This window comes from Mytilus edulis, chromosome 4, assembly GCF_963676685.1.
Source record: "Mytilus edulis chromosome 4, xbMytEdul2.2, whole genome shotgun sequence".
In the NCBI taxonomy this organism is placed as follows: domain Eukaryota; kingdom Metazoa; phylum Mollusca; class Bivalvia; order Mytilida; family Mytilidae; genus Mytilus; species Mytilus edulis.
The window spans coordinates 5999625-6143803 of record NC_092347.1 but is presented as its reverse complement, the minus strand read 5'-3'; the positions used below and the strand labels follow the sequence as shown (position 1 = coordinate 6143803).

General features: G+C 31.6%; 4 protein-coding genes and 2 long non-coding RNA genes across 10 annotated transcripts in view; 3 read left to right on the top strand and 3 right to left on the bottom strand.

The window, feature by feature from the left end:
- LOC139518811 (S phase cyclin A-associated protein in the endoplasmic reticulum-like) overlaps window positions 1–31149 on the top strand; it is a 72847-nt gene extending 41698 nt beyond the window's left edge. The window contains exons 21-30 of one of the 2 annotated variants that reach the window (XM_071310396.1): window positions 1–50; window positions 1342–1465; window positions 2438–2661; window positions 11633–11779; window positions 17800–18037; window positions 18472–18621; window positions 22858–23049; window positions 27159–27204; window positions 28287–29557; window positions 29670–31149. The exon at window positions 1–50 is cut by the window's left edge and continues 63 nt beyond it. In XM_071310396.1, coding sequence (XP_071166497.1) covers window positions 1–50; window positions 1342–1465; window positions 2438–2661; window positions 11633–11779; window positions 17800–18037; window positions 18472–18621; window positions 22858–23049; window positions 27159–27204; window positions 28287–28387 — 1272 coding nt within the window. In that variant the 3' untranslated portion in view covers window positions 28388–29557; window positions 29670–31149. Of the gene's footprint in view, window positions 51–1341; window positions 1466–2437; window positions 2662–11632; window positions 11780–17799; window positions 18038–18471; window positions 18622–22857; window positions 23050–27158; window positions 27205–28286; window positions 29569–29669 lie in introns of those variants that run through there. The other variant, XM_071310397.1, reaches the window with a different exon arrangement.
- A 39-nt stretch (window positions 31150–31188) lies between these two features.
- On the bottom strand, window positions 31189–35485 carry LOC139518640 (accumulation-associated protein-like). The gene is made up of 3 exons (XM_071310117.1): window positions 35471–35485; window positions 32865–34851; window positions 31189–32687 (listed from the first exon to the last, which is right to left on the bottom strand). Exons 1-3 carry the CDS (start codon window positions 35483–35485, stop codon window positions 31189–31191), a joined length of 3501 nt encoding a protein of 1166 aa, XP_071166218.1.
- Window positions 35486–40382: 4897 nt separating this feature from the next.
- On the bottom strand, window positions 40383–42004 carry LOC139518363 (uncharacterized). Its single transcript, XR_011663321.1, has 3 exons — window positions 41370–42004; window positions 40697–40794; window positions 40383–40456 (listed from the first exon to the last, which is right to left on the bottom strand). It is a non-coding gene; the product is annotated as an uncharacterized lncRNA (long non-coding RNA).
- A 1688-nt stretch (window positions 42005–43692) lies between these two features.
- LOC139518810 (uncharacterized) lies at window positions 43693–45180 on the top strand. The gene is made up of 3 exons (XR_011663461.1): window positions 43693–44326; window positions 44701–44822; window positions 45113–45180. It is a non-coding gene; the product is annotated as an uncharacterized lncRNA (long non-coding RNA).
- Window positions 45181–61425: 16245 nt separating this feature from the next.
- LOC139518639 (cysteine-rich, acidic integral membrane protein-like) lies at window positions 61426–62655 on the top strand. The gene has a single exon (XM_071310116.1). It carries the CDS (start codon window positions 61426–61428, stop codon window positions 62653–62655), a length of 1230 nt encoding a protein of 409 aa, XP_071166217.1.
- Window positions 62656–93964: 31309 nt separating this feature from the next.
- On the bottom strand, window positions 93965–128942 carry LOC139518809 (insulin gene enhancer protein ISL-1-like). Of its 4 annotated transcripts, none has more exons than XM_071310395.1 (6): window positions 128189–128942; window positions 103028–103217; window positions 102354–102673; window positions 98755–99041; window positions 95490–95777; window positions 93965–94809 (listed from the first exon to the last, which is right to left on the bottom strand). In XM_071310395.1, the coding sequence occupies exons 2-5, from the start codon at window positions 103198–103200 to the stop codon at window positions 95520–95522; spliced, it is 1038 nt and encodes a 345-aa protein (XP_071166496.1). In that variant the 5' UTR covers window positions 103201–103217; window positions 128189–128942; the 3' UTR covers window positions 93965–94809; window positions 95490–95519. The 4 variants fall into 4 exon arrangements, with proteins under 4 accessions (XP_071166496.1, XP_071166494.1, XP_071166495.1 ...); XM_071310393.1 differs by having other exon boundaries at window positions 95598–95777; window positions 128189–128663; XM_071310394.1 differs by lacking the exon at window positions 128189–128942 and adding an exon at window positions 103342–103576.
- Between the last annotated feature and the right edge of the window lie 15237 nt (window positions 128943–144179).

The window sequence follows — 144179 nt, the reverse complement described above, 5'->3', positions numbered from 1 at the left end:
TTGCTAGTTGATGCAGCAAATCCAGAGTTACCTCCCATTCTACCACAAAAGTAAGTTAATAAGTTATCTTTGGTTTTCACATTGTTTATGCATGTGTCAACTTTTATACAGAAGTAAGCAGATTATTATATTGGAATATTGCAAGAATATTGGTGAATATTGTGCCAATTTTTGGAAAACTTTAGTTGGATGCTGTTGGTCTGTAGATATATAATTTTTACAAGCCAGAGAGCAATTTTAAAATCCTGAGCTTATGGTTAAGTGTGAAGACTGTAATAATAATTACCAATTTGACATGTTTTATCTGGCCTTGAAAAAATCCTCACCTTCTTGGTATTCAGGTCTTCTTTAACTTGAGTACTTTGTGACTCTTACCTAGAAACTCAAACAATTTCATTATTAAGCGGGGGGTATAAAAAAAAGGGGGGGTATACTGTTTTACCTCTGTCTGTCCGTCCGTCAGTCAGTCCGTCCCATGAAACTTTCGTCACATTTTTCTCAGGAACTACACATCCACCTTTTCTGTAATTTGGAATCAACATTTATATATGTCAGCCATACCGTGTGATGCGTTTTCAGATTCATCACTTGACAACTTCCTGTTTACCGAACACTTGTCTGATTTTACACATGATAGCCAAGTTGAAAATTTTCGTCACATTTTTCTCAGCAACTACAATACAAGGATTTCTGAAATTTGGTTTCAGGATTTATATAAGTCAGCTATACCGTGTGATGCGTTTTCAGATTCATCACTCGACAACTTCCTGTTTACCGAACACTTGTATGATTTTACACATGATAGCCAAGTTGAAAATTTTCGTCACATTTTTCTCAGGAACTACAATACAAGGATTTCTGAAATTTGGTTTCAGGATTTATATAAGTCAGCTATACAGTGTGATGCGTTTTCAGATTCATCACTCGACTACTTCCTGTTTACTGAACACTTGTATGATTTTACACATGATTACCAAGTTAAAAATTTTCGTCACATTTTTCTCAGGAACTACAATACAAGGATTTCTGAAATTTCAATACAAGGATTTCTGAAATTTGGTTTCAGGATTTTTATAAGTCAGCTATACCGTGTGATGCGTTTTCAGATTCATCACTCGACAACTTCCTGTTTACCGAACACTTGCATATTTTTACACTATTAATATTATCCACTTGCGGCGGGGGTATCATCAGTGAGCAGTAGCTCGCAGTTTCACTTGTTACTAATAAAACACAGCTGAAAATTATTTAAAAAAATATATATCATATACAATTTATTTGTAAAAAAAGCTAACTATTTTACAACTTTGGCATTATAACCATATAATTTTTGTTTTGTAGGTCTATTATATTAACCTGTACAGTGTTTAGACAAGCATGTAAAGGTTGTTATGATAACTGTCATTATATGATGTTCAGTAACAAAGTAGGAAACGTCTTAGAATTACTGTCTCAAAGACTGTTGGTAAGCTTTATATTCAAATATTGCACATTTGATAGTTTTGATAGTTAAGTTTTATTCGTTCACAACTTTCCCCATTCCATCCTGATGGAAATATAAGTTGTCCAAACTTTGTATTGCTATGTATGCCAAAAAATGAAGACCACACGTTAAATAATTTCGTGTGTCCAAAGGGCTTTTCTGGATTTACCTTCACCAGGAATGTTCAAAGCTGAATATTTGAAAGCTTAGAATGTATATGAACTGAAACAGTGTAAGAGCTGAATGACAAAAAAAACACCTAAAAAATAGCCAAAATCATCTAAGGTCAACTTTACCTGATGGAGTTAAAAACCTTTGTTTCGTTAATATTTCAAATTTTATAAAGGAACAAATTGAGAAAGGTTTGTTATGAATCATGTCAGTATCAAAGAGATGTAAAAACAATATAAAACATCCAAAATATCCATTCCACATCAGCTCTGTAGTACCAAAGTACTGACTACAGAGCTGATGTGGAATGGATATTTTGGATGTTTTATATTGTTTTTACATCTCTCAGGGGTCTGTGGATGAACTGATGAAAAATCTGCTATTTTCAATATACCCACATTACTTGTGGCATTTCAAACTCCCAAAATTTATCCAGGTTTGACTCATTAATCAAAATCTATCTATTGTTTTAATTGTTAAATTGTTCTTGTCAACCAATCATATTGACTGTTTTGAATTTTTTAAAGCCTTTAAGTTTACTCCGACATGGAAAATATATGATAATAAAAATTTTAAGATGTAATGTTCAGTTTTAGGGAATGTTTTAGAGCCTTTTAAAGCCTTAAATAATACCTTATTTTGCTCTTTATTCATGATTTGTTTTTTTGGTATGTATTTATATATTCATTAGTTACATGTCGAATTGCAGACAGGATAGTTGTTTCATCTTCTGTAGAAATAATAAAACATGTACACACAATATATTTGTCTTCTAAATTACAGGTTATGATGCCAAACGATCAGAATTTATCCTCCCTGTCATCATCTAGTAGTCAGCCAGCATCCCTCCCTTATGATGCAGTAGCTGTTAGTACCCTACAGCTTGTATCTACTGTTCTCTCCTGTCTTGCCAAACATAATCCGTCCATTAACAGTAGTGAGGCCTCTATGGAGAGGATGAGCGGCACTGGTGATGCTTTCATGAGTCGAGGAAATGATATGATTAGGTAGGTTTATTTTCACTTTGATATATAAGGAGTGCTAAAAAATCTCTGAAATATTAGCTTATGAAAAATCTTGGTAGTAACCTCAAACAGGAGTGAAAAATTGCACAGAACCTTTAAAATTCCTCAAGTTCTCAATATTTATTCAAAGCATATATATTAATAGCTGTAAACTGTCTGCAAGTTTCAAAGTTTTGATACACTGGTTGAACCTACCCTGTTTTAAAAATTTAATTTGAAGGTATGTGCTTCTTTACCATGCCAAACCCTGGGTACAGCATACTAAATGTGTACTTTTCAACAACAACAAAATCACTGTTTGAAATTAATTAGAAGCTTAGTCACTCGATTGAATTATTTATAAGCCTTGTTATCAATAATAATGAATATAAAAAAGGTTCCATAATTAAGCATTTGCATGTTAGAATGTTATATATTTATACTTCATTATGCAATTGTGTTTGATGATCCGAACAAGTGCTAAAAAGAAAGCTACTGTTGATCCTAATTTTTTTTTGTGAATAATCCTGCTTCATTAGGCAGATCCATTGACAATTCTTTAAAGTTGAGTCAATGATGTTTAATATGTAGCTGTTTTTTCCATGGAGATTATTTAGCCTGCAGCCTGTCATGGTATTTTTTGCCTATGAAACTTTTACATAGTTCACATGTTTAAGATAGTGATTAGGTCATCTTTGGGGAACTATGCATGGTGAATCCATGATATTTTTATGCAGTTGCATTAGTATTCGATATTTTCATTTCCATGAAGTTGTATTGCCCTTTCCACTCTGTAATGGTCTTTTGACTATAAATGTGAAAAAAACCTTTTTTCTTCAACATAAATCAGTTACAAAATTTGAGATCTCATTATTGCAAGAAACTAAGAATAGAAAAAGGAAAAGGATGAGAAAAATATTATTTACAAAATAAAGTTGTCATTCCGATTCATTTCAAAATGAGGCGATGAAGTTTAGAAAAATCTGTCTTTAATACAAGGGGGCTAGACTTACTACAATTCCTTTTCTTTTTATTTCTTTCTCACTTATTATTTGTTTACTGAAAATAGCCAGTATACTGATTGCTCTCTGCATATGTCAGTATAATGTTAATCTCTTAGTTATAGCAGTAAAACGGTTAAAGGGGCAATATTGAAAAAAATAAATAAGGAAGGGACATTTAGCATGTCTACGAGGGTCCGTAAAGTCAAAATAAATACAGAATACAATAAACTTGAAGTTATGAACCAAAACAGAATAAAAATGATGATTGAATAACTTTTCCTAACATTATGATCACAGCTTGATTCACAATGGTGCAGTTTTAGCTGTGCACAAGAATGTCTTCATATTTCTCCCTCTGTGAATTTACATCAAGTGGATACATATTCTGACAGAAGTACTATTAAAGTGTAGAAAAAAGTATAATTAATTCTAGATCTGACAGTGTCAGAACAAATATAAACATCTTCAGAATTTTTATTTTACACAGAATGTTACATCATCTTAATTCCTCAAAAACATTTCTGTGTGGACTCCCACCGAGAGATGGGGCAATAGCTGTATTATTACTGTCTTTGATATGACTTTCAATAAGCATGAACAATTAGAAATTCTATAACATTTATGATATCTATAGCTGAGTAAATGTTGACGATGGAGACAGTCGGGGCATTTCTTGTCCTAAGATGTAATTTTGGTAAATGAATACAGGTGAATATGTTTGTGTCAAACCTTTATTGAAAATTGCATTAATTAGTCGGTATTCCTGACTATTACCCTCTCACAGAGATGGCGGTATTCCTGACTATTACCCTCTCACAGAGATGATTGTTTACACTTGTGCAAAATGGCAAATAAATTGTCATGTAATTTTTTTTGGCATGTGCAGACATTTTTCACATTCAAAGACCGTAATTAGAAGTCATGAAAATGAGTTATTTATTTGGGACTTGTATTTTATTCCCTATGAAGTGTTACACAACTGTATGTATGGAGATTAAATGTGGAATTTATTTCTGGATGTAAATGCTGTTGTAAATCCAATAGGAATTTAAGAAATAGCATCACAAATACTGCAGCTTTTATTACTCTTTGATTTTAGCAATCTTCTTATGAAACTCAAAATTCAGTTTATTAAACTTATGTTACATTGTTTTTGAAGTACAAACTTAAATTTACAAAAGTCACAGAGAAGTTGGAGAAATCGTTTCTTTCTTTTAGCAAAAAATAGAATGGTAAATTAGTTCAAATAATATTCTAACCAATGGAGATTCATTCATAGAATGTCTTGTTTTGAGTTTTTAAAGAAAACTATATATTTTGTACCTATTTTTTGTACAAAAAGTCTATATTAGATAGTTCAAGCACAGACAAATTGTTAAATTTTCAGTCGTGTAATTTTTTATTGAATAACAGTATGCTTTTTGTTACTACATATTGCCACTTATAATAATCAGATAACCAAAAATAATAAAGTATTGCTGATTAAATTTTTTAAATTAAGATTTTTAAATTAAGATTTGAATTGCCTCCCTTTGCCCAAACTTATGGCAAACATTGATGGCATTTTTATGACAGAGATACAGAAAGAATTTATTCCGCAGAAGCAACAGGATATGACAGATATTTCCAAATTCTATGTATGATTTAAAAGATACGTCATTTCTGTTTAATTTAACAAATTACAGTATGTCTGGTAGGTACAACTTTATCATGAAACTACATGTAGTCAGATAGTCATGCTTTTGAATTGTAACATTTTTTGATATTTCACATTTGTTTTATTTCTCCAAGATAAATAGGATGGTTTTAAGTACAAACTGAATAATTCTACAAACATTGAATGTCTTACAATATCTGTCCATACACTGCCATTGTTTCATTTTGGACAGCATTGATATACCCATCTTTTATTACCTTAATTAAATGATATAACAGTATATTTTATAGTATTTTTCAAATATGAATGTAATATATGTTTAATAGTAAATTTAAAAGATTTGAAAAAATCTGGTATAAATATTAAAGCTTAGTGGAATCCTGATTTAATAGTTTTTGGGAATTGATTGTATACATGGACATTTAGCATGTTAAATCTGATCTGGAGGGTAAATGGGTTACTTAAATTTTTAGGTGTGTAAAAAAATATTCAGACATGTTTATAGAATTTCACTCAATTTACAGTACTTGTACAATGAAGTAATGGCTTTGCTGGTTTTCATTTTCTCATGGTATAGAGAAGTTATCGCCTTACATGACATAAAAATAAACATAATTACTTTGGTAAAATTCAGCATCTACAGATTACGGGATACTTTAAAACTTTCACTCAGAATTGTTCAATACAGACCATAAAATTTCTGCTTTTGCATTTATGCATAGCTAACATAGAGATACCCATCAATCCGATTGTAAAGATGATTTACGACATGTGATACATTTGATTGCTTAATTTTAATGTCTCAATAAAAAAGAGAAAATATGATATAATCTTTCTAATTTAACACTTGATCATACAGCTGCAGTATCATTATTGTATGTTTTTATTTTGTTTGCCACATTTATTATAATTTACATGAAATGATGCATAAGGATTGCTTCTGATATAATGTGGACATAATTTTGATACAATCTTCCATTTTAATGAAGTCTTTTCTACTTTTTTTCAGCTGTTTTTAACATTATTTTGGTTTTTATTAAATAAAAAAAAACATTCTGTGTTAAATTATGCTTAAACGTTCAGATTTTTTGCAATGGCTGTTTAATATGTTTACTATTTCTCTTTTTATTTTGATAACTTTATTTCACATTTAAATTATTAAAGCTTAAACACCAATGTACACCTAGAATGTTAACTTTCAGATATATATAGTATTGATATCTCAGACTGTTAAATGTGGTATTCTCTTTTATAAACCTCACTTATTTCCTTAAGACGTCCATAAACTTTTATCAGGGGATCCATACCATAATTAACTAAGTGGTCGCTAAAAGGACAAGCCATTTTTATTCACAATAAATCTGAAAGAGGAAAAATACTCACAGTAATGAACATTTTAGTATATGTTATGATCAGTTTAAATGCTAAGATTTTTGGTAAAAATAGACTCAAAGGATGCAATATACATGACTTATAAGAAGACTGGTAAAATTTTATTTGATCAATAACCTTTGGAAACAAAATATAATACATTTATTTCAACAGAATGTCTATATAAACAACAGACTTGTCATGATGTATGTCGATTTTAACTCTGCATCTGGAGTGAAATGATTTTATTCCACTCAAAGCAGTTCGATTGTCAAATTTAAAACATTTTAGGCTTGCTGAGCCTATTAAGCTTCTTTTTTTTCTTTATCTTTTTTTGTTTTTAAAGTTTTGGCTGTAGAGAGGTGAGAAATATTACATAATTTGGTGGATAAAACTGGTTCTTTACGGATTTTTAGATGAAATTTATTTTTCTTACTAAAGATCTGTAAAATGATGTGTTCTTTTTGGGGTTAATATTCATATCACACCAACATGCTCTTATCCTGAATATGCATTTGGAATCATGTTCATAACAGTGTGGACAACCATAATACTTATTGTCCTCTGCTAGTTATTTGTATTATTTGATTTAGACATTTAGAATCTTTGGCGACCCCACAGTTTATATGCCTATAACATGTATGATATGGGCGGTACAGGTGAACTTTCATCTTATCTGACCCATCCAATTGATTACCTGAGTGCCCCAAGTAATGGTGTTGTCCACACTGTTATGAAAATTATTCTAATTTAGTAATAAACATTAAATAAAAATCAATCCAAATGAATTTTTTTTTCTGTGACCTCTGGTCTTAGCAGACATGGTCCCATTTTTAGCTCACCTGACATAAGGGTAAAGTGAGCTATATATGTATTCTCATCACTTAATGCAATCTTCCTTTGTCTTAGTTCATTAACTTACAAAATTTTCCTCTCTGACACTGCTAGGCCATTCAAAACTAAACAAGTCCACAATCATTATCAGACCTTGTCTAACAGACTGAAGGCACTTGTCCCTTGTTGATGATGACTCCAATATGTTTATTCTTGTTCTTTTGTGTTGTTGGATTTCTGTCTCTTTGATGGTGACCCCCATCTTATTTAATTCATATAATTGTATGTTTTTGGGTGGTAGTTGTAAAGAAGTGAGTAGTTTCAGTTTAACACTACCATTCAAACTAAACTTCATTCTGTTCTGACAATAAATGTCTTCGTAGGCTGGCTCAAACTTGATATAATTTTGTCTTGCAGTCCATTTCATTATGAAAATTAAGATGATATCTACATAATTACAACATAAATCATAAAACGACAAGATAACTGTACAAAAAATTATGATGTAATCTTCCAATTTTTATGTCTTCATGTTTGACTTGATAATATTATACATATTTAATGAGAACCAGAAAAAAATTGAATGGCTTGACATATTATTATTTCAATGAAAATCAGTAAACCAGATAAACATATCTATTGAATTACAATAAATTCACAAAATTTGAATATTTGCAAATAATACATTTATTGCATGCAGCTGTCAAGTTACAGTTTGAGGATTATTTGCTGCGACACAAAAACATCTTTATGTAATAGTCAGGAAATGTACTTTTAGAGTTTGATAATTACAGTTGTGGCTAGAAATACTAATGCCGCCTTCACAGTAAAGATTTGGTATGTTAGTATTGCACAAGGGCCACATTGACATTATCCAAATAGAACCTATTTATAACAAAATTTCCTTGGTGTTTTATTGCATATTTTGCATCTCCCACCTGATTGTTAGTGAAATTAAACTTTTGAAATTTATATAGTTGATTTAAATTGGAAGGATAGTAGACCCATAAAACACTTTGATCACATTTACATACAAGAAGACTATACCGGTAGTTTCTTCTTGGTTGTAGCATTTTTCCGTTAGATGTCAAGAATTGAGAAATACGTAATTTATTTTATACCCAAAAGGTCATGTGACTGCCATGAGACAGAGGTCATTGTGCCCTCTGGCTGTTTAGCCTTTCAATTGGTTCAAAAGCTCCAATAGTATTGTGTATTTTTGTTTACAAAAGTCTGCTTTAGAAAGACCTCTGTGAAAATAATTCAAGAAATCTGTCCTGTATACACTTAATCCATATTATAGGTTTGTACTTCAGAACAGATAGTTTGGAAAGATTTTATTTTTCCTCAATATACTAGTAAAAATGAGTTATCAATACATTATACATGGATAAGCTATATTTTTGTAACACATTAAAATGCATAAACAAATATTTTATGTGGTATTAAAAGATCTAAGTTAGAAAAGATGGAGAGAAATTGGAAAACAATGGCATTTAAAGAGATTATTGGACAGTACGCCAAGTTAATGAAAAGTCATTTATGATTGATAATGTAACAATTATCAGTGTCATCAATTGTAGTTTTATAGCTGATTATCCCATTTCTGACTGCGGTCTCAAATTATCCTGGGGTGAAACTTTACCCCCAGGGCTCCATGACATTGTTGATCCTATAAAATTCTCCACAAAGCTGCTTACAAACAGTTAAATAAAGGGATTATACTCCTTTAGTGGCAGATATGGTTTTGTAGATAATAGGATTGTGTTATGTTTTTGTAAGTTTGTGTATTTAGTTTCACAATTATCTTGAGTTATTGTTTTATGTATGATATAACTCTGCCAAATTTCTTCCTATGGTGCATTTGATGTATGGAGATAAAGGGATTATGACAATCTGTCAGATTTTACTGATTTCTAAAACAAATATACAGCTTTGAACTTGAGGTACTTTGACATTATGTTCGTTTTTAAAGCAAATTTTTCTACTATTAGGTGTGTTTTGCAGTAAAAGGTATATTATACCGCAAACATATGCATGGGCAATGTGTGTGTGTCTCTCTCTCTCTTATAACTATCCTGTTGTTTTGATTTGGTAATTATAAATGCAGAATGTTTATCTTATTTCTTTCTTCTTTTTTTTTTACTTTTTTCTAATTTTCAATCTTCTTTCACAATCTCAGTAATAAATGCGGTATATTTATTTTTATTTTTTTCTTTCTTCTTTACTTTTTTCTCTAACTCCTTCTTCTCTCTCTATTTTCTCCGATGTTATTTGAAATAACAGGATCAAACAACTTATCTCATAATAAGAAATAGGTGATCCATACATTAATAAATGGTTGACATTGCATCGTATGACATGTTTTATTATTCAACAAGTTTATTTTCTTCAGTAAAAAAAATCTCTTTATCTTTATATTGATCTAGATAAGTTTGTGATAGAAATCATCATCCCTAGTTGTATGTAGAATGAAAGTTTGATTAAAATCACAACATTTTCCACTTTTATTCACACATCTAAAGTACATGTTGATTAAGTTTTCCATTTTTTAGAAATTTCAATATCAATAACATCAAAGTCTGTTCTATAACATAGTAAAAGATTTTCTCTGTAAAGTTTTTTTACTATTTTGCATATGTAAACTTTAAATTATGTTTTCACATCAAAAACTTTGAACTTATGTTCAAAATATTGCAAAAAAAAAAGACAACATACATTTCTTGGCCTTTTATAACTGACTATGCAGTATGGGCCTTGCTCATTGTTGAAGGTCATACTGTGACCTATAGCTGTTAATTTCTGTGTCATTTTGGTCTCTCTTGGAGATTTGTCTCATTAGCAATCATACCACATCTTCTTTTTTTATATTTTGTTACATTATACAGAAAATTTCTTGGTGTAACTGCTGTATTTGTATTGAGATGATAGAGGAGGGTTAGATAGAGATGTGCTTATTCATTACAGTGATACAGACTGAACACAGGATGTGTTTGTCCCCTCTCTTCAGTCATGATGGTTACCAATCACAACTTTATCTACTGCATCATTTGTTTGTATGAAGTGGGGAGAAAAAAATCAGGAAATAAAAACTCCATCATTCACTATTTAACAGTAGTGTTGGTGTAATTTGATTTGACATGGCCACATGCTGAATTGGCACATACCCATATCCATAAAACTCATACAAAAACATTCAGTTGTGAAAGGCCAGCATCAATTTCCGTAAATTTTCTACTAAACAGTTTAATGTTTAACAGTTTGTGAGGTATTTGATTTCATAAGGAAGTGTGTCTGTGAGTACCAGTATGTGGCAGTGTATCGTATGTCGAGGGAATAGGAAATTACCAATGTCATTCAATATTAATGGTACCTCAGGTTTACATGTCCTCAGATGTTTAAATGTTTCATATTATTTATCAAAATCCGCTTACTTTGGTAGATTTTAATTTTAAAATAATTATTCCCACTGGAATTTTTACATTTTAATTTAGATGGAAATCATACTACATTATTATTGTTGACAGAGCTTGCCTAAAAATGTTCATTGTTGCAAAATAACAAATTATTCATACAAATTGTGCTTCTTTTTAAAATAAACTTTTTCTAAAACACAAATTTCCGCATAGAAAAAAACCCTACAACCTTGCAATAGTGTGACAATTCGAGTTTTACTATCTATTGTGTATAACCATTCAAATTTTCCTGGTTAATGTCTGTAAACTGGGTTAAAGTGACAAAACTACCTACTACAAGGAAAATCCTTTGTGGAATGGCAAAATCAAGAGCTCAATCAAATGGAGAACAACTGTCGTATTTCAGACTTGGTACAGGCATTATATGTAGAAAATGGTGGACTAAAGATTTCCGAATAAAAGATCATGTCATTAGTTCATTAAAATTGCAAAACCTTTTCATTTCTCAGAGTCTTGTTCATGACATTTCTGCATTTTAAAATCCTGTCACCAGTTTGAAATATTTCTTTATAACTCATTTTACACAATTCCATCAGTTGCAGAGGGTGATTAACTACACTCTTCTGTTGATTTCTTTGTACAGTTGTTTCCATACTATTGCAGAGATATATTTATTTTGTCTTCTATTTCAGTTACATGATCAGTGTTGGAATTGTGGATAAGTTGACCCAGTATTTTAGAAGTGTCCAGGGACCACTCCATGATGACAAAGATGCTGCAGAATTCCTCCAGCATGGACTGGGTCTGTTAGTGGCTGTAACAAAGTTCATGTCTAAGAGGTAAGCTAATGAATCACAAAGGAGAATATCACCTTTAAATAACCTCATAGGTATCCGATGCTAAACCTCATGTAAACAAATGACAAGTCTGTATACCATTACAAAATTGTTTCCTCACACTGAAGAAAGTTAAAGTATCAGAGGTGTGATTATTGCATAAACTAGTTGCAAGAACATTTTGAATTTAGTTGAATCATTTTTGTCAAGAATATAAAGTATGTATATAGGCAAAATGTAAATATGAGTACACAATATACATTCACCTTTATGTTCTGTCCTGTCCAGTTCAGACTATATATAGCTACCCAATCTAGTAGTCTTGGCAGGACATTTTTGAAAAATAAGAAAGGTTAAAGATTTCTAACATGCATCATTCCTTCCCATATTTCACCATTATAATATCAAAGCCAATATGTGCAGACTAATGTCTGAAAATGTGTTAATATCAGATATAAAATCTAAAAGTAGTACATAGCCAGCTTTGCCTGTCTGTTGGTGACAGTCCCCAAGGTGACAGGATAGTAATATAATGTTTTGACTGTAACAATCGGTCTGTAATTATCCATGGAGTAGTGTGACCCATTAGAGTACAGATAGTTTTGGATCAGCTGATTATATGTCCACTGGGAATTCTTCATTCTTCCATTTTCTACTTTTTATGTTATTATGATTATAAGGATCGATATGGTCAGCATATGGGTAAAATTCTCTGCCAGATAAGAAGTTTAATGACAATTGATATTCACATTATGCAAGCATTCTTTTATCTTATTTTTAAAATTACATAATTTAGAAAGAAAAAAATATGAGACTATAATTTCATTGTCATAGTTTATAAGAAAAGGGTTAAATTTTATACAGTGACCTGTAAAAGGTCATGTTTCTCCAGGGTAGCAGTTTAAAGTCGTTCTTTACCGGCAATTGATATTCACCTTTTCGATTTATGTAAGCATTCTTTTATCTTATTTTAAAAGTTATATTTTAAAAGTTACACAATTCAGAAAAAATGACATAATATTGTCACCATTTCAGTTTGGAGCAAAAGGGTACGGTTCTATATTAAAGTTACTTTATTGAAAAAAGATTATGCTTTTCATTATGGAAACAGTTTAAAAGGTTAATGTTTTTCTTGAGTAGAAGTTCAGGTTTTTAGGGTGCCAGGTAAAATGGCTATCTTTATAAAATGAAATTTTCATTTTTATAAGATATGAATCTAGTGAAAATGACCCTTCTATAGCTAGAGGTGCATATGTAAATATTATTCTGAATTTCTGTTACACAGTAAAACACATGTTTAGCAGGGATGAGATGTAGGAATATGCTACAATGTCAAATTGTAAGCCTGTTAAGAAGTTTGGCTAGTTTTCTGTTACAGAATGTTTTTGTTTGTTTCAGCAATACTGTAATTCAATCATTCAATAAGTAGAGTGGAAAGTGCAATTCCATGTTGTCCAAGAAATAAGCCCTATCATTTTATCATTTAATTTAACTGTATTCCATGTTGTATTTTTGAAAATGATAGAGAAGTTTCTTCACTTTATTATAGAATTAATGTACTTTTCATTTGGGTAATTTTGTGGATTGAAAATACTTTTATCAAATTATGTTCAGGATGGCGATCGACAAAGACCCTAATTTAGGAGCTGTCAATAAGAAGTGTTTGTTTGCGTTTATAATCCATATTTGAAACGACAGCCACAAATCTGGCTAAGTCTTACAAACGGGAGCTTATTAACTTATTAAAGAGAATATTTTCCTCCGAGTGTTACTTAATGGAACACTAGCCTATCATTTCTATGTTCATTAGATTATCAGAGAAGGAATTTCATTGATTCATTGCCCAGATTTAAGTATAGGATGCCATTTTGATAAATACATTTATGATTAAATATGATTTGGTTATTTTGGAAAATGACGGGATATGGGAAGATCTAGAAATATAATAACATTGTGTGTCTGTTATTAAGGAGAGATTTAATATCTAGTTCTGCAGACAGACATATAATACAGTTATATAAATTATTTACAGCTTTCAGATTTAATATTGTTATATCATTTAATTTGTGGGTTTTACATTGACTGAAAATGTTTTATGTTGCTGTAACATGAAGGAAATATTGAACCGTTTTATTTATTCTTCCTTTCATTTTCTTTGATGAAGACAGTTAAGCTAATTTCATAATATTTGTATCACTTTGACATAAAAAGTTTTGGTCATGTTCATTAAAACATTTTACATCAAATTTTAATCATACTAAATAGTAGGTTTGTTTTTCCAAGCATCAGATGTAACAATGATTCCCTTTGATTGAATGTCCAACTCCTTAATAGCCTAATAATTGTTGAGAGTAATTCTTTATGCAATAATACCGTTTTAAATCTTTTTGAATACTGCAGCTGAAAGCTATTTTGTTTCCTGGTTGAATATAAGAGGATTTCTGAACATATAATATTCATTGTTATCTTTATTTGATGAAATGGGTATAATTATTGGCTTAAAATGGTTAATGTAAAAGAAAAACATTGAAAACTACAGATTTATTCAATCTTTAATTACTTCATTTGCATCAAATTTGTTTCAACATTCCCCACAAAAATAGGTTTATGGTAGAATTATATAGTTTTATGTTCCATGACTTCAGAATCCAGAAGATTTCCATTAACCTTTGTGCTAAAGACAGATAGATCAGGTGCTTTTCTCCTATTAACTCGCCATTTTGCATTTACGGTTTAGAAAAAAGGCAGTTTAAATTTCTCTTCCATTTCTTTTTTCATGGATTAATTTATCGGTTAACAGTATAAGTTATGGGGACTTAGGTGAAAAAAGATAGAATTTAAAAAAAATATATTTATAGGTGAAAAAAGATAGAATTTTAAAAAAAAATATTTATACACACAAGTATATTAGACTTTTAACCTGTCAGACTTTTTTTTGCAATTGCATGCATTTTCATTGCAAAACATCTAGTTTGAATTTCAAAATATTTTTTTAACCCAGATGGTGGGTTTGAATCAGAGATAAACTGATCTAAGTTCCCTGTGAATCGTAAAACCAAAAATTCTGGATTCATCTTATGTAATAATTATATCGACAATACTACAGATTATCAAAAAGTGGTGGTGCGAAGGTTTTGACCACCAAAATTAAGGAATTTCAGAATTGCACAATTTGGTTTTTGTAATAGAAAAAATAGTGAGGACCAGCAGGTTCTTCAAAGGACCACCAGGGGGGTAAAATTCAAGATAACTGCTTTTTGATTTTTTTCTATAAGAACCATAATAATTAGTTATCCATTACACCTGCTTTTATTGTTGTAGTATAAAGGTCTATTTGTAAACATAAGGGTCATACACCTCCTATCACCTGTCAAACTGTGGCCATCTGTATATCTGTCATGTGGTAGTCCCAGCAATAGGCTGTCCCTCAAGTCATTTACACTGATAACATGCATCATTATCTCATAATTAGCATGACACCATCATTTCTTTTATTTGTTTGGTCAATAATCGCCAACTGGAAATATTAGTCCAATGTTTAAATTGATTTATATGGCTTTAAGTTTACTGGATGATGGAACTGTTACCTGGGCATCATGTGACCTGATCAGCAGGGATTAAAGAGATAAAACATTTCTGCCATTAATCACACATCAGTGACTTAATTGTTTTTACTACATAATTAATGAACTACCAGGTATAAATATGAATCTCGGCCATTTGATACAGCCACATGCAAGTAATTAAGCTGTTGAAAATTTAATGTCTGATTTTTGTAGGCCTATTAAGTTGATAGTGATGAGCATAAACTGAAGACAGTTATAAATTGTTGGTGTGTAAAATATAAAAATGTTCTTAAGAAAAATTGGTTAATCATCATAGATCATTACCACCTTCAGGTTACTAATCATTTCAATGGAATTTCATCAAGAAAAAAACTGTGAATACGTTCAATATGTGTCCTTGTAAAAACTAAATGATGCTATTTTAACAGCAGAATTTTTGCCAAAGTATGCACATATATATTTTATATAGTCATTTTTTTTGTGGAATTTAAGATTTTGTTTTTCTCAAACATTTTGCTTTCATCATCAGGCTATTAGAAGAATACATTATTTTAGATTGAATATTTAAAAAATATCTTGTAAGCATCACACATCTTTATTATTATCATGGTTATACATCTTTTCTTTGATTTTAAACTTTGTACTCTTTCTAAAAATAGTGTGGCTCAGGAGTATTTCATTATTGTACCTGAACTTTCTATAAACCTGCCTTAAACATCTCATCAGTGTTTGTCTTATTCCAAGACAAACTAAATTTATAAAGTGTTTTTAGTAGGGGGGCATTATGTTTTCTGGTCTGTTCGTCTGTTCGTCTGTTCGTCCGTTCGTCTGTTCGTCCATTCGTCTGTCCGTCCATCCGTCTGTCCCGCTTCAGGTTGAAGTTTTTGGTCAAGGTTGTTTTTTATGAAGTTGAAGTCCAATCGACTTCAAACTTGGTACACATGTTCCCTATGATATGATCTTTCTAATTTTAATGCCACATTAGAGTTTTTACCCCAATGTCACGGTCCACTGAACATGGAAAATGATAGTGCGAGTGGGGCATTCGTGTACTGGGGACACATTCTTGTTTGTTTGTTGTTTGACCAACATTGATGTTGGTGGCTGATCTTTAAGTCTCAGATAATTTTATTCATCAATTTTCAGTGACATTAACTGTATGACATTTTGAATAAACAATTATATATTTGTAACCAGAGAGAATGAGTTTCCTTACAAATTTGCTTGTCTCTTCTGGGACTCGATCCACAAGCTATGTGTTACAAGGCAGTACAGTAACAGGCTCAGCTAAAGAAGTACTTCCTTAGCTCAACTGCTTACGTCTGACTAAGTATCTTTCAGCTATGTGTTACAAGGCAGTACAGTAACAGGCTCAGCTAAAGAAGTACTTCCTTAGCTCAACTGCTTACGTCTGACTAAGTATCTTTCAGCTATGTGTTACAAGGCAGTACAGTAACAGGCTCAGCTAAAGAAGTACTTCCTTAGCTCAACTGCTTACGTCTGACTAAGTATCTTTCAGCTATGTGTTACAAGGCAGTACAGTAACAGGCTCAGCTAAAGAAGTACTTCCTTAGCTCAACTGCTTACGTCTGACTAAGTATCTTTCAGCTATGTGTTACAAGGCAGTACAGTAACAGGCTCAGCTAAAGAAGTACTTCCTTAGCTCAACTGCTTACATCTGACTAAGTATCTTTCACATTTACTAAGGGAAGCAATCCAGTCACATATTATTGAAGACAATATATGTTGACCACTTAATGTATTATATTTTTATATGTTGTTACTTTGCTGACATATAGTATCTGTTTAAATATAAAAGTCTGCTTTCCCTGTATAAGCGAGTTTGGATGCAATGGGTATTCTGAGTTACATCAAGATTTCTGTAGCAATGCCAATGATCTAAGCATTAATCTAATATAAACTGAGGAATAACGGTAAATAAAAAGGAGTTGCCAATATATATGGCAGGCTAGGACTATCAAAAAGGGTCTTCTCTTTGATCAAGTGAACATCCAACGAATGCCAATACATTGTGTGTAGTACTTTAGAAAATTTGTTCAATAGGGACACTTGTTTATTTTCATGGGTTGTATTTTGCTACACACAAGGTTTTATTTTATGAAATGATTTGATGGATCAATGCCTATCAACATGTACTAGCAGGTATAATTTCAACCTTATTCAGGTTTAGATCATGTTAATGGAGGGAATTGATTGTGAATCCTCCTATGCAAATACAGACATTTGATATCAAGTTGAAATAGTATTCTGACTCTTAAGCTGCAAGTTCTTGCTTTTACAGCTAAAGACTGCATACCGGTATTTTTAGTGAATCTAATAGCAATTCAAGTTTCCACACATTTAGCAATCAATTTTACATACTGTAAAGACAACAAAATATTTACAAGAATATTATAATGTCAGAGTATTAACCTTCTCATTTTATAACTTTTTCAGAAATAATGCAATCTTTGAAAAGAAGAAGCAAGAAGACCCCACAACACTGATAAATACATTTGAAGTAACAGAACTTGTAGGAATTGTGTCTCTGTTGTATGGTATGCTGCTCCATTCAGGGACACCCAGTAGAAGTGACACGCCCCCTCCAGAGCTTCCCCCAGCTACATTACAAATCACAATCACAGGACTAAAGATGCTTAATTATATGGCAGTTCTTAATCTTGACATGTTACAGGTAAGAAAAATCACCAATTATGGCACATAGAAGAAGATCTAATTCAATATACTGCAAATTTGCAAAGTTTTCATTATTGAAAAAACAGAACTGGTATTGCAAATATAAAAACTTTTAATTATATAGCATTACGTAATTATATGCTGCGTAGACTGAGATCACAATAATTAATTTCACATTTTTGTTGTTTCTTTAAATTTAAGAATTAAACCCATCATTCAGTATATGGAAAAGGGCTCAGTATATAAAATGAAGAGAAAAAAAATTACAATCAGATCGTAGCACTGAAAAAAATTCTTTGCCTGATGGATGTATTTACTCATTCTAGTTTTCATATTTAATAATTCAATTTGAAAGATATTATGTGCCAAAAGTAATATATTAAAAAATCAGTGATTCTTAGATTTGATGATATAAATGATCACACTTTTCAGAAAACTTTGGGAGAAGAAGGATCTTCATTAGAGTTCCGACATATAGCCAGTTATTCCATGTGGTACTGCGTACACCATCAATGTGAAGAATTGTTACATGAAGTCATAGTGTGTGTGGGATACTTTACAGTTCTTAATCCAGATAATCAGGTAACATTGTCATTAGTTCTAGGTCAACTAGGCAACATTTTAATATATTTTGCTTTTGCCCAAACTCCACCCGAAAGGTAGAGACAGTGGGTAGGTAGGTAGACATTATCTGAATAAAAAAAGATTTTGAGTAGGCAACTTTTTTTAGAGGTTGATAGAGTAAGGACAAGCAAACACATTCTTTTTATAGCCCTATCAGTCAAATGAGATTTGTATGTGAAGTTCAAGGTATCTCCTGTCTGTTCACAAAATTTGAGATACCTTTTATGAAGCAACTTATCCTCAGGAAAAAAGTCAGTGAATTAGTTGTAGGACAAAAATAAACATAGAATAACTAATCCAATAATTAAAATAAGGGTCAGTCAAGGTTGTCAGTCACTGCAAGAGTAGCAGTGTATGTATTTCCTTACAACCAATGTAATGAATAATAAAAAATACCAGGTGAACAATTCAAGCTCCTAGTAGCCCCTTATTAATTCAAGTTCAATTTCCAAATTCTGCTTTATCACCAAATAAAACCACCAAATCCATTAATGGAACAATATGTTACGAGCGATCCAAGGATTATTTTTTAAGGTTATGAGGACAAGTATTTAATCAAGTCTCAAGCACTAATCTTCTGATGGCTTTTCTCAGATTGACAAACTCCAAACTCCCGTAAGATTTGGATGGGCCTTTTCTGACATTTAAATGTGTGATGTTAAATTACAAATGTACCTTTCGAGGCAGGATTAACTTCTGATTGCAATGAATAACCTTCTTTTGCCAAATGATTTATTTTCTGATTGTCAAATCTGAAATAGACACTGAGGCATACTTAAGAGATTTAAATGGCACTGTAGAGTACTTAGGAGCTTAAAATGGACGTTTGTGTTTCTTAAAGTAAGAGAATGGGTTATAAAATCTGATTTTTAAATTTTCATTTCCATCAATGTAAATTATTTTTCGACTCCAGTAGGTTCTGGTTTCCGATATTATCCATTGTCATAGTAAATATCAGCCTAATGTTTTTGTTATGTGATACAAATCTGTAATTCCCTATAGACCCTTGGTGATATTTTTTAATCATAAATCCATGGAATTTGATACTTTGTTTTTCATAAGGCTATTGGCAATCAAATTTTTATCTAAAAAGATTAAATGACAAGAGTTTGGTTGTCTCCCTTCTACCTGATAAAAACTGGATAAAAACTCATTTTTATTTTTAGGAATATTGCTGTGACAAAGTCATAAAGTATCTTTGATTTAACACTTTAAAACTGATGACTTTAAAGTTCACTTGAAAAGAAAATTCTGTTTTTCTTAAAAGAAATGAAAACCGACAAGCTATTATTATTTAAAAATTAATCATACAAATGTTATGAATTTTCATTTTTTTTACCAAAATATTTTATAACATTGTTTTAATGAGAAAAATTGTCATGAAGTTTGCCAGCAAGATAAAATATGACAGTTAGAATAGTAAAAAATATCATAAAACGTCAAAAATAAAATGTTTGTGAAAATAAAACTTAACAGTGATAGTCTATGCTATGCCACTGTTTTTAATTATGACATATCCTATCATATAGTTTATGTAGAGAAATCATTGTGCATAATGACTTGACTGCCGAGATAACCAAATCCAGATTCTACATAAATCTGTTTTGATCCACGATAAGTACGATTTGATACAGAGTCAGTGCATATATCTCTACAGTAAGCCCAGCAGTAGACGAGAATATCATAACTTTACATAACGTTACCACTGTGAGCAAATCTGCTGTTTATTGACCTCCAACAATGAGCAAATCAAGGGTTACCTCCCCCTGCAATTCATCATACATTCAAACTGTCAAATCATGTGGTATATCAGAAGTTTCTTGTTAAGTCAATTTCCTCATTTAACGTTTTGTGTGATATTATTTTGGAAACAGGTAGAAAACCCATGGTGATGGTATATTGAAATTGTTTGTTTTGTCTATTTTTTTCTGCGTTCATTATGCAACCTTGATTTTGAAATTGTCTTAATGAGTCTATCAAATTAGTTCTACATTTGAAGTTTACATCAGATATTCTAAAGGTAGCACAGAATGTTTGTAAATTACAAATTCTGATTATCTGTAATAATTTGATTATTTGTTTTTCTTTCAAGTTATTTTATTGCTTCATTATAAATGTTTTCACCAAATTATTTATAGTTTGATTCTGTCTACATGAAAGTAAGATGGCACCTAAACTTTATAAGGTATTAATTTGTGGACGCTCCCCCAATATCAGAACAGTTTGCTATATTACATAGTTTAAAGTAAAACCACATTTCTCATAAATATTTTATTGTATAAAAATGAAAATTAAGTAGGTTTTCAAGCTATTGCAACACATTTTAATTATTTAGCTTTTAATTTAGCATTGCAGTTTTTTTGTAGGATGACTCAGTTTATGTGATATCAGAAAAAAAAATATCACTGAATATCTAAAAGGTTTTACCTATTGCTTGTAATGAAAAAGGAATACCTATGTACATGTTTTCTTCTAGGTCAACCATATTTTGTGTGAAGGAAGCTTCTGTTGAAGCTTTGTCATTCAGTCCTTGTTGTATGACCTCACTTGCAACTTCAACAGTAGACTGGAATTAAGTGAATTTTTTTATTTTCAGGTGTTTATTGACAAATGTCCAACTTATAACAATCTGGTTTTAGGATAGCACCATGATATGAATATCCCTATTAATTTTCAGTGTGAACATATTTTATTAATCAGATTCAAGTTAAACATTTTTTTTTTAGAAAAAGCATATTTATACAATGGAACAATCAATAGGATCCAGAAATGTAGGAACTATACATTTTAAAACAATGGGTCAAAGGTCAAGGTCACAACAGCTTTTGATAAACTGATTTTGAATTCCAAATTTTTTCTTTTGAATTATGTCTCCAACATTTAGCTATACTTGGATTTGATAATGCGTATGAAAAAATAAAGAACTCTTTTAATTTTTAGGTCCCTATGTCCGCCAGTCATAGATTAAGGCAAACAAATTGTTTCTGGATGATATTTTTTTAAGGATATATGTCCAACCTTCACCAAACTTAGTGAGTCAGTCCCTTGGAATAAACTAGACCCTATTGATATTTTGTTCAATGTGCTATGTCACATTCCTATCAATAGACTGAAATTTGGGGGGGAGCCAGGGGAATTCTTTCTGGATTTCTTTTGAGCAATAAAGCAGATATTTACCAATCTTTAGTGGGTAAAAGACATTGGGACCAAACAACAAACTTGGTCTTTGGCTATATTCTGCTCTGTAATCAGGATGTTATCTCTTTGACATATTCAAAGTTTCTATTCTCAATTATAGTGTTGATTTTAAGATCACTAAGTCTAATGTCAAGTTTACTAAAGGCAGGTACATGTAAAAGATTGAAATTTGGTCAACTTTTTTTTTTATTTCTTAGCAGATGAAACAAATTGTAAGCATCCAGTCTTTATTGTACTTGACACAAACATCCCTTTTGTTTTAAAAATCCATAAAGATCACAACTCAACCAAGGCTCCCATGTTATTTCTGAACAAAACTTTCAAAGTTTGCCACTACAGAATCATTATCTTTGACCACTACAGAATCATTATCTTTGACCACAAAATAATATATGTTGTTAGAAAATTCAGTGCTTTCTCATTTCCCCTTCTTTGTTTTGTTGTGACAACATATTTCCAATTTTCATAAGATATTTTGAATTATAAAAAAAATCAAATTGCAATATGCTGTCACTATGCTGATGAATTGATGGATAGACCAACATGGTGCAGATGCTTAAACTGTAGATATTTCAAGTACATAGCACTCAACAATCTACCACAACTGACATTGATATATATACTGATCTTCTTATGTAACTCTTACACAAATAATCATCTATGACAGTATCCATGGAGGGTTTATTGAGGAAGTACTACTCGTCAAGATCACATATAATTTACTTTATGGGTGGGTGAAAATTGTTCTAGTATAATTGTCAGTATGACATCTTCATTGGTATTTTATTTATATAAAAAAAAAACAGCAATATATTGCCTTTGGGGTTAATATTAAGTGCCCTTCAGAAGGTATATGTTGAATAAAGTCAAACTTAAAGGTCAAGGTCGCATACATGTTTGTGACCTTGACTTTTTTTAAATCTTAAGGTCAATACATTCTCATACTTTTATCTTATTACAGATATGCTTTCCCTGATGATTTTCATTTTATTTCAGGTTGTGATACAGTCAGGCCAGTCTCCAACAATCTTACAACAAATGTGTTCCCTCCCATTCCATTACTTCAGTGATCCTAGACTGACCACAATCCTGTTTCCAACATTGATAGCCTGCTGCTATAACAACCAATCCAACAGAGAAATCCTAGAACAAGAACTTAGTTGTGTGTTGTTATCCAATTTTATAGAGGTATATATATGTATATATTTCAGATTCATACATTAAGACCATTTTTACCCCCATTGCTGTGGTTGTTGTTTTGAGTAGAAAGAATTACTTTACACTTGGGAATACTCCGGCAAATCTTTTTGCAAGAAAATCTTACAATTAAAATTTAAAAGATATCCTGAAATGTGTATGACTGAGTATTATCATAAGTTTTTTTGTGAAACCAGCCACAGAATCATACTTATAGTCTGAATGAACTTTCAAATAAGAAAATATAATATTCCGAGAATAATATGTTGTTGTTTTTTTATGAGAAAAAGGGCTGGTGTGACCTCATTAGAAATGAATAGTTAAAACCGAATAAAAGATAGATTTTCCTCATGTGACTTGTCCTCCACACCACAAGTTCTGGCCTAGAAGATGATTAACCCCCACTGATTGATGTTGTATTATACTTGATGGCTCTTTGTATGGCTACTGATATCAATGTCTTTGGCAGATTAAAACATAAAGTAGACATGTATATTCTTATATTATAATGATAATAAAATGTCTGGGGTTTTTCAAACACATGTCGTAAAATGCTAAAAATTTCGATGAAAGAGCAACTGTATTTTTTGTGTTTTTTTGTATTTTGCTCCTGGTGAAATGCATGCTGGGATTTTAAATGATGTTGCAGTTGGAGCGTCATTAGGGTCTTTTGAAGTTCTTTAGGTTAAATTTTTGTCACTTTTCTTAACCACACTATTATTTTCTTGATTGCCAGTATAATTATAGAAATAATTAAGTAAATTAAATGACTGAAGAAATTTCAGCTATTTCTTATAATTACAGTCAATTTATGAGTCCAGCAGCATGCAGTCAGTAATTATGAAGAAAAATTCATAGCCACAAACATCAGTGGTATCATTTTCACAGGGATTAAGGATATATTTGACTTTTCTGCATGACATAATTAAAATAATAATCAAAATTAAAAAGATGATTGTTGGGTAAATGACCAGAACCAAGGTTAATTGATTGAGAGAGCCAGAAGCCTTAGACATCTTTCATACAAGCTACATCATTCGAAATGAAAAAATCTTATCTTTATTCAGAAATATTTAGTATTTTGTTGCTGAAAGATTGGAATAAAAAACAGGTTCCTTTGGTTTAAGTTAGGTTCAATATTGGTTAAATGTTTCTCAATTAAAAAGACAGAAGAGTTTCTTTGGTCTAGTTTTACCCCATGCTATGAGCTATTTGTCAGACACAGGTATGGTCGTTGTTCTTTTATCTTTATTTTAACGATTTGGACATTTGATTCTCAGTTTGAAGTTGAAAGTGAATTACATTTTGAAATTAAGGATTGACATTTTAATAACTTGGACAGTAACATCACATGAGCCGCCACAAATATGATTAGGATTGAAAAAGTTGTTTGTGTACAGTGTGCTCCCACTGGCATGTTTACTTATCTTTTGTCAACTTCCTGTCATCAATATATTGATGATTTCAGCATCCCTCCAGGAAAGGGAGATAATAGTCCTGCTTCCTGTATATCAGCCCTCTACCATGTCATTAAGTGTGAAAAAGAAACGGCACTCGTTCAGCACCTTGCTCATACAAATATCCATTGTCTTTAGACAATATTCTCTCATCCCAGTACTTTGGGTTATAGATTTTCTCCCTAGCTCAGGTAGACTGATAAAAGGTATTGTTTAATGAGACAAATAGGCTCTTGCGGCTGGTATCCTCTCCTTTGTTGACCAACTCAATAGGGGTGAATGGACAGGTGGTTTATTTTAATTTTCAATCCAGTTAAGTGATGCATTGATTTGAGAAATTTTATTTCATTATTGAAAGATTGATTTTTGTGGTCAATTTTAACGATGCTGGGAACATTATTGTTTACTAACATGAAATTCTATCCATAAATGGGACAAACATTTTATGAATAAGATTTAAATATTATTTAATAGTTAAATTGTTTCAGTATGGTCGGGTGTTGATCCAGAAATTTAAATATTTATTTATTAAATGACAGATTTCACATAGCTACATAAGTCAAATTTAGTTGTATTGATGTGGATCTTCATATTTCAATACAATTATTTCTTCTTGAGTAGTGTCTGAAACATTTTACGGAAATACTGCATTAGAGTGGCCTTGCGATAAGATTTAAATTCATCAATTTGTATACATGCATCAAAATGTTCAAGTGCCATTAAATTCCAAAAGACTAACATTGCATCGAGGACCATTTTCAATTTGAACTTTTATCTTATTCTGTTAAACATTGGTACAGAAGTTCTTATGAAATTTAAAAAAAACTATCTGCAGTAATAATTACAGTTAAACTGACCCCTCATTGAAACATACCTTATGTGGGAAAGCAAACCTCACAATTTTTAATTAACAATTCAGTTTTGTTAAATTAGTCATTCCTGATTAATGTTTTTTCGTTATTAGACCCATAGTACTGTGAGGTCTTTAAAAAGTAATTCATAGAGCTCTCTTTTATTGTAATAGTAAAGTAATTATTACTTTTTTCAAGTACTACTAGTAAAAACAAACCTTTATGATTATGTATGATATTTTAGAATTATTTTGGAATTAGAATTTGATAGGTGTCAACTTGAGGAACCGACTGCCAAACATAAAACTAGTAATCAGTTTCAAGTGCCACTTATACCACTACTTAAAAGCTCTACATCCCCCAGACTATTATACTGTGCACAGTTAAACAAGTCAAAGTCTATTGAAAAATACTTCTCAAAACATATCTTCATATTCATATTTATAGATGAGAGTACGGTAGTTGCTTTATATATGTGTTTCTATATTGATTCAAAAAAATAAACGATATTGAAATATTGAATTTATATGGTAGTTGGAATTTATATGGTAGTAAAAAATTGTTGTTGTCTGTTGCTTAATATATGTACAAAAAAAGGGTTTTTAAGGAGATGCGGAATCTATTTGGGTTTTACTTTTCATTTTTTTTTCTTTGAAATTTTTCTATGTTGAAAACTTGATAAAGCATGTACATGTAAAATAACTATTGTTTCAAAGAGAAAAAAATGCAGAAGACATAGTATCATAATTTGTTTGTTTACAAAGTGATTTGATCTTGCTATTGAACATTAAAGCAGTTTGAAAAATAAAACTTTTATGAATGGAATTTTATTGACATACAAATTATACTAAGTGCATTCAAAATTAGGCTTGTTTTATGACAGTTAAAATTAATTGAAGTAAAACCAAAGACAGAAAACTGTCCAAATGTTTGAAGTTATTGGATTTATCGGAAGCTGAATGTAAATATTGGTGTGACAGTGTCTGGAAAAATTGTTGGTAGGGGGCTAAACAAATAGGAAAATTCATATAACATTCTCTTAGTCTAATTATTGTCAGATATTTTCAATCGGTTGCACAAATAATCCAAGTTTGCTTTGAAATAAAGAGCTATTTGTGTTTGTTTATAATTGAAATAGTTTGTAACAATTAACCTGAAAATGGGTTAGGAAGATATGCAAATAAAGACATTCTTAGGTTAGCCAATGAATACAGACTATCTTCACCAGCTTGTGTCCATAGGTGTCAATATTGAATTATGCTGAAATAAGTAATTTCAATCTGCTGAAAAAGCAGAAACAACAAGATCTTTCATGCCAAATAAATTGAAAATGATGTAAAAAAAAGGTTAATTAGGCGTAAAATACATTTGGTTTATTAATTGTTGTCCTTTTACATCTTACTGCTTTTACTAGGGATTTTTTCTAAGGGAGGGGGAACTGCTGTCATTTATTGTAATGGACTATTTTATGGTCCTGTATCGTCTTAGAAAAGTTAAAGTGTTCCACTATATGTATAGTTCAAATAATATAAATAGAAAAATATATTTTGTTATTTTGCTTCATTAATTAAATGTGTATTAGTGACAGCCTTTTACAGATAAACCCAGATAGAAAAAACAGCAATAACAGTATTTAGTTTTAATGAAAAGCCTAATTTTTCATGGTTTTGTCTATTACTGAAAACATCACTGTGAATAAAGAATGGTTGTAGAGCAAAAGGTTGAAGTATATGTGTCATTTTCTTTTTGAGATTGTTTTTTTTTTTTTACATAAAACCTTTTTTTTTTCTAGGAAAAGCAGCTTGAAAATCAACAGTCATCATTATCTACAAAGAAAGGTAATATTTTGTTTGTAAATCTTCAACATACATATAGAATGTTTCAATTACAATGCCAATAGCTATTAAAGGTACAAAGCTTATAATTTGATAAACCAGACGTGCGTTTTGTCTACATAAGACTCATGAGTGAAGCTCTGATCACAAAGATAGAAAGCCAAACAAGTGGAAAGTTGAAGAGCATTGAGGACCAAAAAATTCCAAAAAGTTGTGCCAAATCAGCTACGGTAATCTATGCCTGGGATAAGAAAATCCTTAGTATTTCGAATAATTCATACTTTTGCAAGCTACAATATTCCCTAATCAGAAACGGAAACACTATTTCTTTTAGAGATTTAATTGTGGTCAGAATATTTGTTGACCTAGGAAACCAATTTAATTGTATCTGTGGATAATTCCAATCAAATTCAAACTCTTGTTATTTATTGTACAAGGTATGATAAATTGATCAAATTTATTTACTTTGTCATGATAATAACCATATTATTAAGTCATCAAAATCATTTAAATTTAAATTTAACTCAAGATTCATTCAATTACTATTGAAAAAGATCGACTGTGGTATACTATAGTGGTTTAATTTGTCCACTAAGCCTCACAACTGTCTCACGTTGACCAACAAAAGTGAATGTGATATATTTTATTTTAACACGACAAACAAAACAGAAGAGTGAAAATAGTTTGTAATCTTAGGTAATCCTCACCAAGTTCTTTAATCACTGCATGGAGCCGTTATAAGTGGGAGGTAATCCCTAGGTAAATAATGTACCTGGGCAGGTAACAAAACAGCTGTTATACCTGTCAGGTGGAGACTCCTTCAGGTATACCATCAATCAAACATAGACTGACAATGATTTTATGTCTGACTCTTTGTTAAAAAATATGCAAGACTGTTTTTTGCTAATAACTACTTGAGATAATATTAAAGAAGTCTCTTTGGAATGTAGAAAGAAGAATTATTGAAGAAAATTTCTGATTTTTATCTCATCTTCGAAAATAGGTATAATTTATGACTTCGCAAGCAATCTAGTTTAACGTTTTAATGTTTTTATATGTTCATAAGCTTTTTGTTTTTGTTTCAGAAAAAGAGAAGGCAAAGGAAGGAGACCAAAGAATGGTGCTAGGTAGCAGATTCCCTATGGAGCAATGGACCACAGCCCAAGAATATTTCAAAATCTCATAAACTATCTCAGTGCATTGTGTAACTACAAAATATCTGAGAATTATCAATAATCCAAACTTTTGAAGTTATTCACAATTGCTACTAAGACTTGTTAATGCTTGTAGCTACCTTATGTGATTATTTCTATAAGAAATATAAAGGTGATAATTCTTAGCCCTTAAAACTGAGCACCCTCTATTGACATTACATAGATGGGACTGATTGTGTTTAAAACCTAGACAAACATAAACATATACAGTCTCATTGAGGCCAGAGTATACACATTGTAATCTTTAAATTACTGATGTAATTCCTCCTTAGATAGGAAGAGTTTGGTATGTTTAGCTGATCTAGATACAGAGAAGCTGGTATGTTTGTCAAGGCGTAGTGTAACCACAATAAAAGGATTTTCAGCTCACATCATTAAGGGCAACAAGTCATGATCTGTCTCAAATTTCTGGACGTTTATTATCAGTAAGGTTGTTATGTTTTTGTGGTCTGCATTAAATTTAGCTTATTTTGACCATTATATTTGCAACCTAAAACTTTATTTTGTTTTAAAATTGAAATCCATTTTGTGTACACATTTTTCTTGTATGTTTATTTTACTATGTTTTGTTATTGAATAGAAGTTGTCACTTTTTTCATCATTTTCAAAACATTCCAGTATATGGTTGTTTATGGCCTGTTTTTTCTCCCAGAATCTCACTGTTCTTAATTCACTCTTCTTTCTACCTCAACTAGCGAAAGGTTAGTTTCTGACATTACTTGGTCTCTGTAGAAAATGTTCTTTCAAAAATGTTTTGAATAACTGGCTGGTAATTTCAATTTATAATAATAGTGTTATATTGATTACATGCAACACTTATTGAATGAACAAAATAATGACTTGACCATATACCCTAAACAGTCTTCACTAAAAGAGTGACAAACAATTACTCAATTTTGCAACTATGAGCATTGTACTTTTTTTTCAAAATTACATCTGGTGACCCAGGCCCAATTTCTTTATACTACCACAAGAAAAGGTGGAAAAATTGGTGAAACGCCCCTTCCTAAATCATTGGAATCTCTCCTTTTGCATTAACCATAATATCTTATTGTATCTAGGACTTGTATAAATTGCATGCTTTAAGGGGTGTGATATAGTGATATAGTGAAATTTGTTGTTTTAACAATGTACAAAAAAATGTATAAGAAGTTACTTACTTACTTATCCTCTTCATCCCAAGTGGGACATAAGGCCACAACAAACTGCCTCCACTTCTCTCTGTCCTTAGCCATGTACTGGGCTTGGCCCCAGGTGTATAAGAAGTGCCATATATAAAAGAAATGAGAGAGGAACCAAATAGGGTGAAACCAGAATGAAAATGTAGTCAAATGTTGAGGTAGTATATTGTATCTTATTCGAAACCTGTTTTGAAGATGAGTGTAATGAATGTTTACAGAAAATCATTGTGGTAATATAGTTTGACTATATATACATAAAATTACTGTACAAAGAAAAAAAAGTATTGTAAGATAAGGAAAACCAAAACTGTGATATTTTATACATCATTTTATATTTTCATCAAAAACCATTTGTTATTTAGGGTGATTGTAAACTATTGTTTTTGTATTGTATCAGTATGCAGTATTTCTCATCAGTCATAACTGTATTATTTACTCACATCATGGGCATTTGAACATTTTATAAGATTTCCATGTCATTTTGACTGAAATGTTAATTATGTCATTGACTTCTCTAAATGATCTGAGCTTTTATAACATCATTTGACTTCAGGTAACTTTTAAAAATATTAAAAATTTAGGAAGAACTCATTTTTCATCGAATCTTGACTCAGCTTATCTATGTATAAATTGATTTTTGTTGATTTTAATGTTTTAGTCAAAAATCTCCAAATAGATATCTCATAGTCCTTTTTTAATGGCAGGACAAAACAAAGTCCTGTAAAATTTTGAAACTGAAATTCATCATTTTTCAATTTCTACCAAACTATGCAGGTACACTTTATTATTGTTGATGTATTTATTTTAGTGTACATTGTATTTGTTTTGACATGGAAACAATACTCCATTATATCGTGCAGTGTTGAAGCTTTAAATAGTTATTTTGAAAACCTCACACAACAGATGTATGCAGTCATATTACACATTGCATCAGGGACAACACACCTGTCTGCTTGTAGATAATATTTGTCACCGTACTATTATTGTTAAATCTTTAGTGTCTGGCAGAAAAAGGCTAACATTGATTTTGGATTGCTGTCCTACACATTTCTGAAAATAAGATCCAAATGGGACTTCAGATAGTTTTTTTTTCAATGCTTTTAATCTACAGTCCCTTGTCGATAAAAAAAAATCAGCTTTTTTTGCAGCCATGTGACAAAACAGAGCCCTGAAATTTTGTCATGAAAAGTAGCCATCTCCCAAATCTTATAATATCTATAACAGTTGATGCACAGCAACACAAGCTTTTATCTGAATTTTTGAAGAGTTGCTGATGAAAACAAATATGAGTTGTCTACTCTTGAAGTTTTGCCCAATTTGGACACATATTTGTATCTTTTTTCTCTCTTTCAATTGACTGAAAGACAGAAAACTATTGAGATGGCCAAATCTATGTTTGATTTTAATTTGTTTTGTTTCTGAAGGTGTATGGTTGTGTATACAATAACTATTTTGAATTTTTGAGTGTGATAAAATCATTACAATTTGTTGTGTATTAACATTATTTGTTGTCTGCATTTTGAGTTTTGTCATTAAAATAATATATAAGTTGCTGTTGTATATTTTTTATTCTTAGTCAGAAAGATGAAACTTTACATTGGGTTATCAGTACCCTGCTTAGTGGTGGGATGCCCATTAGTGATCAATCTGTCTGTCCATTCGTAGCAATGTGGGTTATCAGTGCCCTGCTTAGTGGTGGGTTGCCCATTAGTGATTAATCTGTCTGTCCATTCGTAACAATGTGGGTTATCAGTGCCCTGCTTAGTGGTGGGTTGCCCATTAGTGATCAATCTGTCTGTCCATTCGTAACAATGTGGGTTATCAGTGCCCTGCTTAGTGGTGGGTTGCCCATTAGTGATCAATCTGTCTGTCCATTCGTAATAATGTGGGTTATCAGTGCCCTGCTTAGTGGTGGGTTGCCCATTAGTGATCAATCTGTCTGTCCATTCGTAGCAATGTGGGTTATCAGTGCCCTGCTTAGTGGTGGGTTGCCCATTAGTGATTAATCTGTCTGTCCATTCGTAACAATGTGGGTTATCAGTGCCCTGCTTAGTGGTCGGTTGCCCATTAGTGATCAATCTGTCTGTCCATTCGTAACAATGTGGGTTATCAGTACCCTGCTTAGTGGTGGGATGCCCATTAGTGATCAATCTGTCTGTCCATTCGTAACAATGTGGGTTATCAGTACCCTGCTTAGTGGTGGGATGCCCATTAGTGATCAATCTGTCTGTCCATTCGTAACAATGTGGGTTATCAGTACCCTGCTTAGTGGTGGGATGCCCATTAGTGATCAATCTGTCTGTCCATTTGTAATAATGTGGGTTATCAGTACCCTGCTTAGTGGTGGGATGCCCATTAGTGATCAATCTGTCTGTCCATTCGTAACAATGTGGGTTATCAGTGCCCTGCTTAGTGGTGGGTTGCCCATTAGTGATCAATCTGTCTGTCCATTTGTAATAATGTGGGTTATCAGTACCCTGCTTAGTGGTGGGTTGCCCATTAGTAATCAATCTGTCTGTCCATTCGTAACAATGTGGGTTATCAGTGCCCTGCTTAGTGGTGGGTTGCCCATTAGTGATTAATCTGTCTGTCCATTTGTAATAATGTGGGTTATCAGTGCCCTGCTTAGTGGTGGGTTGCCCATTAGTGATTAATCTGTCTGTCCATTTGTAATAATGTGGGTTATCAGTGCCCTGCTTAGTGGTGGGTTGCCCATTAGTAATCAATCTGTCTGTCCATTCGTAACAATGTGGGTTATCAGTGCCCTGCTTAGTGGTGGGTTGCCCATTAGTGATCAATCTGTCTGTCCATTCGTAACAATGTGGGTTATCAGTGCCCTGCTTAGTGGTGGGATGCCCATTAGTGATCAATCTGTCTGTCCATTCGTAACAATGTGGGTTATCAGTGCCCTGCTTAGTGGTGGGTTGCCCATTAGTGATTAATCTGTCTGTCCATTTGTAATAATGTGGGTTATCAGTGCCCTGCTTAGTGGTGGGATGCCCATTAGTGATCAATCTGTCTGTCCATTCGTAACAATGTGGGTTATCAGTGCCCTGCTTAGTGGTGGGTTGCCCATTAGTGATCAATCTGTCTGTCCATTTGTAATAATGTGGGTTATCAGTGCCCTGCTTAGTGGTGGGTTGCCCATTAGTAATCAATCTGTCTGTCCATTCGTAACAATGTGGGTTATCAGTGCCCTGCTTAGTGGTGGGTTGCCCATTAGTGATTAATATGTCTGTCTATTTGTAATAATGTGGGTTATCAGTGCCCTGCTTAGTGGTGGGTTGCCCATTAGTAATCAATCTGTCTGTCCATTCGTAGCAATGTGGGTTATCAGTGCCCTGCTTAGTGGTGGGTTGCCCATTAGTGATCAATCTGTCTGTCCATTCGTAACAATGTGGGTTATCAGTGCCCTGCTTAGTGGTGGGTTGCCCATTAGTGATTAATCTGTCTGTCCATTTGTAATAATGTGGGTTATCAGTGCCCTGCTTAGTGGTGGGTTGCCCATTAGTAATCAATCTGTCTGTCCATTCGTAGCAATGTGGGTTATCAGTGCCCTGCTTAGTGGTGGGTTGCCCATTAGTGATCAATCTGTCTGTCCATTCGTAACAATGTGGGTTATCAGTGCCCTGCTTAGTGGTGGGTTGCCCATTAGTGATCAATCTGTCTGTCCATTCGTAACAATGTGGGTTATCAGTGCCCTGCTTAGTGGTGGGATGCCCATTAGTGATCAATCTGTCTGTCCATTCGTAACAATGTGGGTTATCAGTGCCCTGCTTAGTGGTGGGTTGCCCATTAGTGATTAATCTGTCTGTCCATTTGTAATAATGTGGGTTATCAGTGCCCTGCTTAGTGGTGGGTTGCCCATTAGTAATCAATCTGTCTGTCCATTCGTAACAATGTGGGTTATCAGTGCCCTGCTTAGTGTTGGGTTGCCCATTAGTGATTAATCTGTCTGTCCATTTGTAATAATGTGGGTTATCAGTGCCCTGCTTAGTGGTGGGTTGCCCATTAGTAATCAATCTGTCTGTCCATTCGTAGCAATGTGGGTTATCAGTGCCCTGCTTAGTGGTGGGTTGCCCATTAGTGATTAATCTGTCTGTCCATTCGTAGCAATGTGGGTTATCAGTGCCCTGCTTAGTGGTGGGTTGCCCATTAGTGATCAATCTGTCTGTCCATTCGTAACAATGTGGGTTATCAGTGCCCTGCTTAGTGGTGGGATGCCCATTAGTGATCAATCTGTCTGTCCATTCGTAACAATGTGGGTTATCAGTGCCCTGCTTAGTGGTGGGTTGCCCATTAGTGATTAATCTGTCTGTCCATTTGTAATAATGTGGGTTATCAGTGCCCTGCTTAGTGGTCGGTTGCCCATTAGTAATCAATCTGTCTGTCCATTCGTAACAATGTGGGTTATCAGTGCCCTGCTTAGTGGTGGGTTGCCCATTAGTGATTAATCTGTCTGTCCATTTGTAATAATGTGGGTTATCAGTGCCCTGCTTAGTGGTGGGTTGCCCATTAGTAATCAATCTGTCTGTCCATTCGTAACAATGTGGGTTATCAGTGCCCTGCTTAGTGTTGGGTTGCCCATTAGTGATTAATCTGTCTGTCCATTTGTAATAATGTGGGTTATCAGTGCCCTGCTTAGTGGTGGGTTGCCCATTAGTAATCAATCTGTCTGTCCATTTGTAATAATGTGGGTTATCAGTGCCCTGCTTAGTGGTGGGTTGCCCATTAGTAATCAATCTGTCTGTCCATTTGTAATAATGTGGGTTATCAGTGCCCTGCTTAGTGGTGGGTTGCCCATTAGTGATCAATCTGTCTGTCCATTCGTAGCAATGTGGGTTATCAGTGCCCTGCTTAGTGGTGGGTTGCCCATTAGTGATCAATCTGTCTGTCCATTCGTAGCAATGTGGGTTATCAGTGCCCTGCTTAGTGGTGGGTTGCCCATTAGTGATCAATCTGTCTGTCCATTCGTAACAATGTGGGTTATCAGTGCCCTGCTTAGTGTTGGGTTGCCCATTAGTGATCAATCTGTCTGTCCATTCGTAACAATGTGGGTTTTCAGTGCCCTGCTTAGTGGTGGGTTGCCCATTAGTGATCAATCTGTCTGTCCATTCGTAACAATGTGGGTTTTCAGTGCCCTGCTTAGTGGTGGGTTGCCCATTAGTAATCAATCTGTCTGTCCATTCGTAACAATGTGGGTTTTCAGTGCCCTGCTTAGTGGTGGGTTGCCCATTAGTGATCAATTTGTCTGTCTATTGGTAACAAATTGTGTTCGCTGTATATATTTAGAGAACCTTTATAATTTCATACTTTATACTTGACATGTAAGTTAACCAACACCAGAGAGTGTGTCTTAATGTCTGTACTACTTCCTAGGTCAAAGTTCAAGGTCAAAAACTTTGGCTTCATTGACAATCCCATATCCTATGGTAAAGATAGTATCTGCTCTTTATCTTGAGAACTGTTATGATTTTAAAGTTTATACTGTGTCTAAATGTATGTACAACTTCTTAGGTTAAGGGTCAAGGTCAAAAACTTTGGTTTCAGTTGACAACCCCATGTTCTATGGTACAGATCATGTCCTCTCTATATCTTGAGAACTGTTATGATTTTAAGGTTTATAATTCAATCCATATATTCATAAGTCACCTAGTGGTCACCAAGGGATTTAAACCATGCAGTTATATCACTATTATACTATGAAAGTAAGTTCAGGAATTTTATTAGTCTAATTAAATTGCCAAACATAACTTCACCTAAAAACATGAAATAAAATCACTCTAAGTACATAATAAGATTATGTAATAACTTTGAAAAAAAGTGCTTCATATCAGCTTATCCATACATATAATTTTACCACAGAAGGCCCACAGAGATGTCTCCCATCTCAATGATGTCTAGTTATAGCTGTATTTTTTGTTGACTGTAATGGTTATTTCAGAAGAGGACATAGGTCATACTGTCTATCATAGTTGATATCTACTAAGTATTTAGGCAGTATCCTGTTCATGTCAAGCTTTATTTAACACCATTAGAATTTGAGATGATGTTTCAAGAGCATAAATGATTCTCAACTGACAGCAGATCACTACATTTTTCTTTAAATCATTCTGACTTATGAAGAAAAATAACACCATCCGCTTCCTTAGAATATTGTGTCTGTGTTAAATATAGTTAAAGTCCAAACATATATCCAATTTCAGAAAAAAATTAACTGAGTCGGGCAGACAGCCATCATGCAGGTTATTTTGGAAACACTTGAATAAAATTGAGAATGGAAATGGGGAATGTGTCAAAGAGACAACAACCCGACCATAGAGCAAACAACAGCAGATGGTCACCAACAGGTCTTCAATGCAGCGAGAAATTCCCACACCCGGAGGCGTCCTTCAGCTGGCCCCTAAACAAATATATATACTAGTTCAGTGATAATGAACGCCATACTAAACTCCAAATTGTACACAAGAAAATAAAATCAAAAAAAATACAAAACTTACAAAGGTCAGAGGCTCCTGACTTGGGACAGGCGCGAAAATGTGGCGGGTTAAACATGTTTATGAGATCTCAACCCTCCCCCTATACCTCTAGCCAATGCAGAAAAGTAAACGCATAACAATACGCACATTAAAATTCAATTCAAGAGAAGTCCGAGTCTGATGTCAGAAGATGTAACCAAAGAAAATAATACATGAATAACATCAGACTACTAGCACTTAACTGACATGCCAGCTCCAGACTTCCATTAAACTGATTGAAAGATTATGTCTTCATCATATGAATATCCGGCACAATCCTCCCGGTGAGGGGTTTAGTATCATACTATCATTAAATATATGAGAAGAACATAACCCGTGTCATGCCAACAACTGGTTTTTAAATAAATGTGTTTAGTTCCGATGCAAAGACCCTATAAGTGAATCAATATTAATGCCAACATATGCAATCTTTAATGACTTGTACAACAGTATCGTAACTATATCCCTTCTGAATAATTCTATTTAAAGGTTTTGTTAGCTTCTCAGGTGAATACTGTCATTTTTGTGCTTTATAAGGAATATTTCCATAAAATATTGGATGTGAAATACCTGAACGTATAAGAAGTCTGCATATTGAGCTATATTTACGAATGATATCCTTATACCGATGATATTTAATTTAGTAAATGTTTTGACTAGTTTGTGATATCGAAAACCCTGGTGTAATAATTTTTCAGTTATACATACATTTCTCTTGTTAAAATCTGTTACATACACCTATATTTTTCACAGAAGACCAGAAACATTTCAAAAATTATAAAATTGAGTTTTGCTCTTGTCCTCATCAAATCTTCCACAAATCTTTTTCACTCAAGTTTCAACTCACTTCAGTTATGTGTATACAACACAAGTGAGAGAAAATTTTTGGAAGAAATGTACATAAAATAATGGGGACAGCGAAAACCTAAGGAAAATAACTGGTCAAGAGAAAGACTATACCAGCTCACAGTATTGCTCAAGTAACCGAAACTTTTACTTTAACTTGGTTGTTCAGTTTTTGTTGGTACATGTACCTATGATTAATTACTATTTCTGTTTATCACACAATATCAAAAAGCGATCCTTTCAATGATTGAGCGAGGCTATTGAGATTAAAAAGGTTCATTATGTGTTGAGTAGTTGTTTTTACAATGAATGTGTTATCGAATTAAGCATACATGTATGTTTTCTTTACCTTTTTTTCATTTGTTTTGCATCAGATGCGCTGTTTTGACAATAAATGTCTCTTCAGTGATGCTGGAGAACAATTTTTTTTAATTTTTATACGACCGCAAAAAAAATTTGCGTCTTATATGTCGTCGTCTGCGTCGTCCGAAGACGCATTTAGTTTCCAGACAATAACTTTAGATTAAGTATATGGATCTCTATAAATGTTTACCAGAAGGTTTAATAATACTAAAGGAAGGTTGGGATTGATTTTGGGGGTTATGGTTCCAACAGTTTAGAAATTATTGGCCAAAAAGAGGGCCCAAAATAAGCATTTTTGTAGTTTTCAAACAATAAAATGTGTTTAAGTTTATGAATCTCTCTGAAATTATACCACAAGTTTCCATACCATTAAGGGATGGTTAGTAATGACTTTGGGGGGTTATTGCTCAAAATGGTTTGGAATTAGGGGCAAAAAAAAGGGGGAAACTAGGTTTTTCTAGTCAATGGACAATTTAAAAGCAGTGTAAGGGAGGTAATCCAAAAACAGTTAACATACAATCTTTGGTATGTTCGGATTTACCTCCCTTGTATATCATGTATAATGAAATGTCAGGTTTTGGACTTATTGCAAAAAAAGGGAGGTGGTAGTAGTTTTCAATTTTTTTTTCCAAATTTCTCAAATTCCAAATTCTTGAAAAGTTTGAAGAAGAAATCTTTAATTGCACATTATTGCATAATAGATTTGTAAGATCTTGACTTTTTTTTGTGTGTCAGAAACTCATATTATGTCAAGAATTTGACCACAATCCAAATTCAGAGCTGTATCAAGCTTGAATGTTGTGTCCATATTGGCCCAACTGTTCAGGGTTTGACCTCTGCAGTCGTATAAAGCTGCGCCCTTCGGAGCACCTGGTTTTGAAGGCATGCCTCATTTTGAAAATTTAAAACTTATTAAAAAACATTAAGAGCATCTTAACCAAAGAGAAATAGAACGTACATTGTATAGCAATAGCCATGCGAAAAAGATTAATTCTTAATCTAAACTATTTTTTTCAAAATAGAAATCTGAACACAATCTTCGTATTTTCCACGATACTTCGGAACCTGCTACTGACTACTAGCCCACTGCTTCCATAACAAAAAAACTTTCTAGCGCAATATTATTTCCCAAAAAGGATTCTAAAGTTAAATTAAAACATCATCAGTATTTTTTTTAAATATAGAGAAACAATTAGGCTATAGAATTTGCAGAGTTAACAATTATACTCTAATCAATAATTTGCGATTTCCTGACGATGTAGTCTGTTATCTACTTAAACGAACACAGACTTTTCAGATTCGAGTTTAATGTTTGAAATTATAAATACGAATAATAAAATTTGATTAAAAATTGATATAAAAAATATGAAGAAAAAAAAAGCTAATAAAAAAGTCAATAACTACATTGTGTCTTCCAGTTAGCCTTTTACTTGGTTTGACTGCCTTCTCACGCATAACTCCCCTCTTGTGAATCTGTTTGGAAATTGCGGGATTTATAAATACGTCCCGTCGAAACGGGGATGGAAACTCCGATACCCCGTGTAGGAAAAATGCCACACTCACCGCACGAAGTAGAATCCTTGCTACAATTATTTGAGAGTTTCTGGACAGACCTATTGCAAGGCATTATCTCCGACGTATCCATTATGTCATTGTAATTTGTATTAGTCCTAAATGTGAACGAAATATTCGCCAAAGGACGTTCCAGTGTTTAGCGAACACAACAATTAATCAATAATCAATATAAAGGATCAACTTCCGAAGCAAGGTTGTCGGCTCTCCGAACTTTCCCGAAGTCCTTCGTTTAATTGATAGCCGAGTTTATGAGATTCGGTCCTTGCTTGGAAGCTGATAAAGGATAAACAACGTTATAATCATCGTTATGGTATATGTTTCTTGTATGATTTTGAGACTGACAAAACTAAATATCAAATGTAAAATTATAAATAACGACTTTCAAATATATATTTATAGGTCATTTATATATTTTGGAGTTTAGTATGACGTCAATGCATTATCACTGAACTAGTACACATTTTTGTTTACTGGGACTAGCTGAAGTACGCTTCCGGCTGTGGGATTTAAGCGCTGTATTGAAGACCCATTGGTGGGCTTCGGCAGTTTACTGCTCTTTGGTCGGGTTGTTGTCTCTTTGCAAAATTACCCATTTTCATTCTCAATTTATATATTGAAGTACAAATCTCAAACGATCCCTCTAATACAATTCTATATTTTTTTGTCAACGCCATCCAATATTCTGTACCCACTATATCCATATTTGAATTTGCTAGGTGAAAAATGGCTTGTATGTAAATTTTAGCAAAACAAATCATCGTTGTATTAAAACTGTATTGTATGCATAGGGGCATTAGCTGTCAAATTCTTGTTTACCGATTTGACTCAAATTCTCATATATGATTTATAATATGCTAAAACGTATATACAGTCAATAAGCCTGAAATAGTAAAAAAAATACATGTACTCGATGAGATAAAAAAAGATGTAGTGTGTATTAAGACTAGACGCCTTATAGTAATCTATCAAGATGACCTCCGAAAACTGCCGACGGTCACATTGACATTCTTTTCTTTTTTATACGACTAATATATGCGCAATCAATCTCTAGTTCATGTTTAAATTGAGGGTAACAGGAATACGGTTTCAATGAGGTCGAATTATTCACTTGAAAGTGAATAGTTCATCATCGATGTTTCTTTTCTTTTTTCGACCAAATTTAACCAAATAGCTGCTAAAAGCAGATTATTATTTTATTATTTCACTTTAATAAATGATTGAAACAAACAAAATCCTATTCTTATTTGTTTCATATCTCGTAGCTAATGTCCCTTTAAAGGTAAATAATGTATCGCCATGTTAACCAGAATACGTTTCCTTCAATGAGGAACATGCACACCTATTCAGTTTAGAAAATCTTTTGTAAAAGGGAAGGATATAACGGATGCTTGTTAGAAAAACTTGTGAATTTCACCAAAAAAGCGCTTATGCCAAATAATCTTTGCCATGCGCGTCTGAAGCCATGATTTCTAAATAAAGTTAACTTTGATTTTTTGCAGTCTCTTTTATTAATAAAAATTCCAGGCAAAGCTATTCTTCTGTCTTCTGCTTTTAATATCTGAAAAAAGAGAAATAATTGCAAAGAATTAAAAAGGCTAGTATTTTCCAAATTATTATACCAAGAAATATCGTATATTGTACCATTACGTATTACCCATTATCATTTTTTGCCAAATAGAAGTATAAAAAGGAAATAGATTTAAACACAATTAAAAATAAGATTCATTAGTTTATTGGTTGGTTTTGTATGCTAAATTTCCAGTGACAAGTAGTATGCGTAATTCATTTTGGAACATACCGTAGTTTTTCTCTATATTCCTAATCCTTAGATTTTTGTCTTTTCTGAAGTTCCTTGTCCTTTTTCTTGTCAAACAATCGGTACCGTATTCTGTAAATCTTAAAATACACAAGACTCCAATTTAAAGTCGCAAAAAAAAAAGATTATCAGTTTTGAAAATATAAAGGTTTTTTTTGAGAGATGTAAACTTAACAGCTCATATGGTTTTCTTTGAAACATTCATTTAGCGAGGAAGAACAATTGAGTCATGAAAAAGGGTCGAAATACTATAACTAAAACTAACTTCTGAGTGAACAATACGGGGATCAAAAGTTTACATTGCATGTATGCAATGCGGTAATAGTATAATTTCAAACAAATGCTGGATTCATTGCTCTCAAAGCATTTTCCTAGATTACCCATTACAGCAAAATGTACGGAAAGATAACATTGCAGCTATATAGTCATGTATCCCAAACAAATAGCAGGCTTAAACAGTTGAATCTGCTGTATCCGTTAATAATTTAATTTTTGTAGTCCCAGTTCGCTTTTTTTTTCTTCCCGTTATAACTTATAGTGTTCAGCATTTCATATTATTTTAAACTATTTCTTTTGAAACTGCATGTGCACAATAGTCAACATTCTTACGTTTTACCTTGTTAAATTATCATTAACATTCTTCATACAGACTTACCAGATGAACAAGAGGCCAACAAAAGCACCCTTCTGGTTGTACCTGCTCTACTGGAGTTACATTTTCGTCATTGACAAGATTGTCGTCTGCTGTCCACGGCTTTACTACAGACGACAGGAATCCAGACATTTTTACAGGAGGATGGACTATAGCATCCTCGGTTCCTGTCAGTCTTTCATTCAAAGAGACATTGTCTGTTTCCGTTGTCTTGGAGTCCGTTATTTTGTGTCCAGACTCAATCGGTAATAAGGAAGATTTATTTTCATTTGCAACTTGTTTCACAACAAAAGCGCAATTTCTTCTACACTTAATTTTGTTTTCAACTTCATCATTAGTAAAATCTTCTATATAACGGTTATAGTTAGTATTCACGAAATCATGAAGCTTGAATGAAAAATTCAGCCGTTTTGATGTAACCCCAGTTGCAAAGCTCTTGGTGCCTTTGCCTATTTCTTCGTCCTCTGTATTGTTTTGACAATGTAATCTAGTCTGAATGTTGTTTTCACTGTGTTCTTTCTGCTCCTCGATTTCGAAACAATCACTTCCACAATATGCGATTTGAAAACTCATAACTGCTGCAAAATGAACACCGTCGTACAACAAATGTTTGCAGACTATTTATAGATCTATATAGCCTAAGCAACAACAATCTTGCAACGTCATCATTCGTTTTATGACGTTCGGTCATTATTACTCAAAGCACAACACTTTGGCATCCGTATTGTATCTTCGATATGTTTCTGCTAAATAAATTTCACTTTCAATGTTATCAAATACTTATTGGACTACCGACTTCGAGTGAAGTGTATGTATGTATGTATACACCACACAAATTAAGTTATGGGTTGGTTTTTTTTTTTTTTTTGGAGCTTTCTTGTTAGCTGATCCGTGAAGTCATTATAAAGTAAGGTATACTACCCTCCTTTCGAAGTAGTCTAGTCTTATAGACAGATAGATTGGTTTTCTGTCTGACTAGTCTACTCTTTAAGGAGGTAGTTTACCTTACCTAATAATGACTTCGCGGTCCAGCTAACAAGCAAGCTAACCAATGATTCTACCTTTCCTTACACACTCAAATGTAATCGGCTGTAAATTTATTTGGAATCTGCATTTCTATATTCATGGATAAGTTCTTGAGTAATCACGATTTAAAGACTATCTAAATAATGTTTTCCACATGTTTTTACAAGCACTCTATACAAATATGTAATAGAAGAGAGAATGTCCAGTCAAAGATATTTCAGAAGATAACGGAGATGGCTGCATTATTTTCTAATTCGATTTTTTGTAAAAGTTCAACCTATTTTTATGAAGTAACAAATTCACCTTTTCAATAAAATATTTGTCTTTACAATATAATAGTTTTACTAAACTTAAATATTTTCAATACGAAAACGACAGATGAATTGGATTCGAAACGCAACGAAATTTGACCAACATATTTGCCATTATATATAGTAACAACTTAGAAAATTTTTTTGCGAACTGACTCAGTGAGAACATTCTTTAAATAAAATATAACACTCATTGAACTGTATTTTTCGATATTTTCAAATAATACTTAAAGTGACTCCTGTGTCTAATTTTGTAAAATAACCGCACTATAGTATATATATGTATACTATTTACCTCAAACAAAATTGTGTAAATGACTTTCTAAAAAACATTAAAAAAAAAAAAAAAACTCTGAAAAATAATTTTCAGACCATGGCAACAATTAAAGAAACCATAAAGCAGATTTAACTACAGCACATTTGCACACAAAGTATAATTTTAATGAAAGTGATTAATGTCTGATGAAGTGAAGTGTCAACTAATGGCGGGAGATTGTCTAATACATACGCGTGCATGTCGTTTGGAACATCTTCTTCTAATTATTCCAATTTCAAAAGGTACGATTATCAGTGTCTGGGTTTCTTCAAACCACGTTCACTGTACATAAAATAATTTAACAAAAATGAAATTTGTTGTTTTTTGCCTCATGAAATGTAAAAATGTTTCATCTTTCCTGTACTTTATTATTTCAACGCGGACGTATCTAATTCAATCCATGTGCAAGTGGAAATCACATACCAAAATACAAAGTATTATGAAGTCCTTTTCTTTTAAATTAACACCAGCAGATGGACGTGTCGTATCTATGTTGGTCAACCTCCTATATTTTGGCACGAACAAATCGTGATGGATAGAGATTTAGCTTTACAACCAAGCATATACGAGCAAAAAGTGAAGTAAAATTAATAAAACAAAAACATGGGTTAGAAAAGACAAATAATGACAGAACGTCATAAAACGAATGATGACGTTGCAAGATTGTTGTTGCTTAGGCTATATAGATAGTCTGCAAACCTTTGTTGTACGACGGTGTTCATTTTGCAGCAGTCATGAGCTTTCAAATCGCATATTGTGGAAGTGAATGTTCCGAAATCGATGAGCAGAAAGAACACAGTGAAAATACGGACAACAATATTCAGACTAGATTACAAAATAATACAGAGGCCGAAAAAATGAGCGAAGGCGCCGAAAGCTTTGCAACTGAGGTACCATCAAAATGGCTAAACTTTTCATTCAAGCTTCATGATTTCGTGAATACTAACTACAACCGCTATATGGAAGATTTAACTAATGATGAAGTTGAAAACAAAATTAAGTGTAGAAGAAATTGCGCTTTTGTTGTAAAACAAGTTGCAAATGAAAATAAATCTTCCTTATTACCGATTGATTCCGGACACATAATAACGGACTCCAAGACAATGAAAACAGACAATGTCTCTTTGAATGAAAGACTGACAGAAACCAAGGATGCTATAGTCCGTCCTCCTGTGAAAATGTCTGGATTCCTGTCGTCTGTAGTGAAGCCGTCGACAGCAGACGACATTATTGTCAATGACGACAATGTAACTCCAGTAGAGCAGGTTCAACCAGAAGGGTGCTTTTGTTGGCCTCTTGTTCATCTGGTAAGTCTGTATGAAGAATGTTAATGATAACTTAACAAGGTAAAACAGAAGAATGTTGACAATTGAGCACAGTTTCAAAGGGTTATCGTATCGTCCAGTCAGAAGTTAGTTTTTACCATGGAAGTATTATGTTTACTTTCAATATTACTTCCATGATTTTACTTATAGTATTTAGACCCTTTTTCATTGCTCAATTACTCTTTCCTCGCTAAATAACTATTGTAAATATCGTAAAATTGAAGGATTGTGTTTGTTTGAGAGCAAACCATATGAGCTGTTAAGTTTACATCTTTCCCAAAAAAAACTTGTATATAAAAAACAAAACTGATAATCTTTTTTTTACGACTTTAAAAAGAAGTCTTGTTTATTTTAAGATCTACAGAATACGGTACCGATTGTTTGACAAGAAAAAGGACAAGGAATATCAGAAACGACAAAAATCTAATAATCCGGAGCACAGTCAATAAAAGGTTTAGGAATATAGAGGAATACCACGGTAAGTTTTCCCAGAATTAATTATGCATTATACTTGCCACAAGACATATAAATTCAATCAATAAGCCAATTAATCTTATCTGTAATTGTATTTAAACCAATGAACTTTTTATACCTCTTTTTGGCAAAAACAAAAGCATTGGAGAAAAAGGTTGTGGCGCAAACGGGTCTCTCCCAAACAATCATATGGAAATATATAGATATATAATGGTACAGTAAACGATACTTCTTGGTATGATTATTTGGAAAATATTAGCCTTTTTAATTCTTTGCCATGATTTTTTTTTTCAGATATAAAAAGCAGAAGACAGAAGAATGGTTTTGCCAGAAATTTTTTATTAATAAAAGAGAATGAAAAATCAAAGTTCACCTTATTTAGAAACATGGCTTCAGACGCGCATGACAAAGAACATCTAACATAAGCGCTGTTTCTGTGAAATTCACAAATCTGTCTAACAAGCATCCGTTATATCCTTCCCATTTCCAAATGATTTTCTAAAAGTGGCGTGCATGTCCCCTATTTTTGGAAAACGTATTCTGGTTAACATGGCGATGCATTTTCGACCTTTAAAAGGACATAAGCTGCCAGATATTGAAACCAAGGAAATATGAAGGTTTTGATTGTTTAAATGTTATGCAAATCATTTGAATTTAAATATGAATCAAATAAATAAAATGCAGTACAACATTTGCATAATATGTGCTTTTAAAAGTATTATTGTGTTTCATATTGTAAAAAAGAACTTAAAAATGCAAATTTATCGAAAATCTTAATTGGCATAAAAGATCTTACAGTATTAAGAAAAAAATCAAATGGTAAGCAGATTTCTTTTAATGCGGTGTGAATATTGCCGACTTTTCGTCTTCTACTTTTCTTTTTAATTTTTTTATTTCAAAATGTTGACTTGGACATTGGAATAGTTTGTTTTCTCTTAATTCCTTCTGGGTGATTAGTTATATGCCAAAGAAAATGGAAGAACATGACAAATAATAACAAATGTACAAACACAAACGGATTAAAGTCAGGATGGCTGCTGACAATAATGCTTTTAAAGGTTAAATATCTGATAGCAGACGACAATGCCGCCATTAAAGCATGAGATCCTGTTTCAGGTAATAATGGAGTCAGGCTATTGTGATAAATCTTGGTAAGCCATTAACTATATCCCGGCATTGTCAAAATAGATTTGAAGATGGGATAAGGTCCTGTAAACTAATGAACCTCTATTGTTTAGACAGAAAATAAAATGGGAATTAATATTTTTGTCATTTGGTTTGGTTTATTTTCTGGGACTTTGATTTTATCATATAGCAAAATGCGGGTTAACATCTTTTCCTGAAGAATATATTATCAGTGTGGTTAGTGTTTTCCTGCAGAATAAATTATAAAAAAAAAAATTACTGGAAGAAATAATAAAAGGACTGGATAGCAAGGGTTTCCCTTCCCCTATCCTCCATACTGATGCACCGTCTTTATACATGTATACATATACATTTCTCTTGTTATTCTAAAACCAACTGAAGCCATGACAATGATATATACTTTTAAAAATCCTATTTTAGTGACGTTCGGCTTTTTTACTCCCTCAGATTTGATTTCTTATAGTTATATATAAAAAAAATGATTATAATAATAAAAAAAAGAAGTAAAAGAAAATAAGAGAGCACCTTATAGAATAAATCAGATTTTTCTTCTTCCAAATACATGAGATAATTTGATAAATTATCGTCTGTAAACTATTTTACCAAACCGCCCTAGAAACGTTCTGTGCAGATGGCTTCAGACAAGACTAATGCATTTACTCCATAAAGTTTCCACCTTCATATGAGCAACGGACAGCGAGAAGTTTCACCGTAGGCATTTTATAAAGATATGATTGAATATAACTGCTCCTAACTCCGAGACAAAGTCAATAATAGAACCACAGATTCTGATTTACAAACTTCATGTTATTTTCATAATTAAATTTTCAGGAAAATTTGTTTTCCCTCGAGGCTAATCCAATACAAGAATGTTTCTTTAACAACAGAATATTGTGAAAATGGACACATAAGCCTAAAAATAACTGACACTGCTGCAAAATTGCACTAAAACGTCTATGTCGGTTAACCTCCAATTTGCTTTAGTGCACAGTGTAAACAAAGAAGTCGAAAGATAATTTTTATGCATCGAAATAAACTAAATTAATTAAAAATACCACAAAGTTTGTAACAGTAGAACACTGCTCTTTTATAAAATTCGTCATATAACGATTCATTTTTTTAGAAAAAATATGATTACTTTTAATGGGTTAAATCCAAGCAAACAAAAATGAGAAAAACTCGCATAGATTGCTACAAATTGTATCAAAATGTAATGCAATTTCTTTTCGTTTTCGTTGAAATATTTTCGTTTTTATCAAAAATCTACACCAATTACTATTATTGGTAAAGAAAAGTACGAGAAACATATAAGATGAACTAAACACTTAACTGAACGAAGTAATGCGCCTGTAATTCAGTCGTTACCGTTTGTTGCTGTATGTTATACTTGTTTTTCTTTTGTTGTTTTGCACCTTAATAACGCCGTTGATTTTAGTTTTCTGATATATATATATATTTTTAATATTGTTATGTCAGGTTTATAAGGTTTACCATACGGCATGGGGTTTTCTCATTGTTGAAGGTATTAGGGTGACCTTTAGTTACTAAATCTATACGTCGTGTGTTTTTTTGGGGGGATAGTTGTCTTATCGACATTCACACCACATCTTTCTTATTTTATAATCACATGGAAACAAAAAAATATGTCCCGATGAATCTTTAAAGCAAAGATCTCGATGGTTAATTCTAGAAAACTTGTATTGAAAAAGAAAAACAATCGTTGTCATGAAGGAAAACTCATTAAAATCCAGATTGACTGTATCTGTTTCACAAAATCATCATAGTTTTCACGTTGTATTGATACCTTTCATGTTCCCTGTAAGTTAATTTGATCCACATTCAAATAAAAACATGTTCAATGTCATAACTGAAGCTAACATAAATAGAAATCATCAAGGTATTGAATATTAAATACTCCTATTGTATCTCAGACTTAATCTTGTTATATTTTCACGAATTAAACGTCATTTTTCAGCATCTCTTTTTGATCTCTCTCAACAGGTTCCATCAAATATATCATGTATCCTTCGAGTTTTTGACGTCGGCCTTTGATTTCACCAGAGAATCTATAAAGACTATCAAATATCCTTGGAAAGCATCTAAATCGAAAATTGGAAACAATTGGATGGTGGATAAATCATTCATCAATTGTTATTTGCATTTTGAATATGGTTCCCGCGACGGTAATGATGCAATTCTAGATTTCTACTGCATGGGACTTTTGCATTGACACAATAGAAATTTTGTAATGGTATTTGAGGAGACAATTTAAGTTTATCTTGATTCATTGTCAAAGTAAAGTTAAATCTTCTCAATAATTGGTATTTCATTGATTTTAGATGAAATTGTAGAAATTTAGAACAATTAAGCAATGGCGGAATCGCCGTAAATCAGGCGTTTTGCTAGCAATACTCCTCTACATGGAAATTAAACACTGAGTTGATACGCAACTCGATAATAGGAAATTAAACTCATCCAAGTGAATCGCACGCTTGCATGGGTTTTTACAATTTTGTATTTTTTACTTTAAGAGAGATGATTTAATGTTCTTTAAGCTTTGATCTTTTCAAACTGAATGATGATATTGTCTGAAAACATAACAAGGATTAAACAATACGGAGTTTTAGAAAATCGGTCGACTGCACTTACTAAGTAATCATCCATAAGTTAATATCTGGAGACAAAAGTTCAATTGTTTCTTTTAAAGATTGGTTTCCATTATGGCTTAAAAAAAAACTTAAAATCAACAACGTTGAACGACTTTTAAACTATTACCACTAATATATATTAAAGTCGACATTTCAGGGAGCTGTGTGTTTCTTATACTGATTTTTAATTGATTGATTCTGTTTTCCTTAACACCCAGTGGCAAATATTTCATGAATATTCAAGACGAACACTGTGGTGTTTTTTATAACTTTTTCGTGAAAATTAATAAGAAATGCATTTCTTTTATATTGATAAAACGACGGGTACACAATAGAGAAACATTTTTCATACATCAAAATATGTGAAAATGACATTTTTCATTGAAAGAGATAAAAAAAAAAAAAGGCAGTGGCTATCTAGCCGGACGAATAGACACTCCGATAAAAAAAAACCTGATAAATTGCCAATTTAACTCGAATAATACTTAACTTTCCCAGCGAAATATAAACTCCGCAACAAGGTTGTATTTTAAAATTGAAAATGGAAATTGGAAATGTGACAAAGCGACAACAACCCGACCATAGAGCAGACAACAGCCGAAGGCCACCAATGGGTCTTCAATCTAGCGAGAAACTCCCGCACCCGGAGGCGTCCTTCAGCTGGTCCCTGAACAAATATACATACTAGTTCAGTGATAATGGACGTCATACTAAACTCCGAATTATACATAAGAAACTAAAATTAAAAATTATACCAGACTAACAAAGGCCAGAGGCTCCTGACTTGGGACAGGCGCAAACTTGCCTATTTTAATAACATCTTAACATTAAATGTAGGATGTTCACTGATTTGTACTAACTGTTAGTAGCTGAGAGTATTCTAAGATCGATACTTTGCGTTTTATGTTGAAGTTATGTTATTCGTTTTTTTTATATTTTACATTGCCATAATTAGCGAGGTTTGGCTAGCCACAAAACCTGGTTCAGTCCACCATTTTTTATTAAAAAGTCAGGAATATGGCAGTTGTTATCTAATAGTTCGTATCTATTTATGTTGCATTGGTTTGTTTTTTGTTATACTTCATGCATTGTTTCTGTTGTTTCGTTGTTTTCCTCTTGTAATTGATGTTTGTAGCCTGGATTTGGTTTCTCTCAATCGATATATAACTTTTGAACAGTAATATATACAACTGTTGCCTTTATTTTCTGCTTCTAATTAAGGATATAGTTATATACATTTTAAATGAGGAGAATGTAATAAGTAACTTGATAGTTCGTTATTGGCAATCCTATCATATTATTATTTTTGTATAAACTGACGGTTTTGAATGTCGTTAGAATTATTTTTTGCTTGTTGACGTAAGCAAATTAAACGAATTCATAAATATTTTAAGTTACTAACCCCCCTTAAAAGCCAATAACATATTGTAAATATGCATTTTTTTGTTATATTTTAACAGACTATCCCTTTGTTCTTATTTCACCGATGCCATTATGTAGACATGTTAAATGAGAGTTATAAATCGAGTTCCAATCCTAACGGCCTACTTGTTATACAGCTGGGATATCAATGTTATGTAGGCTCGTTTTACATTCATTAAAATTTCAAAATGTATATAAACACCTATACCACCTTAAAGAAATAGCATCATCTGATAATTAAAAGTTTTGGTTAATTAATCACAGATAACTATTTTATGGTATTTCACAAAACGCTGCTAAATTCTACCTGAAAAGAATGTATTGATTTGTTGAGATTTTCAATTATAGTATTTACAAATCAAGATGGATTACTTTTCAATAATGTATGCATCACCAATTAAAATCTTTACAGTGACAAGAGAAGAATCAGGTTGGAATCTTTCTGCTAGAATTACCGTTATGACTAGCGCACCTGAAAATCAGGTAAAATTACCTTGATCGGACATAAAGATTACAGGTAAACATCAAGCTGATGAAAATTTAACTACACATTAAGGACATCAAAAGCTTATCTGGTACCGAAGTCCGACGCAAGGTTGTCGATACTCCCTACAGCGAAATTATGCATTTCTGAGAAGGTTTAAATTGTACTTTTAAATATTAAACGTTTCATCATCTGTTCAAATTTATTATGCTGTAACTCACCATGCGAAGTTGAGCATTCAATGGAAATGTTATTTAGAGTAAACTGTTTGACTTTATTTCTCTTGAGATGACTTAAACCTCGATCTTAGCTGATTGGCCTATAATTCCGAGCATCACAGATCTGTTGTTGATGAAACACGTCACAATTATAAGCCTTGCATCTTGATGATTTTTTTCTATATATTATTTAGTTTTCTAGATATTATTTTAGTCATATCTAGATTATAAAAACATGCATTTAATTCCAACATTTAAAATGCAACTAAAGAATCAAATTTTTGATTTCAGTTGTCGAATGGTTGAATTTACGTGAAATAAGACATACATGTTCGTAAAAACGGGTATCTGAATTGTAAGAGAAACACAATAAATGTACCGCAATTCTCTCTTCGAAAGTCTTTTTATAGGTATCAACATTAATTAATACATCCAAAAATACCAGTTTATTTATTAATTTTGATTCAGTATATATGTTTAAAAAAAATGTTCTACAATGGATAATAATGCGTCGAAGAGAAACAAAATAACACCATTACCATAGGAATCTTACAAATAACAGGAGAATGTCGTATACAAATCAGAAAAGTTTGAGAGTTGTCCATAGAATATTTTTTTTGCAATTCGTTGCGTATCTTCGCGAAAAATGATATCAAAGTGCAAGATGGCATGTTTTCATCGTCCACCTAATAAGTACCCGGTATTTTAGGTTTTGCTTTCTTTAGATAGAAGCATTTTTCCTATTTATTATTGATGTTTTCATTTAATTGTGTGTATTTATGTGATACCTATATAAATGACTTAACTGTTTGTCCTGCTTGAATTTCACTGTGCAATACTAAAAGGTTGCTTAAAGCAAAACATGATGAATTATTGAAAATAAATTTTAAAGCTACAAAGAAATGTATGAATGCATATGTTTGACTCATATATGTCACAAAGAGAAAACAAATCTTAAAACAATTGTCGAAGACTGCATGCTATTGTTTAACTGTCTTTCAATTTGTTTTTGTGTTTTCTTGTATATGAAATAACGAGATGTAGACATGACAAAATGTGAAACAATTTAAAGAAAAAAAGTCTGATTATGGAGAAAATAAGTGATTAACTAAATAAAAATATGACAGACATCAACCGCCGACAACTATAACACCAACACAAACGATACAAAGTACCGATCTAAGAACACAACAGCTGAATAACCGGAAGTAGTAGAGATCACTACAGCACAACATAAGAACATACTATTAAAATATTAAAGATCGACACGAAGTACACAGAGAACAACTATAACACCAACGATACAAAGTACCGATCTAAGAGCATTTACTGAAAGCTAGTTCAAAGCCAATAAGTTTACAACTATAATATAAATAAATAATGTCTTAAAAAACTAACTATTTTTCCCTTGTATAAGAATGTCCAGTGTTTTCATAATTTTTGCTTATTATTCTTTAGATCTTTGCTACGATTATGATGTTTGTTCCTCTAGAACCCTTCCAGACACATCAGTGTATGGTAGATTGTTCAGTCTAAAGTCTAATGATTTTTTAACAATAGCTTGTCTCCAGAACGCATCAGTGTATTGTAGATTGTTCAGTCTATAGTCTAGTGATTTGTGAATGTTTATGGTAGATTGTGCATTGTTCAGCCTATATTCTAGTGATTTGTGGCAGATTGTGCATTGTTCATTCTATAGTCTAATGATTGTGCATTGTTCAGTCTATAGTCTAGTGATTTGTTCAGTATATAGTCTAGTGATTTGTTCAGTCTATAGTCTAGTGATTTGTTCAGTCTATAGTCTAGTGATTTGTGTTTATGGCAGATTGTGCATTAATCAGTCTATAGTCTAGTGATTTCTTCAGTCTATAGTCTAGTGATTTGTTCAGTCTATAGTCTAGTGATTGTGCATTGTTTAGTCTATAGTCTAGTGATTTGTTCAGTCTATAGTCTAGTGATTGTGCATTGTTTAGTCTATAGTCTAGTGATTTGTTCAGTCTATAGTCTAGTGATTTGTTCAGTCTATAGTCAAGTGATTTGTTCAGTCTATAGTCTAGTTATTGTGCATTAATTGTTCAGTCTATAGTCTAGTGATTTGTTCAGTCTATAGTCTAGTTATTGTGCATTGTTTAGTCTATAGTCTAGTGCATTGTTAAATCTATAGTCTAGTGATTGTACATTGTTCAGTCTATAGTCCAGTCATTGTACATTGTTCAGTCTATAGTCTAGTGATTGTACATTGTTGAGTATATAGTCTAGTGATTTGTGTCCATGGTAGATTGTTCAGTCTATAGTCTAGTGATTTGTTCAGTCTATAGTCACGTGATTTGTTCAGTCTATAGTCTAGTGATTTGTGAACATGTTCAGTCTATAGTCTAGTGATATATGCACTGTTCAGTCTATAGTCTAGTGATTTGTGAACATGTTCAGTCTATAGTCTAGTGATTTATGCATTGTTCAGTCTATAGTGTAGTGATTTATGAACATGTTCAATCTTTAGTCTAGTGATTGTGCATTGTTTAGTCTAGTCTAGTGAATTGTGAACATGTTCAGTCTATAGTCTAGTGATTTGTGAACATGTTCAGTCTATAGTCTAGTGATTTATGCATTGTTCAGTCTATAGTCTAGTGATTTGTGAACATGTTCAGTCTTTAGTCTAATGATTGTGCATTGTTCAGTCTATAGTCTAGTGAATTGTGAACATGTTCAGTCTTTGGTCTAGTGATTTGTGAACATGTTCAGTCTATAGTCTAGTGATTGTGCATTGTTCAGTCTATAGTCTTGTGATTGTTCAGTCTATAGTCACGTGATTTGTTCAGTCTATAGTCACGTGATTTGTACAGTCTATAGTCACGTGATGTGTCAACAATAGCTTGTCTTCTCGTCGTTTTTCTTCATGACAATGCTGTTTTTTTATTTTCATTTGATTTGTGGCTTTTTGATCGATTCCTTTAGGGAATCTTTGCCTTCTTTTTTGTTTTCATTACATCGCCATATTTAACTTATATGATAGTCTCTGTAAAGCGAACCATTTTTATATATACTATACGGAACATAATGTCTTCCATTGTCTATATAGATAAGTGTCTTTACAAGTTGTTGAGCTCCGCTGTGTTGTCTGTCTTTCTAAAAATAAATGATTTTGATGCCACCATGATATCTTCTTCAGTTTTTATAACACTAAAAAGTTATGATAAAGACAACATCGATTAGTTAATAACTTTTAATAAACCATATCATTAACATGTAATCTTCCTGTTTCAAGAATTGAACCTAACACCAGACGTGGCTCCGTATTCATACATCCTACACAGCAAAACGAACACTCCCTTGGCAGATTTTTTTAAGCTTGGATACCATAATTTTCTATCACATCCGTTACTTGTATATTAAAAACCCAAGACACAATGATAATACTACCAACAATGAGGAAAGCCCATACCGCATAGTAAGCTTATCAAAAACAATCATAAGCATAAACGAAGACATTTGGAGGACAACTTCAAGAGCTCAAGTATTTTTTTCTAAAAATATTAAAATACATTATGTACTGTAATATATATTTGTAAAAACCTAGGTAAAGAATACCACGTTTCTTCACAAAAAAAAAATAATGAAAAAGCTTACATGTAAGTTATAACCTTTAACCACTGTTGTCTATATAGAAACAAATCAGAGCACCTTAAATACAGGCTTTTATCTGAATATGTACTCTGAATGTTTTTGGTGGTAAACATGACCAATTTGTAAGTAGCTACAAGAGTTCTGTCCATTTTAAAGAATTTTGTAAGTAAACAGTAGCTACAAGAGTTCTGTCCATTCAAAGTAAACAGTAGCTACAAGAGTTCTGTCCATTCAAAGTAAACAGTAGCTACAAGAGTTCTGTCCATTCAAAGAAATTTGTAAATGCTCTGCCGCTTATGATGTTTTGATGACATGCTTCCTTGTTTTATTAAAGCATAGTCAGCCAGGTTAGTAATAAAGCACTTGGAGCCCTCGGTTTATATTATACACACTGAATATGTTTTCTTGTAATACTATATATCCACTATGAGTCATTCAATCGAATTCTGAAAGTTGACAGCTAATTTATTTACCAAACAATTTATTATCAGCATTGAATAATTAAAGAGTAATTGACATCGGTTTGATTTCGGTACATGAAAGGGAAATAAAAGAAATCGTACATCAGTTGTTGTAGTTTGATAATAGATTTTGACAAATTTGATCAGGTAATCTTAGTTATTTCACCCGTAATCCTCTCTTCTCGGATACAGAGACCGTTTTTGTTTCCGTGGCTTACAGAAGTAAATCAATGAGATCTCGTTGATATACGCGCGATTACAAAAGATTTGAATTTACCAATTCAAATATTAAATACCACCGATTTGTTAATAATTGACTTTATCAAGTCGTTAACCTCTTGTGTGTTACTGTTAATTGTAGCATTATCTTTCTAAGTATTTTAATCACTTTCCAAAGTAAACTTTAAGTCAGTAAATAATAGCTGCTTTTCATACATGAAAATCCACCTCGGACAATATATCGATAACAGCCACACAATAAATTTATTTTAAAGATAACTGTTATATCCTAAAGTAAACTAATCCTTTAGTTCCAGAATAAGAAAGACGCATTCTTGTTAGAAATTTTCATGGAAATTTCAGTTTTCTCGTATTTAAAAGTACTTGACCCACAAGAAAATGTCCTTATATTTTAAGAGGATTTAGAAAATTGCTCTTTTTACGCGGTTGTATACATACATATTTCCCTTGTGTTTCCGCGGCATATAAACTTTCTATTTGAAAGTTTAGAATATGGAACTTGTAAAAAAAAAAAGAAAAAAAAAGAGAAAGGATTTTTTTGGGGGCGGGGGGATAATAACCTTATACAAAATTTAGAACACTACCTTGAATAACGCATCGTAGTAATAAAGTATATCAAAATACAAATCCTGCTCACCATCTGACTATACGCACAATAAAAGAACCAATCCAAGAAAGAATTGTTATTTCATTTTTGAAGGGTATGATGATGTTATTGTGAAATTCCTTTTTTAATCAATATCTACATTAATTTGACTTTGATGTCCCCCTTTTACTGGAGATCGTATGAGAAATGGAAAATAGCCATTCATGTGAAAGGCGGGTTCTTGTGATTTAGCATTTCATGATCTTTGACTTCTATAACAGCACATCAAAGACTTCGTGAATTAAAAGCAAATAGGCGGTTAGTTCCTAAACTCAAGAGATGTCGGGATGTAGACAGATTTTGACATATACCTTTAGCTAGTTAAAAATTCGAGATAGTGTCCGGGTGATCTTTCCTGTTTAGAAGCAGTAGTGTGTTTAGAGGACTACCATATACCCAGAATAAAATGTTTGACACGAGAGACTAGTTTCTATCATTGAAGGCAATGAAATATTGGAGAGACCCCCTGATTTGACAAATGATGTTCGGGAGTAGGCCACTTTGTTATCACTTATAACACACGACTATATTCCGACTGATAGACAAGGACTGTTTACTGAAGGATTAGAATATGATTCCGCGGATAAAGGGATAATATGTACTTAAATGGGCCTTTGATCTACTTGTTTTTCGTTGGCTAGGCGAGAAATGCCAGGGTTGATTGATTCGTGGTCTTCTTTTTGGAATTTGCATGATCTAACATAAAATTTGATGAAATATCAAATTAGCCGAAAAGGAAGAAACCATCCAAAGAGCAGATGTATCAAATTAGGGATAGGAAGAAACCATCCAAAGAGCAGAAGTGGGGAAAGGAAGAAACCATCCAAAGAGCAGAAGTGGGGAAAGGAAGAAACCATTCAAAGAGCAGAAGTGGGGAAAGGAAGAAACCATTCAAAGAGAAGGAATGTAAAGTCAATAACAAATGATAAAATGTATGCTTTTGAATAAAAGTAGAATTAATTATTTTACACTTTTGTGTAATTTATTTGTGTTCCTTAAAATGTTTAGAACTTCTTATATATCGAAAAGTGTTATTTTCATTTTCTAGCACTAACCGGATTCTGTTAGACTGCTAGTCTTCGAGAGTATTATCATCTTAGCAGTCAGTGCTTCGATATTAATTTGATTTTTAAGATAAAGATGTCTTAAATTCTCTGTTGATAAAAAAAATAAAGAAATATAAAACTTCCGGAGTTCAGAAATACAACTTTTAAATTACAATAAAATCACATTTTTGTATTTAAAAAAAAGATGAAAAATCACATTTTTGTACAAAAAAAAGATGAAGGAAACAGATTAAAATTGTTGAGGGGGTTCATTACTCAAAATGTCCTTTGTCCCATCGCTTGCCCTCGACGGATAGCCCACGAAATTCCTTATAAGCTGTAACTCTTTTTTGCAGTTTATCAGTGCAGCTTGACAAAACGTGATGAGCTTAAGTGTGTGTATATATATACTCTAAAATATTTAGTAATACATTTGCTCTTTTGGATTGCTGATAGTAGGAAATCAAAAATAGTTCGAGCTATCTTGTATTTAGACACACGTAAATATGTCATTGCTTTTTGTAGGAAGTGTTAAAACTGATTGAAAAGACTAAGAATGTTGAGAACAATAGACCTATTTCTAGTCATTAATCTTGGATTTTGTTCCAAAAAGGACTGAAAGCTTTCTGAAAGCGTCTACAAAAAAAGAATCGTATGTCTACAAAAGAATCTCCATTTCATTCCAGGCGCCATGGAAAAGACGATTTCTATATATGTTATTGTTATGTATTTTTTATCGTCTTATATCTTCTTAAAAGACCTTGGTTTGCTAATGGAAATTGCATTCCTTTTGGAAATGATATTTTTGAAGTCGAAATAAATTTTAAATCCGATTATAATTCAATATTGTGTTTGATATACAAACCTGTGTGTACCATCATATTCCATTAGCTTTTTGGGATCTTTGGTATATATTCGCATTGTTTTTTATTTACAATCGCAAGAATTTTGCATTCGCGGTGACTTTTAAACAATATGGGATTATTTTATTTGTAAAAAATCACAGATGAGTACCCTTAACAAGATTAAAAGTGGATTATAGCTAAGTGAAGTTAATTATGGGTTTATAATTAAGACTACCGGCACTAGCGCTTCTTTCTTTAAATGTCACGTGTGACATATCGATCAATCGGGGTCGACTTCCGGAAGTCCCATAGTCACTTGCAGGTGCTATTGTTCAACGAAATGAAATTCAGGATAATTGACTGGTGATGTATTATCAAACAAGTTATTTGAGATTAATATTGAAAATCAAATTAGAATTTAATTTTCTCACAGTGTAATATGAACACAAACTCGTGCCGTATTATCTGTGTCAGGTATCGTCTGCTTCATATACATGCATATCGTCTATCCACATAATAGTTGTGGGCCGGATCAGTCAAGTAGTGTTTTCAGTTTCCTTTGCAGTTTGTGTACAACTGACTTCATATGTTAGATCGAACATTTGAAAACAAAATAAACAAAAACATAAAACATAAAAATGCTGACTTGCAGAAACACTGATACAAAAATACTAAATTAAAAGTCACTGAATGGACCATGTACTTAGTCCAGGGTTCTGTGTATTGAGTACGGCACATAATTCTGTTTTATAGTAAGTTTTCGGCTAGGGTTGTTTTAGATTTAGTTTTGGCGATGAATAGGGATATGGTTAGAGTTGAGGGTAAAGTACGAGGGCTATGACATTTAAAAGATAGTTTAACCGCCCAGTTAAGTAAGCTTTGAACAGGATGCTGCGCAAAAGTGTCCAGTAATGAACGTTAAACTCTGACCTTTATTTACTTTGAATTTTGTTAGAATTTTCTTAATCTGATAAACTGCGAAATTTTTGCCACTTGAAAAAATAATCCTGACATGTAACTGAAGTCGAATTACATATTCTTCTAATTAAACTGCTTTGTAAGTTTCCTTTTTATAACTAGTAAGACACAGGTGCCAGACCACCCTGGATGCTTCTAGACTAATTACTCTAATGATACATTTAGTTTTGATTCAAAATGTCAAATTATCCTTAATTCTATGTTCACTTTCAATTTTGTGAGAAAACAAATGTTGTAATCCGAAAATGGAATGCATCGATCTCAGTAATGTATGGCTTCTTATATAAATTTGTGCTCCATTTGAAAAATATTGGTTAATATTTGACTTGTTTTCGTTTTAGCGACCAAAATAAAATATTTTATGTTTCTTACCCTTCCTTCTGATATTGAGAAAAATCTTTTTTTTCTCTCTCGGAAACTAGTTAGTCATTATGATAGATGTCGTCAAATTATCTAAATCTTTTCCCATATTGTAAAATACTTTTGAATGCATCTCTCACATAATTCGTAGCGAGTGAGTTCTTTCCTTAATCTTTCAAATTAGGTGTAAAATATCAAAAGTACAAAATAGACATTCCGAGTATTTTTCCATAAGATTATTTTTAAAAATTCGTTTTCCCTACAATAATGTAAAAAATTAAGGAATTAATCCATGAAGCATGCAGGCATTATGCCACTTGTTTCAAGTTTTTGTCTTTTCTGTGCTATAAATTACAGTGAATACAAAATGCTGATATTTCAATTTTAATAATATCAACATTTCTACTAATCTACTAAAGACCTGATGAATTCATCATTTAATCTATGCCTTCGAAAGACACTTATCACTTCAATTATCTAATTTAACTCATGTCATCAAGCTTATTATCTAGTAGAGCAAAGCAAATGCGATCACCAAAAACCGATAAATTCAAAGACGCAACTAACTTCCCATTTTGCACGACCTTGTCTAACTGTATTTCAGTCCTCATTTCTCCTTCGTGCTCGTTCCGGAAACTTGTTTGCCGTGCTGTTGAATTAACACGAGAACGTAATTTGTGACTGTCACGCGTCGCATCCTGTCTATAGTTCCGCCTTGGATACCAAATGACAAAAACAAAAGCTTGGCAAAGGTAACTGCATTAATAGCCGCCATATTTCAGACTACCGGAAACAGGTTCGAACGGGAGCGGGCGTGCAATGTTGCGGTATTATTAGTTCAAAGATATATTGGACTTTCATTCAAAATCGATTGTACGTTCGTTTTTATGAGTTCTAAGCATGATAATATTTCTTCTTTTAAAATCTCAATTGAAATAGATTTAAGTTCACGCAGAGCAAGCTGCACCTGGGAAAATTGGCTAATTTTCTTAAAGTTTGACCTTTTGAAGTGTTATGATGAAATGAAGCGTCATAGAAAACATGGAAATCGATGGTCATTTAACATTGTACATAACACTTAGAATAATAATGGCCCTGGCATCGATGAATTGGGCCATGTTTAACACAGGAATATATTGAAAATCTTCCCGTCATTTATTCTGAAATTATGGTAAGTATTTTCCGGTTCTTTCTGAGCATTTCTGAACGAGCATTGATCTTCTAAGGTCTATTGTTGAGAAGGGTAAAAACTGGTGCAGATTTAATGTAATTGAAAGCAAAGAAGTGTGAAAATGAGGTTCTCGGAAAAGTTTCTGATTAAATAAATGCTGTGTGAAGGAAATATAATTTAGCATTGCAAGACAGCATATTCATCGATGAAGTAAGCGATAATAAATGAAATACCAAAGCAGGCAAACCAAACAATGAACTATAAACAAAACCATCCAAATATATGACTATACCCAGTCTGAAGCTCTCTGAAGTGTTATTTTCCTTTTTTATTTTATGACAATATCGTGAGTGACACAAGACAGTGTCGTATTTTTCATGTAAGAAAAAGGACCATGTTATGCGTTCAAGAAACTGCTATGCTCATCATAAGCGCACATGTCTTGTAGAATTAAAAAAAACAACACGCTAATGTCCTTGTTAAAAAAGCGCCACTGTCCTTTTTAAAAAATGTCATAAACATTGAATCGCAAACGTTCCGAGCTCACCTGGCTTTATTGTCTTTATCAGAGAACCAACATAGTATAAAAAATATTTCCGAATAATAGGTTTATGCGGATTTATAAATAAGAAACACACCTTAGTGATCACGATACTGTATCACACGCCCTTGCGTCTTAAAAACAATATAATCCTTATTGTAAGACTTTCTGAAATATGAATTAACATTAAATATGGGAAGAGTTATATATGGCTTCTTAAAAAGGAACAGGAACAGTAAGGCATATAATTGGCCCAAAATTAAGTATAAATCTAAAGAAATTATCATACATGATATTGTAAATATGTCCTAAAAGAGGGGGCGAAAGATACCAGAGTGACATTCAAACTCATAGATCGAAAATAAACTGACAACGTCATGGCCAAAAAGAAAAAGACAAACACACTAATAATAGTACACAAAACACAACATAGAAAGCTAAAGACTAAGCAACACGACCCCCCCCCCCCCCCCCCCCCAACCCCGCAAAAAACACCGTTGGGGTAATATCAGGTGTTCCGGAAGGATGATCACATCCTGCTCCACATGTGGCCCCCGTCTTAGGTAGATATCTTCACAACTGAAATAAATGCATGAAATCAACTGTTTGTTTCATTTTCGTGGGTACTATGCGTATATTATGACGACATTTTGTAGCGGCACAACATTTTAAATCCTTTCATTTTCGTTTACGTTTTTTATTTTCATGGTGCATTTTGCTTTTTTAAGAAGAAATAGGAATTACTGTTCTCCAACATTTCCTTTTCTTGGATTAAGTATGGACCTAAGTGCCCCTTCTAATTTTGGGTTTCGCGTCACCATTCTGACAACACTTTGCTGTAAATTTATACTGTGCGAGCCACACATTACTAAACCGAACGATGGAACTTGTGTAGATAATGATAACCTGAGCAAATGTCTAGTAACGTCAAACGATGGAACTTGTGTAGATAATGATAACCTGAGCAAATGTCTAGTAACGTCGAACGATGGAACTTGTGTAGATAATGATAACCTGAGCAAATGTCTAGTAACGTCGAACGATGGAACTTGTGTAGATTGTGATAACCTGAGCACATGTCTAGTAACGTCGAACAATGGAACTTGTGTAGATAATGATAACCTTAGCAAATGTCTAGTAACGTCGAACGATGGAACTTGTGTAGATTGTGATAACCTGAGCAAATGTTTAGTAACGTCGAACGATGGAACTTGTGTAGATAATGATAACCTGAGCAAATGTTTAGTAACGTCGAACGATGGAACTTGCGTAGATTGTGATAACCTGATCAAATGTCTAGTAACGTCGAACGATGGAACTTGTGTAGATAATGATAACCTTAGCAAATGTCTAGTAACGTCGAACGATGGAACTTGTGTAGATTGTGTAGATAATGATAACCTGAGCACATGTCTAGTAACGTCGAACGATGGAACTTGTGTAGATAATAATAACCTGAGCAAATGTCTAGTAACGTCGAACGATGGAACTTGTGTAGATTGTGATAACCTGAGCACATGTCTAGTAACGTCGAACGATGGAACTTGTGTAGATTGTGATAACCTGAGCAAATGTCTAGTAACGTCGAACGATGGAACTTGTGTAGATAATGATAACCTGAGCAAATGTTTAGTAACGTCGAACGATGGAACTTGTGTAGATTGTGATAACCTGAGCAAATGTCTAGTAACGTCGAACGATGGAACTTGTGTAGATAATGATAACCTTAGCAAATGTCTAGTAACGTCGAACGATGGAACTTGTGTAGATTGTGATAACCTGAGCAAATGTCTAGTAACGTCGAACGATGGAACTTGTGTAGATAATGATAACCTGAGCAAATGTCTAGTAACGTCGAACGATGAAACTTGTGTAGATAATGATAACCTGAGCACATGTCTAGTAACGTCGAACGATGGAACTTGTGTAGATAATAATAACCTGAGCAAATGTCTAGTAACGTCGAACGATGGAACTTGTGTAGATTGTGATAACCTGAGCACATGACTAGTAACGTAGAACGATGAAACTTGTGTAGATAATGATAACCTGAGCACATGTCTAGTAACGTCGAACGATGGAACTTGTGTAGATTGTGATAACCTGAGCAAATGTCTAGTAACGTCGAACGATGGAACTTGTGTAGATAATGATAACACTGATTCTTATTGTTATAGAGCTCAAAACAAAATTAGTGCTTATAACATAAATTCTAATTATCCACTATTTATTTTACCGCAAACTACAAAAAAAATGTAAGTCTGATAAAGTTTCTAATTAGCGTTTATTTCAGTTAATTTCATGCACTTTCATGCGTAAGGATAAAAGACGGAACAATGATTAAATGGGACACATGTCTTACTCAGCAGGGCATCTCTACTGACAATTCCTGAGTATCAGACAATTATATCAGAACGGGATTTAAGCACGTCTGACTTTTACAGTTTAACTTTGGCTTCATAGTGACAACTTTTATAGGTTTAAAAACTATTTAATTATCGAGTGTACATGTGGAAAAAGAAAGCTCGTCAAATATTATGCATTTACCCAGCTATGAACAAAAGCATGGACGCCTCTTCGTTTGTGTTCAGTGAGGTTATAGCTATCCTGGTTCCCGGTCTTACGTTCCAAGTATTAGCTAATAGCCATACTTTTACGATATATTGGTATATGTGTAACATACTGAATATTGCGATCGGGAACCAGTCTAGGTTATAGCTATCTGATTTGAAATGGTCTCTCTTGACATATTGCCCTCCCAATGTACCTTAGCACAAACAGTTTTCAAAATGCCTAATTTTGTGAACCAAACCTTACGTACAGTATGTTAATTCTCAGTGGATTTAACCAGGAAAGCTAAAATACACGTGTATAGCCCCGTTGTCTTCAGTCATATATCTCGAGATATCGGATTAAAATCACCATTCCGAATAGATGTGACTGTGTATTTATATATCCCACACAGCCAAATGGTTGTCCTACTTTATCAAAGCTTTATTGACGAACCAAACCTACATACTTTGTTGTAAGCGAAAGAATAACGGAACTAATTGGAAGGTTTTACCTGATTATTTATGTTCGGTATAAATGGAAGCTCTCCTCCGGGTGCGGGATTTTTTCGTTGTGTTGGAAACCCATTGGTGGCCTTCGGTTGTTTTCTACTCTTAGTTCGGTTTGTTTTGACACATTCCCCATTTCCATTATCAATTTTATGTTATATAATTTCGGGAAGGATTTTGCGCATGGGGCCGGAAGGATTTTCTTACATCAATCTTGAGAAGGATAGGCACTATAAGGAAAGTTCACCATCTCCCGACTCGAAAAATAACTTACATGAACATAATATATACCATATATATATATTCATCGACTTAAAAATAATTATTAAATAATGAGTAGCAAATAAATCATAAAATTGACAATAATCCAACACTGAAGCAACTCCACCCAAGTTGCTCATAGCTTTGCTCCTGTCTGATAAATTTGATAAAAATGTTGACATATGATTGTATTTACGAAATGGACCATTTAACTCGGGTTATATCAATATGTTAGAAAATATGGGTTTGACACACATCTACTGTGATATGGTATCTTGCTCAACACTTCCTGAGTTACAAACAATTACATCTGAATAATGATTGAAGCACGTCTTTATTTCAGAATTATCTAGAACGTTTTCTGTCACCAATGTACTGTACTAATTTGTCAAAAAGTATTAGTTTGGTTTCTTTGGTGACACGACACGTGGAAACCTCGAAAAAAAAAGATATGTTTATTATTTGGCTTTGACTTGTTTATATAGAAGTTTGTGATAAAAGAGGTTCAAGGAGTCTTAAACATATCTTTTCTGTTTTTTTTGTTTAATATATACGAAACGAGAGAAATTATTCAACGCTTTCGTAAAGGGTTGTAACAGAACAGAAATAGATAATTTAAAGGAAAAGAAAAACCAGTATAGACCAGCAAAGCAACTACATATGTTGTGCTCGCCGTTTACATATTAATTTAAACAATACATGATAGGACATTTTCTGTAAAAATGAGAAGAAGAAAAAACTATAAGCAATAATAAGTTTTGAAACTAGAGGAAAAGAAATGTCACATATTAATATACTGTTCATTTTGGATTTGGCAATGTCAATGTTTTGCTATGAGGACCCTAGCAATCAGACGAAACAAAAGGGGTACACTTTTAATAAATAAAAAAAGTGCCTTCAATTGGTTATCAGGAGTAATTGATCATACAAATGCCTTCTTCCTTTTGTGGAAATTACAAGAGTCTAGTTTACGAATATATAGACATTGCATAGTGACACCAAGTTAGAAAAGCATTCATTGGAAACTTTTCTATTGTTTTATTAGAAATTATTTTAATATTGAAACATGTCACAAGGGTAAACTATATATTAAACAGCAAAGAGCTAGAAAATTATGAAGAAAAAATATACTGTCCTTGAAAAATTTACAATTTACATCAGTATGACAAACTAACCTATAACAGAACCAATTTTTAGACCATGACACATCGCTGTTTTTCTCTCGTGTTTACTACCCAATATCTAATCAATTAAGCTCGATATCCCACCATGGAAAATGAATTACAGAACATGATAAATGTGTAATGTTATATTTCATTTATGTTTTATTGAGTGTTGCAAGAGTTTGTCAAATCAAACGGCGGGAGTAATTGCCGGAGGCGGTACACGGATGCAGACATGAAAAATGACATTAACAATTATGACCTGTTGTAACTGTATTTAATCTCTTGTTGCCTCCACTGTCTACATTCATGTTATATATGCATGTAAATAAAGCAATGTGACATCATAAACAAACAAGTACACAACGGCATGCAACATTTAGACGTAAACGACGAGACTGAGAAGTCACCAGGAAGAGATTTATTCATTTCAAAAACTGCAAAAAAAAAAATAAAAAAATAAAAAAATAAACAAGTCATTGATATTCAGACAGCAACCTTACAACACATGAAAAGCAAAGAAAATAGACCTCTTATGGGCACGAACGATGAACAAAATGTATATAAATATTTCAATTTTTCCTAGTTTAGACAATTTATGAATTAATATTTAACGGAGACGATCAAGTATCAGACTGATATATTATTTTTTAGAAATAACTTTACTTCCATTGAGGTGAGTGCTCAATAATAACATTACTTTCATAGAGGTGAGTGCTCAATTTTCTCGCAAAACTAGTACCAATCTTGAGTACAAACGGAGATTGATCTTGACCGGTAATTCTGAGGCAAAACAAATTGAAATAATTACGTACGATTCTAACTAGTCATGATATTCCCGAGACAATAGATATAGGAAGATGTGGTATGAGTGCCAATGAGACAATTCTCCATCCAAGAAACATTGTATAAAAGTATAGGTCAAGGTACGGCCTTCAACACGGAGCTTTTGCTCACACCGAACAGCAAGCTATGAAGGACCCCAAAATTACTAGTGTTAAACCATTCAAACGGAAAAACCAACGGTGTAATCTATATAAAAACGAAAAACGAGAAACACTTATATAAGAAGTCTACTAAAATGAACTTTTTTATACTACAGAACAAATTCGTAGCTTTAGTCCTTAAAGTTTATTCTTTACTTTTGAAAAAAACCAGCAAATTGCAGTACAATGTACTTGTTAAGGTCGCCGATAGAACGAATGCCTTTAAAAATAAAAGGAACAATACATTTTTATTTTTATTTATCCGGATGGTGCCTGAAAATCAACACAATTGTTCTTATTGTCTACCTCAGCATAATTATCTTAAAACGAACGTGGGTTGCTTTTTTACAACCTTTTGAGACTATTTCCTGTGTGTATCTTGTTTCGCTGTCTTTGCATAGATCTTTGACATTATATATATGTTTAAATATAGATGCATGTACTATTACATGCATGGAAAGTCAGGGTGTTGTTTTGTTGTGTTTAAATATAGATACTGTTACTGCTGAGAGGGTGTAGTTTTTCTGTACGCTTGAATAAATCTTTTGTAATCAGATTCATATTCGTATTAAACATTTGTCTTGCGCAACCAACACTATTAATCAGGAACAAATCTGGATGTCTGCTACAGTTGGTTGAACGGCTGAGGTAAAGTACAAATGACATTTAAGATGTAATATTTTAATACATCTTATTTGAGGTTAAAAAGTGCCAGAAATTTACAAACAAAAATTATTATGGGATGTCATATACGGAGAACAAATGACCACAGTAATTTAATTGTTTCGTGAATATTTAATTTTTCAATCCATTATTATGTGTTCTTAAATAAAATTAGAAAGAGTTAATTTGCAACATGTTAACCTTGTACACAGAACCAGTGTTTAAAATTGTGCAAAAATTAATAACGATATAAATTTAAAGAGAATAAAATTCCCTTTGCAATTAAGTTATTAACAAAATGTTTGCATTCATTTTAGGCGTGACTGAACATAGTAAAGACCTATTTTTGTTTCCTTTTCACATGAGCGATGACTTGAAAATGAAACAGATTATGATGTGACCAAGATATTTTCCGTTTTGCAATTGTGTATAAGTTTGTAACATTGCAGATTTAAAGTTTATAAACATCATGATGTTTTATTAGATTCAAACCCCGGGTTTCTACTACAAACTTTTAACCAACTCAGATGTCCCGTGTTTCCTATATATTATACAGAATATAAGAATGACTGCTGCAAATATGGTTGATGAAGTCATTTAATCCACTTCATCTTTCATATAACTCGGTAAATTTAAGCATTTTCTTTTAAAAAATAACTTATTTGATAGCTTTATGTCAAATTTAGAACCACATTCAGAATGTTTGCATTCAAATCCCGTCTGGTTCTCGTACGTTTTCTTTTGATCAATGTATTGTCTGTATTTCATGGACATACAATTATTGGTTTTCTCTTATGAATTTAACATTTTTGCAACTAAATTATTTCAATTGACATAGGACAATAAAGTTAAATTGTTTTTAATGCCATTGCATCTGGTTGGCAAACATAAAGTCCTCTCATATAGAGAGTAAAACCATTTGTCGACCAAAACAAACTCTGTAATAATTTGGTTCAAGAGATTTTGCCTACAAGACTAGTGTATGAACATCCAAATTTGAAATATGTAGCCGATTTTATTTTTAAAAACAGTTAATAATGGTTAACTATTGAGTTGCAAGGCAAAATGTATAAAATAAATAAGGCTTCGTAAAAAGAAATTACATTGAATTTTGATTTCCCGAGAGCGAGAATGAATGTATTTAGAAGTATAGGGTCAATTTCCTATCAAATTGTTTCACTCACAAGGTCAAAATCTACGAGTTCTCAAATCTATCTGCACATTGAATATATAAGATAGCATATAGTTAATCTATTTTTCAAAACAATTTTCCATATAAATATAAAATCAGAATGCCATTCAGTTTTGTATGTTGCTGCGTCGACGTTTTTTATTAGACAATATTTCAAATTTTACATTTTTTACAGAGGACGACTCTTATACCAGAATGAAATTCTTTATACCCAAGGGACAATACAAAGCTGTGCTTCCAACACATTCTTTTTCGTTTAATTCTTGCGCATTGTTGATAAATTATTAATACATTTTCAGCTATCTTTCATCGTATATGGTTTGATGGTCTGGTTATATAAGCAATGATATATAGTTAGAGTCTGAATTATATATAGCTAGAGTCTGGAAGTACAAACATTGGGTTGTGTTACAAAGAAAAGATTGAAAAGCTTTTTGAAAATGCCCCTGTGTGTAATATAATTGTGAGTATAATGTCACTCCATAAATATTACCAATTCAAATAGTCATGATCTTCAATATAATTTTCCGGAAAAAAGTATAGTCAACTCTAAGGTGTCTGTTAATTCTGTGGTAGACATTGTAACATATTCTTCAATTAAGTAAAGCTAAACCAAATGTCTACAGAAGATGAGGGGGGTTCTGTGGACGTTTGGTTTCGTCAGTCCATTCTGTAGTATACAGTTTAACATACTTCTATAAGACAAAGGGAATGTCTAACAAAAGGAATGCATACTCGTGCGATTTTCTTATATAGACCTTAAGACTAAATTTTCGTTGTCGAGGACATTGTGACCATTATTACCTTAGCTGTATTTGGCAGGACTTTTAGGAATGTTTGCTCCTCATTGTTCTTCAACTTCGAACTTAATTTGGTTCGATCATCACTGATCAGTCTTATGTAGACGTAATGCCCGTCTGGCGCAAATAGAAAATTTCAAACCTGGTATCTATGATGAGTTTATTTAATGTGGCTCATAATTCTATTGTTCATCGTTTCTCAGAGCTGTTTCGCTGATTAGAGGAATACATGGTACTAGTAAATACAATATGAGATTTTTTGTGTTATATAAATTTGCCTCTGATTAAAATAAACAAAGGCTCTTTACATGTACACCGATTGGTTCATATAAAAATGTAGAAACTATTGCAAGCATGCACTTTTAAGTGACATGATAATATATTTTATTATTTCTGGCCATTTCATTCTATAAATATAAGAAGATGTGGTATGAGTGCCAAGTCACAATTTGTAAATGTAACCCATTACAGGTCAAAGTACGGTCTACAACACGGTCTTTATACTCATATATATATATATACATACAGTCTCATATGCAGTTTTGCCCCTTTATTCTTAAAAAATATATAAGAATTTGTATAATTGTATATTTTTTATATCAAGTTATATTTACATATATTCACTTGTACGTGTAGGTTGCTAAAATGTCTATGATTGTGAATGACATTTATCTTAAATACGCACTATTTATCTTTTGTCGGGTTGTTGTCTCTTTGACACATTCCACATCGACATTCTCAATTTTACTATGATGTAATAATTCTTTTCGTGACGTCCTTGTAGTCATCATCTTGTAGTCTTAATTTAAAACGAAGTCAGCATGCTTGCTGGTTCGTAATTTATCCTTATACAAAGTGTACTCGGAAAACTTCTGCCTTAAGCATTTATCATTTAATTATTTAAATACTAATTTATATGAGATGTCATTGTATGTTTTCTGGTCAAGTTATATACAGTAAGGAAGATAAATGGTCACAAATAACAAACTCATTTTTTCTCAGATCTACTGAAATTTTTGGCGTTGAAGAATAGCACCTTCACGAATTCATACAAACTAACGTTAAGTTTATGATGAACGCAGACAATCAGACGCGGTACGTGTCCTGAAGGTGGGAAAGGAAAAGTTAAACAGGTACGAAATCAAAAATCCTCTTGAAAATACGTCAAAATATTTGTAAACTGCCTTTTCAAGTGTCTATGCCTTTACGATTCCTCAAATACCAACACATGCCTTAGTATATAGATAGAAACTAACGTTCCATCTAGGTAAACAAACTATAAACTCTGTAATCACTCCAATGATGAATTGTTTAAGCAGATTTTTACCGTGGTGATATATTCCTGTATATTCCTACTTGTAAGTCACATTCATTCCATTCGATATGTCTCGTTACCTATCCAATGGAGGTATGTTAGAGCCAATAGGTCAAAGATCATCGTCTGACAAACTATCACTGTTTTTCTTTTGTGTGGCCAATACTGTGTTAGTATTAATTGTAAACCAGCATGACTTTCAATATTCTGGATTATAGCACTGTTGAGAAAGTCCTCGGAAGGTATCGATAGCTTAGCCACAAAGTTGTTAAATTCTTCCAAAAGTAGTACTTATGAATTGAATGTGAAGGCGTGAAAGCGCCGTCTGGTGTAATTATCATCAAATTGACGCCAAATAAGTGGTGAAAATATGTTCATCAAAGTTAAAAGGTGACAGGGAAAACTGGACAACACTATAATGTTTATGTCATAATAATCAGTCCTAAAAATCTACAGGAGTGATGTCTTGATGATACATAAATAAATTTAATAAACAAACATAAACAAAAAGAGAGAAAGAATTTTACAGAAGAACAAAAACAATAATCGAATATAAATACACGAGAGTTAAAAATTAACGAAAAGGCCCGACAAATATTATACATTGAGTGTAGATGTTCTTGCTTAAAAATCAAGCTTATTTAATTATAAATGTATATACAGTATTGTCTGCAACTTGGATACCGGCAGTTTATAGTTTTAAAATAAGTATGTCAGTAAATTATTGTCCTATAAACAAAATGTAGATGAAACAAAAGTTAAAAACAGTAATAAAAAAAGTACACAGATCTATCAATGCCTAACCAAATGAGAGAGTTCAAAACTGTGCATGTCAAAGAAGAAGTGGAAAGTTAGCGATACAATAACTATATTTATATTTTTTAATCAATATTCCCGATACCTTAATCCTATTATAGTTTAAGACAAAGGCGGAGAAAACGTAACTAAGTTTTTGGTTTTATGCGGATTTCCCCCCGTGTAGATTATTGTTTGTCTTGTTTTTACTTCAGAGATATTCTTTGGTATAAGTATCTCCAAACTTTTTCTTCTTGAAAAATTCTCTTTATGCTAATTTTTTGCATCGATCTTTTCGATGATCTGTCGAAACGACGGCTGAAGATTATAGAGGCATAACAGACAGTTAACTTCATCATTCGGTAATAACACTTGAAAATCAGCTGTAAATGTGTATAAATGTTTATAGAATGATATCGTATTGCCATATGTGAGAATGATTACCTCTTAATAATCATGATCTTTGTTTAATTTAACGATAAACTGTCATTTATTAATCTTGACCCGGAAGTGACATATCGATTGATTATCAAAACAAGCAAAAATCCACGCGCCAATATGAAAATCTTAAACTCCATAACGATAAATCAGACTAACTTAATAACTTTTATTATCCTTCGAAAGTTTTTGAAGATATCTGATTTTGCACCCATGTTGATTTTAGAATGAAAATGGGAAATGTATCTAAGAAACAACAACCCAACCAAAGAGCAGAAACAGCCAACGGCCACCATTGGGTCTTCAACTTAAAGCAAGAAAATCCCGTACCCGGAGGCGTATTTCAGCTGGCCCCTAAATAAAATGAGTACTATAGTTCAGTGATAATGGACGTCATACTATATAAATGAACTAAAATTAAACATCATACAAGAATAACAAAGGCCAGAGAATTTTATGTTTGTCTCTTTTTGACTCGATTTAAAAAATAAATAAACCTAAAACACAAATTTCCTTGAAAAGCCATCTTTGATCTTATCTCTATGGTAGTGAACCACTGCCACCAACTCTTATTAATCTTGTACACAACAAGACACAATATTCTAAGACACGAGATCATTCATCTTGTTTCAGAGGTAGAATTTAATTACACCCAAAAATTATATTAAAAACGTAAAATGAATTGTTGACATGATGAAGACCCAGAACAATAAACAAAAAATGAAAAAAATTAAACATGACAGTGACACGTGCGGACATTTTTGGGCGTAGACCCAGCGCCAATTGTCTTGTTCCAAAATTAATGACCTACAAGAAGAAATTATAATTCGACACTTTTTTAAAACTGTGTACACTGTTGTATACACCGAATTAGTCATAAGTAAAATCATATTTTTTTGTTCGATATACATTTTTAGGATGTATGAATTGAACTTTTGTTCTCATGTACTTTAGAAAAAAATTACATGCTCATGTTGGTGGGAAAAATATTGTTTTTAGGCTAAGGGTCGCTCACTTTTCGTAAACATGTTTATAAAAATTTGGCATTTCATGAAAATGTCAAAATCAAGTCTAACGGAACGTCACTTTGTCGTGAAGAACAATCTTTTTTAATGAAGAGTTTCATCTATGCACAAAGTGTTTTGTTGCTAACTGGCGGTGACAATGGGTATATATACATGTGTAAAAAAGTCTAATGAATAAAAGTAGCGTGAAAAAAGAAGATTAACAACGAAAGGAAAGATGAATGGCTTATAATATCGCCATTCTACATCTGGTGGATAACTGTCTCATTGGCATAACCTCATCTCCTTAATTTTTATGATGATGTCTTAGCTTTTTTGAATTATGCTTTTTTGAATACACATTCCCTTGCCCTTGATCTTATATCCAGTATAACATATACACAAGGATAGTTGGAATTACCAAAAAAAGCCGGACTGAATAACAAACCACCGACTCTTTCCACAGAGAAAAAAAGTTGTAGAACGACAATCAACAATGTAAAAAATATGGTAACATGCAGTTTCGATAATCTGACTTCGTATAGGCACAAACTGAGGTTTGGGTAAAACCATTTTTGTAAAAGTACACAGAAACCTTTTTATAGTGACTGATACTCCAATATTTCGCTTTTGAAATTATTCTTTTCACAACATTATTGTCATTTGACAGTATTGACGCTCAAATTTAGTTTTAGGCTTATTTTTTAAAATGAAAAAATCATTCTTTGCTCTTTCTAAAATTCTCGACGTTATTCAACTATATAAATGTACTTCATATTCAATGGTAAATGGTAAATCATTTCACGTGCATTGCGTTTAAAATGAGTTTACACGTATTTAATCTTCTATATCAAAAAGGTAGTATGACTGTATGCACTATATATATCGTCGTCTTACCACTATACCTCATGTAAGTATATAAGATTGATTGTTTTTCTTGGCTGACACAAAAATGTACCTCTTTGATATACATACATGTTCCTCTTTAATATACAAACAAGATCCTCTTTAATATATAGTTCTTCAGAAGACAGAACATTATCCGTTTCGATCATCTATTCTGGACAAAGTTATCAATGTAGTAAGGCAACATTAAATGTTCTATTATATTTTTCATACCCTATATTTCAAATTTAATATGCATTAAAAAATCTTTTTTTTTATTTCATGTTAGCGATAAAGATATTTACACATCAAATTGAGGGTATAAACATTTATCAAAATCGTAATAAAGAAACAAAATTACGATTTAAGAGTGTGTATTTAAATAATTCAATATTCAGATATAAAGAAGTCCTGATTTTCAAGGTTTGAAAAGTTAGGTATAATTGTGTCGTGAAGGATGATATATTATACATAGCATTGTATTTTGACCAAATAAAACTGCAAAAGGACGTTTCAAGTTTTAAATTATTCATTTCGATTGCATCTTAGATTAATATCTATTAAATGTTGCAAATTTAAAATCTTTATATCTATTTGAAATTATGACATTTGAATTTTAATGATTAAAGAAGTAAAATTGAACTTCTTTAAATCATTAGTATGATAATACTTCTATAAAGATGTTGATTACATGGCGGAACATATAAAACAAATTTATTTCACAGCTCGAACCAATCTTTTGTGTCAATTGTAATAATTTCTGGGCGATGTAACACATCCCGTCTATGCGGTTTTCTTATTTCGAATATTATTTGATTTTTTGTAAAGATATCTCTTTGCCATACATGTGGCTTGGAGGTGAGAAATATTAATTTTCATATAATTTCTACTTTTTTTTCATCTTTTCTTCAAAGTTACTAACTTTGAAAGAAGGCGCCAAATTTCGTTTATCTGATCGTACATCAGTTGTATTTCCGTTTGTGAACAGAAAGAATACATACTCACAAATCGCATATATACAATAGAAAATATCATTTGAATCATATAACTTTGCGCCTTTATAAATTAAGATAAATAAATGTATACGATATTCTTCCAGTGAACTAGTTAAGCTCTTGTGACCTAAAGCTAATCCATTTATGAGTTTGGTGAATATCTGGAGCATTTATTCCAAAAATGTACAAGAAGGACATCTGTAACCAAACCAAAATTCTTATATTGATAAAACTATATTGTCTTTCGCATAAATAAATCAATGGATTATTTTAATAGACGGCCTCCGATAATAAAGTTAACATTAAATGTTGAATTCATTATCAAAATTCCTCCAACAGCAATATGTATTACTGATAGATGTTATATTCACCCAGTAGTCAGCACTTCGGTGTTGACATGAATATCAATATGGTCATTTTTATAATTTCCTGTTACAAAACTTTGATTTTTTTGTAAAACCAAGGATTTGTATAGTACTATACAAATCCTTGGTAAAACTAAGGATTTTTTTTTATCCCAGGCATAGATTACCTTGGCCGTATTTGGCAAAACTTTTTGGAATTATTGGTCACCAATGCTCTTCAACTTTGTACTTGTTTGGCTTTATAACTATTTTGATCTTGGTGTCACTGATGAGTCTTTTGTAGACGAAACGCGCGTCTGGCGTATTAAAGTGTTATCCTGGTATCTTTGATAACTATTATTGAAATATATAATGTCTTTGAAAAAGAATTAAGTTAATGATATAGATTATTTAATATTCGAATTACTGTTGGATTTGATAACTTTTATGTTGACACTGCGACAATGGATTTCTGAAAACTAGAATCTTGTACCCTTTAAATTTCAGTTTTCCGAGAGTATGTTCAAAGCATTTTTGTAGAACCAAAGTTGAAAAGAGAGAGAGACATTTCTGAGAGTATGTTCAAAGCATTTTTGTAGAACAAAAGTTGGAGAGAGAGAGAGAGAGAGAGAGAGAGAGAGAGAGAGAGAGAGAGAGAGAGAGAGAGACCACAAGTCAAGTAACCTTCAAAACTAAATCGTTGGGACCTTGACTGTTCCTTCTGACGTAAATCTTCTAGGCCCATTTCTGACAGATTAATGTCATAAACGATTAATACCAATTAGAAGTCACTATTTCATTTGGTTGTTAATTTTTCATCCAAGTATCCCCCGATCCAACATAGCTTAATAGTAAATTTATATGTCATTTTGGATTTTGTTTTTCAAACGGTTGATTATACAATTGAGACCAGTGTTCCTGATGGGGAAAGTACGTTAGTACTCGGATGTTCATGCAGCAGAACTTACTTTGATAAATTATTTACTACATCCATTTAAGCACGATTTGTACTTTCCCATGGTTTGATGCGTATTGACTAAAATAATTATAAAATCAATGCCTTAAAGTTTTAGGATCACCTCATTGAAAGTTTAAAGAAAATATGAACATTAAAAAATATAAATCAATAAACATAAATCTGAACAGACATGTTGGTAATTAATTGATATTATCTAAGGTTTATTCAATTTTTCGTCAATATGAGCAACAATCTAACAAATTTAATACTTTCAGAACAATATGCGACGGACACCGGTGATCAAATCGAATTCTACCATATCGTGGCTGTAAGTGAATTCATCCACAACATCACATGACCTTAAATAAGTCTGGAGGTTTTCCGGTTGGATTATCATACATTTTTCTTTGGGGAGTTTTCTAACAATCTTGTAACAATGAGTACCATTCAAAACGGTCATAAAGTAACATTAATGTTTCACAAGTTAAAAAGGTATATATCCTAATCAGACCTACGATCAGTGTTTATAGTTTAGTCGATTTGTTCGGGAATTCATGTAAAAATTTAATCAGTACTATCAGAACCAACCATCTAGTCATAACTGAGTGAAACTGAATCGGGTATTTCTTTGACTAGATAATTTCCGACAAAATAAAGTTGTAACTTGTACGATCAACAGACGTCTACCTTGGTACACAATTCTTACGACACTAAATTCCTCTCTTTTATGACCCTCATCGTATGATATTTCAAAAGATATGTATAATAATTGGGTAACTGTTTCGTTTGTAATCTTCAATATTTTCTTTGATTGTAATAAAACATTAAATGTTACGGTCAACGAGTACTCAATTCAAAACCCTCTCCAATTTAATCACCCCAACAGTATGAATATTACAACTTATTCGTTGAAGTTTTGCAAAATTAGTTTGGGCAACATTTAAAGATAGTTAGAGAAATCTTTTATAAAAAGTGTGAACAAAATTTCATATTTAAAAAAAATTAAATCGCAAAGATACTGAACACCGAGGAAAATTAAAAAAATAAAGTCCCTGATCAAATGGCAAAATCAAAAGCCCAAACACATCCAACGATTGGATAACAACTGCATAAATGCTACTTTTATAGTTTTACATATTGCGTTTATCATATGCTGTCAAAAAAAAAAAAAACAATAGATCGTTGTCAAGTTTTTGCGAGTTGATACACATTGTCAATAATTAGTCAATGGTCCGGCAATGACGACCTGGTGATTATAGGGATCACACTTTTGCTCTAAAGAAAATAAGACATATATCTTAAAAAATTCTTTAAAGATTCTCCCTCAATGCATTGGGTTTGTGATGTTGTTTAAAATTGATTCTTCAATTTTGATTTGTTCAAAAGAGAGAAAACAGTTGCAGGTCGGTAAATATTAAAATGATCACGTACTAATCAACACCTGATGTAGTTTATGTATACCTTATTAATTTCAAAAAGTGCATCAGTGTTCTTACAAAGATCAGTATATTTATTGCTGGGTCTGTCAAAATGATCCACGAAAGCGCTATAAAACTATAAACTTCTATTTCAACAGCTACAAACATGGGAGTAAATGTGAAATAACCTTTACTATGTCCAATGTTATATGTAAGTAAATTCCCAACGACCTGTTATAATGCATACAACCTTAGTCTCATTCCTCATGCAATAACATAACGAAGATTGAATGACTTTTTCACTAGTACTAATAATTGAAAACATAAAGACATATTGACGTAATTTGTATAACTTTGTTTCATAAAAAAATAACGACCAAAGTAGATAAAGACATATTGTTTTATGAATGGAATAGTAACACTTTGTAAAAACTATTCTTACTCTGACATCATCAAGATGTTTTTGTTTATTGACAACATTTGTAACATTTGGAGTTTTTTTCTCAATACCATCGTAATTGATATTGGGACCAACTGTACTCCTATTCTTATCGACTTATATGTTTATTATTACAAGACTGACTTGTACATGAACTTCTAAGGAGGAATAAAGGAAAGCCATCAGTAGTCTTTAACTTCATGTTCTACGGACACCATTATGTTTCGGTAGATCTTTAATGTTATTGTTGCAGCAATATAATCCTGTCTTTTTTTCTCGATTTAGAAACGGCGTGTGTTACCAGTGAAGCAGGATTTACTTATCAGTCTGTATCACCTTATATCACCCAGCTTTTAAGCTTGCTTAATGTTCTGCAATCGTCTTTTCTGTGTAAAATTTTGTAGTCTATCGTTTATCTTGTCGTTATTTTGTTTTGTTATTGCATTTCGAGTTTTCTTCAATTAACGATTTTTCGTTGCACCATATGTATCTTCTTCCTCTGTTACCTGTATTCATTTCACTTTATATCGTTTTCTTTTTCTGTATATTTGTTTCATTTTCACCTGCGTTTTATATCATAATTGTATATCCGTTTGAAATTTAAGCAAACATTATTTAACCGGTGTTCAAATTTCATTAACTGATTGGAAAGATGAAGCTAATTCTGAGAAAAAAAGGAACAAGACCGGATGCGTCGACAGGGTAATAATATCTTACTACCTGAAGAACGTTCAAACTATGTACGACTTTTTGCATGTAGAAATTAAAAGAGTAGGGAAGCTATTGTGTTGAAATTAAAAAAAGATATATGCAACAATCCACAGAACATTAGAAGGCAGAAACAATCCAAACGAGAACAAATACCATCACATGATAGATGAAATTACTGGCTTTTTGGTAATACACTTTCTCAACTACTAGTATTCAGATATCGAAGTTATTCAATTTGTCATACAGTTGTGCATTTCATCACATTGTACTAAGAATTGATCCCACAAATTGATTAAAACAGTTATTCTAGATCGTCCAATGACTCAAAACATTAGAAGCCAACAAAAGGTAAAGCTCTGTCGAATCAAATAGAAAAGTGTGTGGATATATGTATATAAAGTAGTATACCGGGATTCAATTAAAAGTCATAAATCGATCGAGAAAAAACAAAACCGGTTTATTAACTAAAATCACATCAACTATAAGGGGAAAACAAAAGAACAAAACAGGAACACTGAAGTGAAACAATAACAAACGTCAACATACAACAAACGCTGATATGTAACAAAGAAAAATAAAGTAAAATTAAAGAATTTTGCAAGGTACTTTTTCTTTTTGTCATTTAAAAGGTTCTAAATGAATTCTGCTTCGTACGAGTACACAAACAAGTTGGCCAGAAGGGATGCACAATTAGTACCCATCAAAATACCGACTATCTATTGAGATATTAATCCTCCAAACTCAGTAAATATTGTCGATTAAAAAGTCATTTTGGTAAGTTTAATCAAATTTGAATGGAAAATAGCTAGACATCTATTTCGTTTGTGTGTGTAAAAGTAAGGAAAAACAATTCGAACATAAAACAAAGAGGCTTCGAATTAACCTTACAAGTTACTAACAAGTTATGCAATAATGAATTAGGAATATTACATACCAATATAAATAAGAAATGGGCACTAGAAGATTAACATTATATGTGTACAGTTCATGCAAACAACGCAATAGAAATATAAGTAATAAACATCATAAGTTTGACAATTAAAATAAATGATGGCAATGACGGGTAATCTCAGAGGACAGCGTAAAAAAAATCACAATTAAAATAAGGAATGCAATGATGGGTAAATGCATATATTATTCTTTAAAAATATGAAAATATAGATATATTGCGTTCTATAGATCTTTACAGACTGTAATATTAATGTATTTTGATTGTATATTATTCTTAACTTATCATCATAAGAAACTTTGAACCATTCTTTATGTCTGGCGTACAAAATTATATAAGCCAGGTTTCATTGATGTTTTGTTTACAACCACTGGGTCCATGCCACTGCTTTAAGATGTGTCCTTCTTGATGGTATCACTAGACCTGTAATTTATATGGTCATATTCATGAACTAACTGACAAGAAAATTTTGATTGGTTCGAAAAGCTAAGGATTTTCTACCCGTAGAATAGATTACCTTTGCAAAACCTTTCGGAATTTTGGGTCCTGAGTGATTCTATCTCCGTACTCTATTTGTCCTTTTAACATTTTTAGCGTCATTTATGCTTCTTATAAAATTATTAGCCTGGTTTCTTTGATGAATTGTTTAAAACATTTGGTCGATGCCTGAAGCTACCTTTTACCCTTTTCGGCCCTTATTTCATTCAGGCGTCACTGATGAATATTTTGAAGACTCAATTAGCTGGCACAATTATAAGCATGCTATCTTTGAGGAGCATGGAATAGCCACTGAATTCCTTTTTAAATAAAGATCACGTTTTTCTACACAACATTCGTTTTAACCTTCTTAAAAAAACAAATAGAAGATTGGTCATTTTATTTACAAACCGAACATTATTTGGGATTCGAAATTAATGGCTACTTCTCGTTAAGTCGTCTAATTCTACAAGTGCCATAATAAATCAGTTGTACGACTTAAATGCATTTTATTCTATTATATATTCCTATTGCCCAGTATATCTTCCATGAAACATTGTATCTTGGGTTGTGACATTCCTGCATGATTGTGTCACTGCAATTAGTGTTCACCTTACACCATTTAGGTAACAATAGTTATCAAAGGTACCAGAATTATAATTTAGTACGCCAGACGCGCGTTTCGTCTACATAAGACTCGTCAGTGACTTTCAGTTCAAAATAGTTATAAACCAAACAAGTACAAAGTTGAAGAGCATTATGGACCCAAAATTCCAAAAAGTTGTGCCAAATACGGCTAAGGTCATCTATATATATATTACTGGGATAAGAAAATTCTTTGTTTTTCGAAAAATTAATAGTTTTGTCACAGGAAATTTTTAAACAAATGACCATATAGTTGATATTCATGACAACACCTAAGTGCTGACTACTGGGCTGGTGATACCCTCGGGGACGAAACGTCCGCCAGCAGTGGCACAATAAATTTGTACAATCAAAAGAAATAATAAACTATAATATGTCTAAACAGTGATTGAGACACTTCTGAAAGAAATCATACAATCTTTTCGATGTCGAATCAAAAATTGAATAATAGAAGTTTACCTTCTATGTGTTGTTTTCAACATTTCAAAATTAAAAAAAAATACAATGTTTTGAAAACGATCATTTCTATGCAGTTACTGATGAGACTGATTATCACCGCTGATTGATTGCAATGGAAATAAAAGAGAGCTAGAATTCGTGAGAGATTTCTTCAGACCCCATGTGTCGGAGCACTTGAATGATGTCTATTAAGGAATAAGACTGAGGCAGAATTAGAAACATACAAAAGAGATTGCAATCTTTGTATTGAGTTAAATAGGAATATAAAATATGCAATAAGTATTATTAATTGACCAACAGTATTTGTAAAGTGTTTTCATCATCATTAAAACTTTACCAAAATACTATCTAAAGCATTTCATAATATACAACAATGTTTACTACTAATACCAGTTTGTTCTAGTTGTAGTTTTATCGGCCAGGATGATGAGGAACCGAGATTTTCGTGAACATGGATAGGAATGAGCGATTTCATTAAACCATCTTCAAAAAGAGACGATAACTTTAATAACGAAAATTATTGTACCAAGTAAGGAATATGAAAGTTGTTGTCCATTCGTTTGATGTGTTTGAGCTTTTGATTTTGCCATTTAATCAGGGATTTTCCTTTTTGAATTTTACTCGGAATTCAGTATTTTTGTGATTTTACTTTTTCCTACAAATGTATAGGGTAGGGATTATCATGTCTGCTACTAATCTTTGATAAGGGGAATTGAACACAAAGCTATAACATATACCCGAGAGAAATATGCTGATATCTTGTCTAATACACAACAAAGAAATGTTTAATATTCCAGCTTCAGATAAAGGACGTAAGGGATACGATAATACTTAAATCAGTTTGGCATTATGTACGTCGTGACGTCATCTATTCAGCTAACTGTATAAGATTCAAATGCGAATGTATATATGTCAGGACATATATGAAAACCATAAATTATCAAAATTTAAAGTCATTATTCTTAATTGACAGTTGTAAATTAATTCAAAAAATTGTCATGGATTTTTGTTTCTGGTCTCGGCATATTTATGTATATAAGCATAATTATATGTTGAAGCTGTACATGTGATATTAACTTAGTGGGGTTCAGAGACCAGAGTGTGTGTAGAATGTTTACAGTTTGATGTAAAATAATTAAAGTCTGTTTTAATAGTTTGATATGACATTGTTATGGTAGATATTCTTTAAAATAACTTTATAAAAACAATGTCACTATGATTGAAAATATGATCAAGTATGATAATTGATATATTATTCTCTTACTGGCATATTTCAGAGACGTCAGAAATTTTATTTTATAGTTAATCGCTGATTGAAAAAAAAATGCCCTTTGCAACAGTTATACCTAAAAGAATGTATATTAGTAAAGTCAAAACACCAATAGAAAATCATTACGATTAAAATAATGTAAATTGTTTCTAATTCACGACACCTGAATGAATATTTTTCTGAACTGGTCTCTTTTGATTCAATAAGTAAGCATTTAGTCCCATAGAAATAAAAAAAGATCTCATTTGATTCAATAAGTAAGCATTTAGCCCCATAGAAATAAAAATATGTATTTTGATTCAATAAGTAAGCATTTAGTCCCATAGAAATAAAAAAATCTCTGTTGATTCAATAAGTTAGCATTTAGTCCCATAGAAATAAAAAATGTCTTCAACTGACCCGACCATAGACAAGTTGGTCGCAATTACAATCTACACAAGTTTACAGCTACTAACATATTTCTGTCTAGGTACACAAGGTGTTAGACAAGAGACAAATTTCCTTTCTATCCGACAAATTATAGTCATTAGAAATATATTTACCATGCTTGCTCTCACTTTTCAAAAGACAACCCTTGACCTACAGAAACAAATACCCAAAAGTTTAATTAGTACTGTTCCCATATTGTAGTACATATTTTACTCGTAAATATTCAAACATTTAAGAATGTCGTCCTCCCAGATTTTGTATGTTTTAGGTTCTCAAACGTCATCTGCCTGGTATTTCTCCCTGTGTGTTTTTGAAGGTTTTTTTTGTGTGTATGCCTCAATAAATTAAAAGACGTGTAGAGATATGACAGGTGACTTGACACATACATGACATACCTACCTCAGTTATTATGTACAAATATCACTGGTCATTAGAGATATACTCATTGGTCATTTCACCTTTACAAGGTATTTATGATGGACTTCCTTCTTATATCTTCAGATGTTGTATTCAAATACTTTCCCCCGAGTTTGAGTAAATGGGACAATGTTAATATGGCTTGCAAAAAAGTATTGATCAGTTTACATTCCGTCTATAAATTTAATATAATGAGACTTTGATTTAAAAAAAAGTGGGTAATAAGTTATAAATATGTCCGTCAGTCCATCGATCTATGTCTGATCTTCTGAATTTTTTATAATTTATTCATCTTGTTCAATTTTAACGACTTTCATTTTTTTTTTTAAATCAAAATTAATTTTTACTTATAACTTGCAACGCAGAGATCATCCTGCCTGATGTTGTACAGGAAATTGCTTCAGTGATAAAAGCAAATGAATTACCTATATATGTATACCACTCAATATGAAATAAACTCGTCGTTGGTTTAAAATAAGTATAATAAACGCGCGTTTCGTCTAGAAAAGACTCATTGGTGATGCCCAAATAGAAAAGTTAGAAAGACAAATTTAAGTACGAAGTTGAAGAGCTTTTAAGATATAATTTCAGTAGCTTTTCATGCAATTTGGTACGATGCTGATGTGTACAGGTGTAAAACAATTACTGAAAAATCTGAACGAAGACTGGACAGATATTAATTGACAGCAATCAAACTTCTGAACAGTACTGAAATAACTGTAGTGGATGGACATGACATTTGACTACAAGTACAAGACTGGAAAATACTTAATAATATATTATTCCTTTTTTTATCAGATCAAAATAACCGTTTCAGATCAAAATTTTTGTACTAGTTAATGTTTCTAAATTTACCATTACATTGTATCCACTTCTAAATCCAAAATTGTGACCCGCGTCCTTTCTAGACCTCGATTGTTGAAGTTTCCGTGTTAATTTTCATACCTTGTTTTATGAAAAGCGGCACGAATATAAATAATTACCTTTTGTGAATGTAGGAATTATCATCGTCAGTACATTATCTATCAATTCTAAATAAATCAAACAGAATATCGCTGATATGAACTGTTACGGCTAGTTTTGAAATCTGGCACATGTCATGAGTTGCTATAATTATGAAAATAAAAGGCACTATAGTGCCTAACAAGATTTTGTGAGGTAGACGAAATTGACTTTAAAACGATCGTATTGACTTTTGATGTGCAGAAATAGGCAGATCGGACATATTTTGACTTTAGTTACTTACTTCTTAAGTTTGGGATTAATTGTAATCAACATATTCCAATGAGACTGAAAAATGCTTTTTTTTATTATGATAAATAATAATTTTACCTGCCGTAGTCGTGCGTAAAATATATTTCGGTATTTGTCTTACGAAAATGACTTGTTTAATGGAACAAAACGTATTATTTGTAAAATTTCTCTTTGCTCTTCACAAAAGGCTTTTAAAACACAACCTTTCAACTGTATATTCCGAAAATTTTGTGAAAATCGAAAAGTGGCAATTCTTACCTTTCATACCTTAACTTTCATTGATAAAACATAATATTGACTCGTCCAGTGTCCAGTTTGAAGGTCATTTTACTTACCGTACAATTTCATGCACGTTCTAATTAATCAATAGTCATGTATGAAAAGCATTAACAAGTTTGAAGGTAAACTAATAACAACTTAATCCAATCAAATTGCCTACGATTCAATAACAATGACCAGTCCACATCATAAAAATGTATAGGGGTAAACTGGGTAGGGAGAAAATGTCAGATATATTAAGTTCATTATTTTGCAATAACGAGTAAAAATTTGTTAACCAATAGATTTGTTATAATTTCATAAACATGTCGTTATGTATTGGTATAGTTTTTGGATCTTTCATTAGCGTATTTAAGGCTGTAGAAAGTTTGGCCTTCAAAAGTCAACATAATCATTGACTTTATAAAGAAAATTTGCCTTTTTAAAACATTGAATGTTTCACAAATAATACGCGACAACAAAGCAAAATCATTTCTTAAAACACTGCAAAAAAAATAATTCTGATTGATGCAGTGGTATTGTCATAAATTGCACTGGAGTGAACAGTGGTACATCAAACGTCGAATTCCCTCACACAATGTTATCACACACTTATAGATACATCAAACAAAATGGGTTGGGGTTTTTTCGATATGATTTTGCTGGTTTATTGGTGCTGGATTCTTTTCATCATTTCAAGTTTTTTTCAAATAGATATATTTTAATTAATGATTATAAATATAAGAAAATCATATGAAATAAAAAACAACTCTTATATATTTTATCGATAAACTTTTTTCACGGACATAAACAAGGGCAGAAGATTCAAGGGGTTGATACAAGACAAAACCTGCTCTTCAAGAATTGCATTTTCAAAACATGTCAATTTCCACTCTTCGCCTTCATTGAGATACATATCATCCTCACCTTGTTACCTCAGTACGTCTTTGCTAAATGATCTGTTATCATAGAAGACATGGACTCCTTATCATTGAGATACATATCATCCTAATGATAACAGACAGACTGACAGATTACTAACAACTTTACCTACAACATTTGTTATGTTTACACATTAGTGGTCATTATCTCCCTGGGCAGTGGTCAGCCTTATCTCACCTGGTCAGAATCAAAACTGACCATCATGTTACAGATATAGAATCAACGTTAATAAACGTTTATTTTAAGATAAATAGATGAATGTAAACGTACAAGATTGTTATATAATGAATATTATGTTGGTAAATATTATGAAATGGAAAACGGTAAGTATAAGAATCGTGGCGATATTTGTGTATTGGAAGAATTGTTTTCTTGTAAGACTCAGATCGGAATGATTACGGAGAAACCACATGCATAAATCCTTTGGCGATAAATGGTGTGGAATTTTTTTTATTGAAATGAATTTCTTTTCATAAAAAACCCACATACATTTTGACCATACGGATCTGTACGATAATAGGGATTCGAGCGTCACTGATGAGTCTTTTGTAGACGAAACGCGCGTCTGGCGTATATACAAAATTTAGTCCTGGTATCTATACTGAGTCAGGAATACGACAGTTGTTGTCAATTCGTTTGATGTGTTTTAGCTCAGTGCTGCCTTTATAGAGAAGTAATATAAGGTGCATACATTATTTCAAGATGGAATTTTTCCAACATTTAAAGAAATGAATATATTATTTGGTGTAAGTCTAATGACTCAAACAAATAAGCGGTATTGGTACACGTCCTGTTGTTTTAATTCTTTGTTGTAGTTTTAGTGCTATAACAGTTCTGCTTACCATGGTTGACCAATCAGATATACTCTATTTGATAAAATGAAAGTTTAAAATCTTACATTTAAAAGGTTTAGTAGTAAGATGATACAAACAATTGTTTCATTTATCCCCTCTTTCATCTTCCTTGATAAGTATAGAATTTTTTTTTTTGGGGGGGGGGGGATATAATATCAGTATACATGAACCAAACCAAAAGCAACGAGTCCAGAGATCAAAATATTGAATATATGTAAATGCATTACACGTGTTTGGTAAGACAGTTAGGAACGTCAGTCACATTTATACTTTCACCTGCAAATTTGTATTTAATTGAACAATTATTATCTTTATATATACACATATGTACAATTTAACGTGTTCTAATTGGAATTAAAGAACGTGCCAACTGTAATTCAATTATAGTACGTTATTGGCTTTGTTGTGGGATGTTGTTTCGGGTGTTAGCTGTACAACTTAACTATCTACAAAGTGTCAGCCTCCTGTATCGATTGACACTATCTGACAACTAGGGGATTAATGTAGGGTATACAAGTATATACGTCTGTTAAACCGGCTACTGTATAGATAGTTAGATGTGACTCACTATTTTGAGTATTTTACGAATGATACGCTTATTTAGTGCCGAAAATGGTCATTTTATTGAGCAAACAGATCAATGAGGTAACACTAAAACTATTACAAAAGATGACCACTGTTATTGTTACTGCTGTATTGACATCAAAAGAAATCAATTGTGATTGAGAAAATATACGAGACAATATATTGTTATTAATTAAACTGTTTATGGATTATGTAGAATTATGGTCAATTGAAATGAAAGTTAAACGCATCGATGATGCGCTTAAAGCAACTTTCTAGCTTCACCCCATCAGGGATACTAAAAGTTTGTAATATAACATGTAAACAGTGTTAAAGAGATGTTTGAGAAAATTGCTTAAACGCAACCATAGTTTTTCCTTGAATTAATACGCTTAAGAACCTAGAATATTTTAATTTATTAATTATATAAAACTATGTTCAATGACAAAAAATAATGAAGTATAATTCCACTGCGAATCGACTCTATATTATTTCTATATATATAATCATGTATATTGTATTGTATTTTAATTTTATGATGATCTGCTTACCCTTCCGGGGCACCTGAGATCACCACCATTTTTTAATTTCTATATTGTGTCTTATGTACTTTTGTCTGTCTGTCTGTCTGTCTGTCTGTCTGTCTGTCTGTCTGTCTGTCTGTCTGTCTGTGTTTGTTTTGAGGGGTTCGTGTTGCTCATTTTTTACTTTCTATGTTATGTCTTATGTACTTTTGTCTGTCTGTCTGTCTGTCTGTCTGTCTGTGTTTTTTCTTTCTTTATGTAACCATGGAGTTGTCAGTTTATTTTCTATATATGAGTTTGGATGTCCCTCTGCATGGTATCTTTCGCCCCTGTTTAAACTGAGAAAAAGAGATTTCGAAATAAAAAAAGTTAAAAAAATATTTTCCGAATGTTATTTTGTATGAAATTATATCTGCAGATTAAAGGGAAAACTCTTCTTTTAAAGTATTCCATTTTATGTGTAGCTATAAAGAATTATATAGATTATATATATATACAAAAACTGGCTATATTTTGCACAACCCGTAGCATGAAATAAATCCCAGTGACCCACACTTTTTATAATATTTAAAAAAAAAAGAAGCATTATAAAAACTACATTTTTGTAAAATCATTAAAAATTCTAAGGATTTTAATTTAGACCCACGTCTACATTATACATTTTGGCACACGTATGCATAGTTTTAGCATTAACACTTGTTCGTAGTGAAAGTTTAGAACCTAGTTCAGTATTTTGATATTCTTAACATTAAATGTCCGTGAACAAAATATCAAAGTGAAATCATGTTGGTACGTGAAATAATCTAAGGTATTTACATATTGTTGAATAATCTAAGGTATTTACATATTGTTGAATAATCGAAGGTATTTACATATTGTTGGTACGTGAAATAATCTAAGGTATTTACATATTGTTGAATAATCTAAGGTATTTACATATTGTTGAATAATCTAAGGTATTTACATATTGTTGAATAATCTAAGGTATTTACATATTGTTGAATAATCTAAGGTATTTACATATTGTTGGTACGTGAAATAATCTAAGGTATTTACATATTGTTGAATAATCTAAGGTATTTACATATTGTTGAATAATCTAAGGTATTTACATATTGTTGAATAATCTAAGGTATTTACATATTGTTGAATAATCTAAGGTATTTAAAAAAGTTAATGTATTTCTGTTCCATTATATTTGAATTTTTCGTTTATGTTTTTCTATCTTTTGATTAGTAAATGTAGACCAAGTTTTAGAACTAGTTTGAATAGTATATTTATCTAATAATAAGTATTTCGTTAGTACTGCACGGGCATTTGTAGGCGGTATTACGGGAGGGGTTCTTTAGAGACATGTAAGCCCGATTCTTGTATAGTATGTATGAAGGTGTTCACACGGTAACTTCTATATACAACACGTTCTGCGTAGTACATTATTTACATGATATTATAATGATTTATGTAGAATAGCTGGATGTTTGTTTGTGTATAGATGTTTGTACTGTTTTTTATTATCTTTATTAAATGTTGCATCACACATAAAATAATAAGTTACTGCGAGCAAACCAAGCCTACATTTTGACTTGCCTCTTATTTAGCTATGTCGATAGATTAGAAATGTTTTTTTTAACTTTTACAAATTAAAATGAAGATCGATATTGTCAAGAAATGACAATTTTTACATAAGAAAATGTTGGCGCCAGAAATATCGCCAGCAGCCGTATTTTGTCGCCAGATGAATTAATTAATTTCGGACGAACTTACGATAATATATGTGTGATCATGTATATTAACTATAAAAATAAGAAGATGCGGTATGATCGCCAATGATACAACTCTCGACGAGAGACCAAATGACTCAGAAATTATCAACAATAGGTCACTGTATGGTATGTAACAATGAGCAAAGCCCATGCCGCATAGTCAGACTGTTAAAATCTTTGAAACATTTTGTTATATAGTAAACCGATAAATGTCTGTATACTTTTATTTGAAACAGCAAACTACCAAAACAACTTCCCAAAAACTATGCATGCGATCATGCAGTTTCCACACAAGTATATATGTTTTACGAATGCATTTTGAAATGAAAACACATGACATCTTTATGAATATACTCAGAATACATTTAACAATAAGTGCATTTGCACTGTACCCAGATATAATTATCTCCAATATACTATAACGCATTTAGAAAAACAAGAAGTCCTTTGATTCACGTACTCACAATAGGAAATATTTTGGTCTTATTATATGGAGAGTTAACAAAAGAATTAACAACTAAATATGAAAGCAAATCTTTATAATGATTTTCATAGTTCTGACACAAGTTTTCTTAACAGATAAAGCTTTGTTGATTAAAGGTACTGAATTATAAATGTCAACCATTTATGCTAAGACACCTGTATTTTTACAAAGACTTATCTCTTTTTGTTTCGAAGGATTTGTTTTGATACAGATTAGTTATTCAGCCAGACAATATTTAGAAAACAGAACCGGAGGGACTATACAATATACAGTTAATATTTGTAAGTCTTTGTGATAACAAGCCAAGGTTGTGGTTGGGTTAAGCGTAAATTCCTCCTTTGAAAACCGCTAAAAGAAAATCAAAAAACAACTCATGTAGAAATAATGGCACTTATAATCAATACTTAGATAAAAAGAATTTAAAGAACAACGAACTGATAAACAAAAATCTGTTGGCAGGTAACTCAAAGTCGATGGTTCGGAAACAGAAGAGACAATAGGGAGGAAATTGGGATTTTCGTCCTAGTGTGAAATTCAATACTTTAATGTGTCAAAAGTTTGCTTCAGCTCAACACTATAAACTAAAGACGTATATTGACTAACTAAAAAACCAATTAGTTCCGATTGAAACTGTTTTCAGGTAATGGTAGAAATTATAGCGGACAAATGCTGACTCTGAATCATTTTTTTACAAAATAAACTGGTCCTTGTCGTCTTGATAATTAGTACCACTGAGAGATTTGGAATACAGTTCTAAATTGATATATTGTCGTTTTACAGATTAATGTCTCAATCAAAACAGAAAATGCCTCCGCACTACGAACATGTAATGAACTCAAAGAGAAAATATTACGTTTTACAGTAAAATTTTATAGAGATAAAGCCTTTTATGTATCATTTTACGACACGCGCTAATGCAACTTGGCAATAACATTTTTTGTTGAAATCAATGGAAAATTTAATTCTTGATACAATGTTTTCTTCAAATATTTACAAAATCGATAATTTTTCGTGTCATTTCTAATCCTTACTGTCAGCAATTAATCAAAATATTTTCATTGTTTGTCTGTTCTTTCAGTTTTGTGATGATTATTTGTTACCGTGATAACCAAAATATTGGTTTACCCACGATCTGGCAGTTAAATCTTTGATCTTATTCCCCAGAACACACGACTCGGATTCACCATCCATATTTACATTATCAAATCATTTGTTCCGATACAATTTATTAAGCTTGACACAGTTAACTGTTAAATAAGTTGACGGATTTTATGTAAACTTGGTATACAAACTTTTATTTGCGAGAGTTGTTTATTTTGATCGTTTCATATCAATATTTAAAGAAAATAGATATTTAATGAAAAGTAATATTTATGAAAAGGAGTGAAACTTATTGATGATCCTGTCCATTTTTGACAATTTAAATTCTATTCTAATAAATGTGTCTCTTTTATACGTTTGTTCTAATTGGTTATATAAGTGGTTTATTTAAATTCACTTACATATATTATACTATTAGAGGGGCCGTGGCTGTTATGTTGGTCTAAAAGACTTGACAGCAAAAAGGAATTTTACTGCCAAATTATGATTTATATATTTTTTTTCAGGCTGTTTTCAGAAAAAATATCTTTGATCTCTTGAATATACATGTATAAAGTGAAATATTCCATGCTTTTTTATATGTATGATCTTGATCTCCACAACTTTTTCAGATAGCATATATACATATATGATGATGTTCACTATTGTATTATGGCACGAGGTTTATTGGACATGAGCCTGCTGTAATAATGCATGCAAGATTGTTAACAGATGAAGTGATTGCACCAATTACAAGCATATGTGAACATTTATTTGATTATTTTTATTCCATTTTTATGCCCCACCTACGATAGAAGAGGGGCATTATGTTTTCTGGTCTGTGCCTACATTCGTCCGTCCGTCTGTTCGTTCGTCCGTCTGTGCGTCCGTTCGTCCGTCCGTCCGTCTGTGCGTCCGTTCGTCTGTGCGTCAGGTTAAAGTTTTTGGTCAAGGAAGTTTTTGAAGAAGTTGAAGTCTAATCAACTTGACCCTTAGTACACATGTTCCCTATGATATGATCTTTCTAATTTTTATTCCAAATTAAAGTTTTGACCCCAATTTCACGGTCCACTGAGCATAGAAAATGATAGTGCGAGTGGGGCATCCGTGTACTTGGGAGACATTCTTGTTTTTCTTTCAGTTCCTACCAGGGCCACTATAATAAATCTCCGAAATACAACGAATGGAAGTTTTTGATTACCAAAATCCATATGCATCCCTTTAATTATACCAAATGCTCCTCCCTTATATAGCTGTAACTATCAAAAGAATATTTTATTTCAAACATGTGCTAAAATCAGCAAATATAAAAAAGAAGATATGGTAGGACTGCCAATGAGACAACTCTTCACAAGATACCAAATGACACAGAAATTAACAATTATAGGTCACCATATGGCCTTCAACAATTAGAAAAGCCCTTACCACATATATAGTTACTTTGTATGAAGTCTATGTATTTAGTGCATATCACAGTAAGATATATGACCATTTATGTTGTACTTACGATATATGTTAGACTAACATTTTCTTTTCTTACCATATGTTTTTGATTTATTTTCCCTCTCTATAATTGGTGATAATAAAAGAGTTAAATATGCAACAGAAGGCATGTTCTTTAATATAATGTGCTATTCGTACAACCATCCAAAGACAACGAAGAGAGAAAAGACAGCTAATTGGGACAAAACAATAACATATGTTTTATTAATGATGATATTATATATTAAAACAAGCACTTATAACCACAGAACGACCAATAAATAGCCATACAAATATTAATGTATTGGTTAATGTCTCTCTCTCACTCGCTTACTGCAGAGATAATTTCCAACATTGGCATTGTTTAAACGGTGGTTATACTCTTCCTTTGAATTATTCGATAAGTTAGTGCTTCTTAAATGTTATTCAATTTCCGTTGATTTGTATAGGTTACTGAAACACTAGTTTTATTTTACCTCAAGCATAAACTGCCCTAGCCAGATTTAGCACATTTGTTTTTTGGTTTACAATGATCTTTCATAACCGATTCAGCCTTCGAGCTGTTTTGATTCGAGCGCCACTGATGAGTCTTATGTAAACTAAAGGTGTGTCTGCTGTACTGAATCCATCGTTGATGACTTTTTAAACGAATATTTTGCTTAGTTATTGTTGATAGGTTTCAATCCAACTTATCTGAACTGTAAAATGTCTGATAGTTCCTCTCGTCTACAATCTTTTATACTTATAAGTTATACACAATAATAAGGTGTTGTATTTTAGATGTTTTATTGCAGTTTTTAATGATTCCCTGATGCAGCTCCTCATTCGTTGTGTTTTTGGCCTTTTTTATTGCATTATTTATAACTAAAACCAAGAATAAAGGTGTGGGTTATAAATCTACTAGAAAGCAACTGAACGATACAAAACAATCTGTATATAGGGCAACCTACAGCAAATTGTCCAAATGAATGAAACAAGTTATGATATCTTTTACGACAACTTCACAGACGAGATTCCTGGCTAAGGTCAGGCACAAGAAAATGTGGCGAGGTGGATCAAACTTGTTTTGTTATGTTTGTAAGTTGTGGTATAAGATTGACATTTTCCGTCAAATTTGTATGTATTTCATTATTGACTTTTTATGATATTGAACATAATTTTCCCCTGGTTTTGGTGTCAAGCAAACAAGCAAGTCAGAACTGTAACATGGTAGACTACATCCATAGTACAACCTTTGTCTGTCACGAATAACTTTTACAGTTGTCAATCGATCCGTTTTTAAGATGACATCACTCCAGGAAGTCAAATTGTTTACAAGTGTTAGGGGAATGAAAACAAAAACGAATCATATTCAGACAATTTTCTTTCATGTATTGCAAAGCCATCTACATTTTGTTTAGGTTTCACGATGATCAAACAGAATAAAATTGATAAAACGCAGTGTTTGTATCTATCTTTCCCTGTTATATACTTGTGGTATGGAGTCTTGTTACGGTCCATCTACATGTTCATTCAAGTATTTATCACCTTAAACTTTTCAATAATTTCTATATTAGCTATGTATACAAGCGGGTCGGAATGGTATTTACAGAATGCTGAATCATAGAAAAAAATAAAGAAATGAAATAAATAGATAATAAGAAATGATGGAGTGCTAAATTACAGGCCAAAAAGTTATAGAAAATCAACACTGAAAAATTAAACCTCATATCCAGCCAGACCCCCATGCATAAAGATGGTGTATATAAGGAAGTTTTAATAGACGACACGTTATGCAGAGGCAATGTTCTTTTTCATTTGTTTATATCTTAGAGAAAAAAACAAGTCAGTTGATATTGTAGTTGAAGGAACAAGGGAATTTAAAATAAAAGGTCAGAGCATTCATTTGTCATGAATGCAATGCAGCCTACAGAAAAATGCATTTTAATTAATATGTATATCTCGTGCGAGTCAGTCATACCGAATTAAGGATACATCTCTGTATATAGACATTTAGTCTTATCTAACGACAACTTGATAAATTAATAGGAAAACTCAAGTACAAGATATTTTGATAGATTTATTAATAAATAGTAATAATAAATTAAAATTTCATAAAACATACATTTGCCATCCAATACGATAACTAAACTTGTTTGTGTAAAGTCACAAAAAATGAGCAAATAAAATGATTAACAACGTTTGATTTTGTGTGGACTCAACATATATTAAGAAATGTATATATACGTGAAATCTCTCAGCTCAGCTGAGAAAGAAACAAAAGTGGAAATTAAATGCATCTTGAAGAGCGTTTTTAAGAAACGAGATGTGAATCACTTAAGGTAACATATATAAATTTTGACCAGCAGATAATAGGTGAACAACTACATGGTAGTCAAATTTCAAGAAAGAAATGCTTTCCAAATTTTAAAGATTTGTTTTGAATATATTAAGAGACTTCAGTGTATCTCTAAATGAAAAAAAAAATACCAAGACAACCAAGCATGATTATACCAACTGAACAAGAAGTAATCTATTTTTACATTTTAAATTTTCTTAAATAAACTTTACCACAAAATCACAACAACAAAAAATTGTCTACTGCACAGAAATCTTCATTTTGTAAAGACCGGAAATAAAACACAGCTTCTTCCGGAAAAGTCACAAGTCCATTGTGTGATTGTGTAATTACTGTCCCTGAATTGAGAATCGTCCCTCCGCGCACTAAAGTTCCATCGTATTACTGACTCAATGGACTTGACATTTCCGATTCATGGTAGTCCGAGTCTGAAAATTGTCCGTTATCATGATCCGGCTGGCTCCACACGTAACTGTCATTGTATACAGCATTATCGTTGTGATACGAAGAGGTACTGTCAGAATCCATATTGTCAAATGAATTCATCTGGAAGAGGAAAAGAAGTTATTATAGTGCTTGAGTTAAATAAAAGTTGTGATGATCACTAACAAAAAAATGTGATTTAAATACTCCGAACTTTATATTTAGCTGATAAAATTATTAGATTTTTTTTTCTTTTTCGTATAAATAATTTTAAAGCAAATTTTTAAATAAAAAATGAGTGAACTGAACATGATAATACAAAGCAACATGTAAAGCAATCAATACTAACTAACAATTGCAAAACAATAGAAATCAAGCTTGAAATATATAACTAGAAATTTGAACAACGTAAAATTGTAGAGTCTTTGCACTAATTCTACGTTTTAACAACTTGAAACAGTTACATATAATTCTTATCCATTTATTTCTTTTTTCAAGAGTCAATATCTCTTCTCTTTGACAGTTTTAAGTTTGTTGGTATTAAAGCTACTAATTTTTAAACGAAAAAAAGCATGGTCCTAAACCAAAAAGATTTATGCAATAGCAATCAAAACTATAACACAATGATAATAATGACAACAAATCATGCGCAATGATCGTGCAATTGGCAAAGCAGTGTCTGGATGTTGGTCTATGCGATCAAGTTGTGCCAAATTATATTTCAAACGATACGATGTTTGAAATTCCACTACATTTACTTGACCACACAGTGCAACCCAGAAGCTGAACAACAGCCAAGTTACCTAGTTGGGTTGTCATTATAAATCACGTGGTCAACACTGATCATAGCAGACGACATGATCGTCATCATCATCATCGTCATGCGTGACGTCATAGACAAAGGAGCTCACCAGTTGTTGAAACGGGGGTTGTTCCATGTCATTTTTCATTGCAAAATCGCTGAGTGCTTGCCATGGAGGTTGGTAGCTTTGCACTTCAACTGGATTCACTTGCATGGGACTCTCGTGTCGAACGGGACTTGAAGCAACCATCGGAACTCCTTGTAATGGACCATGCAATCGTCCTCCATTCTGAAAAAAAATGGTACTTCATAACGTATTTGTTTAATTGAAAAATAAAACGCCAAGGGATCATTCAAAACAACTGTGATATTTGCATATGTAAATTCTAAAATGATAAATAAGTATGTCAAATTCTACGAGACAATACTTTTGTAAGCAAATATGTGTTAATATGTTATATTTACTAGAGATATAAATGCAAACCACAAATAGCATCAGGAAATAGGGTCATTCGCTTTTCATTATGCAAGCGCCTTTTTATGACTACAAGTCTGACGAGACGAAATGGAATTTGTGTACTTTTCGATTTACCAGATTTAAATTTGTGTAACTAATGAAAAGCAGAAGATATATCTAAGGTTGTGTAAACTGCACACTCGACATAACTCTGTAATCCTGTGGGTAAACATCTCGTCATTTTGTTTGTTTAGAACAGTAAATAATAGAACTCCCTTTTTGTTCACAATCCATGTCTCGGTGCTTAGATGATGTCGACCATGACATATTTTTAAATGTTAAGCTGCTTATGGATCAGAGTATATGGAAACCACACAGAGATGATATCCGTTCTTTTTTATACACAGAACTACTATAATGTCCGAATCAAATTGCTGATTTCGTTTTGATCATAAAATTACTTATTTGACATAACGTCCTTGGTTTGATAAATATTGAAAAAAAAACTTTGGTGATAAATCCAAAAGCGAGATTATCAATGGAAATTATGAGAAGGTCACAATAAAACGTCCGTATTAACGTTTCTTTATTCTTTATCTTTGTTCTAGCTTATCCATTCTATACTTCATCTTTTGTACCCCACAACACGTATTTATATACTTTAACACACACATTTATAAAAACATATGTAACCCAGAAGCAGACTTGTTTTCATATTGCCAATGCAAAATTGAACATATAGATATAAATGGCTTGTTTGGCTCCATTAACCTCAAACATAACCAAAATACAAAGGGATTAGGTTACTTCAGTTACGATTCCCGTCTGGTTCCCATGCTCCCATGATTTCCCGAACTTTTCATGTCACGCGATAGTTAACCAGGTTTTGGCTGTGACACTGATTTGACCAAAGAAGCTGTTTGTATCACTAGTTTTCGTGACATAAATATCGTGATAAGACAAGTGAAATTATTTGTAATAAAATGGTAATATGGACTGTAATTTGCTCGTAATTATGAAGGAGAAAAGTCCTAATCTAATTGAGAATTTTCTTAATTTCCGCAGGGAACGGAACAAGGGGGTCTTCAACTTGTGAAAAGCTGTTTAAAACTAAGGAAATTAAATAGCTACAAACGTTAATAATCAGAGAAAATCTACACGAAATTAGCTGTCATATAAAAGCAGACGATGAAAACGCCATGTCGAAAGGTTGTTATTAAATTCTAATAACTCGCATACGTGCAAGTGCGCGAAAATTGTATAGAAACATCAATACATCGACAATTGTTCCGAGTTTGTTCATAAATACAGCATTGTTATTCTGTAATAGACCATCCACAATGATTGTCTAATCTTTACCAGACCAAGGCAAGCTTGAAAATAACACAGACAATGTGCTTTTCAGTTTAAGTCCAACGTCAATTCATTTGTCGATAAATCGTTTAGAAATTCCACTTCAGTATGAATTTAAGCATTTTATCATCTTCATAAATGTTAAATCATTGACCAAACTTGCTTACGTTGACTTGAGTTCTTTCAAAGCAGTGATTTTGACGACAATCGATGATTAAATCGCAGATGAACATTATATAATTTAACGATTTGAGTACAATTATCTTTTTCCATTCTCCCGTCATGTAAAAGTTTATGCATTTGAAAATTGTATTGTCATAATCTTTTATACATATATAGGACAGTCTTAGCTTAATACAAATTGACTGCACAAATTTTCGACACCCTTCGGGTATTTTCACTTAATAACGGAGGAGCGAAATGTATCAAAGATGTTGTTTTTATCACTATATCTTTCGGTTCGACATAACCATAAATGCCGCAAGCAATGTAACGGTAAATTTCTTATTCTATCAATTTGTCCATTGAATAAGAATTAAACACCTTTGAAAATGACTTTACATTTCAATTCAAAATAAGAAAATAATATACAAATTTCCGAACGCCAATTACAGTTTACATAAGAAAAATAAAAATGTGAATGCATCGCATTCGGCATTTTTGCAATTTTATGTATACTGACGAAAGGCATCAGAAAATGAGACATGAAAGAATCAAATTATATCAATTATACCATGAATGCCGTCAGGTTTAGTCTGAGTTTCTTAACAATCAATTTTATTTTTTTATTTGTCCAAAACGCAGACAATAAAAAATGAATAAAACTTACGGCTTATTAATTTGTATGAATGAGAGCGGCCTTAATAAAATTTTAACATTGATATTTGATTTCATTTTACAGCACCCGAAGGATGAAATATTTATACATTTCCAATAATTTCATTTTTAAATCATCTTTTTTTTTTAGCAAAGGTGATTATTATTTGGAAAAATACAGCTCCGTGTTCAGCGGAAATTAAATGTTTAGACTAATTTGATGATGAATAAAAATCAATTCTTTTTCAGTGAAAGCAATTGTGAAAAAGGTTTTATCTGCAGCATTTCAAGTCAATAGATATTCAAAAATATAGATTTGGAATTACAGAAAATGTAATATGTATAATATTTACAATTTATTTCTTTTATTTTATTGAAGGAATAACAGATTAAAAAAGGTTACCAAATTAAAAGATATGCGATATAATCTTTATTTTTCGTATATGTGCAGCTAGTTGTGAAAAAAATTAATGAATGGGTTTTCAGGTTTAATACAGTCATTGACAGTTCATACTATTGACCATTTGAAATTGAACGGCTAAATCTTGTTCCATTTCGTTTCTTAAATGGTTCAAGTTTACCGCTGCCCCCCAAAAAATAATAACTTGGTACTCCTTTAAAATAAATGGTTAAACCGTACCTTGTCTTGCTGTTGTTGTTGCATTTGTTTCATGAGAATACTTCTTTTCTTATCTTTACATCTCTTATTCTGGAACCATACTCTAATAACCCGGGGGCTTAAATTTGTCATTTCTACTAGTTGTTCTTTCATTAATGCGTCAGGACGTGGGTTTGCATTGTAGCACGTGCGAAGTGTATGCAGCTGTTTTTCATTCAAGACCGTTCGTACACGTGTCGGTTTTTGGTCTGTCTTGCGTCTTGATTCACTGTTTTTCGAATTTGAATGAGAGTTATGATCTCTACTACCTGCAAATAAATATTAATTAACATACAATGAACTAATATTACTGACAATTCACAAGATAAGGGCAAAAAACTATTATAAAAATCATATAGGACGTTGATCAATTAATACCCTGGATCGTCAGGGAAAAAAACATAAAAAAATTATTCAAATGTTCTCCACTAAATGTTTGTAGATCGTTTTAATATTTCAAGCTCAACTTTTTAAACTCGAGAAATAATATGAATAATATACTAGTTCGTGAGTACCGGGTCAACTGCATACACAATTTAATGAAAAGTATATACATGTTGCCTGCCTCCTGGCCAAATTATTTGATGAACATTTTTAATTGAGCACAGGGAAGTGTTCTTGGCTTATTATAGTGCTCAAGGACATGTGTTAGGGTAGGCATGCAAAATTGAGATAGGTATAGGGAGACAGCAAAAACAACTATAATTCGTGTATTGTATTTTATTATTTTTTTGTGAATATTTGATGATAGGCAATCAAAATTAAATGTTGGAATCTAGACTGACTTATTCTAATTTCTATTTTCTAAATATATATTCTAAATGTTCTATGTTTGTTCGTTTAGAAAATATTTCCGATTGAGATTATTATTGAGATAATCTAAAATGTAGAAAACCGAACAATCTCCAATAAATTGCCTTAGCTCATCAAAACATGGCATCTATTCTCTCTTCAAGTTTCTCTTCTCCGTTCCTTCATTTATTATTCAACATAAACTTATCACTTTAGTTGCTGACTTTACAATGAATTATAACAAGGGATCCACAGTAGTCTCATGTGAATAGAGTCTCGTGTTTGCTTATCACACAATTAAACACCGTATTTAATAATTTACAAACTCTCATCATAACCACAAATTAATCCGTTTAGAACTGAAACAGAACTTTCAACCATGAAAAATGAATTCTGGTGCACTCGAATTGCAATCTTGATTTGTAGGCTATAATTGTCTTTCTGATTAGACAGCCAAGAAATTGAATAATTATATTGATATTTATTTCCAATTGATAAAAACTAATAGTCATTACCAATTCTAAGCAATTGTTATAGGAAGTATTTGATAAAAATCAGTTCTAATATCAATTTTATTCCGATGAGAGGCTATTATGGATGTTAATTGATTCTTGAGATGGGGTTGCATCAATCGTTCAAATTAATACAAAATTTACGACAAAATTATAAACTCATTTTGTAAAACGAATGGCCATGAAAATATCCTTCGTTTTTGTTTAGAAAATTTAATTTACTAGGAAAATGTAATTGTATGATAACCTTTTTCTAAAAATAATTAATTCCAGTCCTATAAAGAGAATATCCCGTGTCAATTAATTAGGTTTGATGAGAAAAGAAATTAATCTTGCTACAATTATAACAAGAAAAAAATAATTTATTTTTTCTGCTCAATGATCTCACACAGTCTTAGATGTTTATCAAAATAGAGTTTTAATAATTAATATTTTCAACTAAAGTTACATTTAAAATAACAGGAGTAAAAAAATAGTGTGGCCTGTTCTTTTTTATTTAATCAATCTTTCTGTACTGGTGGGATTTTAAAAGCTAATATGATTTCTTATATTTACATTTGATGTGCAAATATTGAACTGAAAGATTGAATTTTAATTACACATGTCTAAATAATTGTGCGCTGCATAGACTAAAATTTACAAAAGGAGTTATGTCTTAAACCAAATGATGGCGGTATACATTGCTGCTAGTTTAAAAGTTAAGATAATTATCATAACATGGACTAATTATTATTCGATTATAGATAATGATAATAATAAAGAGTCATTAGTAAAATGCCGACTGGAATGGAAAATAGTCGGCACGGTCTCTGTACACGGTTCTTATTCGCGTTTACAAGATGTTAGAGCGATTTATTTGGACAGTAATGTTTCGCACCTGTCAAACAATATGTACTAAATGTCGCATAATTATCAACAGAAGTCGTCAGTCATAATTTGTATCAAAAAATTAAATTTTAACTTATAGTGTTTCCTTCAAAAAAATTATACATATTTTTTTTCTTCAGTACAACAATAATTGGTAAAAAAAAATGATTTTGTGGCAAGACTTTACAAGATAGCGTCATGTCAAAATTTGAAAATGATTAGATAAACAAGTATGATTGATAAATATCGTGAGAAGGGACTTGTAATTCGAAAAATAAACACAAACAGTTAAGTCAACACTACTATACACGACTTTCATATTGGAAATTTTTAATAAGGAATTGGTTTAATTCTCTATTAAAATAAGGGATTAATATCATATTCTAAAATCTAGGAGCTAATGAAATGATGGGAGGGTAAGGAAAGATGTACACACTTCTAATTTAAATTGTAGTTAGAAACAATCATTCATATTTAGTATGAATGTAATTTAAATACTATTCATTATAGTAAATTTCAGGCAAAATCCTAAAATTTGTGGCTCGTGATATTAATAACCGAGCTGCTTTTTGATTGATTTATTTTCTCTTCTTGCATGTCGAGGTCAATCTTCTGCAAATTTCCAGCCCCCTCCTTCCAAGAATAACAAATAGTTTGGTCCCCAAATGGAGTACAATAATTTGAAATAGTATAAACCCAAGATAGTGTCATTGTGAATATTTGATAATGTATTCAAACAACGAAACTGGAAACGTGCATGCATATGTGAAAATACAAACAAAAAAAGTAAACGGAAGTAGACGACTGTTTATAAAAACGTGCTCATCACAAGAAGGGTTGTCTGCAAAACTGCACTGTAAATGATAGTTACGAAAGAACTCTAAAGATTTCCAGGTTTTGTCTTATCCTGTTTTCTAATTCTCTCGATCTTGTTTATAATTACATGGTATAAACAATCCAACCTACCAATATCCAAACACGCAGATTTATCAGATAAGTAAATTATAATCATTATTTCAACATGTTAACAGAACCGAGGAAAATTTCAGATAATTAATGCCCTCGCTGGGTTTTTTTTATGAAGAAGTTTAGTATTTCCTGTTTTCAAATGCAAAATAAATTTCTTTTCCTAATAATTTACTCCACTTTAATTGGATGCATATTTTTCATTCATGTTTTTTTTTTTGCACAAAATTACAATACGAGATAAGTCGCAGAACTGGGGCATTGATTTCAAGCAATTATTAGCATTATTGAATATGTAGATTTTAGATTTGAAAACAAAAATATCCCTATGGGTTCAAACGATATACCAGCAAGCATAATTTAACAATATAGGTCAATAATCAGCTTCCTGCAATTAAAAGCAATATGAATATACACTAAGCAGATGTTTGTAAAAATGCCTACCTGAATTTTGATGTAATCCATTTTCCTTTTTGTTATTATTGTTGTTATCATTATTTAAATTTTCAGTTGTGTTTTTATTGTTTCTAATGTTTATATCATCCGCTCCATTTTCTTTTGTAGAAGCTCGCTCAACGACATCATGATCTGCCTTACAAAAAAGTTCTTCTTCTTTAAGAGCGAATTCATCTCCAGGAATAAGTTGTCTACTGCACGCTACACAACGAAAACAGTCTATATGGTACATATTGTCCCGCGCCCTCATCACAAAGTCGTTTCTTGTGAAAGTCATTTGACACTTTGAACATTTCGCACCAAATAATCTGAAAATTGGAAAAGAAAAATTGTCAGTTCATATCTTCATAGGCAAAATTTCTTTAAAACAATATAAATCTAATTTACTGTATGAGTAACTTTATAATTTATCTCATTTCGAATCAAAAGTCATTATACCATACAGAACACACATTTGACAGTAGCACACTAGTATACCTCTAAACCCTATTTTTAACATCAAGGTACCAGATTCTGGCAGTGACAGAGTCATGATAAAGAACAAATAAGTTATAAAAAGAAGTATACAAGGATGTTGAAACGTTCAATACTACTAGTTATCAATATACATTGTTGAGATGAAATGCATCATATATTTAATATGTTCATGTTTATTTACTTACCGAGCGTAGTCACTCCTACAGTATGTTTTCCCATCTCTTACAAAACAAGTACAGCTTTCATCCAAAAACTGACTGCAGTCGACACATTTTAGACAAGATGCATGCCACTCCAAGTCCGGTGCCACACGCAAAATAAATTGGTCATGTATCTGGGAACCACAACCAACACACATGGAAACCCGTCTTCTCTCTGAAAATTAACAGATATGCTTTAAATATTTTTTATTTTTTTTAATTAATGAACTCATTAACTAATTAATTAAAAATAAATTTGTTTATTATGCAGAAATATGTATGTATGTATATGAACTTACTGTTCGGATGTAGCGTCGGCTGTTGCGAGTCCGCCGTCATCACGTCGATCTTTGAAGGTGGAATTTTGACTATTTTGTTTAAAACAAACAAATGAAGAAAAACAAAATTAAAATCTTAAGATGATGTCCTATTTCTCACAAGAGAAATCGCGTATTAAATGGTATCAGAAAATACAACTACAACTTAATTCTCAGCTTGTTCGATCCTTCCCTGTGATTGGCCAACGTAAGAATTAGAACTACCACACATGACTGGCGTATTTATCCACTAGGGGCGTGCTAAGAGTAATTCATTGATGCGCGAGTAATAGTACTAAACAAAAACAAGATAAAGGAAAAAGAATATGAATAAACATAGATTGTCTCGTAAGTCAATCATGACATGAAAAAATCCATCGACAGCCAAATCTCGCTCTAATTGAGATGCAGTTGTCATATATTGCCCACCGCAAATTGTTAAATAAATATACAGGTGTTTATTTTACAATTATCTTTTTTTCTGAGTTGTTCCTGACAAATTATAGCAAATGTTAAAAGCAGTATACGAAATAATAATCAAAAGGAGAATAGTTAAGCTGTTTTGATTTATAAATTATATTTTTATATGTACTGTTTTTTTTTTTAATGTAATAAATCGTTAAAGATAAAAGTTAACGTTATCTTTTTCCTACATATACCAAAAATTATTATTTTTTAATAATATCATTGACAATGTGTGCAAATAAAATCAATTTGGATTCTTAAATGTATATAAAGCTTAAATTAAAAAAGTGGGGATACTCTTTTATTTCTTTGGTATCAAACAAACCTATTAAGAGAGAGGGAGGAGGAGCACTACTATAACACAAATATAGTGGCACGAGAAGAGAGTGAGGGGTCATTTATATGTATGATTTGGACAATTAATAAGGATTTAGACAACAACAAAAAAAACTGTCCTTAGACAAGTGTTGATATATATGATTTGGGTTGTTCATTCCTTTTTCTTGAGTTAAGATAAACCGTTTTTTTTTCATAACCGTTGTGCTGTTTTGTTAAGTCTCCCCCTTTCACACGAGGTATGACGTTTTTTTCTTTAATTAGTACTCTTATTTTAGCTTCACACTGACGACAGTTAATAATTCGTATCACAACCTGTACATAGACATAAGACTGGAATGAAGTTTTATAGTCGGATTGCGATGGATTTATGATACGGATTAGGAATTTTAATAATATTGTTACAAAAACCGTTAAAATCATGAGATAAACTTGTTTTAATGATCTTCTACGAATTATACTCTGTCCTAATAAAATTATAAAATTATTAAATTGTTTGGATTAAGCCGTTTGTTTACAGGATAAGGATTAACGTTGTTTATACAAATAATTATCCATTAATTAGGATAACACCTTTAGAGGTAACAGTTTTATCTCAAAATCAAACAAAGTAATACATGCTACCGACATTAATTTTCAACATTAACCCGACTATCTTTAATAATTATATCGCAGAACAGAAAAAAATGAAGTCTACCGATGGTCCATATTTGGTCTTAATAACTTCAACAGAAACCATAAGCGGGCATGTCAAAAAAAATGTTGGAAGAAAAAAAAGAAAAAAAAACATTAGAAAAACAATAAGGTCTTTCCCATGTAGGGGAAAGACCTTAATAACAAAAAATGTTTTCTAGCAAAAACCCGTGTAGTAAGCTGATATGTATAGTAAATTACATACATACATCCAGACTTGTGCAAGCAGGACGAAACTGTTTACAAATACTATGCCATTTAATAATGAAATTATTGACACACGGTACTCTGGGCTATGAAAATGTGAAATTGGTCTCCAAATGATTAAAATTTTATCTTTAATTATTGCATACATACGTGCAAGATAATTACATTGGTTGATAGGTGTATTGACATAATGCAATACACGGATGACACGTTTGACTTCGTAGATGTCAGAATTATCGGATCCTTATCGCAGTGTCAAACAAATATCAAATATTGATTTTTGATATTTTCACGCGTCAGGAAAGGTTACGGCAGCTATACTGATTGTTGTATTTCTGAAAATTTCAGAAACATAATAAGGTTAAGCTCAAAAGTAGCACACAGTAAATTACTCATATTCATTTAATATATCCTCTTTGTATACAGATCATACTTTTTGTTTTGAGAACTTCTCCGCGAACAGAAATACATTTTTTTCTCAAAACTGCCTATCTATCTCAGTGATAATGCTTTTACAAACCCTCAACTAAGCAAACTTCGGATGCTGGAAATGATTGCTCAGAGTTTAGTGAACATAGAAATAGTCCCCGGTCTAAGATACAAACATATTATTTTATGTTAGAAATAAAACAAAATAATGCATCAAAAAATATAATAATAGAACAATTGTTTTCTCCTCCAAAGTCAGGAATTGACCCCGTGCATCATTTTTTTTACGAAAATTAAATGAATGTTTTTCTTTAAAATTTTGCCTGTCGCATTGTGTCATTTATTAAGAAAATTCAATTAAATATAACTATATAATGGTTGTACTTATTACTTATTAAAGTTTAAAATGACTTTTATTTATAGTCTGATATATACGTTTGAAATTAATAAATAAATGAAAACGTATGTAACTAAAGTTTTTTTTTTTAATTTTCAAACAAGTTCAAAATCCGGTAGTACTAGATTTAATAATCTGTATTTTATTGAACTGATTAAAACACAAACAAGAAAATATAAAATACAAATTATACCATAAACTAACAACAATAAAACTTTTATCTTGACTTTGTCCGGAATAACGGCGACCATCAGGTGTTAAGAAGTAAAATGAAGACTTATTACATGGAGATGACCAAATCTGACAAGGATAACAGCAATTATTTACCGATTTTTAATACAATTGACTTAAAATTATTTAAGTTGAAAGGTGGTAAAACGTTTTACACCTATATGAAAATTTTATATTTACGACAATTATCAGTCTGAAAGACGGTATAGATAAAGAGTCCGCCTTCACACGAAAAAACTTAACCGTTTGAGCATTCTTTATTATTGTTTTCGTATCCACATAAAAAGATTTTGACTCGTGGCCTGCTTCTAAATTGATAACGTTCAATAGAGACAAGAAGGCGACATAAAACGAACTGAATCTCATCTTGATCACTTTTTCTTCTTCGACTGCGAAACTTTTGTGGTTAACATTCCACCGTAAACGGGTACAACCACCGAATTCCGGAATTTATCGGAAAGGTGCTTTTCAGAACCCTGCCTATTAAAAACAAATTATATTATCTTTAGAGACAAATTTGCGCGATATGAGACAGATAAAATCTACTTTCCCTTTTATCTGTGAACACGAACGATGTTGACACAGAGGAATGAGAAGACGTTCTATTTGTTTCGTCCAGATTTCAACCCTATTTTACGCACGATTTTCACCTTTGATAAGTAAAATCATAACAATTTATTTTATATCATTTCCGAAAAGAATCGTAAACGTTAAAAGTATGATAATCCCTGTACTTATATTATCTTGAAGTTTTCAATTGTATGTTACTGTATATTTAATACGAACGTTAAAGGTATTATGTGAAACAATGGAACTACTTTTCTTCTCGCAAAGAAATATCAAAGGTGGATTGATGTGTTTTAATCTCTGTTAATGGAACTTTTTAGTTGCACCGACTTTTCTTGAAGTAGGGAATAAAAGTGGCGAACCCGTCAACATTTTCACATTCCATTAGCACAGAATAGAATAGGTTAAATGGAATTAGTGTTAATTGGTTTTTAAGTTCGAAGTTAGAACTACAGAAAATACAGATACAAGCAAGGAATGCCTTTATATTAAAAATAAAAACTTTAAGAGTCTTACAGAATGGTATAAATATTTTCTTCAGTTTTTTTTTACTTCAAAACAGAAGGGATATATGTGTAGTTTTTATAATGATTTCATTTTAATACAGAAACATTTTTGTTAATTCAAATACAACAAGTAATCAAATTAATGAAAAATGGTGTATATTGAGCCATATTGCACACACTTATCTGATCTTGAGGAAGATACACATCTACATAATGATACTCGTAATATGTAATCAATTGTAACGGTATTTTTACACTTTGATGTAACTACGTAAATATAAACATGATCAATCAATTTGACAAAATATTTGAAGATTTTAACGAACATGTTACAGATTGGTATCAGTCGTGTGAACTGGTTCCTCAGGCCTAAATCAACATTGAAGCTCTATCTATATACATAAATATATATAACAAATAGTTCATATACTGAGGGTCATGTGAAAATTAATGTTTCGTGCCATCATTTTGAATAAAAAAAATATATATGAATTAAACGTGATGTCCGTATTTTTAAAATGTAGATTATTATATTGTAAATAACTGTTCGGACCAACGGCGGTTATTTGACCAGAACTGCAATCAGTAATTTGTGTTATTAAACTTTGATATAAATAAAGTTTTCCAACGAAACAGCAAATTTTTTTCTCTCCATGAAACCAAAATGATAAATTTTCTGAATCAATATATATGGTTCAGTCCTAAATATTCAAATGACAGATTATATATACATTTAAATACATGCAGCAACTATTCGTATAGCCGCAAATACAAGTGCTTATAGACAACATTTGAACCCATGGAGATTAAATATAAAATTCTCTCTCTCTCTCTCTCTCTCTCTCTCTCTCTCTCTCTCTCTCTCTCTCTCTCTCTCTCTCTCTCTCTCTCTCTCTCTCTCTCTAGCTCCCTCTCTGTCTTTTGATCGATTAAATCAACCAGCGAAAATTTAACGGTATTTTACACTTTTGATGTCTAAATAAATGCATGTAAAATTACATAGCTACAATCAATCAAACGAAATATGCTGGTGTTTACATTAGATAGGTATCAGGAGTGTGAAAAAACCCTTTAAGGGGAAAGTCGGTAATTTGTTTTGTAACAAAGTTATACATATAAATCTATTCATGTATTATATATGTATACGACCTATAGTAGATACACCTTTGGTAGTACACGAAAGATACAAATGAATGATTACGGCACATACTTTATTTCAAATATTGGTGAGAAAAAACAGCCAGTTTGGAAAACCTAACAACAGCATACGATTTTAGCAAAGACATTTGAACGAGATATATGAAGTATTGGTGTGAACATTTTATGCCTATACCAAGCCCGGCTATCTCGAAAGTGTTGTTCGTTGTTGTTTTACACTCTTTTCGGAGTTATTGGTTGGTGTTGTTCTATGTAATTCTTGCTTTTGATTCATGCTTGTATTTTTCTTAAGTAGTTTTTCGTTAAACAATATTTGGTGTATAGAAGAAAATAGCACTTGTTATTTTTGAGCTGTTGGGTTGCTCTATCTTATTGACGAAAACATATATTTGAAAAAATAAAAGCTTTGACATTTTTATTAAACAGTCAAACAGACACACACCATTTTATATTCAATGTCAAGCATTCTGCACTTCTCAATCTAATTTTAACCAAACAGAGAAAATTAAAATAATTTCAATATTTGATACTAAGGTACAAAAATTTCAGCCAAAAAATAAACCTTTATTTTTTCACTACAAATTTTATTTATTACACTTTAGTTGTTACTTTATGATATGGTACAAAAAAAACCCCAAAAAATTGATTTGGTTTGGCCCAAGATGACTTTAAAAATGTTTATATGATTGAAAAAGCTTCAAATTATCTCCCTTTCGTGCAAAAATGCCATTTTTTTAATTAAATTTCAAATATCTTTTTTTATTCATCGGTGACCTATATTTTTTATTATTGTTTTCAAATAAGCTGTACATAAACTAAATAATTGTAAAATTTAAGCGATTTCTGCAATTAGGTTATTTTTTTATTTCGATATTTCCTCTATTTCTCCTATTAGTTCAGCAGAAAAAAAGGACATTAACAAAAATGTATGCTTCTTCCAGAGGCAGATTTTAGCTTAAATGAACGGTGACCCCATTTTTTTATTTCATTTTTCTTTTAGAATGAATTTCAAAACAGTGTGGATGTGGCCATTGATTGACACATTAAATTCATCCATTGACTGGGACAATTTACGTGAACGTTTGTCTGTAACGACCACTGTTCACGACGTACCTACGATAGACATTTAAACTGTGGGGTCACCAAAGGTTTCTTAACGCCTTTAATTATAAAATAATTCGAAAAATTAATCAGGAATAACCTTTATGTTTTGATTTATATAATTGATATAAATCAAAACATCGTGTTATTTCTGATTAATTTTTCGAATTACTTTATTAAGGTGTTGAGTACCTTTGGTGACCCCATAGTTTAAGTGTCTTTAAAAAGTACACAGTGAGCAGTGGTCGTTACATACAAACGTTCACCTAAATTGTCCCAGTCAATGGATGAATTTAATGTGTCAATCAATGGCCACAGCCACACTGTTTTGAATTTCATTCTAAGTATAAGATAAAGTTCATTTATAAAAAAAATATAGCAAAATCCAATATTAGAAAAAAAAAAATGATTTACACCCAGGAGCCCCCTTAACCAGAAACCGTATTGCAATTTTATTCAAGGTATTTTTAAAAATTGCACTTGATGATAGTTTATAGACGCGACACGTTTTCCAATGGTTTCTAACCTCTGAGGTAGAAAAGCAACACACGAACAACACAAGACCACCACAGCAACGCATCATTACAACTGAGAAGTTGAAAGGAAGAGCAAATATAATCTACACACTGATTTCTCTATAGTTTTTGATGTATTGGGATTATTATGATTAACAGTTATTTGTTTATGTAAGCAAATGTCAGTAATATTCAATTTGTAATCGCCACGAGTAACGCACCAGGGGCCGTGTCAAGATTGGTTTAATCGATTACACATCTAAATCAGCCACAAAAAGACAACTGAGATTTCTTCCCTCGGATACCCGACCATGCATCAGTTCTGTAAACTCTTTGATGTTCTGATTCGGATGCGATAAAGGAATAACTTCTAGCCATTATGATTCATATTTAATTTAAACGACAGAATGGATTTGCTCCATTACAGTTTAAGTTGCTTCTCTCCCAAGAGTGCGCAAAAACAAGGTTACAAATTTATAAGATTTTCAGTAATTCCAACAATTTTCTATATACTTTATTACTTAACTATTAATTATTAAGATGTTATGATTTGTAATAAAAATTGAAATTTCTAAATTTATTTTATTTTCAACATTGAGAGTTTAATTGAACTGTGTCGTATAGTCAACGATTCTTGACATTCAAGATAAAAGTTAATAGCACCAATTACATTTAATATCTTTGTTAGTCATTTCTAAAAAATGAAAATGAGTTAAAAGGAATGTAGCTTAATTCTCTCTAAACTGTTTTTTTCAATCAGATACAGATTTTATTTAACAGATTAGTTCAGGAGAAAACGTTTAAAAGTTTCTGAAAATGTAATGAATTCTTCATTTGGATATCATCCACAAGAGTTATCTTAAATTTTGGAAAATTGACAAAATTTGACGTCTCGTCATATCGAGCAAATTTTCAGTTTTTAAATACCAGAAGAAAGCTATATTCATATTAACCATTTCTCTAAAACACATTTGTACCAGAGTAAAAGGAAAGCCACCACTTATGCAAACGTGCTTATTTTTGGTTTTCCATGCATGTTAAAAAGGTATAGTTTGGAAATCTGTTGTTATGTAATAAACTTTTTATTTCTTGTACATATTGAAATAGAACGAAATTTAAGAATAGTTTATTGGCAAATGAAATGTCAAAAACGATAATTTTAAAAGTAGAAGCAATAAGGTGAATAGTTTCCGGCTCTCATGAAATCAATAATAATGAAGTTATAAGAATGTTATGCCAGAACAGAAGTTATTTCGAAGAATGGAAGAAGCACATGGTTCTAGGATGAGGTTGTATGACACGTTTATTTTTGCTGAAGATGCCAAAGAGTTTGTGCTAATCCGTATAAACAATACCTATAGCCAAGTCAAGATGTGTTTCTGATAGTCAGTATATATCTACTATCTTGACCATCATATATAGAAAACATAATGAACGCATATAACCTTTTCGTTTTTGTTTTTAGTTCAAAATATAATTAGAATAAAAGGGATACATGGAAAAAAATCAATGCCTATATATAAAACATAGTTCTGCTCCGAATTGAAACGACGTGAGGCTGAGTATCAGTTATAAAGAGCATTCAAAGATGCTTCTAATTTTTCAAAGTGATTTCTTTCAACGTCTTTATCATTTATACCCAAAAACCCTATATAGAAAAAAAAAAAAAAACAAAGAGGGACGTTATTCATGCTGTTCGGGATGTACTAATACGGAGCCACGTTCGGTTAGAACGGGGATGCCTCGTGTAGGGAGAGTCTAACGGTTTTAACTCGACAAAGAAACTTTCCAACAGCTCATCCCAATCATTTAAACGATTACAAAAAAATAAAATAATGGACTTTTCAAAATGGCATGATAACTACGTCGTAGTAGACCCAAGGTTTTTGTTTGGCTGCATATATCTATTGAAAAAATGTTATATCATACTATATTTACAAGTAATCTTTCAATCTGGATTTTTTCCCCTTAAATATACATTTAATGGTTATCTTTTGTTATTTCGATATTTTGAATACTACTATAAATATACTAGTATTACGACTATTGTCCTTAATGATGATTTTAAAACATCTTCAAAGGCGACGACAGCTCGTAAAATATTTATCAAACATTACCGTAATTATTTTACATGTATAGCAGGAAATAATAATAAATGTTACATACAATTATTTCTATCAATTATTCATATTTACAAAATATGTAGAACGTAAATGACTATTTCAAGTCCATACAGTTTGCGATTTGTTGTCGTTTTCAGACACACATATATGTAGGTCGTTTTCAGACACACACACATATATATATAGGTCGTTTTCAGACGCTTTATACCAAATGTAAAAGTAAAATAATAAAAATACCGAACTCCTACGAAAAGTCTAAATCAAAAGCTCAAACACATCAAACGAATGGAAAACAACTGTCATATTCCTGACTTAGTACAGGCATTTCCTTATGTAGAAACTAAATGGCGATAATATTTTAAGTAAGATGTACTTCATGCAAAAGAGCTGAAAACGAAAGGAAACAGTCTTTCATATATATGTATATGTAGCATGGCGTCAAAGTCATTATCACAAGAGCAAACAGTTTCTGATATACAATAGTACATCCATATTGATACCTATTTTGTATATATAGGATCAAATATTATGCCAAAACTATAACAAGGTAGAACTTATATAAAACAGTGCGGTATAAACAACTCTGCATGCATCTATATGTTTATAGCAGCACTGGGAAGTATATATCATGATCTTTGGGTTGATAGAGATGATAAAAAAGCAGACTGTGGTATATTAATAAGTTCGTCACCCGTGTCCACTACCCTGGGAAATCAACATATCTCAGTAGCAGTATAATAACCATTAAATACATACTAATCAGAAAAATTACAACCAGAATATATTATTCTGCAGTTGGACAAATTAATTGTCAAATTTCGGTTTTAATCAATAGTTATATTTGAAATTAGCTTTAAACGGGAACATTATGAAATATATAAAAAAAAACTTTATAAAATAGACATGACATATTACTAATTAATCATTTAAGGCACAATACTTTTTAGAGAAATGCTTTCTGGACACAAAAAATGAATATATGAAGGCGTCCACTACTAAAATTTATGAGTTTAAAGGGACACTAGCTACGAGATGTATAAAAAATCTAATATCTTTTTTTTTCTTGCTCAATCAATAATGAAATGCAAATAGTGAAATATTAATTAATTCGCTTTTAGCAGCCAGTATGGTTTAATTTTGTTAAAATAAGCTAAAAACATTGATTATGAATTATTCACTTGCAAGTGAATAATTTCGACCTCATTGAATCCGTATTCATGTGAACTTCAATTTAACCCCTTAGCTTGAGATGGATAACATGTGAATTGTATGTGTAAAATTATTTAAAGGACAACAATGTCAACATTTAAAGTGAAACAAAGATTAAGCATTTGATTGACTGATTCGATTCACAAAAAACATTCTTATATACAAGTAAAATGATCATTAACATTTATTTTTCATCTATAGTATGGAATTAAATAGACCTAGAATAATCCAACTGTACGAGTTTTCTTAATCTATTTATATCTATATTTATGTTTAAAATTACATCGCTTATATGGTCATCGCATGACTTTAGAGGTCAACTCGATTACTAATTAGATGGCGTCTGGACTAAAATACACACGAAACGAAGCTACGTATTTTGATGCCCGTGCCCTGTTTATAATAAAATAAAATAAATAAATAAATAATCTTTATTTTAAGAGGATGATCCCATTAGTTAAAACTAATCTTCCTGAGAGTCCTCAAAATAGACTATTAATAGTTTGGATAAATGTTTTACATTGTAAAAAAAAAAAATGAGAATTTGACTAAAATCGGTGATCATGAATTTGACAGCTAGTGCCCCTTTAAAAAGTGTCGAACATACCATCCCATCAAAAGACAACAATGTCTCCATTTCATCGCGAGAGCTCTGTGCATATGTTTTCAGCAGACTGTTTAAACAACGTTCTGGTTAATTGTATTATTTAGTAATTATAAAATTTAATCAGGATGAAAATGAAATAACAGGACAGAAATAAAGAATTTAAACTGACTAACAACATATTTACAGAAGTGACTAAGTTAGCATATGTTTAAAACTTATAACCCCTTGTTTTGGTTGGGTTCGTATCGGTCAGTCGTTGGATTTCTGTATGTATGGTGTTATTTGGACTGTTGTTTGACTTCTCGTCGTTTTTCGTTTTGGTCATGTTATACATAGTATTTGTTTTTCTTGAATCATGTTTTTATGTATTCTTTATATCTTTTCCCACTTATCTTACAACATATCATAGTTTCATTTCAAAGCATGCGATAAGATGTTGATTAGATATTAAAAACTTCACACGTTGAAGGACACGAAACCCAGATGAGACAGAACAAAACAGCGACAACCAGTGATCGAAGATGAAATTTTGCCTTAGCTAGTTAAAACGCAGAGCTATTGAAAACTGTAAATTTATGCGACCGTCATACAAGTGCATGAGAGAGTATAGCTAGCTATAAAACCAGGTTTAATCCAACATTTTTTACAAAAGAAAATGCATGTACCAAGTCAGGAGTTTGATGTGTTTGAGCTTTTGATTTTGCCATTTGATTAGGAACTTTCCGTTTTGAATTTTCCTTGGAGTTCAGTACTTTTGTAATTTAACTTTTTATAGACAATCATGCCAAAACAGAACCATCATTTACATTGATAAGTACGTCTAAACAATTGACAAGTCTACGACAGATCTATCCCGGCTGAATATCAGCACAACAATGTTTAATCTGCAAGTTTGCGGAATCATATTTTTGTTAATTCCTCGCCGTACTAGTCTTTCCTCGTAAGTATAGAATCTAATGTTGTAACACCGTACATGATATATATATATATATATATATATATATATATATATATATATATATATATATATATATATATATATATATATATATTAAGGCATGAATATCGAATTGATTGAAAATTATAGCTTATATCTATCGTAAAGGATTATATGACATATTCTTAAATATATACCCCATTCGCGTTCGATTGACATATTGCTGTTTAACGCCACTTTTTGGACTTTTCTGTTATATTTGGCAGTCAGTTTTTATTGGTGGAGGATGCCGGAGTGCCGAAGAAATGCATCGTCACCGTTTGAATTTAGGTAATGGTCAATGAGACAACAACACGAGAAAAAACCCCAGAAAAAGCCTATAGATCTAGACGTCATCCTATAATGTCTTTAATGATAATGTCCATACACTATACCAAGTCGATAACCACCCAGGATAAAAAATGAAATACAATAGGCGAATAAAACCAATTTGCATTGACATTTGGATTTAAAACTAAAGACCAGGAAAACATGAAGAAGAATTCATTTTGTACTAGTTTTTCCTATAGATCTGAATTTTTCATTGTGTTTGTGTTCAGCAATAAATTAATTTCGCTTGTTCTGACCATGACAGACAGTCCATTATGATAGATAAATAATTTCTCTATTATTTGTTAGCCTGTATCATTACAATATCTGTTCTGATTCTTTACTTAATTAGGTGATTCTATAATTTGGAAGACAACTGTCATCAAAAATCAGGAATTTGTTGACTTTCGCAAATAGGTCTCGTTCAGATAAAGAACTGCGGAAATTAATTTTCTGTAATCGCATGCAGTTCTTTATATGATGTGAATTCACGACAAGTTATAAATTTCTGGTTGTAACATCAGAAAAAATATTAGATACCACAAGATGATAGCAAAAGTCTAAACATTATTTAGCCCAGTCACGTATAAGAAAATATAACTTTGTAAGACGACACGATATCACAAGAGTCTAGGTATCCGGAGTAAATGTGGAAAAATTACGGAGGCCAATTAAACAAACAATAAAATGACAGACCTCCTTAAATCCCAGAGTATTATATTGAAAAAGCAATAATCAATACATGGAGGAAGCAAAACTTAAGCCTGCATGTATATCTTTATAGCAAGGTCATACAATCGTTTTGACTCCTTTATCATGTGCATGTATATCTTTATAGCAAGGTCATACAATCGTTTTGACTCTGCATGTATATCTTTATGGCAAAGGTCATACAATCGTTTTGACTCCTTTATCATGTGCATGTATGTAGACAGTAATATTATTGTTTGTTGGTTTTCATTTTTAAATTCTTTCACATTTTGTCACAAATTCACATTTACGTCTTTTATAGTCTTTGGTAGGAAATTGTCACCGACATTGACAATCATACCGTATCTACTAATTTCATATGTATATATTACTATAATAGCAATAGTGTACGCCTGTCTATATATAGATGCACATCGTTTAGTTGTTTTTCCTTGGTATTAATCCTAATCTGTACCTCATATCATGTATTTGTAGACAACTCAATTTCCTTAAATTTTCACTGGAAATCTATTTGTGTTCAAAATTCAGGGGATATATATTCGTTGATTTCCTTTCATTTATTCACATTTTCCGTCGACACATAAAATCTAGTGACGTATTCATGCAATTTATTGTACAAAATATACTGTCTTGAAATACTTATTCTTTACTATTATCAAGTTTGAAGAAGATTAACTAAACCGTATAGTGTTGATGCTTTTAAAGAATAAGCCGCGAAGGTATTGCTACCCTAAAACAAGAGTGGTCTTACTTACTCTCCTAATATGAATTGAATCGAGCAAAAAAGGTTGAAGCAAATTCACCAATCAAGCAATTATAGGCCATGCATACTCATACTATTGACCTTCGATCCTGTAAATGGTTGCATGGTCGTCTTAAGGTATGAAACATTCCCAAACAGCTTATGCTGAAAAATTTCCTAAAATGTCTTAAGACAAGTTTAAGTAGTAAGTATATATTAATGGGGGTCACTATTAATTTCAGTCATAGGATTTCAGTCTAAAAAAACCTCTTTATTGTATAATTTGGGATGTATAACATTATTGGTTGTTGCCGAGATCTTATTTATAGCACATCATCTGTTGTTTATTTTAAAACTTTAACAAACTTTCAAAAACTTCTCAGACATTTTTAATATCATTCTCTAATTGTCTTTTTTTACGTCCGAAATATAATCTATGACCAACACACAAGTTTGGTATGCATAATAATCTTACGCCCTTTAGTCATTTTTAGATTCACTTGAGATTAACAAATGGCGTGGCATCAAGTTGCAAAATAAAATTGCTACAATTATTTTTTGTCCTTTTATGTTTCTAATAATTATATTATGATGCTGGTTATAATGAAAAACACAAAAACATCGGGGAAAGTAACGAACATTATACCAACAGATGGTTGAGCATCCTGTTATATTCTCGAGGATATTCTGTCTTGCTATCTTGTTAATCTCGTTCCAATTGCAGACGACTACTTCAATTGTTAAAAAATATATTTGTTTACCGATTTTCAGGAACATAAACAATAGAAGCATGTTGCATGATAGAACAAGATAGCAAAAAATCATAAAGTTAATTAAACTATTTGCCCGTTATGGAAATAATATTGGAATGATACTGTAACAAGGGACAATATTTTCACACACGAAATGGTGTGAAATTCGTTACTGCACGCGAATTGAAATTTCATCACATAGTTAATCATTTAATGGATGTTTCAATTTGATTAAATTGTAAAAAAAAATGTTTGTTGACACCAATAATCTGTCATTTCATCTACTATGGTGATTCAGTGCATATGCTGTAAGTACAACTTTCAGTGCCCCATACATATTATTCTCTCCATTAAATATTTTGCTAGACCAAAGTAAAAAAGCCAAAACTTTCTTTGACTAACATGAAAAACCAAAAATTAATGCTGTATGATATCTGTGAAATTGATTACTTCCAACTACGTTTACATAAACAAAATAATCTATAAAAGGTCACGTGATCAGCATATAGTCGCAGATTCTTTTTTAAGAGTCGTATCCATCACACAGCCAATCAAGGAATGGTTTAAAAATTAAAAAAAAATTATATAATAATCTGAAGACAATGCTTCATTATGAATAAACATAATGCAAGATAAAAAAAACAATGCCGATTATTATTAGTATATTTAAGAAACAAAACCTTTAATCTTTGGGAGACAAGGGAAAAACCGAAAACTTTTATTCGTTATTACGAATATCAACCTCTCCATATTCTCACACTATATGTATATATTAAAGATTATAAAATAAAATATTTCGTTTCTCTTTTTTCTCTCTCTCTCTTTTTGGTTAGAATGCTTATTCTTGTAACGCAGACAATAGTATTGATATCATATACAAATTAGTCGAAGATAAATTTTGACAACGCCGGCCACGGAAAAAAAACAACGAAAAACTACCAAAAGTCAAACACCAGTTTACAGAGAACAAGACAGAAAACATTTTTAAAGACTGATCATTTTAAACAAAGACAAATTTGAAATTCTTCATCAAATGAGTTCTTCAAACCATAACATAGATTTTATCTTTTCTTCCTGTAATTAGCGATTTCTGGATATTTAAGACAGAATATCTTAAAATCAAAGTTCCCGAGTTTTACGACTGTTCATTGTGCAACCGGGTATGTTTGGTGGCGACCTAGGCATGCGTGAAATGGATCACAATGGTAGGAGGGATAATTACCACGTACAGGATTCTAACTCATCTTAATACACGTGTCTTTGGCAAGGTAATATGACGTTGGGTTGTTTGTTCAATTATATCTCTAATTTCAACTGCAAGATAAATTCCGGATACCTGTTTAGGAAAACCGTATTACATTCTATAATTTAACTCTGGAAACGTGGTCTCTACTCAGCCTCGTGTTTCATCGAGTGATTTAAATGTCCTGACAGATGGTCGGACTTAACCTTCAAACTAAGAAGTGTAGAAATAGCGATTGTTATCCGACCCCCGGAGAACACAGCAGATAATATAGTCACTATCATTATTGTTGTAACGTGTATTTGATATCAGAACACAATTGATTTTCAAGTACAGACAAAACCGTCAATTACGCAATTAGATGTAAATCTAAACATTTTTGACAGAAATTGGATCTGCAGAATATGGTTTTAATATGATTGCATCCATCGATACAAAATAAAACAATATCATTATAAACATGCTTACTTTCTATTAGAGCAAAAAGTTCATAAAACAAAGATGTGGAATACGTCAATGAGACAAAAACCCAAAGACACAAACAGTTAATAAAAGATTGTACACTTGGTATCTTATTTTCTTTTCAAATTTTTTTTTAATCAATTTAAATATGTTCTGTCTTTTTAATGAATAAAATCTATTTATCAGTATAGTGACTGATACTGAGGCGTTAAAGCCATTCTTTCGCAAAATTGCGGTAAATTACTGCAAAATGTTTAGGGCAAAAGTGAGAGCTTAAAGTTAAAAATAGACACTGGTGTTAAAAGATATGACAAAGCCTGACTGTGCAGGGATGTGAATTTGTTGGTTTGAATATTGTGGTTCCTTTTGACCGACCACTTTTCAAGACTCATTTGATTTAGAGCTTGTATATGGATTTAGAACTTTGGATTTTATGGTGATGTCTTTTGCTGTTTTGTGTCATTGGTCACTGTCTCAGTAACATATACTCCACATTCCCTTTTAATCCTATTTATAGTAACAGTATCATGTGACAAAGATTGCTGCATTTCAAATAACCCACAAGTCCACCAACATGTTATTACCATAGCGGATGGCTAATAAACTTGACTTATGTTTCCTTACTTGCTCCCGAGGCAAATAAATAAAATTAAAGAACTGCACGTGGCAAATAGTTACGATCGTTAACTCTATAAAATTCTTTTATTAGCGTCATAACCTTTTTTGTTCACAACCAAAACGAGGAAACAAAACTAACTGCATTGAGAACATTTCCTTTTTAGAATGGTCTCGTCCCTATCTGCATGCAAAGGTCCAATAAATAATGGTCATTCATCACTACCGACATATAACGGGAAATTGAACTTGGTCATGCTTCGTATTTGTGACGTCGTGGGAGCCGAGTAATGGCTGCCTATTTTCAAATTGAGGATGTTTATGTGTTTATTAGAACAGAGTTAAAACATTGAAGTCTCGAGGGATGTATATTGGTTGTGTCATCGTTTTGAAACTGAATACTGCACTGATTGCTTTAGTGGATGACATTTTGAGTTTTCTATTTGTTTGTCGTATCAGTATATCTTTACCATGCATTATCCATTTTCTCCTGTAAAACACTTTGTATCAATGGCATAATTACATTTGTGTTAACCACGTAATCATTAAAATCTTTGTCTAGTTAGCCCATTCGAGGATACTTAGGTTTTTTTGGCATCATAGATAAATACATGTCTCTTATTCAAATGACATTTTTATATTATTTTGCTGAATTAGAAATACAATGTACTACACAATGAAATTATTGTTGATTGATTAGGAAAAAGTCGACATACAAAAAAAAATCCCATTAGTACAAATTGGTGTTGAGAAGAATATTGAGTGACACACTTCAAAAACCCTCATCGAAAAATATCCAGAAACAGGAAAATAGAAATTTCTCAATATATTTATTATATTTATCAATCAGTTTGAACCAAGAAAAACATTTTTTACATTAATTTTTATATTCTTTTGATCAATCAATAAAAAGAACAAATAAACCCAACTTATAAAAGTAGCTTTATTATAAAATAACAAAAACAAGGTTTTTTGTCATCACGTTTTAATTATCACCCTTCAATTGTGTTTTAGGTTCAAAACAATTAAAAAATAATTCCTTTGGGACTTTTTTGGTCAATAAAATGTATATTTTTCTGGATTGGATATGTTTTATCCAGTAATGCTTCCGATTTTACATTTACAAGTAGTCCAGTATATATTCATTAAATAGATGAATTGAAACAGCATCATGTATGATTTAAACAGTATGCAGGTTTTGAAATAAATTATACAGATCAATGCGTAACTTTTTATCTACATTGTATATTTAAAATCTTACCTCAAATATGGTTTAGGATAAACTCAAACGCGACTTTATTCTTGTATATATATTTTATTATATACACTGTTTGGTGTATTGCATGTGTGCAAACGAACTACGAAAACCGGAACAAGATACTCTGAGACAAGATATTATAGGATAAGTGTCTTAGTGTAGCAGCTGAAAACCCACCCAAAACCACCTGGAAACACAGGAAATGGGATCTAATAACTTAAAAATATCAGACGAAAGTTTTTATGTCAGTTTCCCAAATACATAATATCGTCCCTCAAAAAATGTTTTATTTTGATTTAATTCATGTTGCTGTTGCTGTTGCTGTTGCTGCTGCTGTTTGTGTTTGTTTCTTTTTTTCAAAATTTAGAAATAAATTTTCTGGATTTTTCTTCTGACTTAACACTTTATATTATAATACAGATGCTGCTTTGATCATAATGTGCTAAATAAAAATATAAGTGATCAGTTTGTTTTGAAAAACAATGTATCCAGTTAGTTATACTATTTTTTTGTTGTAAATTTTATAATTGATAGTTCACGATTTAAATTTAAAACTACAACAGTTTGTTTTAAAAAAAAATCAACTTCGTAAAATTGCATCTCACTAAATCACGTGGCGCAGGTGCGTTCGATTTACCTCTTTAAGTTATAATTTTGACAAAATGATGATAACTTGTGCCCCGTCAATTTTTGAAGAGGAAAATAAATCTGCAGCAGATTTAAACTAAAAGATGATGAAGTGTGTTATGAACAAGAGTTGTTAAAGTTAAGTATCACTTAAAGAAAGCCTCAATTACACTTCATAAATATATCTCCAGATGGTTTTCATTGTAAAGAGGAGGATTGATGCAAGCAAAAACATTAAATTATCATATAGGACATCTGTCCGCTTACAATAACAATATGATAAATACTTATAAAAAAGCAATTTTCATTATATTAACACGAGTTTTAATTATACATACAATATATAGTGTTTTCATTGGCACTCAGATTGCATTAAAGTAGATGTAATAAATTTAGTTTATAATCATCCACGTTTTTTTATTTCTATTTAAGAGCTTCTTTATATTTTACCTCAGTAATGAAAATTTAAAAAAAAGACATGCAATACCTGTTTGAATAAGAGAACACGCCTATAGGGTCTTGCTAGACCTTTGATATTCTGGTAAACGCTAGAAAGACTATACATTTTGTTTAGGAACATTTGAGTGTATATGCACAACTTTTAGAACAATACTTTTACAACTCTAAACACAACTATTAAAAACTACTATTACAAAATTGAAAAGTACTCCAAAATATCAAAAACAGTCTAACAATTGATATAGATATATATTTTCTAAATTCAAAATTCAGAGTTATATATATATATATATATATATATATATATATATATATATATATATATACAACTCGTCTAAACATCAACCCAACAATGTTAGATCTGTAAATTTGCTTTCGCAAATTTTTGGTTCTTCCCTCGCCGGGATTCGAACCCATGCTACTGTGATATCGTGACACCAAATCGCCTGCACTGCAGCCGTCCCGCTAGACCACACGACCACCTGGGCTCTCATATATATATATATATATAAGTACGTCTGAGTCAGTGACAACCCTACAACAGATGTATCCATCGGATCGCCATCAATGATGGTGATACATGGCTGTGTACATAATGTATATACAACTCGTCTAAACATCAACCCAACAATGTTAGATCTGTAAATTTGCTTTCGCAAATTTTTGGGAAGAACCAAAAATTTGCGAAAGCAAATTTACAGATCTAACATTGTTGGGTTGATGTTTAGACGAGTTGTATATATATATATATATATATATATATGTCAGCAGGGTTAAAGAACATCAGTTGTTCGACCTGTTAGTCAAATGCGTTTTGTTTAAATATACTTTTTCACTTTTTTGGTCTTTTGGAAAATGTTGTTTGTGCTGTTTTTAGACCCTTCTACAACGAAATTTGTTTGACATGCACACGTATAAAAATTGCGGTTTTTATCCAACGCAATCATAGGTTTGAACGTAGTTTTCAATTTAGACTCGTATATATATATATATATATATATATTAGTCAACGATTTTTCCCACATGGGAGCTGGATCGTTACAAGTAACGATACATGTACACAATAAAATAAATTATATAAATATATATATATATTTTAAAATTTCAAACTTACAAATTAGAAAACAAAACAGTGTCATGGAATAAATATGGTTTTTAGAAGATTGAATATAGTCCATTTAGTCATATATATACTTAAGTTTATTTTTTTCTCTCATGTATGATGCTTATGGTATTGTTGTTTTTACCATCGTGATTTGACCTTTTTGTGTTTATATATAGCTGTTTCATTGGCATCCATACCGGTATGCATGTCTTTATTTTAATATGATTGATAAATTTCAAACCTACAGTTCAACTCATTGCCTTTACATGCTGAGTTCATATACCAATGACTGAGTTCGTGTTCTCGATGCTGAAATCATGCATGTACCAACTGTTGAGTTCATATACTAATATCCAAATGACGAAATCATGTCTCCATTTACAGATCTGTCAATCAGTTGCTTATGAAAACGAAGTCACGACGTAAAACGATTTTTTTCGAACAAAAGTGCACATCAATCCCCCTTTAAACTATGAAATATAATATTGTATTTAGCAGAAAATAAAGTATGATATAGGCTAGCGCTAACATTGCATAGAAATATACAAAGTTTTGTGTATATATACATATCTATTAATTTATTTTGTAGAATTATAGTAATTTTTAAAAACCTTTTAATTTGTCCATGTGAATGATTAGATTAGAGATCAATAAGTTGTCATTCATACTTGTCATTCCTTTCCCAATATTTTTTCGCTATGTTTCGACCTTATAGTTTCACTGAAATCCTATTTCATTTTAATACACAAAAAGACAGAATAACATTATCGTTATAAATTGTTGTCTTGTCAGCCCAAATACTGAATTCGGTATACCTATGGTAATGAAACAGAAACCTCGAACTGTTTAGCCATAAAATCAGGTTCAACCCACCATTGTTCTTAAAATGTCCTGTACCAAGTCAGGAATATTGCATTTGTAATCAACTTGTTCTTTTCTATGTATGTTGGCGTTTATTTTTGTTGCACTTCAGTGTTCGTGTTATTCCTTTGTTTTCCTCTGATATATAGTTGATGTGTTTCCCTCGTTTTTAGATTGTAACCCGGATTTTCTCTAAATCGATATATGCCTTTTGAACGACGGTATACTACTATAGCTTTTATTTACAATTAATTTTGTCATATATTATTGTTGTCAAATTTTGTAAATATCCCGAACATCTGAGAGATCGTAATGGTTGGTATTAGAAAGTTCAATTTTAAAGGTCAAATTTTAGACCCTACTCTCATGAAAATGTTACATGCCAACAGATGGAAATAAAGATAACAACACGATTTATTATTTGGTGCTGATTATTTTCAATGACAAGTTTAAATGGTGCCAAATCTACACTTTCATATAAACGAAGTTATGTTTACTATACAGCAATGATACACTGGACCAGTGATAGTTTTAAGTTAAATTTGAATCAACTATTTTTTTTTTTATCTTTTTCTTAGTATATTTTGCATACATTACAAAAATACCGAACTCCGAGGAAAATTCAAAACGGAAAGTCCCTAATCAAATGGCAAAATCAAATGATAAAACACATCAAACGAATGGAAAACAACTATCATATTCCTGACTTGGTACAGGCATTTTCAAATGTAGAACATGGTGGATTGAACCTGGTTTTATAGCGCTAAACCTCTCACTTGTATGACAGTCGCATCAACTTTCATTATATCTACAAGAAAGTAATCCTCCAATATTAAGCTATTCAATTATACATATATTACATTAATGATATTTGAACAGACATCGATTTATTTTCAACATTCTGATAAATGTATCTCTCATGGTCGACTCTCACAATTCAAAATATAAATTGAAAGGTGAAGGTTTTTTTTTTCAAACCTTGCTCAATATTACTACGCATTAAATTTATAGCGGGGTGTTTTCATTTTTTACTTCACCTCTGAAATGTCAAATGCAGGTAGTTTTTATTATAATTTGAAGGGAGGAAACAGTCAAGTGTAAATCCTAAAGATTATTCTAAAGATGTAACATTCAAAAAGAGCCTTTTATTCAGTACAGCAATCATTTGAAACCTGAATATATGCACAATGACGAAACATTTATGAAACAATGTACTAACTGATTAACAAATTTATTTTTATCTAACACGATGTATTGCATGCAACACGCATATTTACATAGTATCCTGATATTTCTTGTGATGTTGTCTCATGTAAATAAAATCTAAGGTTTTTATCTTAAACCATACCGTAGTTTAAGACGAAAGACAAATTCAAAGTATGCTCTTAAACTATCCTTTTTTTTCAAATTGATAAAGCAAATTTATAGAAATAGCATGGGATTTATTAAATACCTAGTTTTAAAGCTGAAGTAGACTATTAACAGATAATATCTCGTCATAGAAAACATGTCACGAATGTATGCCACATGCATTGACATTAAAACTGCTAAAACCAATTTGCAATGCGATTATTTATAATTTCAATTCTTTGAAAAACCATACAGAAATACCAAACTCCAATGAAAGTTCAAGTCAGAAATTCCATATATTTATGCAAAATACGTACATGACGGTAGAAGTATAATAAAATTAAACATTTTAGTGCAAAAATATATCTGAATGGTTGACAGTTGTTTGTTGGTCAACATATTTTTTATATATATATATATTTCGTTCTTTACAAATATTTAAATCCTGTCATAATCAGGATCTCTCGTCTGCACCCATTGAAGAGTTTTATGAAATAACGACCTAAGCAACTTTTTATTATATGCCTTGCCATTTATCTGTTTATTTATTGCAACCCATTCGTGTAATGTTGTCATTTTAATGTTATAATTAACACTGCCATTAAAGCGGGAGGTTTGGCATGCCACAAAACCAGGTTCAACCCACCATTTTTTCATAAAATGCCCTGTACCAAGTCAGAAAAATGGCCATTGTTAAATTATAGTTCGTTTCTGTGTGTGTTACATTTCGGGGTTTTGTCTGTTGTGTCGTAGTTCTCTTATATTTGATACGTTTCCCTGAGTTTTAGTTTGTAACCCGGATTTGTTTTTCCTCTATCGATTTATGAATTTTGAACAGCGGCATACTACTGTTGCCTTTATTTAGATAAAAGCAAGCAAAATAATGTTTTCAAATATTGATGTAAAAATTTGTTCGGAATATAAAAAATATATAATTTGTTCAATCATACAGAGTGTGTGTTATTCTTCAACTCACAAGAAAGAGCATAATAGATGCCTTGTATTTGTCGAAAGAAGTCCCAAAAATAATAAGTCAAAAGTATTACAATCATTTATTATTTATGGAGTTTAGTATGATGTCCATTTTGGACACCTTTTTATAAAGGGGCTACCTCCGGATGGATTTTCTCGCTGCATTGAAGAATCATTAGTGGTATTCGACTGTTATCTGCTCTTTGGTTGGGTTGATTTCTCTTTTTCATGTAACCCATTTCCATTCTAAATTCTAACTAAACTTAGTATATAAGCTAGGTACTTCCTTACAAAAACTTCACATATTTTATCACTGTGACGTCATATGCACGTCAAATATAATAAAAAGAAAATAAAAAAAATTCCATGCACCCTAAGTGCTTTTTTTAAGTTAACTATAACACCCATAAAATTACCCCTTGAAAGCGTTTTCTTCTAAAACACAATATTAAAAATAAAAAATAAATTGCAGATCACCAAACTTTAAGAGACGACGCCATATGGCTTTGAACACTTTTTGTCATAATCCTTGACGTAACTATATTTAGCTCAAATAAATGCATATATATATACTATATATACTAGATATTTTTCTTAAATTGGACATAGTTTCAGAGTCTTGAATTTTAAGAATTTACTAAAAAATCTCAGCTTATATAATGGGAATTTTTTTAATTTAACTTTCTTTTCCGGGGCATTCTATATGTTTACTTCTGAAAATCTTGAAAAAATTCATGTATTCGCGCTAATTGATATCACCTATCTTAAACATATTCGTAATGTTTTGTATTTATTATGTATTTGTCTTTTGAACCAAAACACAGGCAAGGCAATGAAGAAGAACACATGAATATTTTAAAAATATTTTACAAATAGCGAATAGAACCGCGTAAGTATATATAACTATTACATTTGTTTCATAAAATTTATCGAATCAAGCATTATGTTTGATTCACATAAAATTTCTTACAAGAAATTGAAATTTCTTGTTTTAATTATAAGAAAACCTACGCCCATGATGCAAATTGAAAATGTCATTTTGGAACCAAATTTTTCCGTTCAACTTGTGTCTATAGTTTTGTTATACTACCAAAGGTTTTGTGATATATTGACGCCCGTTATCGAGGAATATAAAAATTCATGCTCCTTATTTTCAACAATAATATTAGTGAGGAATAGAAATAAAATGTAATTTCGATGTATAAATTGTCTATTTTGTTCTACATGTTGTACTGGCCTAAATGTGTATCAGCGTACACAACTTGTAAACTCATTAATCTTATTATCTGACGCCCATTGTGTCACAAGTTTTATAAAATAGGAAAACAACATTTTTAAATTTCAGACGTACGAAGCACCTTTCTTGATTTACCTTCACCAGAAAGACTCAAGCCAAATGTGTGAAAGCCAAGAATAACAGTTGAAGAAATTGAAGATATAACTGTTTTACTATATTTTATAAATAAAAAAAACATGTATTACTTTAAGTTTCAGGGAATATTAAATATGAATTTGGTGATTAAAATGTACGTAATGTATTTCTTATTATTCATGTCCAATATTATATATATTTAGTCTTTTATTATAATAAAAATAATACATATTGAATAGCATTTCTTAAATTTTTAATTAATTGCTCGAATATGCCATTCAAATTGAAATTACTTTCTTTTTTTTATATTAAAATCCATTCCACCATAAGAGTTATAATTAATCCAGTGGTGTGTCTCAGTAACAGCTAATTTTGTTAAAAGTAAATTGCATAATGCAAGTAATTCCAGAAGGAATAAAATTTCTGAGACACTGATCAATATAATATTACCTGTAGCTTACACTATCCCAAAGAATATAATCTGTCTTTGGTGACATCTTCTTCTGAAGAGCAGTCGACTGGAAAATTTAATCCAGCTTTCAGGATTCGCTTTGGCTATTTAGGAAAGCTCTAATGCTTATTTAAAGCCAACTTTATACATAGAATTTTCGCACATTTTTTATAGCACTATTTAAAACCTGCGGTTATTCCTTCGAACGATTTTAAACACTTCTCTCTGTTAAAAGAAAAACATTTTATCCGTGGTAAACTATTTAATTTCCAAATAGTTCCTGGTATAAATGTTTATAGAATTGATAAACATAACATTTATTCTTTACTCAGGAATGCTACTTCTTACTGTTAAAGAATTGCTGGAATCTATAAAAGCTTCATTCAAAGCAAAGCAGGACATATTTCATAAATGAAAAATATGCTATACACCTTTAACTATCCAACATTTATCTATCGTCGTTTGGTTGGAAGTGAAAATTTTATTTGATGCAGAATCTTTTAACATTAAAGCATAAACAATTTTGCTAATATCCTGAAAGGCCGCATCCATTAAGCAGCATTTCCTAGAGGGAACACGTCCAACAAACACGCTTTTTACATCTAAGTATTTTACATGGTTTCCCACTAAGCATATACAAATAACATGCATTTAGCATTTAACACGATTTTGCTATTATGGTTAAAAGTGACAGCAACATCATTTAAAGAGGGAGAAAATAAAAAATCGATTTATTTCTGATCATCTTAATAGAAATGATAATTGAGATGGGTTCAAAGTAATTGACAAAATGCAATATTACCTAATGCACACCGGAGGAATCACAAATGCACATATCAAAATTTATTATTTACTTTCTCTGTCATTAGTAATATTGGACTGTGGATGTTGGCCCTCGTTCATCAAGCACATTAAGTTATCTTGCTAATGGCACTGTCTGCTTTGAGATACTTTTGTTGATTGCAGATCCATTAATTCATTAAAGCTTTACTTTATCATTGACTCTATGATTCTAGTCTAAACATAACAGTAAATGGCATTATCCATAGTTCTATCTCTGTGTAGAAGTTATTGATTTTTAGAGGCAATGAAAATGTGAAAAATACCAGTATTTAATCGTTGTTGATATCATTGCTGAAATGTAAAATATGAGAAATGGACAACTCATGTTTCAAGTAATCAATTGTTGACCCTTTGGCATAAAAGATATAAGTCAACAGGGTAATGTGGCACCACAATCATCACTGTATTCTCTGAGAATTCTAAATTTACAGTACAGAGATTTTCGATAATTATTATTGTTGAGAATTGTAAAAACAGTTTTGGTGAGTTAGAACTCAATGGTACATTGACTTAAGACTGAAATATCAAAATACAAAAATAATCAGATCTTGTATTTCTTTTTGTTTTAGGAAATATTGATCTTTATTCAAGAGTTAAATCATAGTTTGTTTTAAAGTCATCATAAATCGATAGCATAAAAGTATGTAAATGTCTTATTCTATTTCTTAAAAAAGTTAAAATCTGATAAAAGACTACGAATTTTCGAAGATGTTCTAACGCATCTATGTATTTTAAATTACACCAATTAACCACCAACCTTAACACCATTTTCTACATAAGTAAATGTCTGTACCAAGACAGGAATATGGCAGTTGATATCCATTTTTTTTATCTGAACTTTTGATTTGGCATTTGTCTCGGGACTTTCCGTTTAGAATTTTCCCCGGAGTTCGGTGTTTTTGTTAATTTCGCTTTTTCCAACAACATGTATAAATGACATATCTAGGGAAGCAATGAACATTGCACTTTATAAATATACAAAACAGCAAACTGTTACGTCTTTGCTACTTTTCTGTCGCAGGAAACAAATCCAAATGTACATTCAGTTTATGCAAGTCCTTCATTTTGATAGTTGATGTGGTTTGCATTGGTCAACTTAAAGAAATGTATAGCAAGAATGTATATTCAAATGAAATAATGTAATTTGGTCTGTGATAGGGAGTTGTCTTAATGGCAATAATACTTCGTGCATCTTCATATTTTTATAAGTGCGATATTTGAACATCAGTACACCACTGTTGCGTCTTAAAAAGGTTTCGTGTGTAGTTTGGATATAACTGTTTATGAACATAGAAAAAGGAAGATGTGGTACGAGTGCCAATGAGACAACTCTCAATCACATTTAATGATGAAATTATGCAACACAGAAATGGGATATACGTGTATACTTACTTTTTCATTAAAACAATCCGTCTTGTGCTTTTTAATTTCCCATTTGCTTATAGGACATTCCTTTTTGAGATTTCCTCGGAGTTCAGTATGTTTGTTATTTTACTTTTTGCAGATCAGGGAATTGACATAGCAAAGAGTTTTAGACAAATAGGGTGTATAATTATTATTCAGAACATTTTTATCTGACTCGACATTGTTTATGTAAATACACGTAGTGTTAAGATGCTGTTTTAAGAATATGTATTTTTTAGATTGTGAAACTGATATATTTACAAATCATCTAGTTAAAATGTGACCAAATATTAAGCACTTATCAATACCATTTAGAACAAATATTGGTAGAACAAAAAGTTGATCAATTTAAAATTATGTACTAGATTAGACAACACCTGGTCGGGAAACATTAGTTTGATAATAGAATAATTGCAAGTCACACCCACCAAATTATGTAAATTCTGAATCCATGATGTAAGTTAGGTTTTAAGGTTTCTTCGAAGATGTTTAATTTATGACCAATGAAATATAGTGATTAATTTGGTAATTATAACTTTTAATTTTAAAAATATCTTTTACTGAAAAATCATACTAACAAAATAGAGAAATGATGTACAATCATTAATTAAAGTTACAGTGGTGTAGGAGTGGTCTGACAAGTGACAAGCAAAATAAAAAGGAAAAAAAATCTACTTAAATCTAATAAGACTGAAGTTATCTTTACAGTGTTGTGTCCCCCTGCTCACTAGCCAGCGAGTTAATTTCAAGAAATTCTCATTATTTTTCTTTTATAATTACAATTATATACTTACGTCATGTTCAGATGAAATGTTTTCTAGATATATTATTATGTTAACTGATATATTGAAAATTCTGAAAATGCAGACAAGGTGAAGAATATATAAAACCGTAGGCCTCGGTGACGTCATGTTATAGTCGTTTTTTCCCTCTCGATTAAATATAATCAAGTAATTTTTTATCTAAACCTTTAGTCTAGTTTTACAGTAATTATACGTTAATAATTTATTATTTTTCATTTTTTGGTTCTGTATCATTAGATCGGTTTAATGAATTTTAAATGATCTTTTAACGTGACATCACCAATGATCTTCGAATTTTTTACACTTTGAAGTTGTTATACATATAAACAACTTGATTGTAGAAAATCAGCCTTTCCTTTTTTTTTTACAAAGCATTCATTTTTTAGAAATTTTGTGTTTTATTTTGTATTCAGGAGTTTTTTTGTTCCTCTAAAAACGGTGTGTAACGATAATATATTTACACGAAATTGGGGAGTGTCAGAGGTTTGGTCCATTTGTATAAACCGTACTCATCGTTTATCCTAAACTAAAACTAATCCTTCACTCTGTCACGCATCGTTTTCGATATAATGGACTGTTATACAACTGAGAGGTTTAGCTAGCTAGCTATGAAACTAAGTTTAATCCACCATTTTCTACACAAGGAAATGCCTTTACCAAGTCTGGAATATGACAGTTGTTTTCCGTTCGTTTGATGAATTTAAGCTTTCGTTTTTGCCATTTGATAAGGGACTTTTCGATTTGAATTTTCCTTGGAGTTCGGCATTTTAGTTATTTTACTTGTGACTAACGTTCATAAAACATAGAAAAAGTCTACCATAATTTTGTACAATGCACACAATCTATTTTATTTTCTTTAGCGACAAGATTTTCTAAATATCCAATGGAAAAACATAAACTATTCATTTTGTCACATTATGATCTGTCTGAGTGCCTTATCTCTAGCTGGCTAATGGAAGGAATTGATTTTAGTGAAACTGCAATCTGTAGTATCTTATGTAATTGCGTATAATATATAAAAGGAGATCGTCATCTAACCAGGACGGGTTTACTTTTAGAAAAAAAAATGGAATCATGTCATTATAATAAGCTTTGTCCTAGGATTAAGGCGATTCCGTTTCCTCATACAGCGTCAATTATTTTAGGAGGATTTATGTCTCTATTGATATTTTGATGTTTAATCCATTTTACATTGCAATTATACTAAATATTGTTTAAACATAAACTCAGAAAACTACTTTACACCTATGTGGTTCGGGTTTTACAAACTAGTAGGCGAATAACATTGCTGTAAAGGTGATCTTAATGTATATATGATTATCTAGCCTAAGAGCACAGAAAAAATATACACCAGGTCACTACTAATTTTATAAATTAATTTTTAAAGAAATAGTTAAAATATCTTTTTTTCAAATTTTAAATTACCTCGTAATAAACATTTAACAGCATATTCTTATAAAACGACGAAAAAATAAATATAGGAAAATTGTTTTTGTTCTTGTAATTCAAAATCGCCTTTGTAATTTGAACATCCTATCATCAGTCTTTTGAATTAGATTAATAACTAAATTAAAGGTTTTAATTATTTTTTATTGTATTTTAACACCTGAATTGATTGATCAAAACCAAGGTGTGTTGGTCAACAATCTGTCTGTTTTCAGAAAATGTGGTCTTTCAGATTTGACGGAATTTCATTTTTACCTTTTAAAGAAAAGACAAACGACAGGTAGGTGCAGACGACACAAGGTGGCGGCATTGTTCGCGTGCAGGTCAGGTGACCGTAGATGAAATGGTCGTTAATAATAACGAATGTGCGTGTCAATTGTCTAGCAATACAACGCAATTAAATGACTTGCCAATATTGCATGGAACCGTATCAATTAATTGATGAATTTCATTAATAAATACTGGAGGATATCAAACGCTTTCGCGAGTATTTTCTTTTCTCACGCTATAAGCACGTGGCGATTCAAAGTAATGAGGAGACGGGTTTTGTCAAAGTGAACAAACCAAAAATACATCAACACGTTTACCTGTTTTCTACAGACCAACTAAGAAAATATTTGACAATTTTATATCGATAACTTAATCATATGAGTTTAAATCTGTCAATTTTTATAACGGTATTTTGCAATGGATACAGAACAAAGTTTTATTGGAATAATTTAGAGATATTCTGAATTATTCATATAATAAAAGATTATATCACAAATCATTGGAAGTCTCCAGATAATTAAAAACTAGAAAGAATCTAAATTTTCTCACGAGAAAACATATAATTGTATTATTTTGTCGTCAACTTGAAATGTGTTATGTAAAGTGTTTTATTAATTTGCATGAAACAATTGTGATGAATAATTAAAGCTTTATCGAATATGGCAAATATACACATGTAAATCAAGAAAACAGTTGCAATTAAAGTATTGTACAAATAGTGTTTTAATCAACAGGGTGTACATGGGAATTAAGCATACCCTATTTGCTATGCCTACGTGAGGTATCAATCGCGTTGTATGATGGGGAGATAGATAGTGGAATCAAAGTTGATATTTATAGATTGACAATCATTGGAAGGTATTCAATGAAGAGCCCAAGAAGACACACATTAAAGCAAGTAAAGTCGACTCCAGCAGTTTTATTTGATATTCACTGATACCCGCAACAAACATTATTATGGTCAACAAATACGGGAGTTTTGTTTGCATAACTAATATTCCGAAAATACTAAAGGGCTAGAATATGTGAAGCTCAGAAAAAGATATCTCAATAAAGAAAATACGGTTCATAAAAATAAAAAAATAAAAATCTGATAGTGGAAACCTACACATAAGAACGATAAACAAAGGATCTGCGTCTTAAACAAACATATTCATGAAAAAATATAACTTCAAACTGGTTTCGGTATCATTAAACAAAGTCAAATTGCAACTTGTTTAAACATATATATTCTGCAAGTTCAGTAAACTATTGTCACTTAATCAAGACATGTTTGCATGAAGGTTCTGACTACTGTACTGATGAGGCATATCGAAACATCAGACTACGCAATCATGCGGGTGTGTGCAATAAACTGTATTACATTTGGGGTATTGATTTTCAATTTAAGTTAAGGATGACTAACGTTTTAAAATAAGTAATAGCAATAAAAATTCCAGGAAAAAACAATATTTGGAGAACAATGTAAAGTACCACTAGGAAGGTGTCTATGAACAGTGTCTGATATATGATTAGTAGGAATAACTTCTTATATTGTTTTCCATAATACTAACTTGACAGAGATAACAAAAACAAAATCACAGCTTTCGACTGCATTTCCGTTTTACATTTCCGGTAAAAGCAACTGCAATGCTTAATATTCATAACTTTTCATTTTCCAAAATATAGAGTGTCTGTTTTTATTTATAAAGTTAATGACTATACACGCGCTGTTTTCTGGGAGTCCGACATAGAAACGTGCTTCAACATACGATACTGAATATTTCAGTGAATTAGTTCTGACAAAAACTTCAACAGAAGCAATTAACCTAATGCACAATTCGTATCAATGTCACAGTGATGCTGGCGCATTATTTCTAGGATATTCAGAAAAGAAGTGAAATATGACGACTTTTTGACATGATGTCTGGAATTGTATAAACTGATAAATTACCACACACAAATAGCTTTGATTGGATGTTTAGAAATAAACATATGAATTGAAAAATGAGGTTGCATCCGTTAAAAAGAAAAAAAATTAAGAAAACAACTTGACTATCAAAGTTAGTAAATTAGACAACCAAACATTAGTAAATAATGAATACTGAGGATTGCGCACAATTTTCAGATGTAAATTCATTTTAAAAGTCAGATATTTTTACGGTGATGTTGGGTTGAATAAATCTTGATAAAACAAACCTTGAAGTAAAACTAAACATGTTTTATATAGTGGACGAAGTTTCCGTGTTTAAAAAAATTTTGACTTGAAAAGTCTAGAATAATATTGAATTAATTGTTTTCCCATTTTTATATGAATCGTCTTCATTTCATTTCTATAACCGGCTGTAAGAACCATCGAATCAAAAGAAAATAGTTCATATCACTGATGTGAAACCAACTTATAATAAAATGAATTCGAATTTTCAGTTATAATATTTTGATTGTTCTTCTTATGTGCAAAAGGTGAATAAGGTACTGAGATTTAACAGCTAGAAACAATAAGTAATAAAAAAGTGAAAACACGAATACAATTTCAATTTCAAATGAAACAATAATTGTATAAAGTAACATTTAAAAATAAAATGCAGAAAAGCAATTGATTTTAGTCACAATTTAAAAATATATATTATTCAACAAAATAGCTGTGATATTTTAAATTTTCAGTAGATTTTACAGTTATATTCTTGCTTTTGTTAGTGCCAAAAACAAAAATAAACAAACAACCTGAAAAATAACTAATAAAATAAAAAACAAAACGTAAAATCACAAAAAAAAAGAAACTCCAAGGAAAATTCAAAACGGTTAGTCAGTAATCAAATTGCAAAAATCAAAAGCTAATACACATCAAACGAATGGATAAGAACTGTCATATTCCTGACTTGGTACAGGCATTTTGTTATATAAAAATGGTGGATTGAACCTGGTTTTATAGCTATAAAAGGATGACAATGTTTTTCTAGTCCAACTTTTTAATCTACTATATACATGTAGTAACAAGCTATCTTATCGGAATTTATTTACAAAATCCATTATCATTATTTTCTATTTGTATCATGAAAAAGCCCTGGTATTTCATGATAAATATATAAGTACATATAACATTTACTCCTATGCAATCCTAACAAAATATGAGAAATGTGCACACCTTGCAGAACTTGAAAACATGCCCAGTTATAGTTAATACAAACCACATTTTAGCAAGGTATATTAAAATGTATCCTACAATCATTTATTGTTCATTTGAATCATTGTTGTATTTGTATTATGCTATTATTCATTATTTGGTCGTTTTTCGTTTTGTTGTCATGGCATTGTCAGTTTGTTTTCGACTTATGTAAACACTCTAGTACATTATCAGAGTTCATATGCCGACCTTATATTTATTGTAAATGGGAAAGTGGAAGTTGGTTTTGAATTTTGAATACAATACGTTAGAGTTAAATACCAGAAAATATACATTTTCATTCACTCTAAAGTTCAGTTCATCTATGAAGGTAAAACATACAAAATAAAACTAGAAACTGTTTCTATCTATAGTTTAATTCTTATTTATCTATGTTTCACATTTCAAAGAAAGGTGATGTATACCACCCCAGGGAAGATGTTTTGCTATTGTTTTTGTTTTTTTATGTCAGACTATTTAATTGTTTATTTTAGAAAGTAATTTACTTGATTACATTATAGGTGAAAGAACCGGGAAACTTACATCCTTTCTTGAAATTGTTTCAGTATATAAATAAAGGCAACAGTAGTATAGAACACATCGGAAGGTCACGTTATGGTGATTTTTATAACCTCTTTAGCAAGGTCATATATAGTGGTTTTCAGACATCAGTTTTCATAACTATTTATTTTACGTTGTAAGTGGAGATAACGAAGACCGACCGCGCAAGGGCTGTATAGCCAGTCAAGGTCGTTAAAAACTCACATTTGTTAAATAACTAAGCGATTATTAAATTAATAGTGTATAATAATTAGTTAAGTATAGTTAAGTTAAGTTAAGTTAGTAATAAACACCCCCTTTAAGAGAATTTCGGCAACTGCATGGGACATTACATGCCAAATGAACTTGTCTGTCTTTTATTCAAATTTTATGGCATTTGAAAATGCCTGTACCAAGTCAGGAATATGACAGTTGTTGTCTATTCGTTTTTGATTTGTTTGTCATTTGATTTTGCCATGTGATTAGGGCCTTTCCGATTTGATTTTCCTCTGAGTTCAGTATTTTTCTGATTTTACTTTTTTATATGGTATACGAAACAAGCAAGCAGCAGCAAGAACAATTAATAGAATGCATGTTTTCATCACGAATCCGTTTAATGCGAAAGACAATCATTTTGCTCTTATTATCAAAACATAAAAAAGGAATCCATATGGAAGTAGTATGAAAGTAATTGGTATCCCAACCAACGAACAACGAGATGGCATTTTTATGTATGATATGTATAAACAATATTGTTGTACTTCAGTGTTCCTGTGGTTCATTTATTTTCCTCTTATATATAATTTTATAGTTGGTATGTTTTCCTCGGATTTTGTTTGTTACCGGGATTTGTTTTCTCTCAATCGATATATTACTTTGAACACCGGTATACTACTGTTGCTTTTTTAATAAAATGTCCAAGTACAAACTAGAAAAAACATTGAAATGAAAGATTTCAGAGTAACCCGACTCCCAATGAGTCTAGGGAGAATATGCGTGTTTTTCTGCAATAGATCACGTGTCGCGGTTTTCCAAATACATATCCTCCAGTGAAACTGTCGTGGTCTTTAAGACATCTAAGTATACGTCTGGATAAGGTCCAGGTTTGTATATAAGTAAATAACGTTTATACATTTACTGTTTGCAAAAAAAGAATTATTCGAAATAATAAGAATGTTCTTGTCCAAGGAATAGATTACCTGCGCTATATATAGAATTTTGGGTCATCCATGGATTTCAACTTTGTACTTGCTTGGCTTTCTAACTATCTTGATCTGAGCGTCACTGATGAGTCTTATGTAGACTAAACGCGCGTCTGGCGTATTAAATTATAAGACTGGTACCTTTAATAACTATATAGACCGATTTTAAAACCAAAGGTTGATAAAAATGTTGACTTCTGTTTGTTATCGTTATTCAAAATATGTAACGTTTTCGAAATAACAATGCTTTAACATAATTTTTTGTTTTCTATATTAATGTTTTCATTACTCTTCTTTTTTTTTTTATAAATTCTTTCTTTTAATGATATTATACATTATTACGACTGTAGTGTATTAATTAGGATAATGCAAACACTATAATCGTTTTATTCTGAAATTCGAAAATCATCGCTTCTAACTGTTTATCACATTATGAATTTTGATTTGATATTTGTATGCAGACAGTACACAATACAATTCAAATTTATACAAAAATGTCATCTGGAAAAAATACAGACAAAATGTCGTTAATTATTCATTAGCTTACACTTTGGTGCACTAATTTGTAAACAAATAGATGGTCAACTAATTACAATAATGTACTTGTAAAACATGAGTATATTTGGGGACATTATTGTATGTTTAGACTGGAACACGTGTAAATGCACGCGTTTAAATTTTATGGTCATTGCATTTCTCTGTAAACCTATAGAATGACCACACGCATTAACAATACCCCTACATGACAGTAAACATAGGCTTTATCACTAAAGATAATTAATCATAGATACAACGGTCAGTTTTCTTGACACTAGTTTTAGACGCTTCCTCACCACCCATATTAGTTCGGTACGATAGTCTGCCAGAATGTCGCCGGTTGAATTTTTTCATGTTGAAAATAGATGTATAGGGAAATGATTCATTTCGTATTCGTGGGCAACACATACATCATTAAAGAGACATATTTACTAAATTTTGACTGAATAGATTATCATCATCATCATATTTAATAATAGTAATGTTGAAAATAATACTGCGTTTTGAACTTTAAATCTCTAAGAAGAAACTATAATTATTATACAAATGTAGTTTGAATACGAAAAAGAGATTATTCAGTTCCACTTGAGAGATTTTAGGAGAACCCTAGTATTGCAAGCTTTCCATTTCCTTGCATTGTTTTTACTTGTTTCAAGAAACATCGGGTGTACGTAAGCTTAAACTTAAAAAATGACTGGTCAGTAAGAAGATAACACTATACTTTAAATTCCTTTAATCTTTAGAAAATTGCTACGAATACAAAAACTGATCCTTTTTTTATTTGTTCATAATATTACAACAATACGTCATTGTTCATGCATCGATCATCACTGCGAAAATAAACTGTCCACGACAAATATGTTGAATGATAATTTGCTTAAATAACAAAAGAACTGTTTCATTCATCTATATTTATGACACTCAATAAAAGAGTATTTCAATATAATGAAATTTTCATGGCAGAAATAAGACGTACGCTATATTGAGCCTTCTAGCCAATCTGAACATTAGATAGCAATCATTTTAATATTCACCATCTCTAAAACTGACCTGCCAGTAGCAACGACGACGTTTAATTTCCAACAAGTTGAAGTTATGACTCTTTTATAGAACTCAATAATAACAATCTTACGTTCTACCATATTTAGCAACTGGTCCCAAGCGACATTCTATGTTATTAATTTGAATCTATTTTCCTGTTGTATGTAATCAAAGACCTCCCTTGGGATACATGATGCTTTACGTACGGGTAGTTGATGGTGATATAGCGCAGACGATATGAATGTCATATTCTCCCGCCAATAATTACATGATTGGAGAAACAATCTACAATGGCTGCTGGTTACAATTGCTCTTGTTCACTGCGATGACCTCATTGTGTCTTTTTCTCAGGGGTAAACTTCAGTTGTAAATAATCTACCGGATATGGTAGAATCCTAAACAATAATCATTGGTATAATTTCACAATTTCTTATGAGAAGCATATCTTTCTATCTCATTAAAACTATAAAAAGTCTCAAACCCTCCCAATTCATGATCGTTCAATCGTTCATTGCAAAGTTTCGAATGATTTTTTCTGGTTCTATATATGACTGATACTGGTTCAAAAGGACAGTTTAAAAAAGTTAAATATATATATATGGCTAACACCAATTTATCGAAAAACACCATTGTAAAATATATTTTATGTTTTCACAAGACATGACGAATCTGTTTTAAAGTTTCTCTTAATAAGCCTTTCCTTGTTGTCCAGTACAAGAACACTTCTGGGTGACTACCGATTTATATCGAATTCTTATAAAACTTTTGTCTTGGCAATTTTAATTTCGGTGATACTGCAAAAATTTACATATCTATTACAAAAAAATTAAATTGAAATCACAAAAATACTCCGAGGAAAATTCAAACGGCAAGTCCCTAATCAAATGGCAAAATTAAAAGCTCAAACACATCAAACGAATGGATAACAACTGTCACATTCCTGACTTGGAACAGGCATTTTCTTATGTAGAAAACAAAACACATGATAGTTCCAACCATCTGAGCTTAAAAATGCAATAAAACAACCTAAACCACCGTGTAGAAAAATAAACAAGGGTTCTCAATTCCAGGCCTACCACATGATTATATTGAAAAACCATTTAAAACTCAACTTAACTTAATATAGTATCATGTGTGTGTTTGTAAGCGTTTGTTATTAACACTTTAGTACTTTTCTTTCAATTATTGTTGTATAGATCGAGTAATGTCGTATGCACTTCAAATGCTTTTATTTCTCTACTAACGTATAGCAGCTTCGATACTTTTTTTTTTTTGGGGGGGGATGCATATTCCATTCTACTTTTAGGAGTTTTTCCTATATCTTTCTTACTAATTTTTTTTCGGTCCAGTAATCTTTTTTGCAAAATAATGCTTTGGTTTTTTTAAAATATGTCTTTCGAGGAAGGACTTGTTTTGTGGGTTTCATCATGAAAACGAATGTTTAATACAGTGTATTACATGATTAGTTTACCGAGATATTCACAAGACAAACATCTACCTCACTCACAAGACAAACATCTACCTCACTCACAAGACAAACATCTACCTCACTCATTCATTATTATAACCGAATAAAACCGCAAAAATTATATTTGTATTATTCAAATTGTTCAATTTTCATAGTTCTTGAATCGGCAAACTGTTGTTTGTCATTTAGTATCTTCTTTACTTTTTGTTTTCACTTTGACCTAAAATTTTGGGTTGTCTCTTTAGTATCTTTCCAGCCCTGTTTATGGTAGAACCTGATTTATCATGTTGATAAGCCATCTGTATATAATTAGTATAGGTTGATTGGTTGACGGCTACTTAACCGCCATGTAAGGGAATAGGTAAAGTTGTTGGTATGGAAATTACAAGCAACCTAAACCAAGTATACATGTACCCTTCGTTTATACAGTACTTGCACACTTTTTTAATAGGTATGTTTTGATCTGAATCTGAAATAAAGATTCAAAAATGTCACGTTGAGAACATTAAATGTCCTTTTTACTTGCGAGATGTGCCAATAAAACTCATTTGTAAAATGAAGGATTGCATGAACAAAATGGATTGAGGACTGATTACCACACTTAACTTGATTAAAACATGCACTTTGTTTAATAGATGCACATATTTACACCACGGGGTCGTCACATGATCTAATTAATCAAAAGTACTATTAAACAAATGCGTGCTCCAATTATTTACATATATGATGAAAAGTTTTATAATTTCTTAGTGATAAAAAGAAACATTTCTGTGACACGTGTATAGAGTAAATATCACATGGGAAATGTTCCTTTATTGGTAAATATTATCCTAGTATTTATTGATAATACAACATGTAGCTATTTAATGCACGTGTATGGCCTAACACTTTACAAATACAATTTAATTACATCTTTTTTATGAAAGCAATTGCTTACCACATTTCATTAGGAAAACTGCACGAACGTTGCTTTTTATGAAACTAATTTCGAAGAGTAAGCAGGGGTCTGGTATTAAATCAAGGTTTTTATTCGCAGGTAATCAACTCCTCGTGCTTCAAACCCAAAAATCAATTTTACCAAACAAAAGCCCTGACACATAATCAAAGTGGCCAAATTCTAACTATTGTGAAAAAAATAAAGTTTTAATTAAGCAAGCTTTCAGATCTATGAAAGCTTCACAAAGAAAATCTGAGACTAATTTTCCGAGTCATAGGTAAAGTTCTCTTGATTTTGTTTTAACGATGTCTTTTTAATTAAAATATGTTTTGTCGTATTTCTTTTCATTTACACTTATTAATTTTCATTTAAACATTTAGTGGTTCAGTGACGTTTCAATTTTCATCATTGCAGGTGCATAGTTTTGAATAAGAAACTTTTTGGATTTTAAGGTGAAAGTTATCATCCCTGATTTCGTATCAGTGATTTCTACGATAGTTTTTAATTAGAAGTAGAAGTAGAATTCACGATGCCTATATACCGACACATCGCAAGATGAACTTTGGCGATAGAATAACGACATTAGTGAAGCACTTTTATCATTTCATTTTCATCTCATTTTTCAAAGACATACTAAAAATTAACGAAATCATTTTTTTTTGCACCAGATGCGCATTTCGACAATAATTGTTTCCTCATTGAATATACAGATTCTTTCAAAATATTTACCAACTAGATGTTTATATATAACAATAACATTTTATTTTTCTATAGCACCACACAAATATCCCATTAAAAAGGATTGTCTATCTTTGTGTGAGGGAATGAAACTATATGGTTCTTTGTTGTCCATGAGATGAAGTCGGTATACTTGAAGTCGATGTACGTACATAATATGTTTGTGTATTTATTACACAATTCTTATGTAAACAAATGTACAACAACTAATACACTAATTACTCCATAATAATATAATGTAATGTTTACATGAAATAGCATGTATATCTGCAGTAAGATTACATAAACTGTATCATTCTGCTGGTGATTTACCAAGAAATTATATTTAGTTCACATTATTACAACGGTCTCGTGTATCGTAGTCTATATGTAAATGTATGATAGTATATTGTAGACTATGTGTAAATGTATGATAGCATATTGTAGACAAAATTTTAATGTATGCGATAGTATACTGGTAATGTGTGGCAATACATTAGGGAAAAGAAGAAGACCTTTCAGTTATCCTTTTAATTTTTCGTTTTTTCCTGAATACTTCTTTTTGGCTGCACGATTCTATCGCAAGGAAACAAGTACTAATAAAGAGTGTATAATATAGTATAAATATAGTTAATGTTCACATACTAAGCAAGGTACAATATGTCTATAAGCAATGAAGATTAAAATTTGTGAAATATAAATTAATGCCAATTGGTGCCAAGAGACTCTGGAAATTGCCAAACAGACCAGCAACAAAAAAATGAAAATAAATAGAAAACCGGGAAGGTAAATACGGTATGTGATTTGAAAGAATGACCAAGAAGACCCGCTTATATGTAGGAAGCTAAGAAAGCCACTTCTGACCACCGAATAAAAAACCCCAGCTTTTCCACTACTAACAGTTAAGAAGTGACGAATATTATCATGGTGTCTTCTCTAATTTAAAATGAAAGGATTATGTCAATAATGGATGGAATATGATAAATTGGTTTCCGAAAGGCATATTGTCACAAACAACACCGATATCCCTGTTATAATGATAACATAATAAAGACAGATCTCGTGGTATAAAATGTGGGAATGATAAAAAGTCTAACTGTAACGAACATTCAGATAACAGCTTTTACCGCTATAAAATACCAAAAGGTAGAGATATAGCAAACACCAAGGGCAATGATCTCAGGTCCGTGTTAACCGGAAGATCCTTATCGGCCATAGCGAAACTTGTATCTACTCAAAAGATCTATGTCCCATGAGCATTTTACATAAATTTAAAGTTGTCATCAAAAGGTGATTTACTCAACAATTATTGTGATGTTTTTGTAAATGAAAATATCTTTGTCGAATGATCTTTTGTAATCTAACAAAATCTAAAATTAATTCAAAACAGGAAACGTGATAATCAAGGCATACACGTGATTTGCATTTATCAATTAATGTTTGTTTTTACTTTACTTTTTGGGTGAAAAGTCAACAATAATCCAAAGACAAAACAATAAAACGAAGCAAATACCAAACCAACACTCTTGAAATGGTTGAACAGAAAAAATATAAGCTAAACACAGAATACAGTCTTCCACATGGCGGTGAACCTCCTCCCTTAAAATCAGGTATCTTATTATTTCGAATACTGTGATAAT

Bases quoted from the DNA above. Each gene is read 5' to 3' on its own strand.
- LOC139518640 (XM_071310117.1), bottom strand. The intron at 32,688-32,864 runs GCACTGATAACC...ACAAATGGACAG, and splicing joins GCAACCCACCACTAAGCAGG to ACAGATTGATCACTAATGGG.
- LOC139518639 (XM_071310116.1), top strand. From the start codon at position 61,426: ATGGACCTAAGTGCCCCTTCTAATTTTGGGTTTCGCGTCACCATTCTG.
- LOC139518809 (XM_071310392.1), bottom strand. From the start codon at position 103,381: ATGACGGCGGACTCGCAACAGCCGACGCTACATCCGAACA. The intron at 99,042-102,353 runs GTAGGCATTTTT...ATTTATTTGCAG, and splicing joins TGGATTACATCAAAATTCAG to GTAGTAGAGATCATAACTCT. The intron at 94,810-95,597 runs GTGAGCTCCTTT...TTCCTCTTCCAG, and splicing joins AACCCCCGTTTCAACAACTG to ATGAATTCATTTGACAATAT.